The sequence below is a fragment of the Phyllostomus hastatus genome, unplaced genomic scaffold (genome assembly GCF_019186645.2).
Source record: "Phyllostomus hastatus isolate PE091 unplaced genomic scaffold, TTU_PhHast_1.1 phas_contig_86, whole genome shotgun sequence".
Lineage (NCBI taxonomy): Eukaryota > Metazoa > Chordata > Mammalia > Chiroptera > Phyllostomidae > Phyllostomus > Phyllostomus hastatus.
In genome coordinates this window covers 7,163,310-7,291,377 of record NW_025333977.1, presented here as the reverse complement: position 1 = coordinate 7,291,377, position 128,068 = coordinate 7,163,310, and the positions used below count along the sequence as shown (strand labels likewise).

The window sequence follows — 128,068 nt, the reverse complement described above, 5'->3', positions numbered from 1 at the left end:
CAACCCAGGCATGCACCCCCACGGGGAATCGAAGGGGTGACCTTCCATTCACAGGCCAGCACTCAGTCCACTGAGTCACACCAGCCAGGGCCTAAATGTTTTTTAAATAAATTCATACTAAATATGTTTAAATGTTCTTTCCTCAGGTTTCTTACATTGCTACAAAGGTCAACTGCCACCCCCACCCCCACTCAGCCTCTCTTGCCAAACTGAAGTTCGTTCGGCTCACTGACAGAACAGAAATTAATGTCCCGTAAGTGACACTCACTATGTTCTTACTTGCTTAGCTATATCAGATCCAAGGAAGTGGAAAATAAAAAAGCAACACAAAGAGTCACCAAATCAGTCACCACATATTTTTATATGCAAAAAGGTTTACAAAAGTGAAAGTATAATGCTCAGTAGTGACAAGAATGCTTTTTAATAAAGAGAAAGTTCTTACATCTTCCAAATGCTTTTGAATCAAGAATGCTTAACCGACTTTTAAACTCTAAAAGCAGCAATAGGTAGGATCACCTTAACAGCATGCCTTATCTACACAATAGGAAGTTTCTCCCCTACCAGAGATTTACAAGTTTCCTAGTTCTTCAGAGCTTGAATTGGGAATTGGGATAGTATGTTCTCACTATCAGCAATCTGAAATTATCTCCATGATTGGCTGTCCTAGCCAAGGAGTCACCTGGTGGTCCAAAGAACAGCCTTTCCGTGCCCACTCCCATTGCCCCTGGGCATCCGCCCCTCCCCAACATCCTCACACACACACACTTTACCTTCCTTCTCTTCTTCACTGCTGATGAGCAGAACACATGGCTGACAAATTTCTGTTCCTCAATTCCAATGTGTGTGCTGTGTGGGCGGGGGTGCTTTTTCACAGCACCAAGCAATTCTCAGATGCCAGCGTGGTGTCCTATAAGTCAACTAAATTCTGACACTATCTACCCAGGGAATCTACCTCAGATTCCACAGGTTAAGAGCTCAGTCCTACAAGATGCCCTTACCATCACCGCAAACCACTTTCAGAGGCCAGTTGCAAGACCAGGTTATCTGACAAACTGGCTGTAGATTGGAGGCTCCAACAACCCACTTCTTGGGTTTGTTTAATTTGTGAGAGCAGACTCCAGAGGCCAGCTGCAAGTCTGGCTGTCACCTCATTAGCATAAGCCCAGTGGCGATGAGAAGAAGTCTGCTGTGAAAACTAAGATGCCCATTGCACATTTATGGCTCCAAAACTTTTCAGAGACTTAGGCCAAGAGATCAAATATTATAACAAAAGATGTTCCCATTGTTCTTATAACTCAGAAAATTCAAAGAGTTTTGGGAGCTGTGGGTCAGGAACCATGGATGGAGACCAAATATATGCACAAAGAAATAAATTTTGATCATCTGAATAACCAAATGCGTGTGTGTGTGTACACATTCATACACACATATACCTATACCTATATCTATATCTATATCTATATCTATATCATCTATCTGTCTTTTAAATCCCAGTATCACAGCTGATATCTTCCCAAACCCATTAATAAAACCACCAAAGCTTCCTGGGATCTGTGGTCTCAGGCTTTTCATTCTTGCTGACTCACCACTCCTGCTACTCCCTCTTTCAACTCTAACCAGGGTCCTTTGCCACACAGAACTTTCCCCACCAGCATCTGTCCGTGCTGGATCCCTTTTCCCTGCCTGAAAGATCTGCCAACTCGCCCTCTCGCTTCTTTAAAAGCCAACCTAGTCCCACCTCCCTAAAGCTACAAACAACACTGCTTCCTCGTCTTAATATATGCAGCTTGCCCTTAAACGTTCTAGGCTCCATTGTTCCTGGGAAGAGGATAAGGTTTGGCAAAGAAACCCGGGCTCCCAGCTCCACATCTGAGAGAGAAAGGTAGCTTTCGGAGTGCTGAGTTGGCCTGCTGAATGCAAGTCTGCAAAGAGGGATTTTCATGAACAACATTTCATCTGCTCTGTCTGCAGCATTGTAGTCTAGATGGGTGTTTATGGGTTTCCTCGGAAAATTAACCATATTTGCAGCATGGCTGCAATAAGATTTACAACCAATATAAAAAGCAAACTAATTCCTCAAAGGAGCGTAATCTAGGTTCCAAAATCTGGGTCTCCAGCCAGGTCGTCTCTCTTTCTGGCATCTCCACTTGGATGTCCCTCAGGTGCCAAAAACCTAACATTTACACTCCAGGAAACCTGCTTGTCCTCTATTCCTACTTAGTTAATAGCACCCTTATGCACTGGTTGCCCAAACCTAGAAAACTAAGGCGGCTTTGATTGTCTCCTGTTCCTCACAGTCTACATCCAGCAGAGCTCAAATCCTGCTGGTTCTTCCTCCAAAGTATCTCCCAAACCCTCTCACTGCCACAGCTTGTGTTCCGGCCCCTTCAGCTTTTACTATAACTATTTCAATAATTTTTTCAATGATCTTTCTTTTGTTCCTTCCTTCTCCAGATCTATCCTTGATACTGCCTCCACAAGGTTTTGTTCTGTTCCCTCCCCCCAAAAAAACACAGATAGGATTATGACAGGTCCTGTTTAAAATGAAAAACAAGACAACAACACAACCACAACAACACACACACACACACCCCAACCTTGGTTGTTTCTTCTGCTAAATCGAACAGCTTGACTTCTGAGAGGAGGGGTTCTTGCCCAGTGTGCGTTATACTTGAACCGCCACTCGGTACATGCAAGGCTTTGGCTGGCAGTCATTCTCCAGGAGCCACTCCATAAGGCGGGAAATGGACAAGTCAAATGCATCCGCCTTCTCTCAGTCTTCCTTTGATGCCGCAGAAGAATCTATGGTGAGCTCTTCCTGACCATTCGAGTTAACATGTGAAGGTGACAAGAAGCCAAAGAGCCAAAGGGATATATATAAAGAGAGAAGTCCATTTCTTGGGTTCAAGTGAGTATTCCTGCTATCAAAATAATCCGCTGGCTTCCCTGTCTAACCTCACATTTCCAAAGAACAGAAATAAATTTGGTATTGAATTGCAGTAGCTCCCCTGAATTACTGTTTTTATTGAGCTCTCCTCCTTCCACTATTTTCCTAATTTGTCTCTTTTCCTCTTACTAGAGTTTTAAGGGTTTTAATTAAGTTATTAAGGTATTCTGTACATCTTCTTATTCAAATATATTACAATAATAATTTTTAATGATGATCATTTTCTTCCTGATTATAACTCCAAATTGAAGCTCAGGATTTGGGTTCAAATTCTAAAAGAACACTCTTTCTAAAATCTGAATTACCTCCACAACAAATATGCTTTGAGCCCATACTTAACATCAAGCGCTACATTAGATGCTGGGGTTGTAGTAGTAGAGAAAACAGCCATGTTCCCTGCCTCGGGCAGCCTACAGTTGGGCGAGTGGAATAGGCATTAGTCATACAGTCAAATAACACCTTCAAGTATAAAACTGCAGCGGTGGCAAGTACTTTGGGAAGGAGAGTCACCTGGTACTTTGAGAGGCTGTAATGCTAGAATTTGATTTAATCAGGCTTCTCTCAGGGACACTTGATCTGAAATGGGAAGGATGGCTAGGAGATATCCACTGGGGAAGGTCAAGTATTCCAGGCAGAGGGGACAGCATCTGCACAGTGGCCGTAGCTACAGGGGGGGCAGGGAGTATGAGATGAGCTTGGACAAGTGTGTAACAGCCAAACTCTTCTTACTATCTTTACCATAAACACGACCTGAAGTCCCTGAAGAGCACATCTTCACTGGGAGGGAATATACGCTACTGATGACAGTCTAATCCAGAGAAAGGGAGACTCATTCTGAATTCCATCTCTGACTTTTAAAATGCCTTGTTAACACCTTAACACCACCATGGATGTAGTGTCTGTACCGATCACCAGTTTTATAGAAACATTTTAAGGAACAATGAGTCACAATTGCTTAGTTCTTTGAACTCCTTGGGTGAAAGATAGTATATGGCCTATAAATGTAAAGCATTGTTATTATGTATCAGACAGAAAGCTGTCTCCAGCCAAAAAGAAACCAGCAAGATATAAAGTATATGGAGGCTTCATCCACTTCTGTAACATTTAAATTTGTAATCTGGGTATAAATTAAATGGGCTTAATGCTGGGGTAAGCACAGCATCTGCAATCTAAAAAGCCCAGAGCACTATGCAAACATTGTCATTTGAAACATCCTGTTGTTACATCATCAACACCAGTCATTATAATTCCTTCTTCCTGAGGATTATGATATTCACAGAGTTTAATTTTCTTTCTAAAGGTCACCACCCAAGTTAGTGTAAAAATCCCAGAAAGAGGATAAGCTCTCTGGGCTTCTACCAGTCCTATGTCTTTTCATCCAAACAAGCCAACAAAACACCTCAGAGCCAAAATATAAACTATGGAACTGTGGAGATGAAGGAAGAGCTTAAATAAAACAAGCGACATACTTTTATTCCGAGGTAAACATCTATCTCTGTTTTATCTTTAGTACAGGGAAAATTTAGTACTTTGTAATAGATTGATTTGGCCTAAGAAGAAAAGTAGAGAAAAGAGACTAGGGGTGAAGACACCCTCAGAATAAGGAATTGGACAAAAGAGGTGAAATAGAGACAGAGAAGGGTGGGAAATGTATAAGTTCACTTTTCCCTTCTTTTTCAAAGAAAACCGCTCATATCATCGGCATCATTGGAACAACATATCCCAGGGGTGGAGAGAGGGAGGGAGACAAGCAACGCCCAGAGCCAGCTTATTCAGAGCCTGTAAAATCATTTTCAATTCTTTTAAAATCAAAATAAATAATATGATCTGGTGTGGAGTCAATTTGCCTTTACACCAACATAACCATAACAGACAATTTTAAATATTTTTTGAGATGAGAGAGATCCACAAAGGCAAGAGCACCTCTGGCCTCTGAAAGTCAGAACATGGCTCTGGAAATGCCCTAATTTAGGCATTTGAGGAATTTGCATTATTAAGAATCTCAGGCCTGGCTGGCATAGCTCAGTGGATTGAGCATGGGCTGCGAACCAAAGTGTCGCAGGTTCGATTCCCAGTCAGGGCAGATGCCTGGGTTGCAGGCCACAGCCCCCAGCAACCGCACATTGATGTTTCTCTCTGTCTCTCTTTCTCCCTCCCTTCCCTCTCTAAAAATAAATAAATAAAATCTTAAAAAAAAAAAGAAATCCTCATTTTTTAAAAAAAAAGAATCTCAGAAACATTCTGGGTCACTGGCTAAGGGCTGATTTATCAATATTACATACCTGCCATCACACTAAAAAGGTATGTATTTACAAGTTCATTTGCTTAGAGGTAAAAAAGGACTTGGGTGGTACTAATCCATGAAACCAATGTTCTTGGTAATATATGTAGAACACCTTGTGAGAAACCTTCATTTCTTGTGAAGAACAGCATTATCGTTTTCTAGAAAACATGAAAATCATCAGTGTGAATTTGCGAAACCAGAAAAGTCAGAGTCGTGCTGCCTGTCACTACCAGAACCAGCAAGTAGAGACAAGGACTGGGTCTTTGTGGGAGCTTAATCCTTTTAACACCTCTTTTCACACTGACCTTTTTATCAGGCCAAGGAAAGGTAGGTAAGGGAATGGGGGAAAAGGCTAATTGAAAAGGAATGGGAGGGGGGGTGGCGATTTTCCCTGTACTTCTTTATCTGTTGATCAACAACTCAGATAACATCTGGATTGCTTACAGGCTTACAGACCCTCGGGGCACAAAGGCTGAATTGCTTGTTGTTGCTTTCCAGTTCCTGAAATAATATCTTTCCACCTGCATTAATCACTGAAGACTATTAACTAAGGCTAAAATCTTTAACTCTTGAGTTCCCCTAAAACAGAAAATTTCTTAGAAAAAAAAGTTTCTTGCTTCATATGCCTTCATATTCCAGGCAGAGAAGAGGTGAAAAATCCTTAAATTCTTAAATATAAGTCAAAATTTGATGTGTGGGTGTGTTAAAAAAATCCATTACTGCTGAGACATCTTTGGGAGGACAGACGCTATGTAGCCCTCAGAGTTGTTTATGTCTTTTTAAGTATTACCTTCATAATGGGCCAGGAATCACCTTTCTGTTGGTTTGGAGGCTACAGAATGAGGAGTGCGTGGTGCTTTACTAAGACCGGCCATTCATTCAGTGACTGCACTGTTTGTCAGCTTGATTGGAGGATACCAAACGATCGATAACATATGTTCCAGAATTAAAGAAAGTTTTCCATTACAGCTTCCAAGAGATATAATTTCTCTTCTTTTGTTCTTATTTTGAGGGTATGTTTATTAAGAAGCTGGGTAGTGTGAAATAAGGAAAGACCTAGGATAGAAGAAGCAATAGGAGTCAACTTTGGCAGGGCTGCTTTGGCTCTCTAGAAACATTATAGGAAAGAAGTGAGCCAAGGTAGGGCGGCTGCTGGCTCACTGGGGAGTCAGATAAAAGGGACCTTGGGGACAGGTCCTGGGACAGCTGTTGCTGCCCATTGCTCCCCTGGTTGCAAGTCTCTTAGAGTCCCTTAGAGTGTAGGAGATGTATGCCTGTCGGGGAAGGGAAGGATGCAGGCATGCTCCCCGGAGGGAAAGTGATGAAACATACTTTCTAAACTGAAAATAGCTACAAAAGCTTATTAAAGTGTCAGAAGTTTCAGACAACTGCATAATTTTAGCTACTATTTATACAAAGTAGTCACAAACCAAAATCTAAAGATGACTTTATGAGATTAATTTGTGTTCAGTAATATGAAGTACAAAACATTAATGTTGTAAAATTTACATTTTAAAAGTACATTCTAAAATGATACATTAAGCTGTGACAGAGCAGTTAAATTGGTTGGCGCATCATCCCCATGTGCCAAGGTTATGGGTTCAATTCCAGGGCAGGGCACATAAAAGAAAGAATCAACCAATGAATGCATAAATAAGTGGTACAACAAATCAATGTTTCTCTTTCTCTCTCCCCATTCCTCTCCCCCTAAAATCAAAAAATAAAAAATAATTAAAATATAAGTTAAGATATAATAATTTGTGAGTTATTGCATGAATATTTAAATGCTTTTTATAACAAGGCAATGTGTTAATATGGGGGTTGGTAAAAGTAGGTTTACAGTTTTGAGTTTGTGAAACAGTTTATTCTTGTACTATTATTTTATTTCATTAATTATTGTATTTTCCATAGGAACAACTATAAACCTACTTTTGACCATCCCATATATGAACTGAATATATGCAATTCAACAAATACTAGAGAACCTGCTATGATGGGCTGTGCTTCCAAGACTGACAAAGATACATAATGTGCCTTTTTGGCCTTCTAGACATACTCAGAGTAACAGAAGTGATGGAGAGCTATGAAAATGTTTACCACAAAAGGAGGCAAAGGGTAAGATTGTTTTATTTCTAAAGTACCAGAGGGAAAGAGATTAAGGCAAAAATCCCTTTCAGTAATTTCTAAAGATTTCCTCTAGTAAGTGGTTGAGATGATCCCAAAGTTTGGGTTTAATTTCTCCCCAGCGGAGGAGACACTCCCGGTGGCAGCAGCTTTACAACAAACGTGTGGTGCTTTGAAGTGATTAATACCAGAAAAGTTTTCATAAAGCAGTCTGAAATAGATAGGAACAACTTTAATGCTTCAGTAGAGAACTCCATAAAATATAATATGGTAAGTAAAAATTCAAGTCCCAAATATGTTATACCGCCAGTCATATCCAGTAGAATGAATACCTGTTTCCTCAACCAATAGGAAGTCCCTAGCGGTTACTGTCCCCTTTTCCTTAGATCAGCTGAGATTCCACTGGAGAGACGTTAAATCAGGGTTTGTGGAGTGGGACTCAGGTATTGGTATTTCATAAAAGTTCTCCAAGTAATTTCAATATGCAGCGGGGTTTGCAAACGACCAGGCTAAATTGCAGTTGGGCAATATTGGTCTTCCTGATAGTTCAGGAAGCTTCCACTTTACTAATCACTCACTACTGTAGCAGGCACACGGTGGGTGCCCAGCATTCTTTTCTGCATCATTTCATCTAATTTTCATAACTACCTCTGAGGTAGGTGTTGGTTCTAAGTAACTTACCCAGTTACTGCCCCATGTCGGAGCCCAGGAAAATACCCACCACACAGCGCTGCTTCTCTCCTGTAGTTTGTTCCCGACACGGACCTGTCGGGAACACCAGTGTCTCCGCAGTTAGAAATAAACGTTACCTGAAAGACATATGGCGGCCACCAAGGGGCAAAAGGGGCCTGGCTGGGCTGACCCGGCGACTCAAGATCTCTTATTCCCCAGTCCAAAAAACCCCGGCCCCCAAAACTTGAACCATCTTTGGCCAATTTCAGGGCTAGAATAACCATTAAATACACGGCGAGGAAAGCCAGTCCGGGTTATTTCCCCCAAATCCCTAGCTGACGTTTAGAGGTTCAGTCATCACTGGAGATGGGGAAAAGCCTTTTGGAGCCTTCTCTATCAGCCCACCCGGCTCAAAGAGCTGGAAGCAAAAGCCCGGGCTGCCCATTCACTTCCCCAGGGTCTTGGGCTGGAGCTCTGGTCCCTGCGGCAAACCGCCGGAGACAGGGCGCGTTTCCCGAGGCGCTCACCCTGCTCCCAAGGGAGGATGAGTGCAGGCGGGGCCGAACGCACCATCAGCTCAGCAGATCCCCGGCAGGCCGGCGAGCCCAGTCCGGTGTCGCCCCCTGAAGCAAGGGCTCACTGTAGTTTTCCGGGGAGAGGGGCTGGCCGGTCCCGGGCACGGGTCCCCGTTTATCCGAATGTATGGAGGCGGGCATCGCAGCTCAGGCTGGCACCACCGGCTGCCCGCGCTCCTTTACGCGCAGCGCGGCGCACCCGGGAGTTCCCGAAGGGGAGGGCCCGGCTCAGCCCGCGCACGGAGCCCGGAGCCCGGTTGCCATGTCAACCCCACGCGCCCGGCGGAGCCTGGCGGTGCGCGCGGGACTCCGCCACTGCCGGAAGTGACGATTTCACCTGCGAGAGGGGCGGGGTGAGGCTGCGGTGCAGAGGTGCGGCAGCTGGCAGCCAGTCGGGAGCGCGCCGGGCGCCGGGAGACTCGGACTCCGGGCGAGAGCCCCCCACCTGCAGTCGCCGCCCACCGCCGGGCCGCCACCATGGCGCTTCTGCTGCGCTTGCTGCTCCTGTGCGGAGCCGCCGGTGAGTGGAGGCGATGCGGTCCCTAGTGTCCCCACTGCCCGGCCACCCCCGGGGCGCTGGCTGCCTGCAGCTAGCCGGGAACAATGCGGCGTGGGGGAGGGGGCGGGCGCGATTTGGGGTCGCTGCGGCAGTGGTGGCCGGGCGGACGGATTTGCAGGGGTGATTTTGCTCGGCTGGGTGCGAGAGCCGAGTAGGTGGAGGCGCTCGGAAGGTGGAGGGAGCCGTGCAGGGCGTGCGGTGTCTCGGGTGGGGAACGCCGGCAGAGCGGGGGGCTGAGCCCCGGGATAAGGGGCGCAGTGGAGGGGCTCCCGGGGTGCGGGTGGGTGGGTGGGCGCGGCGTGCTGGGTTTGCGCCTGCGGCTGGTCCTGCTCCATTCTTCGCCGCCAGTTCGGGCTTTGCTTTATTTGCTCTTGCCCTGCCCCTGTTAGCCGCCGAGTCGAGTCTGTCCAGGGTTACCCGATTTCAGAAGCCTTGAGCGGCGAGTTTTCAGGTGTCGAGCAGTGCAAGCGGGGAGACTGAATTACAAACGCCATGATTAAATGCACACTAAGCCCGAGATCGTCCAAGCTACCTCTAGGAAAGAGGCGCTGTGTGAACGGTACCTGAAGGTTCTCGGTCTGGTCGGAGAGGCGAGCCTCTAACTAGGCGGTAACTCAGAGAAGTAGACGCTGGGCAATCAAAAGCAGGTTCCTGCAAAACTGCGGTATTGATTTGCGCAGTCCCGGTGCAAAGTGCAAGGGGGAACTCGGTAACCTCGATGAGGTCATTCATTTTGGAGATAAGACGGGATGACTAGTATAGGGTAATTTCTAAAGGAAGAGCCAAGTAGTACGTTTTTCAGCCGTGCCTTTATCAGGAGCGAAAAGGAGGCATTTAAAAAAAATCTGTGGAACATTAGGAAACATAATCATTTTGTATTTTAAAAAATCTGATCCATTTCCTTGTCAGTTTTTTAAGCAACTGATGTTGTCAAAATAAACATTTGTCTCATTTTATAACCAAATGATCCATTTAAAAAAAAATCCGTAAATGGGACCCTAGGAGGCACACTGTAGCCTCTGGAAGGATAATTTTTTTTCTTTTAAGTGCTCTAAAGCAGGGCCAGGCGGCCCTTTCTGTGGGGGATGGCCCTCTACTTCCTGTTGAAATGGTAATGTCATTGTTGGGTGCCACAGCTGTGAGCCTCACTCTTGGGACCCACAGTCGATTACCAAGTCTAATCATCAGTCTGCGTCTACAGCACCACCCTCACCTTTTTGATACACGTCATGTAGACTTGGCTGAAATTTCCAAATCAGTCTTCTGGAGAAGATGAAGAAGGGTCAGCAACCAGTTTACATGGTACATTCCCATTTCTGTTTTGTCAAGGACTAAACCGAAGTTCGCACGGAGAACACGAGTTCGTGTCCTCTGTGGAAAGAAGTGTTTCAGGCTGCATCTAAACTGCAGAAGTGGAAGAACATAAGCCACGAAGAGGAATTTTTTTTTAGGAATATGGGGATAATGGTCTGTTTTTTTTTCTGGATGCCTCGCTTTGGCAGGCACAGTCTCAACCAAGAGTATCTTGATACTTACCGAGTTATGCTGCTCATAATGTGTACAGCAGGGTGCAGAGAACATCTCATTACAGGTCTATTGTCTTTAGCTGAACAAGACGACTATTTTTAATTTTCCAGCTTAGTAGACGACTCAAAACCTATGTGACTGACGTATGGTTTTGACTATTTTTTCCTGCCACTCCTTGCCCCTTTAGAAATCTATTGCTGTGAACTCAAGTGGAGTGGTGGCATGACCCTACAATTGGCAAAACAAGGTGGGGGCTTACACAGTTTAAAAGTCGCAGTGCTATCAGTGGTAGAGCTTCCTCTAGAGCTGCCTCTATATGGGCTGTAAAGAGTTTTTGGTATACTGTTGTTGCTGGTAGAACCCCTTTTGATGCATTTTAATTGCCAACCTAGTAGCAAGTCATACTACAGTGGCAGTAATGGTAGTGGCAGCAGTAGTAGAGCATCAGCAATGGTAGTAAAAATAAAGCCTTGACCGAGCAGTTATTAAATACCAGGCATTGTTCTAGGGGGTTTTACATATACTCAATCTACCTAGCAACCCTAGAGGGCATGTATTATGATGATCCCTGTTGTACAAGAAGGGAAACTGAGGCACAGGGTGGTTCTATAACTTGCCAAGATCACACATGTCCTCCTTAATCCTTGTTCTCATAACTATGCTCGTCTGCCCCTAAAGCAGCTATTGTCTTTACTCTTTGATTACCTCTAACTCACATCCTAAGTTTCTGTTACTGGTTATGAGTCATTTATTGGCTTGGCTGTGTGCCACGTACAAAAGTTTTTATTATTAGCTTTTAAATCCTTTATCTTTGTTGAAACCACGAGGATCCAGGGCTTAGACTGGTGTTGTAGACTACTGTGGCTCATGTACTGGCGGCAGTGGCAGCAGCTGGGATCTTGTTAAAGTTTGGGGTGTTGCTATTTTTTCACACTGTCCACATGAGTGGAACTAAAAATGTACTGGCCACTTGTTAAGCCATTTGATGGCAGCTGGGCCTCTGCCTTCTCCGTGTGCCTCAGTCGTGTTATGTGTCAAGAATGAGGGTCCTGCTTTCTCAGACTTGTTGAGGACCAAAGTGAGATGTTTATCTTTCTGCTTTCGCGGAGTCTTTTCATTTGAGTATGTATATTGAAGATTATTAGATGTGGACTTTATCCTTCCATATACCTCTCTCTTAATATTCACATTCCTGCCATTATACCAACCACCAGAGCAAAAGTTGCCTCTCCTCCAAGGCGAGCCACCCTCTATTGGCTCCTTAACCTACCTGTTGTGGGGTTTCCATCAATTACTCCGTCTATCTCATTGCACTAGGTCAGAGGGCAGGGGTCTGGCCTGTGTTGTTTATTGTTATAGTCCCAGTCAGTGTTAGCTTGTAGTGTGTGGCGATGGCTAAGTGTTCAGCAAATGTTGCTGACTGAAAGTTTTCAGCCACTTTGCCACTAGGCCCATGTGTGTGATGTACCTCTTGTCAGTTCCGTTGCTCTCTCGGTCCTCGTAGGGATCATTTCACTAGACTTGCCTCATCCAGTTGGTAGTCTGAAGATGTTAAGCACCTGCTTTATCTCCAGCCTCATTGCTCTGTTCCACACCCTCCCCACCTCTGCTTCGGTTGCCACAGGTAATGATAACATGTCCCAGATCCATCTGTGTTTTTTTTGGAGCTCCTTGGCACCTGTTGTGGTCCTTTCCCACCCTGTTAGCCTGTTACACAACCTTCTACATTAGGACCCTTCAGTGTCGGCCTTCCCCATGATATGGCTTACAGTCCTCTTCTCAGTCTCTGTCTTAAAGCTGGGTGAGCTTACCTGTCCATTATTCTACCCTCCAAATCGTTGCTAGTGACTTAAAAAGATTGCAGCTCAGCCCATCTTTCCTTTGACTCATGGACCTTTATTTCTAACTGCTTAACACTCACCTTCTAGCTGAGTGAGCCTGAGTACCCCTCAGGCTCATCAGTTAATTAATATATTAAATGATCCAACCCTTCACATATTTATGGCCTCCTATTTACTGTGCTTGCGCTCGGGGCTCTTACATTAGTATAGGACTGCTAGGTGCAGGTTTGATTGGACATTCCCAGCAGAAGATGCAGCTCTTGAAAGTCACAGAGACCTGAACGGGTGTGATGTGCCTTGGGAGTGGAGAAATTCAGTGCATACAAGTAGAAAGCATCTAGCCAGCACTTCTCAAACATTTGATGTGAACTGTGTCATTCCTAAAAGAAAATGTGGGGTGGGGCATGAGATTTGACATTTTTTAACAAGTTCCTTATATATCACTGCTGAGCACACTTTGGGTGGGCAGAGATCCAGAGGCTGTTTCGAGAGCTTATAAGGGGAGGAGAAATGGTAAACATCTGTCAAGTTCAAGTGCCTCTCCCACCTCCCCCGCAGTGGCACCAAGAAGTGAGGTTACACCCTGATACCATTGTCTTGAATGATGCAAAACTCCAGAGCAGTTCTGGAGGCAGACAGAGCTGATGGATCTAATGCACGTCTCCATCTGGGACGACCTGGACATGGACAGTTTCTGTTGAAACACAGCAGCGTGGTGTTGGGCTTCCTCTTTGATCTGGAAAGTTGTTCTGAGGGAGATGCAGTAGAACCTGATAGCTGACTGGTTGAAGGAGTGGCAAGAAAAACTTGGAGAAAAGCCGTAGGATTTTTGGCTTGAGTGAATGGTGATGTCACTAACCTGCAGGGGATAAAGCAAAGAGGAACAAGTTTTAGAGAGGTGACAATGAGCTTAAGTTTAAGCAGGTTCTATTTGAGGTGCCTGAGGGGAATGAAAGCGGAAATATCCGGTAAAGGAGATTTAAACAAAGGACCTCATCCAGGAGAAAGGCCAGGATCTGTGATAGAGAATTGAGAGCCACTGGTGATAGGTAGGTAGCATCTGTGTAAGGTTGACCAGGACAGGCCAGAAGGACTGGAAGAGAAGAGGAAATGTGATGCTGGGGAACAGCCACCTCTAGCAAGTGCACAGAAGGTGAACGACGGGAGAACTGGAGGGTGAGGGGATCTCAGACAGCCGACTCGGAAGTGAGGCCAGTGGGTCTTCCCGTTAGGAGATTGTTGAGAAAAACAGGACATTCATTACTTCCAAGGGGGGACAGTTTGGGTGGCAGTGAGAGTGAAGCTGGGTTGTAATAGATTGAGGAGGGGGCATCGGGTAAGTGGAGAGTGAGAAATGCACTGTATGTGCACTTGCACTTGTCTTGACAATGATGCTTTGCACATATGGCCATAACTCCAGGGGACAGAAGCAGACCCGGGGGAGAATGTAGAAGCCAGCAGGTAGGGACTCATTTAACTTCCAGCCACCCAGGCCTAGAACCTTGCCCTCATTTCCCTCCATGCGCCCAGTTTCCTCCTTTTACCCAAATGTTGGTGTTTCTCACTTTATGATTTCAGCTGCCACTTGAGTCCTTACAGCCTCCAGTCTGTTTCTAGACTGCTCCCCAAGCTTTGCCCATAGTTTCCAACCACCCACTCTGGACACCTCTGTTTAGACTTCAGACAGGCACCTCTCGTTAAACCTGTCTACAGGTTTACACACCACTGTTGCCTCTCACATGAATGGCATTTCATCCACCAAAATGCCCGGGCAGAGATCCAGGCATCTTCCTTGTCTCTTCCTCTCCTTCCACCTGTTTACAGTCAGTCAGTTTTGAAGTCATTTATATCCCTGCAGCCACTATTCCAGGTTATACCAGCATCTCTTCGGATGGTTGAAGTAGCTTCACCGTCAGCATCCTACTGCAAGAGCACTTCCCGACACTGGAGCGTGTTGTAACACATCTCGAGTAGGCCTTTACTGAGATTGTTTTCCTTCGCCAGGCTGTACATTTTGTGAGGTCAGGGGTTGTCTGTTTATTCTTCACTGCATTCCCAGTATATGGCACAGTGCATGTTAATGAGTAAAGAAGGAAAGGTGAACTAGGCAGTTTGTGTCTGTGGGCTTGAGAAAAAGACCTAGGGGGGAAAGAGCGTTTGAAGATCAAGAACAGGTGCATCGTGGAAGAGGTGAGCAGGGCTGGCCTCCGTGCCCTGCACAGTCAGCTCTGTCACGTGCCATGCGTTCACTGATGGAGAGAATTTGTACCACTCCAGTTTCATTTTAATCTCTGTTTGCAGCCCATAGTCCCCGCCCTTGTTTTCACCTTTCCTCTAGCACGCACAGATCATTATTGGGTGTAATTAAATAAAGGCAAGAATTGAAACTGAATTTTTTATTTGGTTCCTTTGGTGGCCAGCAAGTAATGGATGTGAACTTTAGAATAGTTATTAAAGTAACCCAGAAAGTAAATAAAATTTATCCAACTTAAATGAGCTTATAGCTCTATTTTACTGACTTTCGCCTATCTTGTATTGTTTAAGAAAACAAATCTAATATTCTGGAATAATTGTTGGATTGGTATTGGAATGAGGTTTGGTTTCTGTCAATGAGTGTGGTGCTAAGTGGAGGTGAAAAGCAGTACACTTTTTTGAGCTCCGGTTCCCTGCCTTATTTTCTACTTGGTTTCTTCAGCGAGGCTGAAAGCACAAATGGCGGAGCATGGGGAGGTGTTGGGGCAGGTAGGGGATGGAGGTGCGGCCTGCCGCCTTGCCACGGTGAAGTGGTCCTTTCAGGAAGCCAATGCAGAATTCCTGCTTCACTTTTTTCTCCTGGGGCTCAGTGGGTGGTATTTCTTTGTAATTGGTACAATTTGTTGAATCCACTCCTATCTCCCTGTAAAATAAATCGGGAAGTTGAAAATATCTCTACGTTCAGTGGCAAATTGTGACTTAAAGAGATACTTTCTCTCTTTTGTGGTCTCCTACTGGCCTTCTCTGAGGCCTTTCTTCCCTCACCTCATTGACTCACCCATTCTGGTTTCTAACAGCTAGCTACCGTATTTTCAGACTCTAAGACGCACTTGCCTTCCTCCCCCCCCCCCACCCCCTGCCAAACTTGGGAGAAATAATGGTTATTGATGCTACCGTTCAGGTTTGTTTACATTTATATTGGTGAAATATTATGTTATTTATGTTATTAAATACTTTACCACATATTTTGCTTTAAAAATTTTTTGCCTATTTCCCTTCTCTAAACCCTAGGTGCGTCTTACAGTCCGAAAAATATGGTAGTTAGAGTTTAAGCCTTAAAGGCCTTAACTTGACTCAGCAGTATTTGCAGTGTATTTCAATGGTTAGGGTGCTCTTGGGAGAAAAGACTACTGCAACCTGTTGACAAATGGAAGGAGATAGTAAGTCTATTTTTAGGGTGAGTGTGAGAGCAGTGGCATGGTTTAGTTTGTCCTTTGATAGCTGCTGAGAAAAAGGATTAACAGTCAAACCTGTGTTTGTACATACTGAGACAATGCAACTTGCTTTGGAAACTGTTAAATTACTTTCATTCTTTTGAAGATACTGTATCAGTTGGAATGGGAATAACTATTTACATTTACTTCCAACAGCTAAAAGTGGGTATAGATTTTGTGAAGAAACAATATAACTAATTGTTACTTTTTCACCTTCCCATAAGGTAGATCAAAGATTTTCAACTGTGTGCTACAAGAATTTTTTAAAGATTTTATTTATTTATTTTTAGAGAGGGAAGTGAGGGAGACAGAGAGAGAGAGAGAGAAACATCAATGTGCGGTTGCTGGGGGTTATGGCCTGCAACCCAGGCATGTACCCTGGCTGGGAATCGAACCTGTGAGACTTTGGTTCGAAGCCCGCGCTCAATCCACTGAGCTACACCAGCCAGGGCTGAGAATTTTTAAAACATGCGATACCTGTTTATTTAGTCAGGGCCACTGACCTCTTTAATTTAGATTTTCAAATTAAAAAAAAAAAAGACAATGGCCAACACAACAGTAGCCATCTGGTGTAAATGAATTATACCTTTTTTTTTAGTCACATTAACAAAGAATATATTTTTTTGATGTGCTGCAGAATTTTAGTAATTAGTTTATGTGTGCCATGAGATGAAAAAGGTTGAAAATCACGGGTAGATGTATGTTCTTTGTGAGTTTTGCAGGTTTGTCCAAAGGAAGGATGAAGTGCTCTCAAGGAATCTCAAGGAACATGCAGATACAGTGAACCAAATGTGTTTAGCCACGTCTTTGTTAAATCATTAGTGACTCTACCTGACCCTACTTAGTCTCTCTGATTCCCCAGTGAAGAGTGCTTTGAATTCTGGAATGCCAGACAGTTCCCCTGGGTGTTTTCTCTAATAGACCAGACAAAAACTTTCGAGTGTTTTGTTTTGGGTAGTTCTACAGCAAGAATTGAGAAGACTTGTTAACCTACTTGGTAGTACAGTGTGAAATCGGATACTTCTGGAACGAACTGGTAACTCTGGGCTAGAAAAGTGATCTCACCTTATTTTTTTAAAAGACAATTTCACACGCATCTCATTTGAATCCACTCTCCTGACAACATTGGGGTAGGAGTAACACTTCATATTAATCTTTTTTATTAAATTTTTTTTCTGTCCTGCTTGAAGCGGATCTGCAGATGTCATGTGAGTGGTGGGGTTCAGATGGAGTTGGAGTTCTCAGGCTCCTCCGCACCCCCAACAGGTGTACCTGGTAGGAATATTGAGGCCAGAGTTGGGAGACATTCTAGATTTTCAAGAAATTTGTGTAACCCAAAATAAACAAAGTATTTGCATATGTGATCAAAGTAAACATTAATGAGGTTAATTTTTACACTAAGTCGTAGAGTTCTGGTCGATATTTGACCTGCAGCACATCTCGGTTTGCACCAGCCACATTTCAAGTGCCCAGTAGCCAGATGTGGCTCGCACCTGCTCTATTGGTCGGCGTGGGTCTAGAACTTGGAGTGTTAGTTCCAGTTACCTTCCAGCATCACTAGTATCAGAACATCCAACTAGCTAAAAAAAAAGCATGGGCGTGATGTACTCTCAGAATAGCTTTGTCAAATGGGACATGCCTTTGGAAATGTTCTGCTGAGATTCTTTAAAAGATTTTATTTATTTATTTTTTAGAGAGAGAAAGAGAGAGAGAAACATCAATGTGCAGTTGCTGGAGGTCATGGCCTGCAACCCAGGCATGTGCCCTGGCTGGGAATTGAACCTGCGTCACTTTGGTTTGCAGCCCGCACTCAATCCAGTGAGCTACGCCAGCCAGGGCTCTCTGCTGAGATTTTAACTCAAAAGCGATTATTTGTATTACATGTGGTTCCTGTTGGCAACGAGCTAAATAAAGTCTCTGGTTTCTTACTTAGTTTCTTGTAATTATCAGAGCATTTGTAACTTATACACAAAATTATATCAGCTGTCCTTATTCATTAGTCATATGCATTTCCATTTTAGGTATAAAGCAGAAAAAAATAAATGCACAGAAATCACATTTTTAACTTGCCTTTGGGTGGATAAATTAATTTATTGAAAGAATAGGGATGGAGTGGCAATAAGGATGTGGTGATGGTTGCTTGAGAAATTTAAATTTACTTTGGGATATTAGAAACAAATTAATGCCCCCCCAAAAAAGGAATTAATGCCAAGATTGAGACAATCAAGTTTAGACATGCTTATAAGAAGGATGATTTTCTTATTGTAATTGCCCTTTCTTTATTAACTTTGGGATTTTCCATAAAGAGATAACAGTATTTACTTGTTTTGCTGTTATGTCTATTTTCTGTGATCTCATTTCACCTAAGTTTTTTTTTCTTTTTTTTGCACCAAGTACTCAGTCGCTCACTGTTCCTGTTTCATGCTAATTAAAGAAAGAGAGCCTGAGCTTTTCATGAGCAAGGAAGAAAAGGCAGATTTCTTAAAATGGAACGATATGGGTTATTCTTTGAAGGTGGTGGAAATATTCCCCATGGCAACAGATCCATTTTACCCACAATGCATAGTACCCTATTTGCATTTGTTTTGCCAGAGAAATTTGAAACTAGCAGCATCTGTGTATTAGAGAACATGAAGAAGGTTATATACTACACGGATTGAAGAAAAGCCAAGACTTAATTTTGATGAGAATTGAAATTGTAATGCTTTCCGGAGATGAGTGAGGGGAGTGAGAAAGGGGTGGACCCCAACCCAATACTACAAATACTTAAAATCTCTCCGCATGTTCACATTCTTAACTCCTCTTGTCTGGCTTTCAATTATAACTTATATTTTCCCTGGCCCTGATTTGCAAATCATATATTAAATATTTCTTACAGAGTACCTCAATCTCTGTGGATGAAGTTTGCAGGTAAAGGCATAATGTGTACATGTGGACGAGGTGTTGAAATAAGTGCTTTGGGAGGTCTGAGGCAGACATCACTGCAATCCAGTCAGCAAGCATCAGTCTGGAGGGGGGAGTCAGCAGAGCAGGGAGGGGGGCAGATTGTTGCCTGTGAAAATGGGTTCTTGTGGTGTCACGAGAAATCATTTCAAAGGGCACATGCAGAGGGGCAGTTTAAGCATAGTGGCGAGGTTTATTGGAATGAAGGGAAATGATACACCCTCAGGGATGTGGAGGGTGTGCAGGCTCTAGCAGCAACTGCCCTGAGATTCCTGATCATCCTCAATGTATTCTCTTGTTTTCCAGAACTAGTGTAGTGAGCTCTCTTTCAAAGTACCCAATCCTCTTCCTGGCTCCCCCCCCCCCCCGGGGCTTGTGTTGGGCCCTCCCCTCAACCAGTCCCTTTCCTAGACCTCCTGGGCTTCAGGTCCTCATCCAGTTGGATCCTTTCCCTAGACCAGGCCCTGCCCCTTTATGTCACCATTTTGGCTCCTACTGCCCTGCCTCAAGGTAGGAGGACCTCCCCCTCCCCTCTGGATTTCTACCGTGCTTGTGCCCAGCTTAGAAATTCCACCCCCACCCCCCACACCCGTAACCCCAGGACTGGCCAGCAGTTCTGGGGAGATTTTACCTGTCTGCTTTGGGGATCAAGTCCTGAGGGTGGAGAATGTGGCGGCCTCCTGGGGAGCCTGTGAATGCTTCAACTTCCCAGCAAAGTAGGTTTAATGTCCAGTTCAGCTTTCTAGTAGATTAGGCTTAATCTCTGATTCAGCTCCCTAGTTTATGAAGCTTAAAAAGCGTCTGATTCCCTTTGCTTTCTTCCTTTGTTACTAACTAGCTAACTACCAACACTAGCCAGATCAGATGTGCTATGCAGTGCAAAAGCACGGTTTTCAGATTGCTCTCTTGGGGCCCCACAGGCTTCTGCTGACCATTTCCCCCTCTGCCCTGTATACCGGCCCTTCTGCCCTCGAGTCTCCTGCTTATACCAGAATCCTGGTTTCTTCGCCTTGCCACCGTGGGGGAGGAGGACACTTTCTTCTGTCCTCAAGGCTCTTTAGGCTGGTCTCACAGTTATATCCACCTGAGACAGATTAACAAGACAAAACCCAATTTAATACATATGTATGCACGGAAGCCCCACATGTAAGAGGGGCAGAAACCCCGTGTACATGAGAGTCTCAGGGACAGAGAGTTAAAATGATGTGTAGATGGCACTGAAGTGACGTAAGGATGACATAAGGTGCCTCGTGGCTTCAGACATGCTCTACACTCTTATTTTAGAAAAAACTTCTTTTCCTTGACCACACGTCACAGTTCACTAATCTTCTCCTGTCCTTGACAGCCTCAAAAGTTCCTCAAAAACAGCAATTAGTCACTTCTGTCTTTACTTATAAACGTCACCTCTGTAGTCAGATATGTCCCGTTGCCCCGTCCCACAAAGCCTTCACTAAGTCGGGTTAGGCCTAGGGGACCGATGATGTTCTGATTGCCAGACCTAGTAGGTGCATTTCAGTGTCATTTATTTACATAGCGGATTTTGAGTTCTTCCTATGTGGGATAAGTGTGAGAGAAAAGCTTAAAAGATACCTTCGCAATACTATAGGAGTTTATCCTAGTAGGAGTGACAGGCTTATAAAATGACAGTGAGTTGTCACACTAAACACTGTTTATTGAAAGGATCACACCAGGTTAGGCTGGAACTATTCTAATGCTTTACATGCAGTTTTTAATGTAATCCCTACAAGGAAGGAGGCATTATTACTATTAATTCCCACTGTAAAGAAAACCTTAATACTTAAAAAGGCTAGAAATTTGCCGGTGGCCAAGCATTTAGCTCAGTTTGAATTTGAACCCAGATCTGACTGTAGAGCCCACACTGTTCGTGGGCAGAAGGGCATCCACCATGCAGTGTGCCGCTGCTTCAGAGGTGTCTGCCCTTGTGAGGTGAGGTCACTCAGGGAACCGCTGCCGCTGCCTTTGAGGTGTGGGCAGAGGGGGTGTCAAAGGAAGGCTTCTTGTCGGTTGATTTATTAACGGTCTGACTTTAGGACCTATTTAGATGTGCAATAGGTAATTCAACTCCACATCCTTAATTTATGTTTGAGCCCTAGAGAAGCAGCGTGTCCAAAATGATCAAGCCTTGCTTGTGAAAACCTTGACAATGGATTCCCAGTCTGGTATTTATTTCTGTATTACAAAAATGTTCACCCAAACCCCTGAACCATGTGCTACCTAAAATGTCTCCTTAGACATTTAGTAAAGGAGATTAGTATACATTCCAAACCCACATTCACCATGGTGATTGGAATGGGATCGAATAACATACTGTGTTTAATAGTGATTTTTTAAAAAAGATTATACTTACTTATTTTTAAAGAGAGGGAAATGCAGGGGAAAGGAGAAGAAGAGAAACATCGATGTGAAAGAGAACCATCTATGTGGTTTCCTCTTGGATGCACCTGACTCCTAACTGAACCCGCAACCTGGCCATGTGCCCTGACTGGGAATCAAACCAGTGACCTTTTGCTTTGTGGGATGATGCCCAACCAACCCACATCAGTCAGGACTATAGTGATTTTTAAAATGCAGCCTCCATGCCCCTGGGTGTTTACCGCCAGACTCCTACTTACAGGATGATTGTGGCACGGGAGCCTGGCCGCCTACATTTCTATCTTGCTCTGCTTAGTTGCTTGAATACCTTTCAGTGTCTCTGTTCCTTCATTTTACAATAGGGATAATACTAGTACCTCCCTCAGAGTTGTTATGAGAATTGAAAGAATCGATGTGTTTGAAGGATCTTGAAAACTGCCTGGCACATAATAAGTACTCAGTTACTACTAGTTACTGCTGATTGTTAAGGTGATGGTTTCCAGCTCAGTTTATTTCCTGGGTGCGTGCTTTTTTATTTCTTTTTGTAGGTAGAGAGCTGAGAATTTATATATATATATTTTTTAAAGATTTTATTTATTTATTTTTAGAGAAGGAAGGGAGGGAGATAGAGAGAGAGAGGGAAACATCAATGTGTGGTTGCTGGGGGTCATGGCCTGCAACCCAGGCATGTACCCTGACTGGGAATCGAACCTGAGACACTTTGGTTCGCAGCCCAAGCTCAATCCACTGAGCTACACCAGCCAGGGCTGGAATTTATATTTTTAAAAAAATTCATAGAAAAATCAAGTAAGTATATGAATGTAATTTCTCATTGTTATTAATTTATTTCTATGTACATATTAATGTACTATACTGAGGAACACACAATGAAGCTAACTCCTAGACAGCAAAGAGCCTACCACATTTTGCTGTGTATAATGTGCACTTTTTGCCCAAATTTTTGAGGGAAAAATAAGGATGTGCATTATACATGGGTATAATGATTTCATGCAATGGGTGCATTAATGGGTATAACCATCCCATGCACAATGTGTGCAAAAACGTGGGTGTGCATTATACACAGCCAAAAATGGTCATTAATACTTTCCTTAAGTGTTTTCTTTAATACCCCAAGAATATTAAAGCCTGTTTGAAGTAGTTAACTAGTATTAACGTATTTAAAGTGTCTTACTTTTTGCTTTCTAGAGACATTCACTACGTAGGTAGGTGACTTTTAAATATTGCTAATCTCAAGAGTACTTCCTGGTGAGAATGAAGTTAGTAGATGTTGGAGTTAAGATCTGGTGAGGAGAGAAAGGAAATGATCCCACCAACATGGTGGTTGCATTTTTGAACAGGGTTAGAAATATCGCAGTGATTTGCTTGCTAACACTGACTTCTTCAGATAAATTCCCAGAAGCGGAATTGCTGCATTATAAGGCAGTGCCATTTTTAGTTTTTTGAGGTAACTCCATACTGCTTTCCACAGTGGCTGCACCAGCCTGCATCCCCATCAGCAGTACATGAATTTTCCACCTCTTCACATCCTCACCAGCACTTGTTTGTTGATTTATTGATGATGGCCATTTGCAGGTGTGAGATCATATCTCATTGTGTTTTTAATTTGCATTGATCTGATTAGTGACGTGCACATCTTTTCATATGTCTATTGGTCATCTGTATGTCCTCTTTAGAGAAGTGTCTATTCAGGCTCTTTGTCCAATTTTTAGTTCAATTGTTTGTTTTTCTGGTGTTGAATTTTATAATTTCCTTATAAATTTTGGATATTAATCCCTTATCAGATGTATCAGCAAATATTTTCTTCTATCCAGTGGGTTGTCTTTTCATTCTGTTGATGGCCTCTGCTGTGCAAACACTCTTTAGTTTGATGTAGTCCCATTTGTTTGTTTTCTTATTTGTTTGCTTGTTTTCCCTATCCAAGGAGATATATCAGAAAAAAAAATATTGTTATAAGAAATGTATGAGATTTTACTACTTATGTTTTCTTCTAGGGTTTTTACGGTTTCAAGTTTTACTTTTAAGTCTTTAATGCATTTTTAGTTTATTTTTTTAAAGATTTCATTTATTGTTTAGAGAGAGGGGAAGGAAGGGAGAAAGAAAGGGAACCATTAATGTGTGGTTGTCTCTTGCACGCCCCCTACTGGGGGCCTGGCCTGCAACCCAGGTATGTGCCCTGACTGGGCATCAAACTGGCAACCCTTTGGTTTACAGGCTGGCACTCAATCCACTGAGCCACACCAGTGAGGGCTTGAGTTTATTCTTGTGTATGGTGTGAAAAGATGGTCTAGTTTCTCTCTCTTTCTCTCTCTCTACCCCCCGCCCCTCTTTTACACATATCTGTCCAATTTTCCCAACGCCATTTATTTAAACAGACTATCTTTACCCCATGGTATGGTTTTGCCTCCTTTGTCACATGTTGACTATAAAAGCATGAGGTTATTTCTGGAATCTTTATTCTGTTCCATTGATCTATATGTCTGTTTTTATGCCAGTACCTTTACTGTTGTGTTTATATGTAAGTTCCCTATACTCTGTGATCTGAACGCAACAATCCAAATGAATATGTCCTATTTAAAACAATAAATCCTTATGACATTCTTTGACATTTCTCAAAATTCTCAATATCAAATCAGTTTTTTATCACAACTGACATTAAGGTCATAATATACAACTTTCCAAGAAACCAAAGATATATACAGAACTTTAGGTCTTAAATTGTTATTTTTATTTCTAATTTTTCTTGTCTTTGAGTTAATATCTTTGGAATGACTCCAGATATCTTGACAGCCCACACTTCAGTTCATAGTAGTTTTCTGCTTCACGTTGCTCTAGAGGTAGCCGAAAGACAGGCAACTTTTCTTCACCCACAGTTTGTGAGCTCGGAATATTCACACGTGAACGTTTTTCTTGATGTCATATTTCTCTCCCGTCAGCACAATCGTATAGAAAATGGCAATCATGTCAGTTACCAGATTCACTAACATTTCCTGTAATACGGACATTAGAATAATAAGGAATCCTCTGTTCTCATTAGCACATGACAGGCTTGCTCACCTCCCTCTGAGCCATATCTCCTGTCTGGGCTTCATTGTTCCACCTCTGTGCTTCCCTGGACACAGGGTCTTGCCCTGGCGCCCCTCTCTGTGCTGCCCCCACGAGGCCTGTGGTCTTTCCTCGCCCATCACTACTCCTCTTTCAAGAGCTCCTTCACCTTCCCTCTGCTCCTCGTGCCCGCCCTCCCTCCACTTGCAGTTTTAGCGGTTAACCACCGGTCAGAAGGGCTTATTAAACAAGGCTTAGGAACCTCCCCTCCGGAGATAGTGTCCTGAAAATCTGTTGAGTGATCTTCTGTGCTTCAGGGCAGGGGCATGTAAACAGGTATCTACAAAGGAGCGTTGTGTAATGGGGGGAGCAGTTACCACTGACTGCCTGCGGGGACTAGGGAAACCCTTGCAGAGGAGGTGATTGGTAGGAGTCAGTACATCATGGCTGGAGGTGATCTGCGGGGTGGGAGGAAGAGGACATTTCAGACCCGGAAAGCTTGCACAAGCACAAGTGCTCCACAAACAGGGACTTCGCCTCTTTCCCCTGAGTGCTTCCTCTGATTGCTTTGATTTCCTTGTGTGATTGGCCCCAGGCCCCCAGAACACTTTCACCAATACAGTTCCACCTCTAAGAGGTAGCAGTCTTCCTTTATTTTCACCTGCTTTTAGCCGCATTACAACTTAATTTTTCTCTGCTGTTTTCAAGTGGATCCTCTTTCATGTCTGGTAGACTCTCTTTGCCTTCTTTGATATGAAGGTACTTGTGCCTGTAAATATATATATATATATTTATATATATAAATAAAAATATATATTTTTTAATCTATTAGCTGAGTTGCTGAAATCTTGGTTTGCTAAAGGAAACCGATGGCAATCAGGAACCATGGTCTTTGGCTTCCAAATCAAATGTGAAATACTCACTGTGGGCACAGGGTAGGAAAGACCTCACCTGTCGCCACTTGCATCCTACTTTTAAAATCCCTGTGCCCATGCCATCGCTGGTCAGACTTCACGTTTTTCTGTCTTGCTGGTGTAGGTAAACATATTTCAGAGCATTCCGTTTGTTTGTTTCCTCAGCGATAGAATAACAGAAAGCCTTCCTTCATTCAGCAGGTGTGTACTGAATGCAAGCTGGTTGTTCTTCCAACCTAAAATATTTAGTATAGTTAAGTCTCTTTTTCCCATCATAGCTTCTGTGATTCTCCTCTATTTTTCTTGAAGGCTTTCCTCACTCAAAACATTATTAAGAGTTCTCACATGTTTATTTCTCCCCTTTTTTTGGACCAGTCGCAGTTTCATGAGCACTTTCTATGATTGTTAAGATTGCCATAAGGGGGGAAAAAAGCTGAGACCATCTCAGCTAACATGTAGCTTAGACTTGAAAATAGTATTGAAGAAATCAAGGCAAGTGATATGTTTCAAGCATTGCCTTCTTTCTCCAGCTGTAGTTAGTGCTTCCCGTGACCTCCAGTTCTCCATTCTCAGGGTAGAAACATAGCTAAGGCCTTAGTAGTAGATGCTCGACATACAGGACTAAAACACTGCATCGATGAACTCGTCATTTTGATGCTAAGATAAAAGTCAGACTGGGCGGAAAAGAAACTTGACAGATCCAAATGATCTGGAGTTGGGAGATGTTATTATAATCCAGCACTGAGTACTTAAGTGCACCCTGCAAGTACTCATTGATAATGTGCTACATACTTTGTCATACTCTGAATATAAGTTTGAATAAAGTTATAAAGAGATTTGCCATTTGATTAATTTTCAGAGTCTGATTCTGCAATTTAAATTACCATGTAGTTTGCTTCATAAATAGATTAGGAAAGAATTCTCAGGGAGTCTTCAAGGAGACCAACTGTTTGCCTTTTGAGTACAGTCAGTAATACTGTAATAACTGTGTGTGGTGCGAGGTGGGTACTTGAAATATCGGGGCAATCACTGTAAAGTATGGGATTGTCTAACCACTATGCTGTACTCCTGAAACTGATACAAAATAACATGTGATTCATGTTCTCTTCCATGTGAGTCATTCACTTGGTGGCAGGGGTTTGAGAGGGCCAGAGTGGGAGCAGCAAGGCCTCGGGAGGCCTAGCCTCAGAGTGGCAGCACTCATGCTATACTCTATTGGTCGACAGGCCAGCCTTTGATTTAAGGGAGCAGAAAGCCTGTGTCCAGTTTTAATCTGCTGTTTAAGGAATGCTCTTAAATGTGATTAAAAGCTTAAGATGGTGCTTGAATGTAAATGGTCTTGACAGTAACTTGGCTTCGCTTTCATTTTCAATCTTTTGGCTTCAACTTTATTAACTTTTTTTAAAAAATCTTCACCCAAGGATATGCTTATTGCTTTTAGAGAAAGGAAGAGAAACATCGATGTGAGAGAGAACATTGATCAGTTGCCTCCCACACATAGGCTGACCAAGGATTGAACCCACAGCCTTTGGGAGTATGGGACGATACTTCAACCAACTGAGCCACCCGGCCAGGGCTATTAACATTTTATTACAAGTGATAGTCAGTGTGCTAACAGAAAGGACCATAGGGCAGCTAGCAACTTAATTCTTCATTTTTGGTTTATTCTGCCAGCAGTTTTTTATGGAGAATTAGGATTTGGATTTACTTGCTCTAAATTTTTCTCTACTGCTTTTATTTTTATGGTGGGAGCAGAGGAGGAGAAGGGAGAGAGCCAGAATCTGCATCCCATCATCTTAGTCCTTCCAGCCCCTTCCTGTTCGTTGTCCAGCCCTGGAAGTTAGTGTTGCTGAAATCGGCTGTTTAGTTGAAACCTTAGTTCTGCATACATTAGATATTTGAATTAGACACCAGAAAATGTCATATAAAAGTGCTATGCAAACTTATAGGGTGTAAATAGTAAAAAAAAGTTAAGTTTTGTGTGATAGTTCATTTATAGACTAAATCTTCATTTTATACCAAGTTAGCTTGTTGAAACTTCAGTCTTCTCATAGGACATAAGTTGTGAACAGACCTATGTTTATGTGTAAAGCGATAAGAACAAAATTGCTTTTTTTTAAAAACAAGATGTGAATTGATTAAACTTGGTATTTTTACTCTTATATAAATCAAGAAATGGGGCCATTTTGCTCACAAGTTATTTTTACCTTTTAGGCATATAAAAGATAATAGTTTTGTTGTAAACCCTTAGCAGCCAGGAGACTTACTATTTTAAATTTTTCCTTTTTAATTAAATGTATTAGGGTGACATTGGTTAATACAATTACATAGGTTTCAGGGGTACAATTTTGTAGTACGTCATCTGTATATTGTATTGTGTGTTCACCATCCCAAGTCAAGAAGAAGGAGACTTGTTTTTGTTCTTATAATGTTTCAGTGGGACTAAGCCATCTCTTTCTTGACAAACTCAATCAGAACAGTCTCTTGGAATTTTTGTTTGGGGCTCAGGACATCTTATTTTGCCTTTTACATGTTTTTCAAGTATTGCTATTTAACATTAATTTTCTTAAGTGTGATCTAAATGGAAGTGTTATACAAATTTCAGAATGTTGGAATTTTAAGATGTATTTTTAAAAATATATAATAAGTATGACTGACTTTTTCAAAAGGATAATAGAAAGGAATGAAGGGAATATATTAAAGATAATTTTTTTAAGATTTTATTTATTTATTATTTATTTTTAGAGAGGGAAAGGAGGGAGAAAAAGAGAGAGAGAGAGAGAGTGAAACATCAATGTGCAGTTGCTGGGGGCCGTGGCCTGCAACCCAGGCATGTGCCGTAACTGGGAATCGAACCTGCGATACTTTGGTTTGCAGCCCGCGCTCAATCCACTGAGCTATGCCAGCCAGGGCTAAAGATAATATTGATATCCACTATTTGGTACATTTAAACTATATAAATTGACAGTTCACTCTTTTTTGAATTGTCATCAAAATTTATTGCTTAGAACTATACAACAACTTTTTCTCAGTTCTATTGAGATGTAATTGACATACAGCATTGGATAAGCTGAAGATGGTCAGCATGATTTGACTTGTGCGTATTGTGAAATAATCACCACAGTAAGTTTGGTTAACATCCATCAGCTCATATAGACACACACACACACACACACACACACAGAAAAGAAAAGAAAAAAAGGTTTTATTTTTTTGTGATGAGAACTCTTTGGATCTATTCTCTTAGCTTAGACATATTTTAAAGCATTTAATACAAGTTACAGAATCAAATTTAATAAAAATTTAGAATTAAAGAAGTCTTGGCAACAAAATGTGTGAAAATTCATCGGCATGCGTCCCAGCAGTGGGGGATTCCCAGTGTGTGGGTGGCACCCAGGCAAGCGTGAACATGTGGCCTTGACTTAGTATGACACAACTGGCCTTTCAGAGACTGTAGCTTAATTCCGTTTTAAACAACTGCTTGGATATAAAGCACCCTCTACGCATAGAAACGTATATTCCTATAAAGTGGGCAAGGTCACAGTGCTCCGCAAGGAAATTTTATTGGATAACGTAGATATTGTCACTCTAATCTTATAAAGGCACAAGCTAAAAACCAGGCACCATTGAGTTTGAACTCTTTTACTCCGGTCCCAAGTCACCTCTTCTTTCTACCACATCCCCAGTTCCTTCTGAACAGGCTGGTGTGCTGAGCGTGCGGACGTTTAGTCCATGTGCATATTTTTTCCCCAGATGTGACCAGCAGTTTGAGTATCACCAGTCCTGAACACATGATTGAAAAGGCCAAAGGGGAAACCGCCTATTTGCCATGCAAATTCACCGAGAGTCCAGAAGACCAGGGTCCACTGGACATTGAGTGGCTGCTATCACCAGCTGATAATCAGAAGGTGGATCAAGTGGTAAGTTTGCTCAGTGCTCACTCACTCAGCAGATGTTTCTGGAACTTGTCTTCAGTGCCCATCACTGTGCTGACCACAGAGGTGTGTGGGGCGTGACTTGTGGACCTTCTGCAGATCTGGATTGTAAAGTGTAGGTGAGTCAGAAGGCCGTGGAGCAAACATGATAGCACGGCAGAAATATGCATGTGTTAGGGACAGTGAGTAAGCTAGACTTCTGAAAAGTTGATAGAATGGAATTTTTAACTTTAACACAAGGATTCTGATGCCAGTAAAAGGGTCATCAGGTATAACAGTGCACAGCACAGTTACATACTGTTGTAAAGTCTGGTCTCTGTATTATTTCAGGTAAACATCCTGTGTACTGAATTTCTTTAAAAGCAAAGCAAAGTGTTCCTAGCAAAACAACTATTTGTAAAATATTTAGTACTAATTTAAAAAATTAAATGTCAAAATATTGTTACAGAAAATTTTGAAATCACAAAGTAATAAGAGCCAATGTAGAAAACTTGGAAAGGCAAAAGCAGCACAAAGGAGGAAAATTGCCTCCCTTTAATTGTACCAGAATATTTTACTTAATTTAGAATGTTGCATATTTGCTCCATCTGACACATTTAATTAAAAATGAACTCAATGTTAGTCAATTATATTAGATCAGGGAGAGAACAAATAACTCTATATATTAGAGGAATATGGTAATTCAGTTGGATCTTGGACAGCCCAGGTTTGAACTGTGCAGGCCCACTTATATGTGGATTTTTTTCAGTAAATGCGCTAAATGCATTTTCTCTTCTTTATGATTTTCTTAATAACATTTTCTTTTCTCTAACTTACTTATTGTAAGAATTTAGTATATAATACATGTACCATACAACATATGTGCGAATTGACTGTTTCGGTTATAGGTAAGGCTTCCCAGTCAGCAGTAGGCTATTAGCAGTTAAGTTTTGGAGCAGTCAAAAGTTATGTGGAGGTTTTCAACTGGAGGGTGGGTGTTGGTACCCCTAACACCCCTGTTGTTTGAAAATCAACTGTGTGTACATGTATATCAATGTGTTTATGTACACATATTTGTGTATATGTGTATATATGTATGTGTTTGTGTATACATATATATATTTAGAGGAGAAGTTTTATTTTTACTTATGGTCCATATAAAAGAAGGGGTTATTCAGCCATTCAGGAGCTGAACAGTGCAGTTAAATAATTACTGTTATTGGCATGTTTTCAGGCAGTTTGCCCATGATGTAATTGTAAGGGAAATAAATACGGTGCTTTCCCAAGTTCAGAGTAACTAGGGCCACACCCTCCAATGGCATACCTTTGCCCTGATTCTGCTCCTGGAAATTCCTTCCGTCCCCTAAACAAAATGAATGGAAATTGACTCATTGAGTCTGCTCAGCCCAGACACCCTGTTCCCTCCTTCCTTGCTCTTCCCACCCCCACCCCTGCCACGGCAGGGCCAGCACCCAGACCACAGGCTTCTATCCGAGGTCCTGCGCACCCTCCTGCCCTTGGCAGTGCAGGGTCCATCTCCCTTTCAAGTCCTGGACTCCACTCATGGTCTAGAGGAATGAATAGAGAGGGCAGGCATTAAATGCCTCTGGCTTAAGAATTATGAGTGAAGCCATAACCAGGTGCTTCTAGAGACCACGAAGCCCAGTGTGTTTCTGTAGTCTTGGAGGGGGACCTGAAGTCTTCTGTTGAGTGGGAGACATGGCCTTGCTTCCCTCAGGACTTACTGGTTAAAAAACTGGCCTCATAGTAAAAAACACGGTAAGTTTAGGTCAGAAGAAAGCTAGCAGGTTTAGGGAGGGACTGGCACAGGAGAGAATGCTTTCATAGACTTCAGGTACATTATGTGTTACCTGAGCCCTTATTTTAATATATTTACACTAGCAGGCAGTGTAGTGGGGGACTGGGCTGGAGCAATTTCCATCCTTCCTCCCTGTGTGATCTCTTTAGTCAGCAGACAGTTACCATGTACTGTGTCCTTACTGTGTGCTCTGTGGTGTTTCATGTACTCAAATTATATATATTTAAGCCTTAAAGCAGTACCCTAAAATGAGTATTGTTGTTTTATGCATCAAGAGGAGAAAGCAGAGGTCCAGAGATTTGAAGGAACCCGCCCAGAGTCACACAGCGGGCAGCGGGCAACGTCACAGCTGTTGTTTGAACCCAGGTTTCTCTGACCCTCCCCACCCCCCATCCTGCACCTTGTTATCCTTGGCACCATCCTGTGCTGCCTCCCATGTTGTTTCAGAGTCGTTTTGTTTCCTCAGATGGGAACAAAGACACCTACCTCTTAAGACTGTAATGAGAATTCACTGAAATGCTGTATGCTTAAGTAACTTGTAAGCCTACACGTCATGTAGAAATGTTAATAAAGCCAGTATACTGTGCCAGCTCAAAGGGATGTGGTTTGCATCTTGGCTGTGTGACTCTGCACTAGCTGATGTGTGAGAGCCACTGCTTTCCTCGAGCTAAAGGAAAAAACTGTGGACAGGACCACCCCCCTGCAGGGTTGTGAAGAGGAATCAAATGCCTGTTAAACAGTAGTTCCACATTTCTTAACTTCCACTCACAACATTGCTTTTGTGGGAAAATACCAAGATAGTTTACAAAATGAACTTAACAGTGGGGACACATCTCTTATTTGTCAGGCCCTCTTCCAAAGACTACGAAAGTGTGTGTGTGTGTAAGCAAAGTGAGGGATTGAAAGTACAACAGATCGGACTTCCTGGGGAGCCCACAGTTAAATACCAAGGGAGACAGGGCAACCTCCGTTGAGTTCTCAGTGTTGGTGTTGACACGGGTGTGGGTGTGGCGAGAAATGCAGCGAATGCAGTCCCGGCTGTTTCCAGAGTTTCTCAGCTGTGGACCCTTCAACTGTTTACTTAGCAAACTGTGACTGAGTGCTCCCTAGAAGCAGACACTTGGTGTTTGTGTGAATAAAAGATCTTTAGCAAATTAAGAATGGGAGTCAGCATGGTAGGGAGGTGACAGTACAGAAGAGAACCCAAGTCCCTGCCCTTAAGAAATTCCTACAGAGGACGTTTATTCTGACTGTCCTGTTGTTCATAATTAACATTTGGGATAAAAAAAATTATTTTCAGAGTACAGACTGTAGTCTGTTTTCTGATTATCATTTGACTAGCACCACTGGTCTGTGGCCCTTGGGTCACAGATGACCAGAATGAAAGATTTTGTTAGCAAATGTGGAAAAATTATCCGGTGTGTTGAATTAATTTTAGCTATAGTTAGAGGTGACTCTTATACCAATAGCTCTCTTCCAAGTCAGGTTTAACACAGAACTGATTTTCCCACTAGATTCAACCTTTAGTATTTCCATGAAAGCCCGTACGTAACTGGCTCCAGGAAGCTCAGGGGAATTGCGAAAGGGCCTTTGCTGTCACTCACAGGGGTTCACTGAGAGGCCCTGCTAACCTGGGCACACTTCTTAAGAGGCTTATTGTAGGATTCTTATCTGTTAGGGTCTAGAACCCTCAAGTATTAACTAACTCCCGACTTAGTATTCAGACAAAAAATGTCTTTTTTGGGTTTTGTTACATTTCACAGGTAAATTATCATAAGCCCTTTTTTTGGGAGTGGTGGGTGGCGTGCACTTAATTTTATCCACTTGATCGGCATACTGCACACTGCAGGATGGTGCAGCCGTTCACAAGCCTGCGTTCTTGTCCAGTCTCACTGACTCGACTCCAGTTCAGGGCTGTGTTGCTTAATCACGTTGGGTCTTGGTTTCAGTGAAATGGGAGCGCAACCGTACTCAGAAATCACACTGATGTCTTAACATTTCCTTAATCTTGCTTTGAATAATTGTAGGTTTCCTCATGATACGTGTTCTCATTCTTTTTGGGGGGGGATCCCATAGTAGCATAGTGTATCTAGAGTGCCTTTAATGAGACAGGTTCTGCTTTGTTGTTACTTTCCTGTCATATTGTGGTTTTCTTTTAGATTATCATATATTCTGGTGACAAAATTTATGACGACTACTATCAAGATCTAAAAGGACGAGTGCATTTTACAAGCAGCGATGTCAAATCTGGTGATGCATCAATAAATGTAACGAATTTACAGTTGTCGGATATCGGCACATACCAGTGCAAAGTGAAAAAAGCCCCTGGGGTTGGAAATAAGAAGATTCAGCTGGCAGTTCTTGGTAAGTTATTTTCATTAATGTTACTTATTAACAGGGTGAGTGGTCACAGTAGGATAGCAGCAGCATCCTACTGTGAGACAAAGCTTCTTTTTTTAGAGTAATAATTTTAAACATTTGAAGTAATTCTGTATTTTAAATAACATTTAAAACATAAAGCTAGCAGACTTTTGGGGGGTAGACAACATAAGTGAACAGCTTATTTGCGAAGTGGATAAAAGAGTTTGAAAGTAAATGAGGAGGTTCTGTGATACGGGAGAAGAGCCCCAAGCCAGGAGTTAGGGGATCCAGGTTTTGTTTCTCTTTTTGTTTTTTGTGTTGTCCTGAGATTTGTCCTGAGAATTCAAGAGCATCTTCATCTCCTGGGCTTCAGCCTGCCTTTGTGAAACACTGCAAGATGTAATTATCATTAAATCTATACTTGATCTCATTCAGTTCAAAATTGTTATGTGTACCAAAAACTTCTTCAAACTGCATTACCCAAAGAACAGGTGAGGTTTCTGTGATGACTACTTGGAGTACTATAATGGGGAGGTGGAGTGTGGGAGAAGGAGTGTTGAATGGGGTAAGACCCCTGCACCTCGGAGTCATTTCTCCTCCATGAGCATCACAGTCTTTCGTCCTGAAAGTAAGGGGATTTGCCACATGGTCACTGGATGGATATCCTGTGGCCCTCTCTGGGAGATAAGTGTAAAGATTCTGTAAACTCTCAAAAACTGGAAAGTTTATTACCCCTCTCTGAGTTCAAGACAGGTGTCCCCCATACCAACTTCTCCCTCGTTCCTTCTGTTTTAGAGAACTAATTAGGGGGGTTCAGCATATTGGGCTCCAGACTCATCTGGAACATCACTGTCTTCTAAAGAATGACTGTCAGCGCAGGAACAAGAGTACCCATTTCTGTGCGCTCCGGCGGCAACTGGATTGTCAGGGGTTGTCTTGGTTAGAAAGGTGGTCTTCCGCTGGCAGCATCCTTAGTGAGCACACGAGGGGGTCCTGGTAAAGGTACTTCATTCTAAATGGCACCCATCCAAAATACGTCCTGTGGTGTGAAAGCAAGTGGACCTGAACAAGAAACCAGGAAAAGGAATATTGTAATATTGAAGATTCTAGCTTTCTGTGTCTACACTCAGTAAGCATGGAGTTACCTTTCTTCTTTATAAATGTGAAGGCAGCTACAAGTTTAATAAGTTGTCTGAACTCATGTCTCAGACCCAGGCAAACCTGGGATTATAACCCTGAGTATATATCTTCTTTTAACACTGGTCTCCAGAAAGCACTGAGTTAAGATATGGTATTTTAACTGGTTCATGATGTACCAAAGTATACCAGTTTAATCAGAATATCAGAATTTTTTATTGTGAAATCCCCTTTTGATGGGGCAGGGATACTGCAAGGGATATGATTGGCACATATTCCCAGAAGGGGTATAAACAAGCTGATTGTGTGTGTGTGTGTGTGTGTGTGTGTGTGTGTGAGAGAGAGAGAGAGAGAGAGAGAGAGAGAGAGAGAGAGAGAGAATGAGAGAGAGAAAGAGTGATTGGTTCTGTAAGACCAGGTTCTGGATTGAATTCACAGGTTTCCACTGAAGGGATCATTATAGCACGAGGCTGCACATGACCCAGAAGGAACCAGGTTGGACAATGGTGTGGCCAAGCACACTGGTGGCAGCAGCCGTGACTGCTGGGCAGGAAGAATGGGTCTTTCACATGAAACGTCGCAACCCCAACATTTAATTCCTCAGAATGGATCAGTGGGAAGCACTGACTCAGTGACATCTTTTGTTAACTCTGTGGGGAGTCACCATGGCCAGGTAAACCCTGGTTTCAAACCAGACGGGGGACAGAGAAGGTTAAATGAGGGCAAGAAGAGAAAGCAGGAAGTTCCTGCTAAGAGCAGTGGAGATGACTAATACTCAAGAGTTAGAACAAACTTCTTGTAGCACTCTCTTCCCTGTTTTCACATGAGTCACACTATTGGAGAAACTACTGGAAGTTTCTCTTGAAAGTCACACTTGGACGGAAGCTTGTCTCAGCTTTTCCTGAAAATTCTGCTTAGGCAATCTGTGTGTGGGGGCGGGGAGGGGGCGCAAAATGAAGTCCCTCCAGTGGAGCTCTTGCTCGGTTCCCTGTTAGAGGCTCTGCATGAACTTCGGTGTGTTTGTGGGAAATCTGGAGGAGATGCCTCCACGCTGTTTGCAGAGTAATGAGTCATGGAGCCCCGTGCGCTGTTGTGGCCGTGAACCGAGGGTGACCTTGAGCTGCCTGGGAGTGAGGTGTGACCTGTTGCCACAGCATGCTCCACTCCCAGAGCCATCCCTGCTCTGTCAGGTGCCCCAGACATGCATGTGGATGCAGCTCAATAGAGAAGCTGAATGGGGGTGATGGTAACAAAGAGAGTTAACAGAGAACCCGCAGTAGTAGCCAGTACTGTGACCACACCAGAGTCTTTCGCCACAGCTCTGAAAGGGCCTATTCCTGACACCCTTTGGTATAAACAGGCTGGGTTGTTCAAAGAGTAGGGCATTCCTAGCAAATGGTTTCTGGGATGTGGACGGTGCTCTCAGACGGTACCCACACCACAGGACACGGGGTGCTGGCACGTGTGGGCGCTCAGTCAGCCCTGGCCCTCGGAAGCCAGTAGTATAGGGCGGGGCTTTTTATTCTGAAACAGTTTGAGTTATACAGGAAGTCCCAAAACTGGAGAGTTCCTGAGAGTGTACCCATCATCTGATTTCTCCTAATAGTAACATTTTACAGAAGTATAGTAAAGTGATCAAAACCAAGGAATTAATTTTGGGACAATACTATTAACTACAGTATAGATCTAGTTTGAGTTTCACAGTTTTCCACTCACGTCCTTTTGTGCTAGGGTCAAGTCTAGTATCCACATTGCATTTACGTCTCCTTAGTCTCCTCCACTCATGTCAAGGGACACGTGATGTCGCATCTCCTTGTTAATCATGATCGCTTGGTTTGTGTTTTATCTGATGGGTTAGTCCACTGCCAGCTTACAATTTTCCCTTCTGTAATTAAGAAAACTATTGTGGGGAACCACTTTGAGAACATACAGATATCTTGTTTCTCCTCAAACTTTGCCCATTGATTTTTAGCATCCATGCATGGAGTTTGCCTGGAGTCAGGGTGTTTTGAACCAAGCAAAGTTAGCACTCTTAGACAAGTGACACAATGATAAAAGTGCACAGGGTGGAGTGAAAGTAGGTTTACCGTTCACATGGAAAATAATACAATAAATAATGCAAGAATGAACTCTGTGTTTTGTGTACTCACAACTGTACACCTGCTTTGCCCCACCCTGTATATCCTGTTCCATACAGGGACTGAGGGTGTGTTTTCTGTAGGCTGAGGCAGGCCACCAACATGGAGGGGTAATGATGCAATATATATATCACAGCATTACTACATTGGTGGGCCGTTGGCCAGGTACAAGTTGATGGTCAGATACCCTTCCCTGAGAAGAACTATTATCTAAGCTAGTGATCATGGAGAAAGATGTTCTGTGGACAATGACCAGGTATCCTGGAACACCAAATGAAAGAAACATTAGGGGATAAAACTTTATTACATTCCTTTGTGGTTTTATTTCTTTCATTCCAGCCAAATGCTGTGGATGAAGAGTGGATCTTTCTTGTAGCATTATGGTTGGGGTTGGAAAGCAGGGGGGCTACCCCCAGGCAACACTCAGAAACCATTGTTGGTAAAGTCTTGTTCTATTTGTGGATGGAGTAGGTTGCAGTTTCAGACTCAGTGGGGCCTTGCGTTTCCCAAGCAGTCAGTTCAGGTAACTGCTCACTGTTGGATGTGTTTGGTGTATGGGAAAGGGTACCTTTAATAGGAGAGGTGAGGGTTAGGGTTAATACGCTGTATCACCAGTAGATACTTGATGTACAAAGCAATGCTTTCATGTCTCACTGCTAGTTTACATAATAAAGGATTTATTGGTAGTTTTTAGAAATGAAGTACAAAGTTCATTTTGTTGAAGATTCACAGGATGAAATAATTCACAAAACCAATTTAAATGTCCAATTCATGTAGTCTCCAGGGTAACCGATCAATCTAAAAAAGAGACAGATTTGCTTAGGAAATCAACAATGCAATTAAATGCATTTGTTGATCCTTAGGAAAAAGTGCAAGTAGTAACAGATGAAGGGGAGAAACACCATCAGATTGAAGAATTATCAAGAAGTGGGAGAAGAGATGAGATCATGACTCACACCCATGGTTAAAGACGCCCCACTGGATATGATAGCCTCTGTTGGCCAGATTTGGAAAACAGTTTCTTTTAGAGCTAAACATACACATACCATAAATGACTCAGCAATTACTGCGAAAAGGAAGACATTCCAGGATTCACATGAGTGTTCAAGCAGTGTTGTTCATAATTATGTAAAACTGCAAAACCCATTCACATTTTTTCCTAGTAGTGAAAGAAAGAGTAAAAGCCCATCCAGGACTGAAAAGAATGAAAAGAAGTTCAGACTAAAAAAGAAAAAAAAACAGTCCTGCCATTTATTAGGCTGTGAGGACAGATAGATACAGATACAGATACAGATAGATACAGATACAGCCAGCGTTGGAGTGTAGAGGGGACATGGTTTCTGCCAAGGTCGTGGAGCTGTGGTAAACCACAGCTGCAGGCAGATTACTGCTGTCTCCCCAGACCACCTTGCACTGCCCATCCCACACTGAGGAGGGTACGCAGTTGCTCAGTGTGGCCTTCGTCACCAGTTCTCCTAATCCAGCCTCAGAAATAGCATCGGATTCAGAACCAATCTCTGCTTCTTTTAGAGTCTCCTAGAATCCTTCAGAACCCCTCCTCTCTCGCTCCAGTGACACCCCACAGCTCCCAATAGTGCCTTCCTCACTGGTTAGTGAGTCTGGTTTGACAGACTACACACCTGCTCCTGGTCAGCTCAGTGAATCAGGCCCAAAGGTTGGAATCAGTGTTCACCGACAGATGAATAGATAGCTCAATTTACGTTGCAGTCCATGGAATACAACTCAGCAGTGAAAAAGAATGGACTTTTGAAAGAGACCACATGAATTTCTAAAGCCTTACAATGAATAAAGGAAGCAAGACAAAAGCAGTACTGTATTACTCCACTTCCACGACTCTAGAAGCAGCAGAACTAATCTGTGATGCTGAAAATCCCATGGGTGGCTCCTGGGGCCAGGGTTGTGGCTGAGGTAACTGCACCCAGCACGAGGGTGGCTTACGGGAGGATTGGGGTGGTGCTTAACGGGGCAGGGAGTGGGGTGTACGTGCATGCACACACACATTTGTCAAACACGATCAACTTACACTATTAAAATGTGTTAATTTTATTGTGTGTATATTATGCTTTAATCAAGTTCAGTAAGAGTACGAAATGCCAAGGTGTTAATCCAGTGTTGGGGTGAATTTCAGGCAATGGGGTTAACAGCTTCTCTAAACAGTGACCCAGAGAGACCTGGAATACAGCCTCAGATTTACGCTTTTGTAACACTGCTCTCTGGATGGTTTGGGGTTAATGTAATTGTGGAACATTAATTGGTCCTTAATTTCACCAAGTGAATTGTCCCTGTTAGCAGCATTATTCATTATGAATCCCCTGATGGGCACGGTAATGGCACCAGAGGGACGTGACGTGGCACATACTCCCATGTCAGGCACGGAGCACAGGGACCGGTTAGGAATGGAGGGGAAGAGGCTTGCTTGCTTTCCAGCGTGCCCATGGAATCAAGGGGCACAGAGACGCACCTGAGACCCTGCCGTTCCTCCCCGTGCCGTGGCTGCTCGCCTGAGCCCAGTCTTGCCTGTTTTGTGTTGGACAAAGCTGAGAAACTGTTGTTGACACCCTGCTGTAGTCTTTCGGTCTTCCCGGCTCTGAGCCTGGAACACGTGGTGACGAGTCAGGGGTCGGGCAGCATGCTCCGTGTTTAAGTAATCCTTGTAAACATGAAGTCCATTCTTTTGTGTAAAGTTATCATTTCTTTTCTCAGTTAAGCCTTCGGGTACAAGATGTTACGTTGATGGATCAGAAGAAATTGGAAATGACTTTAAACTGAAATGTGAACCCAAGGAAGGCTCACTTCCGTTACTGTATGAATGGCAAAAATTGTCCAACTCACAGAAACTGCCCCCAGCATTGATAACAGGTACCTCTGATGAGACAGTTCATACAATGTGCTGTTGATTTGAACTTAAACCTAATTGCTGGGGGGAGGGTGAATATATATATATATATATATATATTCCCCAAATATATATATATATATATATATATTCCCCAAATATATATATATATATATATATATATATATATATATATATATATATATATTTAATCCCCAAATACTTTCCCCTTTCTGTACAGAGCAATCAGGATTCTGTGGAAATTATTCAGTGTTTTATAATGACAATTTACTCTCATGTAGTATAAATAGATATATTTTTATAACAGTTTCACCGTTTTGGATATTATAATTGGTTCCTTTGGAATACATATATTTAATTGATGGCAATACTGACAGAAAATGTTCATGATTATTACTTAATGACTAAATTGTAGCAAGTGTTTCATGAGCCTAGATTCATGTTGAAGGTACTATAATTTACCCATGGTGTGTTTGTTAAAACAAAACAAAAACATCTCAAAAACACCTCTGTGACATTAACTAGAAAGTTACAAATTGGTTAAATCTGATTGCTCACTGTTATAACTGACCTGTTATGCAAACTGATCTACACTCTCCCCACCCTGGCTAGGTAGGATTTCTCTCAGCCTGTTTCTTTTTTTAAATTAGGAGACAAACCATATGACCCCTTCTGACTTTTTTCATGTATTTCTTTCCTCTTGGGGGTGGATGAGATGGCTTTTGCAAATCTTCCCACTGCACCAAAGAGCCTTTGTGGCACGGGATATTTTTTGTAATCAATATGGCTCTGCTTCAGCTGCGACTCTATGCGTGGAGAGGGAGGGCGTGTTTATTTTTGCCTTGATGCGAATGAACTGGAGGCACAGTCGCTTGCATTCTGGAGACACGCGTGCGTCTGCCTGGCAGCTTGTTCTGCACCCGGCTTCAGCCACTGTCCCTTTTGCTGGATTGTCAGATTTCATGGGGTTTGCCTTTACTGAGAACTCAGCTATCCTGTAAAAACGGGTTTTGCTGTGCCCCACCTTTCTTTTCACAGAAATGACGTCACCGGTCATATCGGTCAAAAACGCCACTACCGAGTACTCCGGGGTGTACAGTTGTACGGTCCGCAACAGAGTGGGCTCTGATCAGTGCGAGCTGCGCCTGGACGTTGTGCCTCGTAAGTACCTTCTTACTGTTCGTTGTGATAATGTTCGTTTCCCTTCTCTTTATATAGCGCCCTTTGATTCAGTCAGCAAGGCTATATAATGAGGACAAGTGGGTGCAGATTGTGAGCAAAGCACTTTATGGTTTGGTTATTAGCTTTCCTAAGTCACAGAAGGAAAAATTACATTTTATGAATGAAACCTCCATTATTGTAGCGCCATTAAGAAGATGAGTTGTCAAATCAACTCTTATACTGTGTTTTGCCATTATATTAATAAGTACAAACTATTTAGAACATTCTTATATGCCAACTCAGACAGCTGAGAATAGTAAAGTCTTTTAATCTGGTTTGATCGCATTTATGCTTGAAATGGATTCTACAGTTCAAAAGAAAGTTCTTTAGTGGATTTTTCCCCTTGGACCAAAATCTAATTAATTTGTCCTTAAAGTTAATATGTGGAATGAAATCGGTCTATCAATGTGTATCCTTACCTTCAATATGACTAAATATGTTTTCTTACCATTATTTCCTTATGAACATATTATTCTAGCCTCAAATAAAGCTGGGACAATTGCAGGAGCTATTATAGGAACTTTGCTTGCGCTAGCGATCATCGGTCTGATCGTCTTTTGCTGTCGTAAAAAGCACAGAGAAAAAAAATATGAAAAGGAAGTTCATCATGATATCAGGTAATTAAGTGACACAAGAGTTGACTGATGTATGCTAAGTTCATTATATCTGAAGGAATTAGTTCTCTTAACCATCCCAAGCGTGCACTCCTGTGAGAATTGGATAAAAGCTATAGCTCTTCCCCTCAACACATTTGAGAACTTTTACTTCCAATTTCAAGTATGTAGATCCAGCCAACCTCCACTGTGCCCTTGCCAAGCCCCTTTCCAATTCTGGACCCTATTTTAATAACTACTGCAAAATGGTTTATCTCACAACTATCTTCCCCAAATACAGTGCAGATATGAAGTTTTCAAAAATAAAAAAATGAACAAGATGTTGACATTTTTAAAAAAGACCTGATTGTGCCCTGGCTGGTGTGGCTCTGTTAGTTGGAGCATCAGCCTATAAAGCAGAAGGTCATTGATTCAGTTCCGGTCAGAAAACATGCTGGGTTTCGGGTTTGGTCCCTGGTCCCTGGTCGGGGCACATACTAGAGGCAGCTGATTGATGTTTCTCTCCCACACTGATGTTTGTCTTCCTTTTTTCCTTCCTTCCCTTATCACTAAAATCAATAATATGCCCTCTGGTGAGGATTTAAAAAAAAAAAAAAAAAAGACCTGATTGTATCAAGTGACATAAGTAGTATTTTTTTTAACATTCTAAACCAGTAGATCTTAACCACAAGTGGATGTTGGATTATAGAACTTCAAAAAATAACAACATATGACTTAAGTAACACCCAGGAATTGACATTTGGTAGATATGGGGTGCGGTCTGGGCTTTTGTATTTTTAAATGGCACCAGAGGTAACTCAGGTGTATATTCTTTGTCAGTCCATGGTGTAAAAATTCTTATGCCTGAATTCCCATTTACTACAGACTTGAATCTTCTGGGTATCAGCTAAGGTCTTAGATAATTAACTTGCATAACAGGGATTTTTTTTCTTTTTTTGGTAGAAATATGTCTAGGTATTAGTGCTTTATCAACTATAAAATGTTATATGACTCTAATTATATTACTTTGAGTAGTTGTACTGGAATATGAAAATATTTGAGGTTTGTTCCTTGCAAGACAACATAATGGAATCATAAATATTGTAAAAACCACCTTTTAATACTCATGAAGACAGGTACTCTGCAAATGATAACTTTGGGAGCGATACACAGTCGGTGACATTGTGTTTTGTCGCTCTTGCCTTTTTGTGTACCACACACACTTTTATATCCTTAACACTTAAATAGCCTCCACCCATGAGTCATGAGTTACTAAATTCTAGGTTCCTAGAAACCTATTCCTGGAGCTTTCATTGGGATCTTTGCTTTCTAGGGAAGACGTGCCTCCTCCCAAGAGCCGGACGTCCACTGCCAGAAGCTACATGGGCAGCAACCACTCATCCCTGGGGTCCATGTCTCCTTCCAACATGGAAGGCTATTCCAAGACTCAGTATAACCAAGTACCAAGCGAAGATTTTGACCGCGCTCCTCAGAGCCCGACTCTCCCACCTGCTAAGGTAGCTGCCCCTAATCTCAGTAGGATGGGAGCGGTGCCTGTGATGATTCCAGCACAGAGCAAGGACGGGTCGATAGTATAGCACCTCTGTGCCTTCCGTCTCTGTGCTCCATGCCGCTCTTCTCCTTTCAACATAGGAAAACCTGTTCTGTTCCAAATGTCGCTACCAGCCTCAGTAGATCAAAAAGTGAACCAGAAACTGCAGGAAATACCTTTCAAAAAGTTTTGTGTGGTTATATCAAAATAGTAAAGGCATGAAAGCTACTAAAGACAAATTTGCCATCTGAAAAAGATTTCCTTTAAGAGATTGACTTTGTAGGTTTCTAAATATCAATGGTTAGTAAGATGTAGCACTTTGGATATGAAATCATAGAGGAAGAAATTGGTGAACTTTCGTGCACACCAAGTTGATACTTGAATCATCTGAAAGTAGTGCTTTATTATTTCTACCATTATTTTTAGGATCCCTTTCTCAATTTATGACTGAAAATTGGTAAAGATAGTTCATGACAAAAACTCTTATATACCTTTATGTTTGTTCTTGTTTTTATAGCTTCTTGGAAAACTCTAAAGATGTTTGAAATAGCTCTAATAACATAAAAAAACACTACAGTGTTCTAGAAATGACTAGTTTACTTTTCAAGTCATTCATCGCCCTTGTTTATGAAATGACTTGTTAAGTATTTGATTGATAGACTGCTTCAGGCAACAGAGATGTAGTGAGCTCTTTTATATGCTAAAACAAAGGAGTGTCTTCGAATTTATTTAGAAAATTTGCTGTCAGCTACACAGAGCAGTGACACTAGGAGTTCAATAGCAAGGATGGATTTCGGGGATGAGTGATCAATACCTGAAGGTTTGTGGTCAGAATGGTGACCAGCCAGATCAAGGACGGAGTATTTTGCAGCTCCCAAATTAAGTGCTGGTTCTCTGCTTTAGGTCATATTTTTCTAATAAGAAAAAATTATAACTCATTTATTGTTTGACAGGTAACAGGTTGAAATTCCCTAATTATTGGTTCCAAATTTTAAAAGGTTTTTACTGGTTCGGCATTTTGTTGCTGTTTTTGGATGGTGTTGCATGTTATATGTTCTAGAAAAATGTAATTCCAAATTTGCCTTCCTGAATGCAGTTCCTGGAGGATGTTTTCTTCATAGACTTAGGACGACGAAAGACTTTTAGGCTAGTGTCCTCTGTCAGTTCTGTATTCCAGACGTGGAGGGTGTGCAGTTGCTATTGTGTGGCCAACATGTCTTTCTGTGGTTGCAGAAAATCAAGTTGAGCTTTGAAAAGTTTGAGTCTTAGTTTTGTGCAAGTGATTTATTCTTTAAGAAAAAAAAAGAAGGAAACGAAAGGAAAAGGAGTAAAAAGAATACTCCTAACTGCCAAATGTGTTAAATACTGTTTTAGTAGAAGAAAGTGAATTTATTGTATTTCCCTTAAGATTGTGAGGGAGTGTGGATATAGTAGCATGAGCCAACAATTTCTTTGTAGTAAATGAGGTCTGCAATAAATTATTTCACTAGCTCTAAAAGCCTTTCCCTAGATTTTTTAGGGATTTGGTTTCTGTTCATCTTTTTGGGTGCTGTGGTGGCTCATGCTGTATTATAAATTAATGTTGGCATGAATTTATGGCTAGGAAGAGTATTATGTACATTTTTAATGGTAAATTTAAGCTGAATGCCTGTGTAATGGATTAGTGTATAGTTTTACATATACGGAAGCATTTTTTTAAATAGATTTTAGCCTTACGTAATATTGGTTTTCTACTTGGTGTTAACGTTTTCATTTGTGCCTTTTGGGTAATTTAATTTTTATTATGAATTTCTGGTGCCTATGAGCTAGCTATCACCTAAGAGGTGCTTAGAGGTGAAGGTACTGTTCCTAAAAGCGCATCACTGTGACACCTTTCTGTCCTCACACTTTGTTTGCCTCCCCGTTTCCGTTCTTCCTGGATGCAAGTTAACAGATCGTGTTATTTACAAGGATTTTAAAATTTCAACCCCCCCAACACTCTTTTACTGTGTTTCTGATTTTATAACAGTAACTATTTTTGCACTCCAGATGACTGGTCTGTTTTGTACAAATAAATTTATATAATAGTGTAAGAAATAACAGCACAAACTTTCATAAACAACTTTTGGCCTTTTCTATTAGTTTTCATGTAATGAAGATTGTGCTATCAATGTAAGTAGAAATTACTACAAAAAAAAATGGACATATGTACGGCTTCCCTGGCCTTAGATTTCATAGTTGGTCTAGGATTTAGCTATAAGTATGTCAGATTCTCTTCCAGAAGCGCTTTTAGTTCAGGTCCATACTGGCTATACCCTGAGAAATATGCTTGTAAAAACCAGTTATGGAACCTGAAGAGACCTACTGGGCATGATGAAGTTTAAAGGACAGAATTAAGTTTTAAACTATGTCTTCAGCTACTCTCATTGTAAATTTCAGTTAATCCAAAAGTCAGAGAGTTCTGATTGACTTCTTAAGTAATTCTCACTGATATTTTCAGTTGAACCGGAGATCAAATATTTGTTCTAGAATTGTGACCAGTAATCAAGTGACTCAACAAAAATTGTTATTCAAGCATTTCCGTTAGAGTTTAACATCATCAGTCAAGGGTGACACTGCATCGTTGAGGCAGCCTAAGAGATTCGACAGCATCTTGTTGAGTCACACAAGATAACTTGAAGTGATACCATAAAAGATGTAGTTCTGTGCTTTGAATGTATAGTTTGCAGGTATTCATTTTCTTATTGGCAACTTTACCTAATATTCTCATTAGAAGGAAAACTCAAAACAAAACAAAACCCTTCCATGGAGTTGTTACAATGAAAACACAGCCAAAGTGTGTCTTAGGGGGAGGTTAATGAAACACAATTAGATTATTGGTATGAATTAATGTCTGATTTTTATTAAAATGATCATTTTCAAGATTGAGTATTGTAAATTAGGAGTAAGTGAAGGGGCAAGTCAACATCTTGATTAAATATAAAAAGAACTCATTGCATGAAGTTGGATATCAAATTCTATAACGTATGGCTTTTTAAAATAACCATTCTCTGTCTCTTTCTGTGAGTGCAGCATGTAAATTTGAAGTTATATAAAAGTGTAAAGTTTTTCCTGATTTCTTTTCATCTCCACAGTGTTTAGGGCCTTCAGATGCCTTATTCCAGTGTGAACAGAAAAAGTCCATATCATGTGGTTAATGCTTTGATGTGTCTGTTATGTGAGGAGTAGTTTGCAGAAAATGTTGGCACCATTTTTACTCTTAGTGACTTGTGATGTTATATTATTATATATATATATATGTACATAAATCTTTGTAATATTCTGTGGTTAGTATAAATGTTCTGGGCAAGTTTTAATATTTCAAATGCCTTTCAAATGCCTTTGGATATTCTTGCAATAAAGGCAACATGTTCTGCAGTTGGATTTTTTGTTGTTTGCCTGTTCTGGCACTAAAATATGGTCCATAACTGAACACAAGTTCTACTGATTAATGTTATAGAAGCAGGGAAGAATAACAAATTTGTGAATTGCAGTTCTGTGTACCTTATGGATAGTAACACCAGCAAGTATTTGATCTTATGGATAGTAACACCAGCAAATATTTGCTGCCTCTGGCTTCTCACTGTGAATTAAAATCAAGTTTTACAAAATAGCCTGTTCTGTAATTTAAGAGTGTGGAGAATATCTCTTGGGTTTGCTTTGTTCAAGAACACTAAAATCTCCAATCAAGGAAGACTTGGTGTTTTCTACTTTGAATAACACAAGCATTAAGAGAACCACAATTCACTGATGCACTTATTCTCATCCCTAACTGTGAATTTTTGTAATAAATACACTTGTACTACTGAGAAAAATATTTTGACACTTCATATATGCAAGTAGAGAATTGATAGTGTCAGTATCAAAAATGCTTTTTGTATTTAAAGTTTCTGGCTTAAATATCCAATGGTGCAGCAGATTTTGAAATTTGTAAGAACAAAATTTGGTTAAAAAAGCAAGAACTTGCTCTAGTTTTGTGACCTTGTGTACTTTTAAAATAAAATCAAGAAAGTAGTTCTCTGCCTCATGGTGTGGCTTCATTGTGCCTTTAAGAAGATGTCTACTTTATCAAGCTTCAGTTTCACCTTCCTCCCTGTTTCCTGAGCCCAGGTTTTCTCCCCCCGCCACCCCCTGAATCCTTTATTAAACAGAATGAAGGTCAGAACAATCACACATCAATGGAAACATGTGAAACATACATATATGTTTCCCCACTCTGCAGGTACATGACCATACATGACATAATATTTGGGGTTGAAACTCCAAAGTTTGGTGATCATTTCACAGTGTTTTACAGTGCAAAGTCAAAGCAGTATTCAGCTGCATTTGAAAATGTTCATGCATATATGTACTAAACATATCTGGTTCTGGTTTAAAGCTACTTTCATTGACTTTAAACATCGATTTCAGAAAAAAACAGGATGGATAGTAATGAGTGTGAGAAGACGTTGTTAGGAATATTTTGTTTGTACAATACTATAGTTTCTCAATATTTTGGGCTGAATAGTTCTTTGTTGTAGGGGACTGTCCTGTGCATTATAGGTTGTTTAGTACCATTCCTGGTCTCTACCTACTAGGGACCAGCGGCCTTGTCCCCCCCCAACCCCCACAGATATGACAACCAAAAGTGTCTCCAGATGTTTCCTAACGTCCACTGGGGTAGAGGGCAAAATCCCCTCACCCCCCAGGTTTAGAACAACTGGTTTGTACTAACCTTAGATACTCTACTCAGAGATTAAAATGAGAAGAGCATAGGCCTTGGAGTCAGACGTGTTTGAACACCATTCTTTGCTAGACACTTTACTTAGCTTTGATTTCCTAGTTCTTAAAATAGGGATAAAAATACCTACATCATGGGATGTTGGAAGATTTTAAAGAAATAAAATTGATATAATGAAAAGTCTTTGCATTTGTTCCTGGTAGACAGGATGCTGAAAATAATACACAGATTTTCAAGGAACCAAGATTACAATAAAATATACTAAGTTAAGCTACTGAGTATAATTTATTGCCTTTAAATTTAGACCATATTTTAATCTTGCAGTTCTAAAAGCCAGATCATATTTCTGGTTAATTAAATACCAAGTAGCAAAACCAATGTAATTGAAACAAAACCGTATGTAAAGTAATTTGTTATTAAATAAGTGGTTTAGTTTTAAGGCTTCAGGCATAATCAAGTATAATTTCTAAATGTAATAAGGGCAACAGAGAAAGATTCAGAAAGCAGTCCTAAGAACTCAGCTCAGTTTTCCTTGCTGGTATTTCTGAAGTATAAATCAAATGATTTGTTAAATGATTTTCTTCTATGTTTGATAACTATAGGAGAAAAAAGTCATCCTAGGGTAACTACAGAAAAAAAAAGAATTTCATGAGTTAATGAAGAACTGAGAAATTTCAGTCTAGTTAATCAAGGACTAGCTCTTTGATCAGTGTGCTTCTCATTTCACTGCTGAGCTGTAAAAATTCTGACTCTAATGAAGAATGAGGGAGGTGGTAGAAGATCCAGGAAATACTCAAGTAAAAGCCTAATGCCGGTCTCCAACAGGATCCTAAAAGCCATCATGTTCTTTTCTTGCCCTGAGTCATTGTCCCCAGTCCTAGTGGACTGGTTGTCTTAAAATGTAAATAAAAACATGTTAAAATCCAGATCATCCTAATCTGACACAAAAGGTATCTCATGGTCCATTCCATTTCTCTCCAGTTTGTTTTCCCCACACCTCCAGGTGCAGCTCTACGCTCTGGGGCTTCATGGGTTGTGCACTTGCAACTTCCTCAACCAGACAGCAGCCCCTCCGTGTTTACCTTCCCAGGGCATGTTTGCCCTACAAGTTCAGACAATTCCAAATCCACTCTCCTTTAAGTCATTGTTTCTGATTCGTACCCATGCCCTCCATTCACATGCCAATTTAGGGGTGTGTCTGAGCCCTTAACATTGCTAGTACAGGTCTCTTATGTATTTATTCTAATTACTTAACACATTTAATCTATCTCCTTTATGAGTTTGAACCGAGTTTATTCACTTTTATCTCTAGTTCCTAACTCTGATATATTATAGCTCAGAAAATACTGAATGGATTTTTAGAAAAGAAATGGCATTAGGGGGCAAGAATGCATTCAATAAGTTCACATCATATGGTCCGTAAGACACCTGGTCTGGTTTCCCCCCCGAAGGCAGTATCGAGAGAGAGAAAGTGAGGGTGAGTACACGTGGTGACCAAGTCTGCCCGTGGCTTGAAAAGTGAACTTGCACAAATACAGAATGGGGTGAGCTGACTCAACAGGAGCCAACTTAAAAACAGGAAAAAAAACGAATGATGAAAACTTGAGAAAGTGGAAGAACATTTTAGAAAGAAGTTTCTAAAACCCTTCCTAGATTCTGAGGAGGTCTGGAGTGAAGCCAGTGGCCGTTTCTCTCCCAGCCTTTCACAGCCGGCCCTTCACTGCCATGCTTCGGCGTGCACCTCCAGTTTTTTCCTTTGAAAAAATAAGGTTTTAGACACTTGTTTTTTAATTGAACATATCCTCTGAGATTGTTCTACATCTGTGTTATCTATTTTCTGTTATCTGTACATCTATCTACCTATCTTACTTGTTTTTAAAACTGTAATGTTTACATCAGAGAGATGACATTGTAACTCATTTAACCAGCCTCCAATTGATGGCCATTTAAATTGATCCCATCTTTTTGATGCAGTGAATAAAATTTTACAAGCAGTATGTTTGTCCAATGTATACATCATTATGTATGTGTGTAAATATATCTTTAAGGTAAATTTCTAGGAGGGGTGTTGAGTACAGAGTAGTTTGGTAACTATTATTAAAGTAGCTTTGTCAGTGTTGTAGCAGCTGATGCTAGCAATGGATGAGAGCGCTGGTCTCTCCCCAGTCCTCACCAATACTCTTACCCAACGTTTTGATCTTGCCCGATCTCCAAGAAGAAAATTATCTTATGGTTTAAAATACTGTTACTTGTTTAGTTGAGCATCTAATGTTTAAAAACCATTTGAGAACTATGTTCCTATGATTCGCCCATTTTTCTTTTATATACTGTTAAATTGGAGCTCTTAAATATATTAAAAGTAGCCCTGTGTGATATGAAAACTTTTTTTGCTAGGTTATCCTTTTCCTTTGACTTTGCTTTTGGTCTTATCCTTCTGACCATGAAATCCTAATTCTTCCTAAACTGTCATATTGGTTCAACCCGACTTCTCCCTCCTTGAAATTATACCCTCAAAGAGAGATGAGGATCGCCTACCTATCTTTTCATGTATCTGTTTCCTTTCTCTAAGCAGATGTGTTTCCTCAAAGGTGGAGGGAGCGTGTTCACACTTAAATCTTCCAGTCATGCCCTGGCCAGTGTGGCTCAGTTAGATGGAGTGTCGTCCCATAAACTGAAAGTTTGCAGGTTTGATTCCCAGAGCACATACCCAGGTTGTGGGTTATTACCCCAGCTGGGGCGCTTGTGAGAGGCAACCAATCAATCTCTCTCTCCCCCTCCCTCCCCCCTCCCTCCCTCCTTTCTCTGAAAACAATGAAAAGAAGTGTCCTCAGGTAAGGCATGAATGCATGAATGAATGAATGAATGAATGAATAAGTAAATAAATAAAGTTCGGCATGTAATAGATTCTCAGTAGTCTTTCCTGATGATTTGCAGCAGTTCTGGCTACGCTCCTGTCAAGCCATCGCCACGTGTATTCCCGTCACTGTGTGTTCCTTAATTTATCTTTTGTTTCTTCAAGTTCCTGGAGTTTTTGCCTAAAGCAGTTTTATGAAATCAGCACAAACTGAACTAATGAAGAAAATTAGATATCTTGCACTTGAAAAGATGTGTCTAGGTCATGGGTTAGGCCAGCTGTCACACTCCGTTTCAAGTTGAATGTTGGCTACCAGCAGTGTGCTCTTTTGATGTTGCTAAGTAGGACGTTTTCTTCTCACGTACCACAGAACTGTCAACAATGAGAACATTTCTAGGGGAACAGTAGAACGACCTGGCAGTGCTGAGAGGAGACAGTAGGATAGATAGAAAAAGAAGACTTGCAACCAGTCAGAAAATCATAGTCCTCCAGCATCAGCCTCCACCAGTCGTTCCATCTGGTGACAAGGAAGGGGCATTTTCCTTGTTCACAGAAATAACAAAACACAAAGTAAAATAATCCTGTGAAAAGAAACATGATCTCTGCCCAACCAACTAACAGATACTGTCTGCTGTGTCCAGGGCAAAGTAAAGACGCAGCCCTAACAGGGCTTTATGAACATGTTTATGTGCCTTCAGTTTAAACTTTTCGTAGTAAGAGCAAAATATTTGTGATGTAGTTAAGAATATTGATATAGTTCAAATTTTGTAAAAACATCCTCCCCCAAAAAACATCCATAGGCTATAGTATCTAGTTCAATATCACTGTATGAAAAAAATCAAGGTTCATAAAGGTTTTGCTTTTTCAAGGCCATAGTTAGGAACAAAATCCAAGTCTCCTGATTCCTGGTCCATTGTTTTTTCTAGGGGTCTTGAGTCCTTGGCAGTCCCAGCCCTGAGAGAACTATATGAAAGGAAAGAAGAGAAGAGTTAGAGTGTATGGCTCTCTCTGACTGCTCACTCCAACACTCCCTCCCTGCAACACTAGCCTGGGAAAAGGCCAGGGAAAGCAGAGCCGACTCTGGCCTAACCAGTGCCCTCTGCCCCCCGTGCAGAACTGGCTCACCCCTGCCGAATGCGCACGTAAGCATCCACAGCTGCACTCTTCTCGATGCTGTGGTGTCCCCAGCGGGTATATGATTGACAAGAGTCTGCTTTGTTTGGTACCAAGCCTGTTTATGCTTGTTGTGTTGCTGATTGCATAATTTGAGTAAATTGTACATAATTTGGGCAAAAGTAGTAGATATGGTGAAGATAACATATCTGAGGAAATGACTCTGCTGGCAATTGCTTTAAAAATATGTTGTTTTCACTCACTTCAAAGAAACCAAACTTTACATTAAGACTGATATAATATGGATGAAGTTTTATAAAGAAAGCAGGCACTCCTAGCACCAGGCCCATACTCTAAGAAAAATTATTTACATCAAAAATTTGGTGACTGAAAGTATACTGATAAATTTTAAACATTTTAAAATGTTTAAGGGATGTATAGTTTTTAATGGTTTTTCACTTAAACTTTTTTGATTGGCACTACTGTGTCAGGGAAGAGGGATTTTACTGTAAATCTGCATGTGAAATCCCTATCAAAGATCTGTATTTTAACTTTTTTTGTGTATTCCTTTCCAGATTTCACAGTATCAAGTATCACAACTAGTATTCAAAGTTATTTACCAAAAGATCTTAACTATCAATATCAGATTTTTAAGTATTGTCTTTTATCATTGGGGAACAGTAGAAAACATGAAACAGTGAGGTTTTACTTAGTAAATACTCAGATGACAAAAGTGAATTTTACATTTTTCATGTTCCAGTCCCTTTAGACAAAATTCAAACATTTTAAATATACTTTCAAGTTTAATCAGTAAATTTTGTTTCCTTAGAAGAAACATTTAATGGATGATCTATAAGATATGAAAACAATTGTTTTTTCCATTGAATTAAGTAAAACAAATAGCCAACTAATCACACTGGCTGTTTTCTGTTGAGTTTTACAGCTTTACTTATCAATTTGACTCTAAAAAATTTGTCGTCTATAATTTTCTATGTGTGATTTCAAAAAGTTGGCAGCTTTGTTATAAGATCAGTTTGCCTGTTTCTGAACTTGAATAATCCCTTCCCCCCACTCCATTCTCAACAAAGGTGGTATGGTATATATTTAGATATATGATTGAAAAGACATTTCCAAAACTGATCTGTAGCTTAATATCTAATGATAAAGATGGGTTAAATCAATTAAGGCACATATATATGAATACCATGAAACTATTAAAAATTGTGTCTAAAGAATCAGTGTCATAATTCAGTGTTTCACATTTTCAAATCATGTGACAGTAAAATGAATGTATTTCATCATGACAAAACAGTATGGGAGAATGTAAATTAAAAACTCCCTCTTTGAACATTCCCCGTCCACTAAAATATTAACAGTGGTTATCTTTGCTAAATGGACTATAGGTGATATGAAAGATCTTTCTCTGCTTTTAACTGTTTTTCCTTAAATTAACATTACTTGTATTAACAGAAAAATAATTCTAATAAATAATTTTTGTGTATAATTATGGCATAGTTAATTAAAATTCTTAATTACCGGTGACAATTTCTATGTGTAGATCCACAGGAAAAGCAGTGATTTAAACTAACCACTAATGCTTATCATGGAGAAGGGAGAAAAGGGAGATTAATATTTGTGAACACAACTTTTAGCTTGGGAGTTGGAAAGGAATATCTGATGCCCTCTTGTGGCGGATAATTTTTCAAAGGTGATTTGTTTCTTTTCATTGAAATCCTGTTTAAACCAAGAAAATACCAAAATATCTATTTTATTGCTTTCCAAATGACATAAAAAGAAAACAGAAAAACACTATCATTACCAATTTAAGGGGGACCATCATTCCCCTTGTTAATGACAGAGAACTGGAACCATCACTCCAGTCCTCCGTCTAGCTGCTAAAAGCAGGCGCCCTGGAGTCACACTGCTTGGGTTTGAAGTTCCTGTCACTTGGAGCAACTTGCAGGAATACTCCAAGACTCAGTTTCAATGATAAACCTGCTAAATTCTATTATTATCCTCATTTTTTTGCATCTATTTTCACCTGTCATACAACATGGTGGGCAATTTTGCACAGCAGTAGTCACAGATTATTCTTGTATTGGCCATGTGCTCTTACATAGTATGAGTTATAATCTTTTATTATGGCAAATAGTGCTGAATCAACCGTACATTGATATTTATACAACTGCAAAAGTATTTTCATAGGTTATCTTCTGGATGTATAGAATTTGAATTACTGGGCAAGAGAATATACACATTAAAAATTTTTTGACATTGTCAATTGCCTTCCCCAAAGAATGCAAACCACAGTCTTTTGAATGGTTCAGTTTGTTAGGTGAAAAATGGTACTTCATGGTTTCAGCTTTTATTTCCCTTGTCATTAGTGTGCCATTAGCACGTCTTCTGTTTTTAGCCATTTGTATTTCTTTATATTTGGTTCTGCTAAATAAGTATGTGTAGAAGGTTTTTGTATATTAAGAATGTTAATTAACTTTTAAACATTTTTTGGAAATTTTCTCCCTTTGGAAATTTGTTTTTTAACTTAAGTTATGATGTCTTTTGATATGCAGTTCAAATTTTTTTTTAATTCCAAATCAGCAATCTTTCTATCATCACAGGGAATATTTTCCTAAGCTAAAGCTTGTAAATATCTCATGTATTTCCTCTGTACTTTTATAGTTTAATAATTTATATTTTATCTTTAATCTATCTGGAACTTTCATGGTTTGAAGTAGGAATTTAAGTCTTAAAAATTCATAGCCAAATATTTAGTTTACTACTAATTTTTTATTAGTGAATATTTTTAACTGGTAAATACATTCACATAAACTTCTTTATATAGTTATGAATTGCCTAATGTTTCTGTCAATGACATACCACATATATATACAATAGTGACATAACATACAGACTAAGTTTAGTAGGCTGTATTATCTAGGTTTGTGTAAGCATACTCTATAATATTCGCAGGACAAAATCACCTACTGATACATTTTTCAGAATGTATCTTCCTTGTTATGGGGCACATGGCACCTGATTGTATCAATATTTCTGGTTCTGTACTAGTAATTCTATAAGTAGTATATTAGTTCACTCCTGGGTTATACTTTAGAGTCTATAAATTAGAAGGAAAGACAGTCCCTGTCCATTGTTCTTTTTTAAAAAATTCTTGGTTATTCTTGAAAATTATTCTTCCATGTAAACTTAAGTCAAGTTTTTGAGTTCCATTAAAATTCCCTGAGATCTTGATTTATGTTGACTTTACATATGAATTTGGAAAATAATGTTTTTATAGTATTGAGTCAATTTAGAAATGTGGTACATTCTTTGTCAGTTTTTTTTTCTTTTGGCAAATTTTTATAAATATTTCTCTATCAGACTCACACCTTTCTATTTGTTTTTAAATACTCAGTACTCTTTCTTAATGATAGGAATTTATCTCCCACAAAGTACTATTTACATTTTTTATCACGAAATCATGTAATACATAATTGGGAACACTACCACTCTATTATAAGCATTTATTATTTTGAAATATTTTCTTCTAGACACTGTATGATCAACAATAAAACGTAACCACATTGCAACCATTTAATTCAGAACTGTAACAGATTGCCCTCAAAACGTACATGCAATTTGGTTATCAATGTATAGTATTAAAAAATAAATCCACCAAACATGTCAAGTGCTTTTAAAAATGTTTCTTTACCCTTCCAGTTATAATTTTCAGTATAAAAATAATAATGCTTAGCATAAAAATCTAGACTGAAGTGCACAATGTAGAAAAATAGTTTTCTGTATCTGCCCATCTTCCCCTGCCTCTGAGAACACTAGTTTTAACAATTGGGAATTTATTTTTCCAATGTTGGTACCATCCTAGACACAATATTTTTATTTCTCTACTTGCAATATTTCCCCACCTTGCAACATTCTATTCCATGTTATTACCAATTAATCGTTTGTGACTGTATTTTCCAGTGTGTTTTTGAATAGACATTTGTATTTTAACTGTTCACCTATTGGTGGCTACTCGAGTTTTTGTTATTTTTGCCATTATCTAGGTAAAAGTGCAATGAACACTTTTATTTAGACAATGGCCTCCTTGTTTGAGTGATTCTGTAGGTGAATTTCTAGAAGTACAGCTGGTTGGTCAAAGGACATATGCATTTACATTTTAACTGCGCTTCAGAAAAGTTATACTCCTTTAAACCTGTACTAACACTGTATTATGTTTCATCACACACTTTCATCAACACTGGGCATTTCTGATCTTATGATTGCCAAAATAAATCTGCTTTAATTACTAGTGAAGTTCATACCGTTTATCAGTCATGACACTAAATTGTATACTTAAGTTAACCACTAAACTTCTAGCCTGGTTAGAAATGCTTGCCACCTATATTCCCTATAGGTTTACCATATATTGTATACACATTAATATATGCAATATTTTAAAACATCCATAAGCCAAGCTGTGGATGTCTGTCATAATACTTAGTATTTTCCCGTCCTGTGAAATTACAGCAAGGCTCCCAAGGCTTCCATACTTACAAAGGTCATTTCTGCAGTTTTTCCTTTTTTGAGGGTAGAAATAAAATTCAGTATTTTTGTGTTGATCATGTGCTTTAAGGAATAAATAAGCCACCCTAAGCAGTGGTGTATCTACTGCAAGTCCTAATAGTGAATTAGCTTTTTTTTTAAGGATTATATTTATTTATTTTTAGAGAGGGGAAAGGAGGGAGAAAGAGAGTGAGAAAAAATATGTGGTTGACTCTCACACACAGCCCCACTGGGAACCTGGCCTGCAACCCAGGCATGTGACCTGACTGGGAATTGAACCAGCAACCCTTTGGTTCTCAGGCTGGCACTCAATCCACTGAGCCACACCAGTCAGGGTGTGATTCTGTTTTAAGGGTCAGATGTACTCCCTTTTAAATTATACGAAAGAGCACAGGAATCTGGAAGGTGCCTAATGCTATTAAATTGGGAGGTAGGAGATGCTTTCTGCAGTGAATAAAGTGTGCACATTTTGAACAGATATGTAGAGCCTCTTCAACTAGTGCTTGTGTGAGTTTTCCAGTATGAATTGATACCATAAAGCTCCATCTGTAATCCAGGGATGTTTTCCGTGGCGCCCCAGTGTTACTTCCTCACAACTGGAATACATACTCTGGAAAATACCTGAAAACATTGTACACTATGTTAAATCACAGATAACTAAGAAAAAAGGAATTGAAGCTTGTGATACACTTGGGCCTTACTAATAGCACGAATTCTCTGTGTTCTTTCCCCTTGACCAGTCAATGGTACAGCTTTGCCATCTCAATTGGGCTGCAATTTCTCTCACAATTTGATTTAGTTCAAGCAAATAAAATGACTGTCAAGTTATTAGTCAATGCCTTTCCAGAAATATCTGAATAGTGTGTGAAAAAGGAATTTTGTCAAGACTATTAGATATTAATCAAGATATTTTCTTTTTTCTCACTTAATAAAATCTTTGTTTCTTCCCTTTTTATTCAAATCTGGCTTGATGTTAAACATTCTCACAAGTTTTAAGAGGTGATAGATTTTCTAAGTAATGAAATGAATAAAGGCATCAAGAGCATGGGCTTCACAAAGTACAGCTTGGTTAGGGCTTTCTTACTTAGCTTTCTGTGATTCTAGGTGTTTTTAACTTCTCTGAAAGTCCTTAAGTTAACTGAAATAATACTGATATCTACCCTCATGGGATTATTATGTGGAATAAACAAGTTACTGGCACATAGTAATAAAATATTTAATTTTAATTTTTTTAATTTTATTTTAATGTAATAAAATATTAAATAGTTTTACCTGTACAATGGCTATCCTGACAAGATAAATGCACATCATATGTGTTTGTAAGTATTTTTCCCTCTTCCCAATCACTAAGAAATTATTTTAACAGGGATAGCGGAGTAGAAAGTCAACATGAATGCTTTATCAGCTTAAAATCATAGAAGTTTGCTAAAAAGTTAAATACTTTGAAACAAATATTATACACTAAAAAGCCAGAAGTATTGTACTTATTGGTGTAATAAAATTTACCAAGAGTTTTTAAAAATTTCTATGTCCAAGTTTAACCTCTAAATTTAGAACTTTACAATTGTATCTACAAATGCAAAATAAAAGAATTAAGGCAATTATCATTCACTCACAAACCACTCCTGTTAAAACCTGCCTGATAAGGCTTTCAAGCTATTATGCAGCCACACTTTATCTTCATTAGAACAATCCTAGTCATATAAGAGAGACTTCAGACATCTTACAACTTAGTGCTATTTACCACTGAAAGTTAGAAACTTTTGTATCCCATGCTTACTAGACTGACTTGAAGACCCAGGAGAAAGATGCTGAGAAAGATGATCTTCATTAGAAATGGATTGGAGCCCTAGCTGGCATAGCTCAGTGGATTGAGCGCAGGCTGCGAACCAAAGTGTCGCAGGTTCAATTCCCAGTCAGGGCACATGCCTGGGTTGCAGGCCATGACCCCCAGCAACCGCACATTGATGTTTCTCTCTCTCTCTCCCGCCCTTCCCTCTCTAAAAATAAGTAAAATCTTAAAAAAAAAAAAGAAAAGAAATGGATTGGAAAAACTATATTGATAACAGCTTTCTTTTGCTTTAAATTAATTTTAGGACAAAGTGTGGGGGGGTGAACTGAAATAAAAGCTGGAAATCTCTACAGGTAGTTCATCTAATATACAAGTTCAAAATCAGCATTTTCTCCTACACACCCTGCCATTTAGTCATCAAAACAAATAAGAGATTTAGATTTTACAGTATCTTATATGGAAAGGTCTGGATACTAGAGGTGTACCCAAAATACTTCCTTTTATGACAGTATGGTAGTATACTTCTGATTTTCCCAACAAGCTTCTAATTACATGAGCAAACTTAAATGCTAACTCCATGACAAAAATACTTGAAACCTGTCACCTTTACAACTGACCACAAAGCTGCCATTACCACATAAAACTCTCTCAAGTTTTAAAAACTAAAACTTAAATACAACTAATCTGCCTGGTGATGCTAATTACCCCTAGAAAAGTAAACTGAAGTCTGAACAGGCATCCACTATATACAGGGGTAGACAAAAGTAGGTTTACAGTTTGCTGTATGGTACATACAATGATAATAAATTTTCATATACTCACAACTAAAAACTTACTTTTGCCAACCTCCTGTATTTCTGGAAGAAAAGTAGATATGGTTTGGAAATATGTTAATAGCTGTGTATGTCTTTATCAAAGAGTACAATAACATTAAAACAAGAAAAGTATCTAAGGTTTAAAATTAAGCATTACATTGATTTTGCAAACTTCATTTTCATACTTTAAAATCTTTTTGAGCTACATATCCTTATGATTTGTGTACTTCTCTGGTATCCTATACCTCAATAGAACTTATCAGAAAAAATGACAACAGGAATACTTAAAATGGCCAGGCCATCTAATGACTAGCAAATAATGATTTCTCTAAGTTAAATAATTTAGATGTTAGAGATGGAAAAAATTATTGATCTTAGTGTTTTAAAATTTACTTTGGGAACCAAATTCTTATACCTCCTTTTCTCTTTTTGTAGTCCGAGTACACTTACAAGACTGATGGAATTACAGTGGTATAAATAAGAAGGACCACTGAAGAATCCTAAGTACTGTTCTATTTTGCTTTATTTTGGACCTCTACTAAAGACTTCAACATGTTGGGCAAAAGCACATGGCACAGAAATTAGAGTGGCTGAAAGGACATTTCTGCTTTATGCAACAGCATTATGCACATAAGTCAAATGCCATACCAAATTAGTATAGGGCAAATTCTTGGTTAGGAAAATTCTATGTACAGTGACTTTAATATTTTGAAAGATGTTTTATGTTTATATTTTCAACAAGCTACTAACAAATTTTAGACTTTTTATATACTTATTTTGATATTGTAGCCTTTGGGGAAAGTATGGTTTTTTTATAAAGTTGATTTTTTTAAAGGAAATGTTTACCTTTTTTCTTTGCTAAATGTTTAATTAAACAATGAAGTGAAACATCCCCTTTGCTCTCCCTTTTTTGTGCACAGAACAGAAGCACACATTGTCATGCCTCAAACTACTTTTTATTTGCAACTACATGATTTCACACAATTCTTCTAAACAGTAACATAAAATATATTTCCTTGTGTATAAATAACTTACATACTCTCCACAAAGTAAATGCTCCAAGGTGCTAGAACAGATCGTCCACTCCTACAGTGTTCTTGTATGCAACAGAGTTGATGCACAACATATAAATACTCAAGTCCAATATTAAAAACTCAGGCACTTGACTAACTTTAATAAAGTTTCTCAAACTATATCAATATATCTAAAGTGCATATATTTTTAAGAAAGATTATTCTCAATAACTTCTCTATAAAAATAAGTTTGATGGTTTAACCCATCTAACTTTACTACTATGAGTATGAACTTTTAACTTTTAATATGTAGTCAGGCTTATTCTACCTTCTCTCAACACCAATAGAATCAAAAGCAGCTAATGAGGTGCTAACATGTGCGGATTAATCCAGTGATTTCGGTCACAGTGCATTCCAGGAGGAGGCACCCATGTTACTGGAATTGGACGATAAGGTTTATTATTCTTCCTTCCCTGATTCGGATAACCAAATGGAACAGGAGGAGGGTAGTGACTCTGATGACCATTCCCTCGGTACATTCCTGGCTTTCTTCTGGGCAAAGGGTGCCATATAGGAAGAGGTGGGAATATAAGTTCTGAAATCTGTAAGAAAGAGAAAACAGCAAGTCAATTCAAAGAAAAAAAAATTAGTCATGTGTTATGTAAAAACCAGGTGAATTTTCAGATTCCTTATTAAAGAAAAACAAAACCACTCACCCAAAGAGCGACATTCCTAAGGTTAAGTCTAAATATAGGGTGGGGCAAAAACAGGTTCATAATTTTGAGTACATAATACACAGTTTATTCTTCTATTATTTATAAATGATTGTATTATTTTCCATATAAACAACTCTAAACCTTTTGCCCCATCCTGTATGTTAAAAACAGGTGATCAATCAGTGTTTTCTAAGTTAAGTGAAAATGAATAAACTCAAATATAGCCCTCTGAAGCAACCAGAAATCTCCCTATATTTTCTTCCAAAAACATCAAGAGATTTAGCTTATATTTTTAGGTCTGTGATCCATCCCAAATTAAAATTTTTCTGTGTATGGTGTCAGATACCCACTAGGTGGTTCTTCTTCTCTTAAAAAAAAAAAAAAAATTAAAATTGGCCACTTGCACCAGCTTTCTACACAATGGCATATACCAGGCTTTTCTGTCATGAAATTTTTTTTGTTAGTAGATATAATGTGAAAAAAGTAATGTTTTATTTAAAAAGCACAACAGACTTTCATTTCCTATTATAATTTTATCCTAACAGTCTTTCAATGTGGGTGGAAAATAAATATAATTTAATTTTAAAGTAAAATCTAAATATTAAAGGGCAATTTAATTATAAAATATTAGCAGCAATCAGTTCAATTTGGATTTTATATTCTTGCTTTGTTAAATAACTAACAAAATTCTGAGGTAAAATTGGACATATCTGAATGACTTCCAGGCAATTTAACAATGGTAATTTGCAATATATAACAAATTATGCAAAGAGGGGGAAAACACACCATATTTAAGGCAAAGGTCCTAAAAATGTTACTATATACAAAATCTCTCAGAAAGAATACAAAAATAAGGGAATCACTATAAGGGCATAGGACTAGTAGTGGTTGGCGGTAGAGGAAAGGCTTGTCACTGTTACACTTTTATCCTGTTTGGTGTTGTTTTTAAAAGCAGGTGCAGGTGTTGTATCCTATAATACACATATATACATATACAATATAGTAAGTAATCTTTAGAACTAATCTTCCTTTAAAACTTAGGAAGGATAATGCAACTAAAAAATAAAAGGAGAAATAAAAAATGAAGTAACATTGAGAGAATGCTCACTATATAAATGTATGTTAAATTTAAAGGTTTCATTGTTCATATTCAAAACTGGTAACTCTTATTTCTTACTTATGAAGGTCTAAATTCTCATTTCAGCACAAACCCAACTCTGCTGTAAACTTGGTATGTTTCATTAAGTCTAAGGCCAAAATAGTAAAAACAAGTATATTTAAAAGTATAGAGTTGACCCATGAACAATATGGGAGTTGGATATACCGCCCTCTCCTGTAAATATTGATGTATTAACTTTTGACTCCCCTAAAAGCTTAACTAGTTGTCTCTTGATACCAGCAGGAGATTGATTCCAGGATCCCAGAGATATCAAAATCTGCAAATACTCAAGTCCTCTATATAAAATGGCATAGATTAATGCATATGGTCGGTCCTCCACATCCTCAAACTCCCAATCTCGGACTAAAAACAATACAGGTATTTATTGAAAAAATCCACATTAAGTGGACTCATGTAGTTATACCCATATCATTCAAGGCTCAGCTGTGCTTAAAATTAGAAAAGTGTTCAAGCACAGAATAAGGCTCAACTCAAAGATTTCTTTAAATATTTTTTACTCTAAAATATCTTTTCGGTTGAGAATTACTGTTGTTAAGAATTTTTATAAATATATTAAATGTTCTTTGGCATGTGGGGTATAAATTGTAAATAACTGAACATATCCTGTAAGTGCCTGTATGGTAACTACATTAACTCTTCAACTGTTAAAGTAAAGGAGGTACTATATTTTGGCTTGAGTGAAAATTAACTAAAATATAATTTAGTGAGATTTCTCTTAGAACACGGAAAAGTAAAGAACAAGAAAGTTAAACCCAAAGGTATGAACTAGAAGTGTTAGAGACTACAAAAAATGAGTGGCTATTTTTGAATACAGTAAGGACTTTAAAAATACCAGGAACACTTTATTACACTTATTTTTCTCTTTCCACACACTCTTTGAAACACGTTTATCCTACTTATTGGGTAGTAAAGCTGACCTCTGATAAAGTGACTCAGGATGCCTAGTTACATCTCAGAGAACAACTTCACGTGGAAAGACAACTGTAATCTGGAATCTCAAATCAGAGAAACCTTGAACAACATGAAATGACTTGGCAAGCCCTCCTCATGGACTTTCAATATAAAGCTGTTTCATGGTTACCTGGTACATGGGACCTGGGGTTGCAGTCACTGAACTGGATTTCACTTCCATTTCTTTACTTGTCGTTTCTTCATCTGAAGAAGAGGATCCTGAATGATAATCAGAGGTAACCTTATCAAGGGCCCTGGTAACTTTCTTAGAGATCTCATCCTTGTTCTCATCCTCATTTTCAAAGCTGGCAACAATGAAAGCATTGTTTTTTTCTCCATACCTAAGAATTAAAAAAAAAAATCTTACAAACCTTGAAGTCACATCAACATGGTCATAGAAACAATTAAACTGGTCTGGACATGTCACTGTTCCAGAGCAAAGAAGGGACCCTCCTAGAACTTGATCTTACATATATAATATCCTAACCTAGCTTCATGCCAGCAGGCAGGCCACAGTTTTTTACTTCTGATCCACTGAACTTCAGATAAAAGTGACTCTATTCTTTTTCAATTTTCTTTTCTACTGTCACCTAAACACTTATTTCAAACATCAAAGAGAAATTCATTGTTTTGATTACATTTTTATGTACCATTAAAGTAAACTCTAATATATTTTAAAGTGATCCCTATACTACAGATCCTAGTAATTCAAGTCACAAATCAACTAGATATTTCTTATGACATTTACTTTTATCATGACTAAACACAAAGGGGCCTGTTTCTTATATTCAGACAAAAATAAGAATTGAGGCAACTGCTGAGGTTAAAGAAAAAACGGTGGTTGAGGAAATAAAGGGGTTTTGCTTGAACTATACTGTATACCTCATAGTGATTCCTAGCATAACTATTCACCTCTCATTTTAATTTTTTAAAGAGTCAAATAAGCCTTTTTCTACTTCCAAAATGTTTTTAAAGACTTGATCTAAGAAAAATAGTTGTCAAAATGTGTAACTTTGGCTGTTGGTTATTTCAAAAAAGGAAAACCATTTCTGCAATAAGGGTATAATACAGCACAGCAAACAGTAAAAGTAGTCATTTTCATTCAGAGGCCAAAGGAAAAATCCACAAATTTATTTAAATAGATTGTACAACATAAAAATGGTGAAACAATTTCTAGTAAATATTAGGACAAAGGATATTAACTGTTAGGCAATTCTTACACAATATGTAATTAAAGTTAGAAAAAGTGATTCTAAGCTTAAAAAACAAATACAACTTCAATAAAAATAAAGTTAACTATAATTGACATCAATTAACTTCATTCCAAATAACCTGTCTCAACTTACTTCTAAATCAAGATATTTACAATAAACAGCCTAACTGCAATAAAGCCTTTGAAAGTTTATATAGAAATCAAGTAGTCTCGTAGGTGAGTTCTGTGTATTCATATAGCTGTGCTATCTTCCATTTGCACAGGCTGAATTGGGCTATAAATGCTACCTGAATATGGAGCATAACTCTTCTTTTTCAGTTTACCTCATAAAAGGAGTTGCTACAGGATGGCAGAAAGAGCACTGGACAAGTTTCTGGTTCTGGCTGGGCCATTAACTAGTTCTGTGACTAGAGGCAGGTAATTTAGTCTCTCCAGGCCTCAGTTTCCTATTTGCAGTGTGAGGAAACTGGAGCTGGTTAGATACTGGCTGGTCTTCTGCTGGTGATTCTTCTTAGTATCAGATGCCTGAACGGTTGGGCAAGTTCCTCACAATACAGAATTCATGTATTATTATTTCAAGTTTACTTAGCATAGGGTTTTTAGCGATGGAAATTTACCCTTCTGTCCTCTCCAGCATTTAAAGGCTAGGCAAATCATGATACTATCAAAGGTTAATTCATATGTTAATGTCATTATAAACAATGGACTTAGGCCTACCTTCAATTTTGTCCATTAATGGAGTCAAAATTCAAGCAAAACAGAAAGGCAGGAAATTTGAGAAAAATCCCTGCCTTTATAGGAACAGAAACCTAAATCAGGGGCAGACAGCTAATGATTGTAGGATCAGCTGTATTAACTCAGATTTCTTTGACATGCAAGTTCAATTAAGTTCTACATCTTTCCTTTTGTAGTCTTTTGGTATGAGTGCTCTCTTCACGGTAAGTAAAGTTGCTTTACTGTATTACAGTAACGTTAGAATGTATAGTTAATTCCTTAGAATTAGTAATGAACAACTTTTAAACTTTCCATTTTTTAATGATACACTACTAAAACATTAAGGTCAATTTAGTTAATTTGAAGCAATCAATAGTATCTAAGGCTCTTTATCAGGAAAAGAAAGGATCACAGAAAAAAAAATTCTCTTTGGCTTAAACAACAGAAATTTATTTTCTCACAGCTCTGGAGGCTGGAAATCCAAGATCAAGGTGCCAGTAGGGTTGGTTTCCTCTGAGGCCTCTTTCCTTGGCCTGCAGATGGTTGCCCTGTTATTGACACTTCCACATGGTTTTTCCTCTAGACACGTGCGTCCCTGGTGTCTCTTTCTGTATCAGAGTTTCCTCTTTTTTTAAAAATATATTTTGATTATGCTACCGCAGTTGTCCCATTTCCCCCCTTCATTCCCCTTCACCCTGCACACCCTCTCCCACCCACATCCCCCCCTTTAGTTCATGTCCACGTGTCGTAAGTTCTTTAGCTTCTACATTTCCCATACTATTCTTGCCCTCCCCATCTATTTTCTATCTACCATCTATACTACTTATTCTCCGTACCTTCCCCCCCCCCCACTCTCCTGTCGCTAACCCTCCATGTGATCTCCATTTCTGTGGTTCTGTTCCTGTTCTAGCTGTTTGCTTAGTTTATGTTTTTGTTTTACGTGTTTAATAACGGTGAGTTTGCTGTCATTTTACTATACATGTTTTTGATCTTCTTTTTCTTAAACAAGTCCCTTTAACATTTCATAAAATAAGTGCTTGGTGATGATGTACTCCTTTAACTTGACCTTATCTGAGAAGTATTTTATCTGCCCTTCCATTCTAAATGAAAGCTTTGCTGGATAGAGTAATCTGGGATATAGGTCCTTGTCTTTCATGACTTGGAATACTTCTTTCCAGCCCCTTCTTGCCTGTAAGGTCTCTTTTGAGAAATCAGCTGACAGTCTGATGGGAACTCCTTTGTAGGTTACTGTCCCTTTATCTCTTGCTGCTTCTAGGATTCTCTCCTTCATTTTTACCTTGGCTAATGTAATTATGATGTGCCTTGGTGTATTCCTTCTTGGGTCCAACTTCTTTGGGACTCTGAGCTTCCTGGACTTCCTGGAAGTCTATTTCCTTTGCCAGACTGGGGAAGTTCTTTATTATTTGTTCAAATAAGTTTTCCACTTGTTGCTCTTCCTCTTCTGGTACCCCTATAATTCGGATGTTGGATCATTTCAAGATGTCCTGGAGGTTCCTAAGCCTCTCCTCATTTTTTTGAATTCTTCTTTCTTTATTCTTTTCTGATTGTATGTTTTTTTCTTCCTTCTGGTCCACTCCACTGATGAGACCCAGGTCTCATTCCATCATTATTGGTTCCCTGTGCATTTTTCTTCATTTCACTTATTGTAGCCTTCATTTTTTTTCATCTAATTTGAGACCAAAATCAATGAATTCTGTGAGCATCATCACCAGTGCTTTGAACTGTGCATCTCGTAGGTTGGCTATCTCTCGGTCACTTAAAAGTACAGGTTCTGGGGCTTTCACTTCTATTTGAGCCCCCCCGCTTTGGTCTGGTAGTGCCTGTTATGTATAAGGGGTGGAGCCTCAGGTGTTTACCAGGGTGGGGCACCCCAGTCACTGGGTTGTGATGTGTGTGGGGGCAGGGTCCCAGAGGGAACAACGGCACTTGCTCTGCTCTCCATCTGACCTCAGTCCCTTCCGCCGCTTCCTCCGAGCAAACTGGGCCCCTCTGGTGCCAATTCTCGTGTGGGTGGCTTGTGCACCCCATGGGACTTTCCAACAACCTCTCCTGTGAGGCTGGGAGTCTCTCCCTGCACCTCAGCCCCCACAGGTGTTTTCAATCAGTACCCCAAGGCTCTATTTCCCAGCGCTGTGATCCTGAGTTGCATGTAGTGCCTTGCTTCACAATCCCCGCCTTGCTGGGTCTGCCAGTTGCCACCCCTCAGCTGGGGTTTGCCAGCTGCCGCTTGCGCACTCAGGGTCCACCTGCTGCGGTCTTGCACGCCCCAGATGCCTTATGCGCCTGGTCCCAATGCTCCCTGCTCTCCGCACCTCGACCCACGCCTGGATACCTGATTCCACCACTCCTACCGGTCTGGATGAACGTGTCTATTTTAACTTCTTGGTGTCCGACTTCCATTCAGATCAATTTTCTGTCAGTTCTGGTTGTTATTGTTTCTAAATTGCTGCTGTCCCTATCTTGGTTGTGCGAGGAGGCACAGTGTGTCTACCTATGCCTCCATCTTGGCCTGAAGTCCCAGAAAATTAAAAAAAAAAAAAAAAAAGTTATAGAACTATGTTGAGTAGGTAGTAAAACTGCCAAATTCTCTTTATTGGAAAGATGTGTTATCCATTCTGTATCTTTTCAAATATTTCACTAACTGTTTAAGTTCCCAACACTATGCACCCTTCCAATTTTCTATCCTGATGTAAACTCAGACTATGAAGAATGTTATCTTTGAGTGCATTTCAATTTTCTTCACAACCTTCAGTTAGTCTCTAGTCATTGTTAGTTATTATTCAGATATGTATTGTTATATAATATAACTAACTGCTAGATGAGGTTTGTTTTAATTTTCAGTTCTTTCTTTCTAGTTTGGTCCAAAAGCACTAATCACTACTTCAATCTCCTCTACTAGCTTATGGTATCATCTCTACTGAATTGCTAACCATCTTTCTTTTGGGGGTTATCACTGACGGAGACCTCCACATTCTTAAGGTGCTTTCTATTAACCATGTAAAAATATTTCACATCTCAGCCATTATTTGGCAAAATTTTAATCATGTATAAATTAGAAAGCTACTGAATACAAAAATTTTCTTATATTAACCAGATAGATGAAAACACAATAACTTTTCATTATCTGGCATCATAATAATGTACCCACTTAGGTACAATGTCCATATAACTAAAGCTTTTATCTTTAATTCAGGTGCCATGGTTTAAACATTTCAAATAAATTTGTCCAAAGTGCTCATATAATTACCCAACTTTCTTAAACATTCTTGGACATAGAAACTTTTTCCTAATGATTTAAAGTCATTGTATTAAATATTCATTATTTGACTGTGTAATAACACATTTGTACCAACTCTTCAGCTTCTTCACACCCACCTCTATGTCAGACCATGACTGGGGTTTTTTTGTAGCCTGACTACTGTGAGCAACCCCCTTTCATATGCTGCTTACAATCTTGTATTAGTTGAAAAACTACACAACTACTTAAAGAACTGTGTTTAATAAGGAAGGGTCCATCAGCATCTAAGTGCAGTCCTAATAAAAATGCAAGCAATTTAATACAATAGCTTTGTGATAGCTATATTTCTCATATACTGAGGTCTTTCTGCCAGTGTTTCAGTGGTCAGTCTCCAGTCTCACCCTGGCCTCAGTTGAGTCCTTATTTAGTCCAGGACAGGCCAGGAAATTCAGTGAAAGAACCACCACGCATTTTTGACATGTCTTCACCTCCACTTTCATTGTTGAAGATCAAGTCAAAGGCTATTATTAATATGAACATTTGGAATGTATTAGGGTTACATCATAAAGCATCTCTACTACAGTCAACAGGTGAATTGTTCCTCAAAATTAAAGAGAAATAATCCTAAAGAAAGAGCTCTAGTAAATTACTCACTGGGGTTTCCAAGCATCTGCTCATGCTGTTCCTCCTGCCTGGAAAGGTCCTTCCTACCTCGTTACCTAGTCAAGTGCAACTCATCCTTCCCCAATTGACTCAAGTATCAAATCACCTACTCAAATAGTCTTTTTTGACTCAGCAGAGCACTAATTTTTCCATTGCGCCATCAACCACCGCATTTTATACATTTTCCTATTATAGCACAAATCATTCCATTATAATCTGCTTATTCTTTCTTCTAATTTATTACATTTTGAACTACCTGAAGGACTTATGACACTTTCATTTTCAGAAATGCCGCAGCTAAGAAGCCTGGCCCACAACTGAATATTTCTAGAATGAATGGAGTACAATTAGATTTCAGACCTACCACTCACCTTTTACAATTCTGTTCATTAGGAGACAAAAAGTAATTTCCATTATGAAAACCATAAAAATATCAACCAGTCACTTAAAAATCAAAAAGGGAGGCCAAGAACAGAAACAAACAGAAACAGAGACCAACTAAAATTTATTATCCAGTATTATTTAAGATTAGCTTATTTCCTAATTTGAAAACAGGAAAGACAAGTGTACCACCAATGAAAGAAGAACTGACCTACAGGAGTCTAGGTCAATTTTATTTCTTGATCTACAATAAACTTCTTTACAAAGTTACAGAAAAACCCTGTCCAATCAAGATTTTTAGTTTCTTTATCTGTAAAATAGAAATGTAACCAGTTACTTCCTATCACCTCATAAAAAGTACTTTACAAAATCCACATCTCAGGAAGCCAAGCAACCAACTTCTGGCTATAAAGATACACAGGCAGGCACTACCTAGAAGAATTTAATGAAGTCAATTCCAGAATGGTAATCAGTTCAGCCACCAAATTAAAAAACTCACCGACAGCACACCTCACATGGGTCCACCCACAAAGTGAGTTCCTTTGGCAAGCCCAGGTCACTGTACAAGATGCAGCTGTTCTCACAGGCTTTCAAGACGTCAGGATCGACTCTCTGAAACTTATTAACACGAATGCATCTACAATAAAGTAGAGTCATGTTAACAGCTTTAACTGAATCATGGTCATAAGCCTCACTACATCTTTTAGTATTTGCCAATATGAATGAAAAAAAATATCCCTGCAGAGAACTTAAAAGTGTTCCTAGATAATAAATGGGAACTAAAGGCAGAGGCGGCATCAATAAGACTACCCAGGCTGATAAAAAGAAATGGGCATCTGTGTGAGCCCAGGGAAATCATTAAAACTGATTCTACTTCATTTTACCTAGAAACTACTCAACATGTACATTATATGAGCAAGAAGTATGAAAGCTGTATGAAATTAGAGCTCTTAAGGCAAATGTTTTCATAGGCCAAGTTCGTAAATAAGAAAACCTCCAACAAGACCTCCACCAGTGTTTCAAATAGTATTTGGAAATTCTCATGACAAATTTTGATCTGTGATTGCCTTGCTTATATATCCCAGATAATAAAATAAGTGTTAAGAAGAATGTCCTCTGTCTTACCTGTAACTGTTGTATAAAACTAGAATTAGTCAAGGACACAGAACCATACGTAAGATTAAAATATAATCCAAAGTGTTATTGGCTTATTTCATTTAAATTCTGTTATGCAAGGGTTTTATTTTTAATAGTTGTCAAAATAAGTGAGAATGTTCAAAGATGCCTCCCAATACAAATGCAAAATACATGTTAAAATGAGCATTCTACTTATATAGAGAAATAGTATTTACAATGAAAGTATTTATTGCCAACAACTAAGAAATCAAGAGAACCCAAGTTTTGGTACTAGCCCTAGAACTAGTACTGGGTGAATTTAGATTAAGCCATTTCACCAGCCCTTTCTTCACGACCAATTTGCACACTCCCAGTTTCGAATGTTTCTCTTCTGTTCTTTCTCCCTCTGTTCCCCTCTATCTAAAAATACATTTTTTTTTAAAAAAAAAGGCCCATGTAGCCCTGGCCAGGTAGCTTAGTTGGTTGGAGTGTCATCTATACATCAGAATAGGTTACAGGTTCAATTCCCAGTCTGGACGTGTATGAGGGAACTAATTGATGTTTCTCTCTCTCCCCCCGTCCCTTCCTTCTCTCTAAAAATCAATAAACACATTCTCAGATGAGAATTTAAAAAAAAAAAAAAGTTCCACATATCCTAGAATCAAAAGGAGTTAAGGGTAATCTTAATATGTGTTTTTCCTATGTACTGATATAGGCTCTATGCTTAAAAATATGTATCTGCTCCCCAGCTGGTATAGCTCAGTAGATTGAGTGAAGGCCTGCAAACCAAAGAGTCGCCAGTTTGATTCCCAGCCAGGACAAATGCCTGGGTTGCAGACCAGGTTCCCAGTAGGGGGGCGCACAAGAGGCAACCACACACTGATGTTTCTCTTCCTCTTTCTCCTTCCCCCTCTCTCTAAAAATAAATAAAATCTTTAAAAAATGTATGTATCTGCTTTAACAAAATTTACATACCTTATATATTTTATGCTGTTTTTCACTCTATATACTATGACTACTTATCCATTAACCACTCTTTAAAACAGGATTTTAAACAATGCGTAAAAATAGTCTATCAATTAATGTTACCAGTATAGTTCTTCCCAAATTTTTTGCAATTATAAAGTGTAAGAAACATCCATATTTATACATATTTGTCTACATTTCTAATTAAGTTCCTAGAATAGATTTTTAGGAGACTTAACTGTTCAAGAGTATGGATATTTTTTATAGATCTTAATAATGCCAAATTGCCCTCCAAAACCATCTATTTGTACATATTGCAGAGAAACAATTTTAATTTATAAACACTTTAGAAGAAAAAGAACACTTCTACCCTACTCTATGCATTGAAGAGTATACTAACTCTGGTTAATCCTATCATTGATTCATTTTTATAATGGTTAACGACCTAGCATTAAGTCTGTTTTCTACTTCAAAGACAACTTCTAAATGACTTAATAATGATACTTCTGATCACATGCCAATTTAATCCTTTTTGGCTAACATTTTTTGCCTCAAGTTTTTAGAAGTAATGGAAATGAAATTATACACTGTGTGACCTTTAAGCATTTACTTGACAGTGCCTCCTTTTCTCAGGAATAGTACAGTGGCTCAGCACTTCCATGCACCTTCAACCAATGTCAATTACATATGTGTAAAAGCCTCAACAGCTCTAACTCACAAAAGCTGTTCACTCTATCAGTAATGAAGATGTGCAGAAAAAATTAAGAGAATTGAGGGACAAGATAAAAAATAACTTGAGATTGTTTTATTTAGAACATCCACATTTCTGCTTTAACTCACCATATTTCCAATTTACCAAGAAAGCTCTTGGGTAAAAACAAAGGGGAAAAATAACATTGCTTTGATTCTTTTTTCAATAGAACACACACTCACCTAACTTTTAGCAAATGAGAAACAAATTGTATCTTCACCTACTGTGTACATTCTTTGAATAGTCTTGCACTTGCAAGAGCTCAATGACTAAAAGGAGGTCCTTTTTACATCACAGCACGTAAGTGCTGCTTTGTGGAGAAAACTTTCAGGATAACAATACCCATAAATACAAGAATTTCTGTACTCATGATAGCCACAACTGTTCCACTTTAATTTTTTTTGTGGCCACATCCACAAATTGGGTGAGGTTTAACCAATGAGTTTAGCAGAATATTCTCAACCTAAGTTCCTGAGCGGTCAACATCAATAGCAGGGAGTAAGCATGCCAGGACATGTTCCACAGGAGTCTGTTCTTCTTTACTTCAAGCTGTAAATGTAACTTATAAACCAGAGTACAAAACAGCTACAAGTGAGAATTACCTTCCCTCTCAGAGTGGGGTATACAGAAAGACCACAAGAATTTAGGGTCAGTTATATCTGAGTTCAAATCTCAAAGCTACTAATTTACCAGTTGTGAATCATAGGTAAGTTGCCTTCACCTATAAAACAGTTGTACTGGCTTCTACAATAAAGAATTATGCATAGTATAAAGTTAATTCTATGTAAAGAATGTATTAGGTATCTAATCATCTTGATTCCCATTTGTATAAAATTTTTATTTTTTTGTAAAACATGTAACATTTAATTTACTTTTAGATTCAAGGAGACCCATTTCCCTCAACTCCTACCATGCCCATTTATGGATGATAGGTTTAGTGTACCCCTAGAATTGTGAAAAACCCCAAGTACCTGTGATAACAGAGAGGAATGTACTCAAGTAGGAGCCAAACTATAACCACAAGAAGACTAACTCCTATGAGTCTAAAGTATCACCCCCCCCCAAGTCCAGGCAGGGGGGCTCCAACAAATACATGTATTTTAAAATAAGTAAGGAAAAAAATACCAAGATACCCCAGAGTTCTGCTTTTGCAAATAAACTATAAAAGGCATGGACTGGACTCCTTTAGCCCTTTGGCCTTGCATGCATGTTAGAAACCGATCAGCCTCTTCACTTAGTCCAATCCAATTGTCCAATCTAATCCTTTACCTGTAGGCCTGTCCTTTTGAAGGTTTTTCAGGATACCAGTGATTTTTGTATTTTTCTTGAAGTATCAGAGTCAACTTCTCAGCAAATCTCTCAACTGCCTCTTTCTTCAACTTATCATGTTTTCGAACTAGCCTTGTGAAAAAGAAGACAACAGCAGCAATTTCGTTCTTCATTTTCCCTGCAAAGATAAAGTAGTTTTTCTCAAAACAAAATATAAAAAGTGGAAGATAAAGCTCTGCAAAATATCCCTCCTTGATCTCGCCTTCCTTCCAATTTTATCTTGTTTCATTGGCTCATATCTGGAGTGGAGAACAATCGCTATTTATGCCACAAAGACTTTATAAAATACTATTTAAGAATTCTACCACTTAGCTCTGTGAAAAAATTCAGTAAAGAGAGCACAACAAATTGCTGCTACTGGTTAAAATAAAATCAGAGATATCACTCAGAAAGTACTGTAATACCATTACAGTATACAGTTTTTATTAAATGCGTCAATATTTAGCTGTAATATCTTAAGTTTAAAATTCTGTGAAATAATTTGAATTTTAAAACAAAAAAGTTCATTTAAAATTAAGTACGGTAGAGGCACAATAGAAAACAATTTGGCATTCCTAAAAAGGTTAAAGGGTTACCATATGTACCAGCAGTTCTGCTCCTAGCTATGTAATCAAGAGAAATGAAAACATATGCTTACAACAAATTGTACACAAATGTTCATAGCAGCATTATTCATAATAGCTATAAAGTAGAAACAACCCAAATGTTCATCTACTGATGAGTGGACATATAAAGTGTGGTGTATACATGCACAGCGGAATATTATCGGGCAACAAAAAGGATGAAATAATGACATACGCTACAACACTGGGAGAGTCTTGAATACATTACATTAGAGGAGCAAGTCAAAAAGAACAAAGTTGCATAATTCCATTTATATTAAATGTCTGGAACAGGTAAATCTATATAGATACAAAGTAGACTAGTGGTTTAGCGGGGCACTAGGGACAGAGAGGAAAGAGGAGTGATGTCAATTAGTACAGGATTTCTTTTTGAGGTTGTAAGAATATCCCAAAATTGACTGTGATAATGGCTATTCAACTTTATGAATATATTAAAACCAACAAACTGTACATTTTAAACCTAAGAATTATATGCCACATGAATTATATTTCCACAAAGCTGCTATAATCCAGTATAGCATTCTTTCTGGTAAGCATTCTTTCAGGAACAGGTATGACAAAAAAGAGTACCTCTGTGAGAACACATTTAAGAGAATTAAAACTTAGGGTCATCTATAGAAAATCAAACTAAAAGAAATAATCAGAGATTTAGCTGCATTTTGGAAGTGCCTCAAGGAGAATTTTTTAAATGGCATATCTTATTTATCATTGATTAATCCATAAAGGCAGAAACAACCATGTCCTGGGATTGTTTCAATGTATATTCTGTCTTTATACGATGAGCTCATTCATTTGGCTGAAGTAACTTGGAGTTATTCAGATGATGCATTTACTAAGCAACATCACCTTTTTTGAAGCCAGTTATTAAAGACTTACAGCCTCTGCTATGTCTAGAATAAAACCCAACTAACCCAATAGTTTGTGTTCTCACACATTCAAAAAATAAAGGTGATTGTTAGCTTCCTTTTTCTTTTCTCAAACCTGCTCTTAAAAGTCTCTCTTCATAAGATGATTCCTTTACTCCTTGTGCAAATTCAAACAAGGGATCTCACTGTGAAATAAATTCTATATAGTTATCTGAGAGGTGTGCTGGCAGCCATAGCCACCCTGATCCTGGATGGGAAGACACCCAAACCTTCCTCCTGGAATCCTAGAATGCCAAATCCACTTTCTATGGCCAGCTACCAGGCACCAGGCACTAGGCTGCACACAACAGGGTGCAGGCACACACAACCCCAGTCCTCCCACAAATGCTGTGTAGCCTTTTTCCTCCTGAAAAAATGTGAGCCATCCCCATTTTACAAAGCCACATATACAACCACCTTAGGATGGAAATGAAAACCCCACTGCGATTTAACATATGGTTTGGGATAAAAGTTGGTGATGGAACTACATTAGCCTCCACACCACCAAGTAAAACAAGGAACCACACTCAAGAAAAGTACTGAATCTGTAACTGGATCCTTCTCCTCATTCAGTAAGTTTGCCAACCGTGCTCTACATATTTGAGTTTGGGGTTTTGCTTTCCCTTTTATTTTTGCTCCGTTTCGTATCGAAAAGAAAAGGAAGGAAATAACCACTCAGTGGTTGCTGTTGGTTGTAACACAAGATGAGTCATATGGAATTACTTTTTTTCAGTTTGAAGGGATGATGCCTGGAACAGCTGAAAAAGGAACCCCGCCCCCCAGCCAGGGATCTCGAGGAGCACCCGAAGGTACAGCGAGGCAGAGTCACCAAGTCAGGGAGAGAGAAACCAGAAGCAAACAGGGACCGGAAGAGCTTAGGCGCCCTGAGTTAAGTGGCCGCGATTCCTCCACCCACCCCGAGAGCGAAAAGCTCCCATTTTAAACATCGCACAGTGACGTCACCCCGGGACGTCGTCACCGCGGAGGCTGCTCCTCAAGTTGTACTTTGTTCCGGAGGCTCCTCGGCTCACCCGGGCGTGCACGGAGCCCAGGAGGAAACCCAGCCCCGTCTTCCAGGAGTTTCAAACTTTCTCCTTTTCCCTTCCGTGTAACGAAAAGCTCATCGCGACCGTTTCTAGAAACAGTGTCTCCCCTGCTAGACGTTCCCAAGGTTGAGGACGCGGGCGCCCGGCGGCGGGGGTGCGGCGCCCAGCACCGGCCTCGGCGGCGGGGCGAGGCGGGCTCCGGACGCCGGGGGCGCCGAGGTCCCCGAGGTCCCCGCGGGGCCCGGAGACGGGCTCTCCGGGCCGCGAAACCTGCCACTAAGCCCTCACGCTCGGCTCTCTGAGTGCGAGGTGAGTAGGCACCCGATACCTCCACCCGCTCCTCAAAGAACGACCTGGATGCGCGTCCAACTCGTGCAATCGGGGCTTCCCCGAGGTCAGGGGGAAGGGCCCCGGGTCCCATCCCCCGCCCGCGGCCCGGCGGGGGGCGCCCCCTCCCCAGTCTGCCCGCGGGCGCGCTGCCCCCGTGCCCGGGCCGGTCTCCGAGGGGCCCGGTTCGAGGACCCCGCTCCCCTCCGGCGCGACCCTCGGACAGCCGGGGTCTCCGGTCCCAGGCACCGCGCGGACGCAGAAGGGGGCGGCGGGGGGTGGGAAGGCGCGGGGCAGCCGCCCACCGGCAGGGGAAAGGAAGGAAACGTGGCAGCTGCCTCAAGGCGGCGTCTCCTCCGTCCCGATCCCGCCGAGGGTCCCGCGGAAACCCCGCCGGCCGCCCCCGCGGTCCCCAGCGCTCTCTTCGCGCCCAGCCGGAGCCGATGCAACTCGGTTCGATCTCTCGCTCCTCCCGGTTCTCCGGCGCGCGCCTCCCTCGGCGAGCCTTCGACGTGGCCGCAGGGGCGGCCGGACCACCCCCCCCCCCATGCCCTCAGTCCCACCGTGCCCGCCTCCCCCGGCCCGGCCTCCTCACCGCCGCCGCCGCCGCTCTGGAGCCGTAGATAAGGCGAACCCGACCGTCTTCGGGCGGAGAACCAAGGGCCCCGCCTCAGGGGGCCGCCGCTCGGCGGCCGGGAGCAAGGCGAGCTTGGTCCGGCTCGCGCGGCTCCCGCGTCGTCGGGCTAGCGAGCGCGAGCGAGCAGGCGAGCGCAACCCTGAGGCAGTGCGCTGGGGGCTCGCGGGCCGGAAGAGGGGAGGGGCGATGACCCGGGAAAGGGTTGGCGCCGCGCGGGACGGGCTCGCGCGCCTCGGGGGCGGGCCCTGGGGGCGGGGCTTTCCTGAGAGCCCGCCCCCGGAGCCCGGGCCACCACTATCCCGCGCGGACCTTCCAGTCCCACGTCGAGGGTAGCACCGAGGTGTAGTGTAGTCGCGTTCTGTGGACCGAGCGGAGCCCTGCCGCCCGCCTACTTGCGGCAGAGCCTTTGAGGTTACGCGGGCCACGTCCCTGGACTGTCTGGACTTCGGCTTCCCTGCTTTGGTCTCTCCTTGCCCCTCTGTGCCCTGACATCCTGTATGTTGGGAGTGCGAGCTCTAAATCCAGCTCTGTAGACCTCCATTTCTCTAGTACCAGGGTGTGAAGGAAAGGGGGTGGCAGGGGCGACGTGGACCCTATGGAAGGGAAGCTGCGTTTATGGGCTGATCCTTGACCTCGCGGTAGTAACTGAAGACATGTCAACTGCGCAGCTGCCATGTTAATTTTAGGTTATTTAGAGCGCCTAGATGGGCTTGGGCAGATGGCTCCTTCAGAGCAGGGACTACCTGTTGTGCGACCCCCGCCCCCACGTGGCACTGAGCAGTGTCTTGCAGAAAGGAGGGGCTCCAGGGTGTTGGCTGAATGAATGAAACCTTGAGAGTCTGGGCTTTCTGCTTTTGCGGTCCTTTTATTCAAGCATTTCCCAGACACAGCTTCATCTTTGAGCAAATACAAATATGGAAAAGGTACATTAACTTTCTGAAGAAAACGAGGAACATCTTTTCAACCTATTATATTGAGTTGGGACCATGGTATTCGTTTTGTGAAAGAACTTGAATACACCAAACAGGCCCCCAAAATACAAAGATATTTCTACTTTTAAAAAATTACTATTGAAAGAGTGAGTTTTCACTCTTTCCTGATAAAACATGTAAATCACTCAAGAGCTGATTGGTCAACATATAGATTGACCAGATTTCTCACAGTCCAGTAGGCCTCAGAGCATGTGTTCAGCCCAGCTTCGTGAATACTTTAAATTTTTATTACTGATGTTAGTAGTTATAGCTTATTAGCAATCCAAAACAATACTTTTTTTAGCAAAAATAGATATGTAATCCCAAGACCAGTACAAAAAATTGTATATTTTTTACAATTATTTTGTAAAAAATTATACTCTTCTACCTAGGGCTACTGGACTGGTCAATTTAAAGAGAGTACTGATATTCATACCCTGAAATATTCTAGGAGATATGAGCATGTTTCCATTCTAAACTCATAACAATCTGATTGAGGTTATTTACCAACAAAGGTTTTTATCTCTGCAATTTCATAAAGTAGCTAGGAAGCCACAAACATTACTCAAAATTTGTTCTAAAATTCCTATAGCTCAAGATTGCTATATTGTGTAATGTTTAGAAATCTGTGGCCCACGTGGACCAGACTTAGAGCAATACCATTTCCAAAAAACACAGGCATGTATCTGAAATATGATTTCAAAATAAATTTTTAAGGTTCTCATAGCCTGAACACTGAAGCATATAAGTAACAAACACATCTTAAACACTTCTCTTTTTTTCTCCTCCACTGTTCTCACACAAGATAGCTGCTTGTGTGGTTTCAAAATGTGGCCAGTTCTTCAGATCTTTTCCCCCAGTTCCTTTTTTACCTTAGCTGGAATCACAAAAGCCCCAAGGAATTGGTCTATCAAGGCCGGACCCTTCTCTTTAGGAGGCTGAAGAAGAGCCAAGCTGAAACAATTACGCAATAAAATGTAATTTTCCTTTCACGGCTGATTCATTTTCACAGTGAAATCTAAATGTTCACTAAGATTGTTTGTTAATAGGTCTAGTTTGCTTTTAGCACAAGTGGTTTCTTTTGAAAATGAGCCACCTTAATAGCACAGGGGCTTTAAAGTCACACACATCGTGTGGTTGTATCCCAAAGTCATAGTAAACAACTCATACGCAATCCCAAAGCTATGAATAGCTTTCAAAATCAGGGCTTCTTTCCCACAAAATAACTGTGTAACTCTTTAAAAATCTATTCTTCCATTGAGTTTAGAGGAGTTAAATTTTAAAAACAGAATAATTTCAGGTACCATCTTAATCTACTTGTCAGGTTGGAATCTGAATACAAAGCTGTTACTTTTATAGTGGAGAGAGAGAGTCCTGTTATACAACATCAAGGAAAAGTGTGCAGCCTTTGGGGATCATTGGACGTCTATCAAGTGGCATTAAAACTTTTTAATTCTAAAAATACTTCAGCTCTGCTGGTGCGGCTCAGTGGATTGAGTGCCAGCCCGTGAACCAAAAGGCCATTGGTTCGATTCCCTGTGCCTGGGTTGCAGCTCAGGTCCCCAGTTGTGGGTACATGGGAGGCAACCAATTGATGTTTCTCTAGCACATTGCTGTTTCTCTTCCTCTTTTTCTCCCTCCCTCCCTTCTCCTCGCTCTAAAAGTAAATAAATAAAACCTTAAAAAAACAACACTTCAATATATTTCTTCACAGTTTTCCAATATTTAACTAGTTAGCTAAATTAAATTAACTCTATTTTCTTTGCTTCGATTTCTTAAATCTCAATAAACTGGTGGTGTTTATAAAAACAAGCATAAAGAAGATTTATAATCTTCATTATTTTCTCCATTACATCATGCAATGAAACTGACTTCCAAAACTCACACACAAATTCTCTTGATGAATGAGGCAATGGAAACTGGACACACCAACTTTGTATTTCCTGCCCCAACCACTCTCCAAACACCAAACATGTCCTATCTTTTTCAGAAAATATGTTGATCCAACTTCTCATATTCTTTGTTAGCAATTGGTTAGGATTTGTCGATTCGTGTGAATGAGGTTTGTTACCAGGTAAAATGGGATTCGACCATCTGGCACTGTAGACAAGCATAATGCAATAATTTGTGGGGAAGGAAAAAGGTTTTTGTTAACAGGGTGCTCAGTTTGGGGGAAAGGAGGCTACCCTGCTCCAAGCCATTCTCTTCTGCAAAACACAGAAATTCCCTTGTTCCCGAAAAAGACAAATCGAAAGCCATGCCCAGAGACCCCCCACCCTTCATTCTTATGTGCCTTTTTGGAGTCTAAGGCTGCTACATGAAGGGGTCTCTATCTCTCCAGCTCTAGGCGTTCTCTTTCCCTGGAGTGCACACTTGTGAAGCCAGTGTCTCTGTTGCCCTACCATAGCTTCCTCCCTCTCCCAGGGCCCAGATGTACTGCCAGATCATTGAAGCAGGTCGTTTGAGGGGCTCCGTCCACTGGGCCCCCGCATCCAACGCTGCTCGCACCCCTGAGACCAGAGAGCTTCCCTGGGAGCAGTCTGGGAACCGTTTTGCACAGCACAGCATCTCTCAGGCCTGCTGCTGGTGGAGCATGAGCTTGCTCCACACTGTGCCAGCAGGGCAATGCAAGAGCCACCAGCGGGATGCAGTATCTGTTACCCCACTCTGGGAGCACAGCCTCTCATGTCGGCTTGGGGTTCCTCACTCTCTAGCAATCTGCTCAGAGCCCCCACCCCATTACAGATTAAGAAAATGTATAGGTGGGCTGCACACTGTGGGCTCAAGTAGAGCTTCCTATTAAAAACTCCTGATTAAAATTCCCCTGCTTGTTAGGAGAGGTATCATTGCTCTTGAGTTCCTTTGACAATACTCTTGTTCTCCATACCAGCAGAGAAACTGAATTCTATTAACAAGTAGTATACAAATCCTTTCTCTTATTCCATGTAACAAATTAAGAATATAATTACATACAATTAGCAAAAGGTTCAGAATATTGTAAAAGAAAGAGTTGCTTTGAAATATAACTGCTAGGGTTCTCAGAGAAATGGATCCAACAGTATGCATATATGGAGAAGGAGATTTCTTTTAAGGGATTGGCTCATGCAATTATGGGAATTGGCAAGTCCAAAATCTGTAGGGCAGGCTGGCAGCCTGAAAACCCAAGCAAGAGTTGAGAGAGTTGAAGGTGCAGTCTTGAGTCCAAAATCCATGGGCAGGATTCCCCTTACTGTCTTAAAGAAGTAATATTCATTCTACTACAAAAAAAAACACAAACGAACTTTTTTTTCATTGATTTTGGAGAGAGAGAGAAGAACAGAGAAGGGAAGGGAGAGAGAGAGGGAAACATTGATTTGTTGTTCTACTTATTGATGCATTCATTAGTTTTTTCTTATATGTGCCCTGACCAGAGAGATCGAATCTGCAACCTTAGCATATCAGGCCATCACTATAACGAACTGAACTACGTGACCAGGGCTGGAAAACCTCAGTTTTTACTATTAAAGCCTTCAACTTATTGAGGCCCACCCACATTATTGAGGGTAATCTCCTTTATGTAAAATTCATTGGTTATAAATGTTAATCACATCTACAAAATACCCATCACAGCAATATCTAGTCTTAGTGTTTGACCAAACAACTGGGTGCCATGGTGTAGCCCAAGCTGACACATAAAATTAACCATCACAACAACCTTCATTCAATAGTATTTCCTCAGAGCCACAAGATAAGTAGGCTTAAATATATAAATCTCTTAGTGAATGACATAAAGCATGCCTTCATTAAGAAAACAAGTCCTCACGTTTTTACTTTTCTTGGCTCTTTTTAGACAGTTGCGTGGTGGTGGGAAGTATGGGCATGGGGAGGTAGGACTGTACGCCATTTCTCAAAAGCCCTCTTCTGCATAACCATGTCAAATGTTTGTGCTAGAGCATTGGGAATAGTGTGCCTGTTAGGATAAAAAAATGAACAAATAAATTGCTCACAACCTATGGAAGGTAGACATGTGGACAATCTACATATTACAAGTTGTGTTATAAATTAAGTGCCATACAAAAATATAAAGTCAGTAGTGTTGTAGGTATATAAAAGGGTTTAGGTTTGATTGTGCTCTCAGCTGAAAGGAAGATTCCCAGACTGGTGGAACTGCATTGCAAACATTCCTTACTGTTTTTTTTTCAATCCAAGCAGGTAAACGGGGAGAGACCATAAACATAAGGAAATTGTTTCCAAGGCAGAGTCACTCTTTTTATGTGGGCCATGTCAGTGGCACCACAGAGATGGTTAAAATTGAATTCACACAGCAAGTCCTGACATTTCATGTCCTAATTAGGGTGATTATGGGTAAGATTGAAAAATCTGCTTTGTCAGCAGATGATCCAATGAAGTGTTACCATAAAGAGCCTGTAACCGCCCCACACCTGGTCCAGGAGAAGCTCAAAACATGGAGCTAAAGTTACCACATTAATAATTATTTGTGACATGGTTGGCAAAAATAGTTTGTAATTGTGCTTGTAAGAGTACTTTAGGCAGTTGATTGCAGCAGGTCACTTTTTCTCTACCTCGTAAGAAGGTTTCAACAACTCGTACTTTTTTGTGTGATACAAAAAGCATATGTACAGAGAAATTTGTGACAGAGAGGGTTGTTTTTTTTAACGAGCCTAAAGCACTCACAGTACTTCTTTCTTTTCAGAAGAAAAGTTGGTGAGAATAATAAACTAGCTATGAGCCATTTCATTAGCAACAACTGAAAACACAATGCAGACAGTATGTGTGGAAGGAAACAGAGAGTGGAACAAAGTTGTTGTGTTCATATTTTTTCTGTTTTGTTTTGCCTTTGTTTTCAATTGCTGACATTTAAATATGGAACTTTTATAGTGTTGAGGAACCAAAATGAATTGGAAGGATAATACTTCTCACCAGATTTTCAGCATGAATGTTATATAAAAATATATAAAATCCTAGGACATTCAAATGTCTCAGAGCAACAGCTATAAGAGGACTATAATTCATTATTCTTTGGATATGGGTATGTAGTTTATGTAAGTTTCAATGGACTTTTACAACTATATGATCTGTGTTTAATTTGGAAGACCTTAAACTGGTGATAACTATTTGGGATTTTCAATGATAGTATGGATTCCATTCCGTTTTATTACTTATAAGTCAGGTAACTCATTAAATACATAACCAAATATTTTTTTAAATATTTGGTTTTGAGATCATTCATGTATTTGTGTTTACAAATCAGAAAAAAAAATACAATCTAGGAGAGACTTTCAAAAAGGGATAAACCACAGAGCACTGCTCTTCTGTCCTTACAGACATTCCCTCAGCATTTGAACTTACCATCTCTGGGCTTTGAACACTTGATGTGGAAGGACTTCCTAATTAACAGTTCCAGCTCCAGACAATTCTCTGAACTTCAGACTTGTGCTTCTAACAGCTTAATGATTATCTCCACTTCGATGTCTGATAGGCATTTCATTCATAACATGTCCCAAGGTGAACACTTGTTTGCCTCTCAGCCCCCACTAAATCTGTCCCTCCTGAATTGTTTGTTATTCATCTCACTATATAATTCTTCCACCCTTGGCTAAGGTAAATGATTTTGGAGTAAACAACTCTCTTTGCTCAACACCTAATAGGCCATCGATGAGCAAATCTTCTTGACTCATCCTTTGATTTTCAACTGTTTCTGCCCCACTCAATTGGCCTTACAATGCTCTACAAGGCCACACAGTGGTTGCCATCTCATTCACCTTCTTCCAGTCCATCCTCTTCACTTATGTGGTCTCCCCTCATTTCAATCCAGTGTCATGATCTGCATTAGTTTTCTATTGTTAGCATAACAAATGAGCACAAATTGCCACAAACCGAGCAGCTTAAAACAATACAAACTTATTATCTCACAGTCCTGTTGATCAGAAGTTGGGTTGGCTTGGCTGTTTTTTCTGACTGTTGGCAGAATCCTTCACCTTATATTTGTAGGAACGAGTTCCCTGTTTCCTTGTTGGCAGTGAACTAGGGGCTGCTCTTTGCTCCCAGAGCCTTCTCCCTGGTCTTTGCTCATGGGACCCTACATCATAGAGTCAGCAACAGTGAATGGTATTCTTCTCATACTTCTAATCGCTCTGACTTTCCCTTCTATGGAATCTACAGTGAGCTGAATTTTAGAAAACAGAGACATCGTGTGCAGACATTAAGATAGTTGTAGAAACAAATAATATATTAAGAGGATAATGGAAATCTAAAGGGTAAAATGTATTAAGCCACTAAACTGATTATTACATTGGCATTGTAGGTTCTTTGGCTGAAATATAGAACAGACAATTGCTTCTTAAGGAAAGGATAGATTATGACACTTACTGTAGAATCATGTAGAATTTAGTGGTAAATGGTTTAGTATAGTTTTACAGTTTGTTGCTTTTATAGTCTTAGAGGATAAAACAGTTGAACTGAAAATGTGCTCTTACCCATTTTCATTGCCCCACTGCTTTCCACGCTTTTTTGCTTTTTAGTTGGCTAGCACACTACTTTATTTTAAGCCAAGTATTTGAAAGTGTCAAATGAAAGTACTGCTGCAGGCAAGTGGCAGCTGACTTTGTTTTTACTTAAGTGTGAGGTAGCACTCACAGATGTCAACCTGTATTCTTTTTTAATCACATATTGTTTTATGAGTTCTAAATACGCTAAAACATTTCCAGAATTACCTTTGAAAACTTATTGTACAGTAATAAATGTAGGCTCCAGCAACACCTCAAATATATCAAATATCCATGTTCACAGAGATCAGGGGGGATCAACATGACAGCATTAATAATTTTAACTTAAAAAATTCACTTTTGGTATTGTTTTAATTTTATACATTTCTCTACAGATTGTCTCTTTATATATTTCTCCACGTGACTGCCATCTATGACAGGCTATAGACTAAAGACATTTGTTTGTGCTCCCTAACCACCCCAAGTGCGATAGACTAGACACCACTTGATTACGATGATAATCAAGGAAGGTGAAATTTATTCTCTGCCACTTAAAAAATGTCCGGATTTGGGTAAAAATAACTAATTTATTTCCAGTTTGAGTAGCACAGAGTAAAAAATTCAGAGTAGACCATTTGAGGTGGACAAAATTTACATGTCATTCCAAGAGTAAAGGATCTGAGTTAATCTATGAAATACAAAGCTTAAGGGTTCACAGGGAAACAAGAGAATACAATGTGAGTTAACAGCCTTAGGAAAGACCAAGAATAGGAAGTGATAGGGGACTCAAGACTTGGAAAATTTTAGCTTAAGGTAAATAGCCATAAACCTAGCAGGTAATGTGTATGTTAAGCTTTCGTTTCAGAAACTACAGATAAGGCCCATCCTGGCGCCTGGGAAAAGCAGTCGACCTCCTGGGGCATTGGCTAGAGATTACCACCTGGAGACATCCATATCAGGAAGAAGCAGGCCACTACCCCTTACCCTTTGAGACAGCTACCTGCCCAGGACAGGAATGTTGCAGCTGCTGAATCTCAAAGCCCTCACCCGCACATTGTTTGTCCTTCCCCACCCCCCTTATAAAAAGATATGGCCAAGAAAGAAAGGGGAAGATGGTTTGTTAGGGTATGAACCCGCCATCTTCTCGGATCCCCGGCCATCTGAATAAAGTGCCCATAAAAGATTCAATCGCTGTCATTGCTTATTGGATTTGGTAGTGACAGGCAGCCTGAACTCCGGTGTCTTTTCCAGTTACAGAAGTACCAGGAAAAGAACTATAAACAAAGAACAGATAAGGAAAGCATGCAGAATAACAAGGTTGCATACTGGTTTTGGAATTTCAGCTAAAAAGGGATTAGGACAAATTGGTCAACGTTTCCCAAAAGTGTCATTTGGGAGACAAAAGCCAAGTTGACAATTCATGTGGTCATTAGTGGTGTAACTTCTACTGAAAACTGAAGAAACAGACTTGGGTCAAAGCCTGTGTTGATAGGTGTGAAAGTTTAAAGGAGGGAACTCAGGTTCTGGCTTGAGCAATGATCAAGATGACCTCAAGTTTTAAATCTAATTTTTTAATCATGTGCTAAGGTAATTGTATAACATGAGACCACGCCTGGAATTTTCTTTAAGTCTCTGAAGTTTATATCTCAAAATGGCCTCACACACACTAGTAAAGTTTAGCAGATCTTTTGGAGTGATGGTGTGTTCTGCAGTAAGTGAACAGAAGAGGAAGAAAAGTTCAAAAGGTCATGAACCGAAGAGTATGATCTTTCAAGGAGAGATTTCATCTCTCTTAAACTTTATGTAACAGTAGACCCCTATAAGGAACATCTGCCATTTAAGATCTGCCAGGGGTAGAATAAGGTAGGGGTACCTCATTCTATCATAGCTAAATGTAAGACAAAGTACTTTTCAACACTTTATAAAATTTTGTTCATGTTGCATATCTTTTGAATTCTGGCTTTATACACTAAAAAAAGACAAGCTAAACAGGGCTCTTTTGGGACTCAGATTCTTATATGCATATAGCTCTCACTGTAAAGAAGGAATCAGAGTATAAAAATAATGGAGGGAGGTTTTGAGACACAGCTAGAGAGAGGTCAGTTAGTGACCTTAAACTAGTTATTTCCACTTAGAATGCTGTGCCCATTTTAGTTTACTTATGTATTTTCTTAAACTGTGCTTGCTCTGGGAATCAGGAGGGAAGAATACTGGTTGTGTTTTACTCATGCAATGTGTCAAAGACTACATTTTGGAGGACTGCAGGAAGAAGAGATAATAAAAGTATCTGTAATCAGTAGTGGAGACATGCTAAATGCCTTCATTACTGGTCCTGGATGGTGAAAGGGAAAACTGTTTTTATAGCCCTTGATTTCTTGAACACAACCACAATAATCTGGTAGCAATATTCTCTAATAAAGCTATGTAAATTACAAAAACTTGGGTTCTATAGAGAAGAAATAAATAGACAATATCTCAAAATGTCATAATGCTGGGGAAAAAAAAAACCCTACAGAAAGACCTAAAGAGAATTTTTAAAATAGAACTGGAAGGGATCCTTAGAAATTATTTCCTTCAATAACCTTTTGAAGATGTCAAGGCTAAGACCTAGAGAAGTAAAGTTACCTACCCAAAGGCTGGTTAGTAGCAGACCCCATGCTAAAGTTTTAGGTCACCAGATTTTTAGTTCAGTGTATTTTCTGGAACTTCTAAAAATTGATATTATTAATCTTTGCTCTATTAAAGCATAATTAGAAGCATCAACTATTTGTAAAATATCTTCCATTCAATAAGATATTTTTCTTTTTATTTATTAGTAAATTTACCCCTATATTAATTTCTTTAGTAAATAGGATTTTTTCTCTCTGCCATGTTATACTTCACTAGCAGGTAATCTTATGCCACACCCTCACCCCATCCCATTTCATTCTCACCTGGTGTTTGAAGGGTGGAGTCACTCAGGCATTCCCAAAGCTTGTGACAACTACTAATTTGCTTTTTAAATATTTCAAACCTAAAAGTTTTTTGAGCTGCAAAATTTACTTTAGTAACACTGGTTTTTCTTAGAGATATTTCTCATCTTTTATCCAGTAATTATACTCCTAGAAATGACTTTCTAAAAAAATTCTTAAAAAAAAAAAAAACAAATATCCTCCAACTTTGTTCTTTTTTTCCAAGTTGTTTTGGCTATTCAGGATCCTTTGCATTTTCATATAAATTTTAAAATTACCTTGCAACTTTCATAAAGTAGTATGCTGGAATTTTGACTTGGGTGCCTTGAATCTATAGATCACTTTGAAGAGAACTGATATCTTAAAAATACTGAGTCTATGAACATGGTCTATCTGTCTATTTAGGTATTTAATTTTTCTCAGCGGTGTTTAGTTGGATGAATCATAAACATCTTTTGTCAAATGTATTCTTTTTTAAAACTTTACTTATACATTTTTAGTGTGAGGGGAAGGGAGGGAGAGAAACATCAATGTGAGACAAAAACATCAATGGGTTGTTTCTTGCACTCACCAACCAGGAACTGAACCTGTGACCCCTGTCCTACCGGTTGATGTCCAACCAACAGAGCCACACTGGCCAGGGCTCAAATTTATTCTTAAGTATTTTAATTTTTGATGCCATTATAAATGTAAATTTTAACTGCTGATATTTATTGCTAATATATAGAAATACAATTTCTTTTTGTAAATTGACTTTGAACCTTACCGTTTTACTAATAGCTTATTTGCAGATTCTTCAGGATTTTTTCTTCTTTTTTTTAAGATTTTATTTATTTTTATTTTTAGAGGGAAGGGAGGGAGAAAGAGAGAGGGAGAGAAACATCAATGTGCGGTTGCTGGGGGTCATGGCCTGCAACCCAGGCATGTACCCTGACTGGGAATGGAAACTGCGACACTTTGGTTCACAGCCCGCGTTCAATCCACTGAGCTTTGCCAGCCAGGGCAGGATTTTTTCATGTATGATCACATCATTTGTGAATAAACAGAGATCTGTGTCTTTACAATCTGTTTTCTTTTGTTTCTTTCTCTCACCTTATTATGCTACCAGAATCTTCAGTACAGTGTTGAATAGAAATTGAAGGAGTGGACATTCCTGCCTTGTTTCCCATTTTAAGGATGTGTTCAGTCTTTCACCATTTAATGTGATACTAGCTATAGAATTTTATCTTTAATAATTTGTATTTTTCAATTACAGTTGATGTACAATATTATACTATTTTCAGGTGCACAACTCAGTGATTACTCATATAAAGAACTTATGAAGTTATTACCCTGGTAAATCTGGTACTCATCTGACACCATACATAGTTATTATTATAACATTATTGACTATATTCCTTATACTGCACTTTACATGTACATGACTATTTTGTAGTTACCAATTTGTACTTCTTAATATCTTCACCTTTTTCACCCATTCCCCCAGCACCCCTTCCATCTGGCAACCATCAGAATGTTCTCTGAGTCTGTTTATGGTCTGCTGGTTTTATAAGTTTGTTTTTTAGATTCCATATATCAGTGAAATGATATGGTATTTATCTTTCTATGCACCACTTCTTCTTTATCCATTCCTCTCTTGATGGACACTTAGATTGCTTCCATATCTAGGTTATTGTAAATAATGCTGCAATGAATATATGGATGTATATGTCTTTTTGATTTAGTGTTTTAGCCAGAAGTGGAATTGCTGGCTCCTTTGTCTTCTCTTGCTATAGCCTTTGTTTTAATGTCTATTTTCTCTGGTATAAGTATTGCTATCCCAGCACTTTTTTTCATATCCATTTTTATGCAATATCTTTTCCCATCCCTTTACTTTCAGTCTGTGCATGTTTTTGGATCTGAAGTGAGTCTCTTGTAGAGAGCATATGTAAAGGTCTTATTTTGTGATCCATTCAACCACCCTGTGTCTTTTGATTGGAACATTTAATCCATTTGCACTTAAAGTAACTGTTGTGGTGATTACTGGGGGGGGTGGTTGTGTGTGTGTGCGTGCTCACGTGTATGTGTGTATGCGCATGTGTGTGTGCGTGTGTGTAAGGGGGCTAAATGGTAATGGGGAAAAAAGCAATAAAGATTTTGAAAAAAGTAACTGTTGATAGATATGTATTTATTGTCATTTTACTATTCATATTTTTTAAATCGTTTTTAGTTCTTCAAGAAGACCTTTTAACATTTCTTGTAATATTGGTTTGCTGATGATGAACGTCTTTAGATTTTTCTTGTCTGGGAAACTGTCTTTCAATTCTTGTTTTTCAACATTGATTTTAGAGAGAGGGAGAGAGAAGAGGAAAGAGAGAGAGAGAGAGATTGTTTTGTTATTCTAATTATTTACTCATTTGTTGATTGTTTCTTGCATGCACCCTGACTGGGGATTGAACCCCATAACTGTGGCATATCCACATGACGCTCTAACTAATTGAGCTAACCGGTGAGCGCTGTTCTTTAATTCAAAATGAAAGCTCTGCTGGATCACTTTGAATATTTTGTGCCAGCCCCTTCTGACCTGCAAAGATTCTGTTTCCTATCTTCATTTTTCTGTATCCTATTTCTTTGTGGAAGTTCTCACTGATTTCATCTACTCTTCTGTGGTGGATTCCGGCCAGCAGTATCCATCTTGGCTATAGATGCTCATCGAAACATGCTACAAACATGCACAGAGACAACCAGGTACTGCGGGGGAACAGGAACAGAAGGGCCACTATTCACGTGGGGAGCGCCTTGGCCACCCCCTCTCCTGGAGGGTGCCGCTTGGCCGCCCTCTCTCTGGTGGGGAGAGCGCCTTGTTCCCCCTCTGGAGAGGCTTTTTATTGGTTTAGTCTGAATAAGAATTCAGGTAAAAGCTCACTACTCATTGCTAGGAAGTAAGGGTCAAACAATAGATAACAAGGAAGTCTGAGGGCCCATTTTGAGTCAGGGTCAAAGAGCTGTAAAACTTTGAGGAACAAACTTACTTCTTCCTTGGACCCTTATCATTCAACTGAGAGCATTCTAGACAAAACAGGTTTCACAGGATTTTACATATTCTTTCTTAGGCCTGATCGCCCGGGGAATCTGCCCTTTTCAGCACGGAGCTGCACCACCCTGTCATTGTTTCAGGCTTAGGTGGAGCAAGGGAACTAAGGCAACCAAGAGATAAGGAGATTTTCTCCCAGACATTGAGGACTCAGACTATGTCAAAGCCGAGGGGCGAGTGTCCATCACCCCCTTTTGCTGTAGCCCCCAAAGTCCTTTCTTGGGGGCCTCCCACGGGATCGTGCCTGTCTTAGGCCTTTCACCCCCTGGGGAATCTTACCCGTCTTTGGTAACCGACCAAGCTTTGGGGTTCAGTTATGAATGAAGCAGCAGAAGCAGTAAAGATTTTGAAGAAGCAGTGCTCCTGCCAGGGAGATAAGCTTTTGTCTCCTTGCTGGCTTATGGTCCAAGGCCACTCCCTCAGCCTTAGCCTTGGTGGGGGTTACAGCTTCTGATACCAGGCAGAGCGATCCCCAACACTCTTCCTCTAAGTTATTGAACATCCTTATAACCAGTGTTTTGAACTCTGCATCTGGTAGATTGTTTGTCTCCATTTTATTAAGTTATTTTTCTGGAATTTTGTTCTACCCTTTCATTTGGGCCATGTCTCTTTGTCTCCTTCTTTTGGCAGGGCCCCTGTGTTTGTTTCTATGTGTTAGGTAGAGCTGCAACATCTCAAAGTCTTGGTAGAGTGGCCATATGTAGTAGGTGTCCTGAAGGGCCCAGTGGCACAGCCTTCCAGGTCACTCAAGCTGGGCCCTCCGTGTCCACCCCCTGTGTGGGCTCTGTGCACCCTCCTGTTGTAGTGGAGCCTTAATTGCTGTTGGCAAATCAATGGGAGGGATTTACCCCCAAGGCCCATGGGCTGTGGAGAGGACTGGCTGAGACAACAGTGGAGTAGCTGCTGTGCAGGGGCCACCTCCATGGAGCAGGACTTACTTCAGCGAGGCTCAGAAGCCAGCTAAGTCCTCCCTTTGGCTGTGGTGCTTTGGTGTGGTCTGAAGCCGACCTCAGGGCCTCCAGGGAGCTGGCCAGTATCAGCCACCTGCATGAACTACAAAGCAATCTGCAGATAGTTTCTACTTGTACTGGCCTTGGAGGTATTTCTGAGAAGCCAGGCTTGGAACTGACGCCAGGTAGTTCAGGGCCTGAGGCCATTTAGCGAGAGGTATGAGCACACTGAGACCAGAGTAGACACTGCTTGTTTGGGGTTTGTCAACCTTTGGAAAATTTTAAGAAAGTCTTAACCCTGAGGCAAGACAGGTCATTTGCTTTGAAAAGTCACAGGAAATGGCTCAGGTGGGCTGAAAGTTGGGAGGGGCAGGGTGGCTCAGGGAATCACCAGGGTGGGGCAAACTGTGTTAGCCAGGTTGATGGAGACTCATATATGGCACCCACCTGCTGGTTCCATTGGGGCAGGAGGGAGGTCTCAGCAAAAACAATGGCCTTTGCCAGCACTTCTACCTGGGAGACAGTTGCTCTCTTAACTCCCACCCCAAAGCCGGACAATTCAGCTTCTGCCCATGTGTCCCTGGCATCTCTCTAGCGACTGCCCAGTGCTATAGCTCAGAGCCAGTGAGTCCGAGCAAGTCTGTACACGGGCTCTTTAAGAGGAATGTTATTTGTGGCATCAGTTAGTTCTTAGAAGTGAGATTGCTGGATCAAAGTTATTTACTTTCTTAAAGTTGTAATAGACATTGATGACATTGCTCTCCGTAGGCTGTGTGCTGATTTACACTCATCAGCAAGGTTTTAGTCAGTTTCCAATTATTCTTGATTATACAATATTTAATTCTTCTTCTCACCTTTGCCAATTTGATCACTGAAGAAAATATTTCATTGAATTTTTAATTTGTGACTTTCCTACTTTAAGTGAGGATGCATACCTTTTCAAATGTTTAACACTGTATTTCCATTTCTGTGAATTGTTAGCTACCTCCTTTGCCTACTATGATACTGATTTATGATAAGAAAAAAATATATACAGGATCTGGCACAAATAATGCCCCTTTTTTATTACAAAATCTTTTATTACAAAATCATAAGCATGTAATTCTATAACATAACAATATCACAGTCAAGCACACCATATGACGTCTTTGGTGAAATGTTCAAATTAAAATGATAAATTATTGCATCCATATTATTACCCTACAAACCACACTCAAGAAGGCATTACTTCTGCTGGATCCTGTATTTTGGTCTTGGTTCTGTTTTTGGCACAGAGTTTCTGAGACCCTTGGAATTTCTTAAGGGGTGAAAGCAATATAAGTGGTTTCTGTTATGTCAATAAGGTGACTTTGGCACTTAAGGTTGAGAGCTGATTGCCAGGAGAACCAATTATGTGATTAGAGCAATGGGACTTTCAGTCCCACCCCTTCCTGACCTCCAGAGAGGGAAGAGAAAAAGGGTTGGAGGTTGAATCAGTCATCAATTACTAATGACTTAAGCAATCTTGCCTATGGGAACCTCCATTAAAAATCCAAAAGGAGAAGGTTTGGAGAGTTTCTGGATTGGTGAGTGGTGCTGGACCCTAAACTTCACAAGGACAGAAACAGCTCCTTTGTTTAGGGACCTTGCCCCACGTACCTTTTCATCTGGCTGTTAATTGTATCCTTTAATATCCTTCATAATAAACCTATAATCTAGTGAGTAAACATGTTTCCCAGGTTCTGGGAGCTGCTTTAGCAAGTTCATTGAACCCAAGGAGGAGGTTGTGGGAACCTCTGATTTATAGCTTCTCTGTCAGAAGCACAAGTAACAGCTGAACTTGTGATTGACATCAGAAGTGGAGGGCAGTCTTGTGGGACTGAGCCTTTAACCTACGGAATCTGATGCTCTCTCTGGGTAGATAATGTCAGAATTGAGCTGAAGTGTAGAACACATAGCAGGTATCAGAGAATTGCTTGGTGGTGTGGGTGAAACCTGCCACATGTTAGAGTTCAGTGCAGAACCCTTATCTATTTTCCTATTTTATTGCAGTCTTTTATATAATAAAGAAAATAGATCTCTACTGACATATGAGCTGCAATATATATTTTTTCCTAGTTTGCTGAATTGCTACTTCGTTGTGGTGTTTCTCATGTAGAATAATTTTATTTGCATTGTAGTTTACCAATCTTTCCATTTTGCTATTTATGTTTTATATTATACCTATACGTTCCCTATTGTAAAATAATTTTTAAAATTTCTATTCTCCATGGTGACTATAGTTAATAATACAGTACTGTGTTGCATAGTTGAAAGTTGCTAAGAGAGTAGATGTAAAAAGGTCTCATCACAAGAAAAAAAATTTGTAACTATGTGATGGACATTAACTGGACTTAGTGTGATGATCACTTTGCAATATATGTAAACACTGAATCGTTATATTGTATACCTGAAATTGGTGTAATACTATATGTCAATTATATCTCAACTTAAAAAATAGGAATTCACATTAGTTTTAATAGAAAAGAAACATTTAAAATATATTCCATTTTTGTAAAACTTGATTAGGAGCTTCTCAAAATTTCACTTAATGTGAGATTTGTCAGTAAATGCCAACTAAAAAATGCCCCTTTGTTCCTTCTAGTACTTTAATTTTTGTGCGTTTATTTATATACATAAGTCTTTGATCCACCTAGAACCCTAGTCTTTCTAACTTCTTCCGCTTTGGGGGAATCACTGCAATGTTAAAGGCCTTCTCAACCTACCCACCACCATCTTTGTTCTCCTTTGCTCAGAAACCTTCTCCTTTCCCGCCCCTCCCCAGCATGCCTCAGAGCTTCCCATCACCTGCGAGATCCTTCTTCTCTTCCAAAAACTTAAAACTCTCAGATTCCACTTCCTCATCACAATCTCTTATCCTTCCAGGTCTTTAGCTCTCTTAATTTGAGTGCAGATTTATAATAGCTTTGTCAACATTTTAGACCCTTAACATTTCTCTTTTTTTTATATTGTCTGTCCCTCCTGGTAGGACCACATAATGATTTTCCTCAGCCTTAAACACTTTTCAGTGGCCTCTTGTTCAATTAAAAAAAAAAGTTCTATTTTACAGTTGCACTTATAAAAAGGTAAATATAATATATTCAACATTTTCTTTGGCCTTAAAGTTTATTTTTCTTCTGTTTCTGAAAGAAAGTGAAACATTTTTGTGGGCCCTGAGCTCTGTGCCTTCAGCACCATTCAGCCCCTCTCCTAGGCACCAGTTAACTGCTTTAACCACCTCCTTGACACCATTCTCTGCTCTTTGGGCCCCTGTTTCTCTGTATTTGTACTGCCACACCTCAAACCTATATTCATCTTTGGAGCGCTCATTTTAGAGAGAAATCATGAAGGGGATTGGTGCCATCACAATGGGTCTGTGACATGAAATGGACTCTTAACACTGCTGAACTGTTTTTCTACATGTTTCTGACCAATTATCTCTTTCATTCCTATTCCAAATCACTTGGCATTTTACTCGCCTAAGAGAAAATAAAGCATGAACTCTTAACTCCCCATTCTTCTGTACTCAATTAACTTTGGCTGAATAGCAAAACATTCCGAGATTCAGTGCTTTAAAACAAAATTTTTTTTTTCTTAAGATTTTGTGGGTTGACAGGCACAGGTGGGAAGTTCTCATTTTGGGTCTGTCACGCAATTTTAGCTTAACCCACAGTCAGTTTGACCTACAGACAATTGAAGATTTGCCTGAGCTGGATACCCAAGACGTCACTCCCACATGGCTGGCAACCGATGGTAGTTACAAGCTGGGAGGTGGTGTGGGACTCCATTGGCTGTTCATACATGGTGGCTGGGTCTGAAAGGGAAAGGCCCAGGAGCAAGCATTCCAAATCTAGGTCATAAGCATGGAAGTCCCAGCGTGGAAGTCAGTTCTGCATTCTGTCGTTCAAGGAAATCACTAAGAACCACCGAATTCATGGGTAGGAGGAAGAATCCATCTTTTGATGGAGGAGTGGTACAGTTACATTACTGAAGAGCGTACGGATGGAAAATGCAACCTGCCATATGTTAACACAAAACTGGTTGCTTCTATACCCTTTTTCACTTTCTTCATCTCCATCTCCAAGGAAATGGTATCTATCTGTTCATAGCTGATCTTTTAATATAGTGGCTATCTTGTGCTTAGCCTTGCCCACCTCTTCAGAGAACTTATTTTATGAAGTATCTCTCCTCTTGTGTGTTCAGTCTTTTTCCTCTACTGGTTATTTTCTTATGATTATCCTCAAGTCTCTCCCTTAAAAATAAAAATTTATTTTTGTCTCATATTCAACTCTAAATAATTGCCTTATATTTCTCTATATACAAACACAATTTTTGAAAATTGGGTCTATCACTGATCTTGTCATTTCTGACTTCCCGTTCACTGCTCAATCTATTGCATACTGGATAGGGATGGCTATCCCTAACACCATAGTGAAACTATTCTTGTGGTTGTTGAGACTTCATGATTCTCTAATCCAACAGGCACTTTAAAATCTTTAACTTTTAGTAATATTTAAAGATGTTGGTTACTACATTGGTCTTGAGATGATGCATGGCCTTTTATTCCTCTTCAGATTGTCTATATGACTTCTTGGCTCTTTATAGATAGTGAAGGCTTAGAGAATGAAAGGAAAGAATGGGATAGTATGTCAGTTTCCTATGGCTCTGTGATTCCACACACTTGGTGGTTTAAAACAAGAAGAACTTATTCTCTCTCAGCTTTGAAGGCCAGAAGTCCAAAATCAGTACCACTGGACTGATATTAAGGTATCACAAAGTTCTAAAGGAAAATAAGTTTCTTTTCTCTTCCAGTTTCTGCTACTGGCATTCCTTGGCTTGTGATGACTCCAGTCTTCAAGGCCAGCCTCTTTAAGTCTCCTCGTTCATCTTCACATTGCCTTTTTCTTTGTGGTTGAGTCAAATCTTCCCCTGCCTCTTTCACATAAGGACATGTGTGGCAGCATTTAAGGCTCGCACAAATAATCCAGGACAATTTCCTCATCTCAAGATCCTTAATTTAATCACATCAAATTCTTTTCCAAATAAGATAACATTTACAGGTTCCAAGGACTAGGGTATGGTGTATTTTGGGGTCCCATTTCCTAGTTTATCAGATGAAGAAGAAAAACCTAGTAATTCAAAACCTTATGGAATGTTCTGGATAACTGGCTGAGATAGGCCTAGCTAATATAAGCAAATACCATGAATTTCAAAAGAGGAATGGAAATTATTGAGGGTAGTGTTTGCTTGCTTTTCTTTTAAAGGATGGAGACTGAAGGCTGGAAGAGTATAAATGGCAACTCTTGAAGATTTAGGACTAGTAGAAGGGAGAGGCTCTCATGGAATGGGCTAGAAGGGAAGGAATCAGGAGAAAGCTAAATTTCAGGTAAGATAAAAAAGTTGAAGTAGCTTTTGATGAGTACCTACCTTGACATAGCAGTTATAGTGAAGCCTTGTTAGTAAGGAGAGAGAACACTATCAATCCATCTGAAACATAACTTGTTCAGACTAATAGTATAAATCATTTGTCATGGTTTTCAACTTATTATCCTTGAATACATACTGTATAACTAATGCATAATTAATTAATTAATTAAAAGACTACTAAAATTCCAGACAATAGTACTTGACTATGCCCTTTCTTCAGGAACTTTAATTAAATGGAATCACTTGAATTAATGATCTAATGAGCATAATGATCTTAAGAAAGATTTGCAGTCTGATTTCTCCTAACTGGAGAAAAATGTCCCAGGAGACTCATGTGAGCTCTGACCTATGAAGACAAGCACACTTGGTTGTGTAACTAAGGTAGTCATTCAGATATACAGCTCCTTATTTCTAATTTATATGCTTTTTTCTTCTCTATTTCTCATCTAAAATGATAAAAGTTTAAAAAGCAATTAATTGTTAATAAGAGTAAAATCGCATTTCAAATTACATGACACAAATTTGCTTTGAAATGTGGGGAAAAGATTTTTAGTGTTGGCCATGATAGACTGAAATTCAAAAAGAAGAAAGGCAAAAATGCACCATAAGTGCTCCTGAAGCAGAGGCTGTTATTGATTTCTTCCCCATCATCTCGTCAAACAGAAAGTGAAGGGAGAAAAATACAAGTTCAGAGGAACCAGCTACTCAGGTATCGGGCAGAAGCTTCACGTGAAAATTTCTGCCTCGTTAAAAACATTTAAAGGAAGCAGCTTGTTCTCATGTCGGAATCATTATTTTCCCAGTCTGAGTTCATCCTCTGGAGTTTCCACCTCCTCAGAAGAGCACATTCTGTGCAATTTCTAAGAAGTGCTTCTTTAATGGGAGGGATTTATGTTAAGTTGGTTGAGGAGAGGTAGACAATTGTGGAGCCTTTTTAATGGACTACCAAAGACTGTCGAGTAATTAAGTAGATTTCTTTTCCCTTAGACTGTTCCATGGTTTTAAAAACACTGCACTGAGCATGTAAAATCAATTTCCATTACTGGCCTTGACCTTTGCAGTTTTATAAACATGTTTCTTCCCTGGGTTTGGAATGTGGCTCAAAGGCAATAATAGAAAACTGGAGGATGAGACAGGTCATCGTAATAAGTTACTGCTTTTATAGTAAAAGTCTTCTTTTCATACAGGCATTCATTCAACTGCTTATGTTATAAATATAATTATATAAATACCTGCTTCTTTATACTACATATGTATATGTGTATTTCTATTAATTGCAGGATTTTTAATTTTTATTGCTCTACATTTTTTTAAAAGAAAATTGCACTTGGTTTTCACTGCTCAAGCTATTTTTCCCATTCCCATTCCAAGAAGTAGCCAAGCCATTGTGTTTCTTTGCCCCAGGGACTTTGGGATGCTGAAAGGAAAGCAGATATTGCCAGAGGACAGCTTCATTCCTTTGTGTTGGTTTTGGTTCTGGAACACTAGACCCATTGTGGGGATTATGCCACATCACCCAGAGTGGAAGAGAAGAAAGATGAGGGCTTTTGAGGGGGTGGAAATAAAACTGGCCCCAAGCAAGCAATTCCTTGAGTGGAGCAGGAGGCAGGGGATTTGGGTGGTTTCCAAAGAAGGAGACTCAGGGCCTGCATGCTGCCTTCCAGTTGGGTAGGTGGCGACTGGATTAGGATGTTAAGGAGGAAGGACTCTAGGAGCCAAGGTCTCAGGAATTGAGATGATAGAGACCCTTGTTCAAGCTTATCCACGAGCACAACTGAGCAAAGCAGTGGGCACCAGTGGAGACCACAAGCCTTCCCTTCAATGTTTCAGAATGCAGAAGACATCCCCAAACCCCCAACCTTTAAATCACCGGGAAATGGGAGTGGAGGAGAGCAGTCCAGAAATGACCAAAATGGAATTTCCTGCCAGGCAATTTCTGCTCTAAGAGCTCATTTTGATATAAACAAAATAAAAAATGTGGTATTTCTTACACCCAGAGTTATTGTGAAATTTTCATTCTTGATTTTTTAGTTTCAGTCGTTATCTATTAGTATTAATATATCCCATTTTAGAAGATGAATTTTCTTTAGTTCCCTACATCCCACCCAATCACATACAGTCCTTTTTGCTCATCTTCCTAGTATAGTTTAGTTATTTTATAATTAGATTAGAGAAAAATTATTGTGTTACTATGATGATGTACATGCTATTCATAGCTATGCCCTGCAGAATACAATCATTTATACAAGTAAGATTATTTCTCCCATTGACAACTGTGTTTTCTCTGGATTAAATAATTGTCTTAAACATTTTTTATTAGTTTTCTACCTCTTCTACCTAATTGAAACTTTCTTCCATTTGCTAAAATCTCTTCTTGCTGTGTTCAGACACAAGTTATTCTGGCATTTCTTGAAGCACACTAACCTGCCCTAATGCAGAAAGGCTATCCCTCAGGGCCTCCCCACGGCCATGACCATGGAATTACCCTTGACCAGGGTCCTGTGATTCTCTCCACTTGGTCTCTCCTGCGGGGTTCCCGTCTCCAGGGGCTCACCTTCTTTCTTCTTTGTTTCCCCACTGTGAATTCAGCACAACCTCAAAGTGGCTATCTGAGAGAGGCTACAGGTGATGCCCAGAATGTGTGAAAATGTCTTAATTCTTCCTTCATACTTAGTTGATAGTTTGGCTGAATGCAGACATCTATGTTGAAAAATACTTTCTTCACAATTGTTAAGGTATTGCTTTTATAGTCCCAGTTTAATGTTGAAAAATTCAAAGCTATTTGCATTATTGACTTTTTTAGATGACTGCCTCCCTCTCACACCCTGACCCTCAAGCTTGCCTTTGTCCTGGTGCTTTAAGATTTCACAATGACATGACTTTGGTGTGGTTCATTCTCAGCTGCTACCTGGATATTCTGGACTCACTTTCACACTGAATATTAGGTCATTTTGTTCTGGAAAGTTACTTACAATGTTTCTGAAATAATTTGCTCCCCTCATTTTTTGTGTCATAGTTCTTGAGGATTCCTTTTACTTGAATGTTGAATTTGTGAACTTGTCCTCTAATTTTCTGATTTTTTTCTCCTCTTTTCCATTTTTTGACTCATTGTTTGCTGCTTTCTGAGAGATTCCTTCAGTTTTAACTTTTAACAATTTATTGACTTTTCATTTATGCCGTTGTATTTTTAAAATTTCTAATATGTTATATATTTACTTATGATTTTTTACAATATAAGCTATACTTGTTTCATAGACACAATATCTTCTCTTTCCTTCATAAAGATATGAATGATAATATGTTTTCTTCTCCCTGTATTGTCTCTGGTTCTTCCAGTTTGCTTAAACTGTAACAGTTCTCAATTTTTTTGTATTAAAAGATGTCCAAGATACTTGGTGATCCATTGTGTTGACACGCATCTAAGAGTGTGACATGCTTAGAGTGTGAGAGTGGATACTGTTGACTTTGCTGTAGGGAGACCTGTCTGGGTCGTTGTTGTTAAAACTCTATGTGATGATGGGTGTTATATATTGGCACTGTCCAATACCATAACCACTAATATATCTGACTTAATAATTTCAAACATGGCTAGGGCTACTGAGGAACTGATGCTTTAATTATACTTAATTTAATTAATCTAAATTTTAATGTAAATCACTACAAGTGGCTAGTGAGTACTGTATTAACAATGCAGGTCCAGGCTTTCTCTTTGAATATATTTTGGTGTGTGTGTGAATTGGGTTGATTCATTGGAGAAAGAGCGTTGAGCTGCTTTCCAGCCCAATTGCTAGCATTCTGAGAGCCAGGTAGACGAAGAGGCGGAGGGGCAGGGATGAGCTTTGTTTTCCCTACACCAGCATGCACCTAATCTTAATTCTCTATCTTGTATTGCACCCCAACTCCCAGATCTCCTAGAGCCCCGTGTTTTAGCGTTTCCAAAAAATAAACTTCGAGGATTTTGCTAGGGGTGGAGAGGAGATTTGAGGCTCTAACTACCTCTTGTTTTCTGCTCCACTTTCAACCCACTTCCTGAGCTGCCCCGGTGTCTCCAGTTCTCAAGACTTGTGTGTGATCAAATGCTTCTCAGCTTTCCTCCCCTCTTGGGACCCAGCACTCTTGAACCTGGCACATCAGTTACCTTCACAACTATCAAATGTTGAAGCTGTCTTGTTTTTACTCATTCTTTCTCCTTACGATTTGAAGTCCTGGAAAAAACATTCTTTACCACGTTTTCTTGGAATTTCAGAAAAGTATAAAAAACAAACAAGTATTCTTCAGTCACTCGGCCCCCTTTACTTCACAGTTAGTTTATTTCATGGGTGTGTTTTTTTAGTTTGTTCAGGCTGCTATATAATAAAAATATCATAGACTAAATAGCTTAACAACCAACATTTATTTCTCACATTTCTGCAGGCCAGGAAGTTCAATGACAAGGCACTGGTGTTTGGTGAGGACACTAATTCCATTCCTGAGGGCTCCACCCTCATGACCTACTCACATTTCAAAGGCCACACCTCCTAATGCCATCACATTTGGGTTAGAATTTTAATTCAGGGCTCAGCACAAATAACACCCCTTTTTATTGCAGAATCTTTTATTACAAAATCATAAGTATGTAATCCTGTAACATAACAACATGACACTCAAACACACTGTATGACATTTTAGGTGAAATGTTCAAATTAAAACTATAAATTACTGCACCTATATTATTACACTGCCAACCACACTCAAGCAGGCCTTATTTCTGCCAGACCCTGATATGAATTTTGGGGAGATCGAAACATCCAATCCATCCCACAGGCTTATATTTATAATCTTTCCAATCTGATTGCTTAGTATGCTGCTTTTTAAGTTGATCTTTAAAAGAATTATTTACAATGTCACCCAATTGTTATAAGTGGAACTCATGCCTCTATGAATTATTTCAAATCTATATAAAATACTTTTGTCTCTTTTCTTTAGTTGACTTCTAGAAACATTTGCACTTGCACTTATTGGGACTAAATTGGGATAACTGAATAGACCTCCCATAACAGGAAAGACTTTGTACAGGTTCACATACAAGGTGAGCTTCTTATTTTATTTTTTTATTTTAATTTTTTATTTTATTTTAATTGTTGTTGAAATACAATTTTCTACCTTTTACTCCCATCCCAGCCCACCCACCCAGCCCTCCCCTCCTCCCTCACATTTCCACCCGCCCCTAGTTTTTATCCATGTGTCCTTTATACTTGTTCCTGTAAACCCTTCCCCTTTCTCCCTGAAACTCCCCTGAAATTCCCTCCCCTCTCCCCTCTGAACACTGTCAGCCTGTTCTCCATTTCAGTGTCTTTGGTTATATTTTGCTTGTTTCTTTGTTTTGTTGTTTAGGTTCCTGTTAAAGGTGAGATCATGTGGTATTTGTCTTTCACTGCCTGGTTTATTTCACTTAGCATAATGGTTTCCAGTTGCATCCATGCTGTTGCAAAAGGTAGGAGCTCCTTCTTTCTTTCTGCTGCATAGAATTCCATCGTGTAAATGTACCATAGTTTTTTGATCCATTCATTTACTTATGGACACCTAGGTTGCTTCTAGCACTTGGCTATTGTAAATTGTGCTGCTATGAACATTGGGGTGCATAGGTTATTTTGGATTGGTGTTTCAGGGTTCTTAGGATATAAACCTAGCAGTAGAATTGCTGAGTCAAAAGGCAATTCCACCTTTAGTTTTCTGAGAAAATTCCATACTGTTTTCCATAGTGGTTGTACCAGTCTGCAGTCCCACCAGCAGTGCACTAGGGCCCCTTTTTCTCCACAACCTCTCCAACATTTGTTGTTTGTTGCTTTGTTTATGATGTATGATGGCCATTCTGACTGGTGTGAAGTGGTATCTCATTGTCGTTTTAATTTGCATCTCTCTTAAGGTGAGCTTCTTTATCTCTAAGAAAAAAAGGAGAAAAATAATACCTTTTATTCACATATATGCAATTAGGTTTTCAAGATAGTTAAATAGACCTCCTATAACACATGAAACTTTGTAAAGACTCAAATATAGGGCAATTCCTTTTATTTCCATGGCATAATTTTTGGAAAAATATTACTTATATTCAAATTCCAATGGTATTTAAACAAATCTGTACAAAATATAAAGCATGGTCTTCCTCGCACTAAGAAAAAGGGCAATAATTGTGAGGGGTGCATTTTCCTGTGGATGCATATTGAAATTATTCTAAGTTACACAAGATGAGGTGCTATTTATTGTTCATCCATGTTTATGGAATTGGGCATAAGCCCAATATATATTTAAAGGGATCTATGACAAGAGAGATCAACAAAATCATGGATAGAGTAAGCAATTTACTTTACAAAGTGATACATTTTAAACTTGTATTGCAGTTTGGGCTTTTTATGGAACTGGATATTTTATTTCCCTAACTGAAAGCTGACTTTCCTCGCAAAATAAAGATGGCCGCTCTGCTCCTACCCACCACCGGTGAGTCTGGGCAGGGTCTACATGTGGAGCTTCCAAAGGGCCCCAGTCTTCTTTGAAGATGTGACCTTGCAAAATAAGCAACCAGTGCTGGCTGATTTTCCTAGCATGTCCTTTGGGTGCAAAAATGAATCTCTTCTCAATGGATCGGTCTTCTCTTTTTGTTAAATCAACAGTTTGGCTTCTGTGTACATCTTAGCAGTTGGCAAATCCTGTTTGTGTCTGTTTTTCTGTTCAAGTTCTGGGTGAAGTTTTTGTTCACCACATTGTCCTTCCTTTTCCCTGAACTCCTACCATGCCTCGAATCTGCTCCACATGATTTAGAATCCAATTCTATAGTGTTTTGTTGCGGCTTGCTTCACACAGCTCCTAATCCCCCTCCCCCTCCCCACCCTCCCCATCTAACTGAACTGTGGTGGTTCAGAAGACAAAGTCATGTGTGGTGTGTCTTCGTAACCTGCACAGTGGCACTCAGCTTAGACTTTCTCATTGAGAGAGAACTGGGACGTGTGCTACCATTTATCTTGCATATCCTCTGTTCCAAGTGCCATGTAGACACTTTCCATATTACTTCTCATCCTTATATAGATGCTGCAAAAGGACTGATATTTTTACCTCATTTCTCAGTTGAATCTGACACTCAGAGAAGACAATTAACTTACATATAGCTCTTAAGTATCAGTCAGGATTTGAACCCAGGCTGAACCTGGGATTTGAACCCATGTTCTTTCTGTTATCACAATCCACTCTCCTCATTCTCAGAGCTCACAGTCCAACTAAGCATACTTGAGCAGCATTACTTAGTTCTCATCTAGATTTGTAATTTGGACTACTAACCCAGATGGAATTCAAATCCTATCCTGCTGACTTCCAGTGTGAGCTCTGCTGCTTTGTTAATTAGATGGCCAACTTTCTGAGGAAAAGTACTTGCCTTTTTAGGGCCATTGGAGTCTGGTGATGCTGCAAAGTGTCAAGATATCATCGATGAACAGCCTGCTTCTGAAACCCAGTATTTCCCCTGAGTCTAACAATGGCTGGGCTGTTGTAGTAACGTAGGGCCTGTAACTTGTCCCTTCCTTTTCTTCTCTGCATTTCATCACTCCTACATTTTTAAAACACCATTTCATCTATGATATAATAATGGGCAAGCACTCTGAGTTTTGAAGGGACAAGTGAGTGCCAGGAATGTGTTGTTTGCCTTGGAAATATATAAATTCCTGGGTTTAGAGATTTCAGTGACTTTCTGAGAGAGAGAGCCGCTGCTCTTCTTAAGAAGGGCCACCAATGGGAGTGATTTCTGGTGATGCAATGCTGATATTTTAGTCCCATCCTGGAGCAGGGAAGAGGGGGGTTTCTCTGGAGCCAGATGAACTCATAATTAGTTCTCACCCAGGCTGCTTAAGCAATTATGGTGAAACCAAATCACATTACTTTTTTCTCCTGCTCTTGATAAAAGCCTCAGTCCTGCTCCTTCAGCTCCATAGGGCACTTGGCTGGTCATTATTTCTAATACCACAGATGCTGTGCTTCGCTTTTGTTTCCAGGCTCCAACTGTCACTGTGTAAAATAAGAAGTGTGGGGAGAACAACGTACACCTCTCGGTCTCACTACTTCAGAGGCACCTAGCAACCCTGTCTCCAGGCAGCCTGCACGCATCTCCCTGGTAGTTTATTGCCCACTCACAGCAGAGGCGGTGTGCTCTCTGTAAATAGCCTGCATTTTTGCCGGAGCCAGCTTGGCGGTGGGGTGGTGGTGTCATTTGGTGTCCTCAGGGACGTTTGCTTCTTGTTCTGGGAAGACTAGGGCAAAGCAATGACTATTTCCCCAACGCTGTTTGTGGAATCAGAAATTAGGTTAAGCAGTTCCGTACTTGGGGTTGCGTAGTCTGAAATCAAAAGCAATGGTTTTCAACCTTTGTGTTTTTTTTCCCCCAGTCTTTGTCACATTTCTGACAGAACCTTCCAGAATGTTCATGACATTCTTTCCTAAAGGATGTTTCCCAGGTATATCTATGTGATGAGCAAACTTCCTGGCTATTTTGTCCATCCACCAACCTACCCAACAATGCCATGCACATCCACCATCCCCACAGTTCTCATCATATCCACTCTCTGCCTCCAACACATCAGTTGGGCTGAAGCTCTGCACTGGCTTATCCACCAGCCGCTTGGACACTTCACTTTAGGCTCACGACGGACCACCGGGCATTAAATATGGATGTTGAGACTTGTTTGCTTTCTGTACATCAGGGATTCTTTAAACATTCTTTGTTACTTGACAACTTGTATCTGATCTGAATTTTAACTCTCCCCAGAGTAAAAGCCTTAGAGAATGGAAGTCACATCTCTTCTGGAGGGAAACCAAGCTTTCCCTGTGATGACTGATCCAAAAATGGAAGGACTCAGGCTCCTAGGTATATATATATAAAGCTTTAGTTGAGAAACTGTGAATGCTGCTAGGTAGAGAGGTAATCCCAAGATACCAGGAAGGGAATAAGTTTTAACCTCCAAGAGTCATTCTCTCATTCATTCACCAAACAACTATTGAATTCCCCATGAAAAACCTTATTGACAAGCTCATAGTCTGGGGATATTTTAGTAAGAGCAACAATGAAGAACAGTGTTGGGTTTGTTGTAATTCAAATACTTACAAAGTGCTTTGAGAGCTCAGATGGGGATGGGTTCCCTAGGGAGATGGGAAGGGGTAATGAGTGATACTAATATTATTTAATTTTTAATAAAAGTTATAATTAACAACTAAATCACAACAGTCCTGAAAATCTAGCACTTTGCTGTCATGAACTGGTGTGAACTGGGTGTAGCACATCATGAGATAAAGGTGAAGTTATAAAGTATAGCTATGTCTTGTGGCCATGCTAAGGAATTTGGACTCTCTCCAAGAGGCGGGATAATTTGAAATATTACCTAGTGGTTTTGTTTCTCTTGTTTTATGTATTTTTTTTATCTTCTACCACCAAAGAGGGTGCTTAACTTATGCTTTTCCTTGTCTCAGATACTTTTGCTTTGCTGGCTAGAAACCAAGTATTTTTAAAGATCTAGGCTTGGCATAGGACCACCTGGATGCAGTCAAGGTGAAGATCAAAGGTGAGCCTTGTAACTAAGACCTGAGAGCTCATTCTTGAATAATCTATATGAGATTTCTACGCATTTCAGAGGATCTTTTGTGGAAGGAAGGAGCCTAATAATAAGACTGAAATTGAGTTTCTCATTGACTAAATAGAAGAGGGCTTATTATCTTTTAACTATTTTAGAGAAGTTAAGAGAAGTGATGTCTCTTTAATTCTAGTGTTACAGAATAAAACTGATACCCGCTACAGTTGTGGGTGATATACATTTTAAACCAGAAATATAACCTGATTGTATCTAAATTTTGGAAGGATAACTATCACACAAGTGGAGAAGGAATTGGAAGGGGGAGACCTAATTGAAAGATGAGACCAGTTAGGTCTGATCATCTGCCATAATAAGGAGAGCAACTAGGGTAGTCTCTGGGAATAAAGAGGAGAGGACAGGTTTCACAATATTTCACAGGCTAAATCACAAAGGGTGTGAATACAAGTTTGAGGATATAATATGAGTTGTCATGAAAAAATTCAATAAAGATTAAATAAAAATAAAAGTAAGAAAGTAGGGATTTCATAATAATATTTATCAATAGGGTTGTTGTGAAGATGAAGAAATAATACACAGTACATTTAATGTGACCTTCTCATAATAAATTCTCCACAAATGTAACAATAAAAATAAATAAATAAAATAAAATATGAGGTACTGTGGCTTAGAGGCATGTGCAACCAACCCCATGCTTATGTTGGTTACTTGCCAGGCACAGTGCCTCGTACTTAGCAGGTACTTCATAAATACACGTTGAATGAATGAAAGAGGGAATAAATTGGTATAAGACCCATACGCAAGCAAATATGCATGTTTTCACTACATTAAAAATGAGCCTTGTCAATAGAATGGCAAGAAAAGCACACATTGGAAGACAATCTTTGCAAAAGGTATATCTGGTAAAGGACTCTTATCCAAAATATACTCTTAAAACTCAACAATAATAAAACAAACATCCTGACTGAAAAAAAATGGCAAAAGACCTAAAAGACACCTCACCAAAGAAGATACACAAATAGTGAATAAACATAGGAAAAGATGCTCTACTTTATAGGTTATTAGGGAAATGTAAATTTAAATGTGAAGGAGATACCACTGCACACCTATGAGAATGGCCAAAATCCATAAGCCTGACAACAACAAATGCTGGCAAGGATGTGAAGCAAGAGGAACTCTCATTCATTACCAGTCAGAATGCAAAATGGTACAGACACTTTGGAAGACAGTTTAGCAGTCTCATATAACACTAAACATAATCTCACTGTATCATCTAGCAATCATATTCTTTAGTATTACCCAAAGGAGTTGAAAACATGTCCACACAAAGACCTGTGCATAAATGTTTGTAGCATAATTGCTAAAATTTGGAAGCAACCAAGATGTCCTTAAGCAGGTAAAAGGATAAACAAGCTGTGGTTCATCCAGACAACAGAATATTTTTCTGCATTAAAATAAAATGAGGTATCAGGCCATAAAAAATATGGAGGAACCTTAATGCATACTTCTAATGAAAAAAAAAAGCCAGTCTGAGTAGGCTAAACACTCACTGTATGATTATAACTACATGACATTATGGGAAAGGGAAGACCATGGAAGACAATACAATTAGTGGTTGCTGAGGCTGGGGTGATGGGGGAGGCCATCCCCTACCACAATTCATGTGTTGAAGGATAAATAGGCGAAACACAGAAGAGTTTTAGATCATCAAAACTATTCTGTTGTGACTGTAGTGTTAGATATGTGTCACTATACATTCATCAAAACCAATAGACCATATACACCAAGACTGAGCCCTAATGTAACTGTGTACTTTGGATGATAAATATATGTCAGTGTAGGCTCACCAATTGCAGCAAATGCACCCTTCTGGTGGGGGTTGTTGATAGTGGGAGAGGTTATGTGTATACGTGAAGACAGATGGTCATGGGAAACCTCAGTACCTTCCACTCAATTTTGCTATGAACCTAAAACTGGTCTAAAAAATAAAGTATATTTAAAAGGAAAAAAAGGAGTCTGGAAGCTATCATGAGGATTTATGACTCAGTGCCTGAGTGGTGGCTATGGAAACCAGAGCATTTCTGTACTGCCTGAATATGGTGTTCTAATCAGTAGACTGCGTTTGCACGAAGATCAATGAACCTGTTAATAAAGACAAATACTAGTGTGGCAGGGGGAAATTCAGGTACACAAGATTATTGTGAGGTACGTGTGAAAGACAGAGGGTGAGAATTTGAACCAACTTAACCCAGTTTACTATTCCATGAGTGTCGGATCATTTTGGACTTCATCAGAACTCCCCAACCCTTAGAGGGGGGTGTCAGCTCTGTGTTTCCAACCTGCCACCTCTCTACTAGGCAGTTGTAGCAAAAAACACATTTCAGACCCTAATATTCTAAGCAAAAAAAAATATTCACTAGCAAGCAAGCACAAAACAATCACACTGCCTGTGTATACTTGGAATATTTCCAGTCTCAACGCTTGACATAATGACCAGCACTTTCATGAAAGGTTCCCCCCAAGATGAAGACATGTGTTCTGATAGAAGGAGGGTCAAGCCCTTTAGTTCGATCAGATGACAGGGTTGCCCACTGATGGGAGAGGCATAGGGCCTTACCAGCTGTCCCCCTGGGATGAATTACTGGCCTGGAAGATGATAAATAATCAAACTCCTGGTGTTGATTTTGACAAGAATACTTTTGAATGCCACCTGGCCATGTCTTAGGGTGTTAACTCTATTAGGCCACTTCATGTGTTTATTAATTCCTAGGGATTCAATTAGAGTTAAATTGTTCACACAAGAGTTCCCAGTGTTTACATGCTGGGATATTGTAAAACATTAGGACGATAAAACCGAAACAATCATCAAGAAAAGGATTTTAAGAAAGCTCCAATATCAGGGTGAAACTGTACTTCTGCTTTGTGTTGTACTAGTGACAATTGTACATGTTTCCAGTTATTGTGCTGGAGAGAGTCAGCATATATGGGGCTTTATAACATTTAAACAAAAACAGTCTTTAAAGTGTCATGGCTTCTTTCTGTGATTCTCCATGAATAAAAGGTTTTCCATTAACAAAACCTTGATGTGAGGCTTCATTTGATGGATTTATTTTTTTCTAACGAGAAGAGCCATGAGTACTATGGATGAGCAGAAAAATATCCCCGAGACAGGTTGTCATAGAAACTGTGCCAGGAGAGCAGCTACACAGGATGGAATGTACCTTCCGAAGCTGAGAGAAGGAAGTGATCTCGAAGCTACTCTTTTCATCAGTTCTGGGGAGCAAAGCTTCCATGAATCTCCTCATGGAAATTTTTGTCAGGGACAGCCAGGGTAGATGGGATACCAGGAGGCTTTGAGGCTGGTGATGCACACCTGCCAGGACTTTTTTGAGGAGATTAAAATATATAAAATATATAAAACACCTACTATATACACATTTCCTGAAAAATATTAATAATAACAATAATCTTTATGATCTCATGCCGTCCTCACTAGAACCCTCTAAGGAAGATAGTCATTATTCAGATTTTCCAGATGAGAAAATAAGGTGCAGAGAGATTGAATTGTTCAAGGTCACGTGGTAAGTGGCAGAGCTGGGACTCAAACACAAGGATCTGTGACTCTAGGGCCCTTGTCCTTAACTTCTTGGCTGGACTGAATGAGCAGGCAATCAATAGCTGGTAATAATTATGAAAGTGATTCTTTGGTGGTGAAATAGTAGTAGGAGTTTCAATTGTCATGCAAGACATACAACAACTGTCATAACATTTGTTGATTTTGTTTTTTCCTGAAGTTTATTTTTCTTAAACCAGACAGAGGTGTCATCCTACAAGGCAACAACCAACTACTTTGTTTCATTCTCCCTTCCTGACTCCCCAGGGCAGAGCTCCAGGTTGCCCCAACCAACCAGTGTCCTCCTGCAGAGCTCTAAGGAAACTAGGAATCTCTCCTCCCTGCACCCTCCTCCCCCCACCCCCATTTCCTGAAGGAGAAGCTCATGGCTGGAGTTTCCTTGCCATACCTTCCCTGAAGTTTCAAGGTCTTGTGGGCTGAATTGTGTCCTCCCCCTCCAATTTATATGTTAAAGTCTGTTAAAGAGAATAGTATTCATTACACTTATTGAAGGACATTGAGGCAGACTTTATTCAGGGGGATGATCACAATAGGTATAGGGGCCACTACAATGGGGTTTTGTAGTAGGGGAGAGAGATTGCCTGAACTCCAAATACAAGGAAAAATGGGAATGTGTAGCCAAAAAGTAGGGTGGGGAGGGGTGTTGTGGATAGAAAGTTACTAAAAGGAAACATCATGGGTAAGGGAGGGTTCTGCCTAAACGGACCTAACAGGATTTCTGCTAAAGGCAGGCCAGGTTGAACATTTCACCTGGGTGATGATGGGTGATTCTCATTAAATGGACTTAATGAGATTCTTGCCATAAATGAATTCTACAAAGAAGCACATGAAAGCCCAACCAAGGTCAGGCCTAGTCAAAAAGCGAACTCAGAAGAGCCTGACCAAAACTTGGTCAAGGAGAGCTCTTTGTCAAATCCTAACCCCCCCAGGGCTTAATAATGTGGCTGTGTTGGAGAGAGGGCCCCTGAAGAGGAGACTGAGGTAAAATGAGGTCATATGGATGGACTCTGATTCAATACGATGGGTGTTCTCCCTTATCAGAAAGGAGCTGAAGACACAGAGGGGCGACCACGTGAAGACACCTGAGGAAGGCAGCCATCTCAAGCAAAGGAGGGAGGCCTTTAGAAGACGATGCCAGCCCTGACAACACCTTCATCTTAAACTTCTAGACTCGAGAATTAAGAGGAAATAAATCCCTGTTGTTCTAGCCATCTAGTCCGTGGCACTTTGTTATGGCAGCTCTAGCAAACAGATATACCCTACAGTGGCCCGAGCAGCAAAGTTTATTCAAATCCATGTCACCATTTCCTTCTGGCCTCTCCCCCCTTGACATTCTGTGGCCGTGACTGTCTCAGTGTGGTTAACAGCAGTGCACAATGTGAACACACTGTGTAAAATGGCACATGTCCACCTTGGAAATGGCTCTAGGGAGGCTGTGTCCAGGAAAATTAATCAAAGTACATGCTTTCCTTTTGTTCTTGTGCCTGCCTCCCACTCGTCCAGGCTTTCCCAGGGACTAGGGCCTTCCTCGGGGCTAACACAACACTTAGTTTATATCTAGATGCTGCACTGCCATTAATTTTTTATGTGTCTGTTTACCACTCCTGCCCCACCCCTAGTTAATCTCTGGCTACTGAGATTATGCCCATGAATTATTCATTCTGTATTCCCAGCACCCTGGTTCAAAGAAGGCACTAATTCATGTGTGGACTTCTTGAATGGGTGTATATTTTAAAAATCTTTTCTTCTTTCTTTACCTCCGACAAGGGGGGTTTTGCAACACGGACTTAAGTGAAAGAAATCTTAAGTACATTGAACTTAGTGCTATGAGCAATGGTTAATGTTATAAGGGAAAGGGTTTATTTTTATTTTAAATGCTCCAATCAGAAGACTCTGAAATGCCTAGGCCCCTTCTTAGAAGCGAGAATGTAAGTATAACAGAATTTGAGTTGTCGAGGAGAAATGGTCATCATGAACTTTCAAGGAATCTTACTGCCTTCTCCGCTCCCAGGATGGAGTCAGCACCCCAGGGAGAGAACTGGGCATCGTTGGGGGAAGGGGGAGAGAGAGGAGCCTGCAGAGAAGAGGGATTCTCAGGCTCTCACTCAAGGCAGACTTTGTAAGGAGTGTCAGACAACTCATCAGAAAATGAATATTCACCCCTGACACTCTCTGGACTCCTTGTGGGTCTGGACTAGTTACTGGAAGAATTGTTTCTTTTTAGTAACGAACTGTACCTCATTCTCCTCGGACTTTTGGGCAGAGGAGAGGGGGAGATATATCTCGATCATCACGAACTGTATCCAGCTGCTCGTGCTGGCCCAAGGAAACACTGCGCCACTCATTCGCTCCTCAGTCCAGACAATGGGAGGTGCCTGATCTAGCATGGGTTCTGGTTGGAAGCAAAAGACAGTCTTGCAGAATACAGCCTTTCACCCCGCTGTTCCAGAGACACAATCTAAGGAAGGCCAATGTCTGCTGAAAGTTTTAGTAAAAAGCTGGGTCATGAGCTTAACGGTCATCCGTTATTTTTAGACAACAATAGCTGATGGGCAAAGCAGGACGAGTAACGAACAACACACGCTTTTGCGCTACTTGGAACGCAGTCCGCCTTCGGGAGTTGACTGTGGGTGAGACCGTCGCCAGCACCCCGCAGATCTGTGCCGGGAGCACCAAAGCAACAGAGTCAATCATTTGTGAAGAAGCAGAACGGTCTTTTATTAGACTTCGAATAATATTAAAAAATGAGCACAAGTGAAGGTCAAACCTATCCTCCAGGTTCTTAATTATAATTCAGAGAGCCAGGAGGGAAAAGAAAATGGAGAAAAAGCAAAAAATAAGAAAGGCTGTCTGGAGTTGAGGGAACACTAAACAGAGACAGAAGATATTTCTGTCTTTGATGTCAAACACAGGCATGGTAACTTTTTTTTTCCTAAAGGCATTTAATTTTGTGGGATTGAATTCCTCTTTCTGATGCCTAGGAAAATCAACTGTTTGATCTCCTCTGGGTAGTTTGAAGGCTGTTTGTTTGTGGGTTGGGAAGTTAATGCCACAAAAAGCACTAAAATCCTACAACATGCCAACTTCGAATGATTCACAGCAGTCACAATGCAGGTCAGATGCTGCATATTTGGTGTTAAAAAAATAAAATAGTTACTTAAAAGTGTGTATCTAGAAAACACAAGACATCTGTACTATTTATCATCCGGTGAAAGCTAAATAGCATTGGGGACATGATTATTTTAAGTTATAGTCTGAAGAAACAAAAACAATTATTTCTTAATACCAGATTTTTTTTCTGCTAATTGAAATGGTTTTGAAAATTGGCACAAAGGAGTGAAAAGGGCCTTTTATGTGATTTATAAGGAAGATCTGTTGAAGAAAATTAGCTCCTACAGGAATAGGGTTGATAATGTGACATATACTCACTTTGATCTAAATTTAACATCTTCCCACATTTTCAATGTTCCAGTGCCCTTCTAGTTACTATAGTGATCATCCCTGGCAAATCAACATTTAATTCTTAGGTAACAGAGTACAATCATGGATTCCAGGGTGGGCGTAGGTAAAAATTCTATTTATTAAATATTATCTGCTTGAAAAGCACTCCCCCAGCATATTTTAGGATTGCTACATCTAATGAGGAGATTGAAATGCCTCCAAATACAAATTATAGAAGAAGAATCAATAAGCATGTTTAGGCCCTAATTCTGAGTGTAAGAACTTGGACGTGATGTCATAGCCTTGCTGGGGAAACAAAAAATGAGGGTTCTAAAATAAGTCTTTTTCCGCTGGGTCTGACCTAGAAAGTCACTCTTGATGTTTGATGAAGCTATGGACAAATACGCCCTCAATAGTTGGAGCATCTGTTCTGTCCTGTGTTGTATCATAGTCAATGTTTATTCTTCTTCTAAAATGGACAAATCCATGATGTGGGAGTTTTTTCTCATGGGAGCAACTTGCATTAGAAACTTTCAGATAAATGCAGAAGACTCACCCAACCGTTGAAAGAACAAACAATACTTCATTATATTACTTTTCATACTTAAAAAATATATATATTTTCTGGAGCCCTATCTCAGCTCTCCAGTAAAAACGGTGTCCAAAGATTCATACCCGAGTACCTCGGAGATACTGTTATTTACATTTCTAGGTATTGGCCCTATAGTGTAATCTTCTTGTGTTCAAGACAGCCATGAGTCCACTGAAATGCTGGGCTGTGAAGCAAGAACCCACACTTTTAAACCCTGCTTTTCCATCGCTACACAATAAGCAAAAGCAGACACAAACAAACAAAACAATGTAATGAAACAGACCAAAAATACACCAGAAAAGTGGGGAGTGACAAAAGGAGAGGGGGAATACTAAGAAATTATAGTGTTGGAGCATGTTGAGAAACCTAAAGTTCATAGTGAACTCTTCCTAAGTGACCAGCCCTCATGACAGCTACATTAAGGTTGTCATTATTGATCTCTCCATTCTGCAGATGAGGAATTAAGGCTGATAGCGTTAAAGTAACTTGCACAGGGGGTCCCAGTGAAGCTAGTAAGTGGTGGGTCTTGTATATATTTAAAAACAACAACAAAAACAACAGAAAGTCCAAGCAGTCAAAAAGATATATAATGGGTAACTGGTCTCACAAGTGCCAAAATACAATCTAGGGGACCCATGGGGGTTGCACTATGGTCTAATCCAATGTGTTAACAAAGTCAAGTGGCCAGAACAGGTACCCAGAGCACCCCTTGAAAGGAGACAACCAGCAATAAGAAAATAGATTTGACTTTCATAAAGCTTTTTTGTCCCATGTAGGAGGATTTTTATATGCCCTTCAATAAAAATATTTACACTTATCTATATATCTACATCCACAAATTGGAAAGCAGAGTAGGTGGAAGTTTTGATAACACCTGACATGTGAGAATATGGTAATGTTAGACTTTGTGTTTTTTCCATTTACAAAGTAGCCCCATGAACCAGAGATGGATGACAGATTTATTACTGCTCCTGGCAACTCAGACTGGGTGTCAGACAGTCATATTTCATTATGGTCCAGGGCAATTTTAGCAGTTCATCCTGCAAGTCCCAGCATATATTATTGATTATTTTTCCATATGAATCAATCACAGATGAAATGGAAGATAGAGTGGCCTCTTGTAAAATGAGTTGCATAAAATTTAATGGTCTTACCAAACTTCTAAATATAGTAGAAAAGAACAGTAACTGCAGTGTGCCGCAAGAGGGCACACTGGTACCTTTAAATATCGACTCTGCCAGGGAAGAGAGCACAGTTTAAGACAGGACGGGGATTTCAGCTACAAGCCAGTTGCTTTTCTGCAATCACTAAATATCAAATCCAGAGGACTTATTTTTAGTAGCTTTTGCAGGATTTGAAAAGAGTTAATACGCTTTTTATTTTAGGCACATTGCTTTTTATATTCATAGAAAGATTTTTTTTGCTAAAAATTTATTTTCCAGGGCTAATATTCTATTAGATATTAGATATATTGTTATCAGCAATATGGAAAGTTAAAAATTGGTGAAATCAGCATTTGCGTTAGCAGCTGGGAAAAGATTCAGTGGAGGGAATTATGGCAAATTAACAGAGATTCAAATAATCTCTGTACTCCATCCCTCACACATGTAATGAGGTAATTCATTTTAAATATATTAAAGAATGGCTTTTTGGGGGCAAGACTGTATCATTTTTACATAGCCTCTTTCATAACCAGTGAAATCTGAACATGGGATTGAAAAAAGAATATATGTGTTGTACCCTAAAGAATATATGTTGTACCCAGGTTGAAAATAAAGAGAAATAGCTAAATGACAAAATCCTTACAGCATATGTGGTTGGGGTTGATACTTCTAAGATTAGAGGAAAAATTGTAAATAATTTCACTGGAAATGTTCCTTTAGTCCAGGGATTGGCAGACTTTTTCTGTAAAGGGACAGGCAGAAACTGCTTCTGGCTTTGCAGGCCATATGGTCTGTCTCTCGTTCTGGCCACTCAGTTTTGCTGCTGTAGCGTGAAAGCAGCCACAGGCAAGCAAATGAATGGACCCCATTGTGTTCCAATAAAATGTTATTTACAAAAATTGATGTCAGGCTAGGTTTGGCGCCCCCACTGTAGTTGGCTGAAGCCTGCTTCAGCCTAGCTGTGGACCCTTTCATGGCAAAGGGGTAAGTGAGGAGGAGAAATAAACTTTGGAGACCTGGACATAGGGGCACACAAAGAGCCTCTAACTGGAAAGCATAGGACATAACAAGCTTTGTCTCAGGTCCCAAGAGATGCTCGACACTGGCTTTAGAGAGGAGCCAAGAGAAAAACTGTCTTAGAAAAACATGTATTTTATTTTAGAAAACTCATGGAAACAGATGCATAGCCCACATCTAAAATAAATAAAGCCCAGAGGGTGCAGTAAATCAAAGATATCTAAAGAGATGGGACATTTGCCCTGAGTATCCATAGCCCTGGCCTTCTTAAACACCAAGAAATAAGAAAAATTTTGATCCCTGAAGGAAACTGTACAGTTCTGCAACAAAACAGTTGTGGGTGACAGGTTAGCCCCCAGGATGGACTCTAATTTTCTGAACATAAAGAAGCACCCCATCTCGAGTCCCAGCTTAAGGCACACTGAAATTTTAAATATTTGGAAAATACATTTTACTGTTCATAGAAAGATCAGATCCATTCCCTAAGAGTGATAGAGGCATTATACTTTGATCTGCAAGAAAAGCATGTTGATTTCCATGAAATCAGTTAATTAATTGCTGGGGAAAAAGTCTTGGAGGAGTATATACTATGGTGGTTTCCAAGTCCTGCTGCAGAAAATTACCAAGGAGATTAAAAAACACCACCATTTCCCAGGTTTCTTCTCAGATCTGTTGGGTTAGATTTTCTGTTAGATTTTGACAACACTGCCCAGTGGATGTCGGCAGTGACTGGGTGACAGCATCACTCCAGGGACTGCCGTTTGGGAACCAGGGGGACAAAGGACAAACCCGGCACTTGAAGTTTGGACATGCTGGGTTCAAATTCAAGCTCTGCCTTACATAAGTCATTTGTTCTTCAGCTAGTGATGTAACATTTCCAAGCTTCAGCAACAGGAACTGTTACATGGAGCCTATGCTCACTTTGACGGACAGACTCAGCATCTGATGTGGCTCTGTCAGACTTGAAGTATAAATGCGTTTGGCTCTGTGAAAAAAATGATTAAAGAAGACAATTTAGGTGCTATGGTCAAATTTGTTTGTTTGTTTGTTTGTTTGTTTGTTTGTTTGTTTTTATCACCAGGTGGATTTTTAACAGTTTAAAAACTAGAGGGCTATAATAGAAGACTAATCCTACAGAATGAAGGTCAGAAACACTGGCCAAGGCACATTTGTCTTCATAACCCAACACGTAATTGGACTGCTCTCCTATATTTCAACTGAATCTGTTTTTGGGCCTCCCTTTGACAATCAGAGTGTCTCTCTTGTGTCTTCCAGAGGTCTATCTGTGAGATAAATCACAGTATTATAATTTTCCCATGGCTATCAAGAAAGTAAAGCAATTTTATAGATTACTACATTGTCAAGATTCTGCACATCTGATTGATGCATCAGACGTAATCACTGAACATTTTCAGTATAAAAAAAAGGAAAATAGAAACACATACCAAAGTTAATGGGTATAAACAGCCAACAGAACTGAACTACAGAATGCAGTGGCATTACAGAGCTGACCGTACAAAGGAAATTAAAGGTCTGTTTTGGGATGGTAGTTTTCTTGCTAAAGAAACATGAAAATTATTACCATTGAAAGTGCAGGTAATAAAGCTCTGAGCTTGGCCTTGTATTTCCACAGTCTCTAAGGGGAAGAAAGGCTGCCTAAGAACAGGATGCTAGTTGAGGGATTGTGTCGAATGAAGAAAATGAATGGATGGTCGGTCACAAAATTTTCCTCAAACATCAGCAGGCAGCAGCCCTATATGCCTGCCATCATGGTGGCCACTGTCTCTGTGCCCTCCTCATCCACTTCCACAAAAGACTTGTGGACAATTTTTGATATAAACAGATCTCTGGTTCCAGACATGCCAGACAGATCAGCCTTGCTATTAAAGAGATCCTCTACACCCAAGCGGGCTAGGTGTGAGCCAAACTTATTTAATACTTAATGAAGTAGATAAGCTCCTCTCAGAGAACTGCAAAATAGGGTGGAAGTCAGGAAGCTTTTAAGAGACGAACAGAAAATATCTGATTGGCTGGGGCCACCTAGTCAACTTAGCTTGAGGGGCAACAGCCCCGAGTTGGCTTAGTGTTTGAGGGTCTGTTGACAGGATATCCTGCGTTCCTGGTCTAGAGGAACATTTAAAGGACATGAAATGATCTAAGTTTCGGTTTGCTGACATGCACTTTGGGCGAGATCAGCTCCACGTGGGGCCTAGAAAGTTATTCTCAACAGCTCTTTTCATCCTCTCTCCCCTTTCTTCGTGAGGACAATGTAGCTGGATTTGCTCCACTCACCAGTGCACAGAATTTCACTCAAAGTGAGAACATTCTAAAGAAGAAGATCTGTAAGTTCAGAGAAGCAGAGAACGCTCCGGAGAAGCATTTCTTCTCAAACTTGCTGAGAACTCTGGGTTCAGGTCATGTCATCTCTACTCTTGGACGCCAGCGGGGGAGAAACGACAGAAGGGCGATGTCAAGGCTTCAGATGTCCCGTCATGTTCTAGTCTGTGCTGACATTCTTTGAGACTTGGCTTAAGGCAATTTCAAACTCTCCCTGGGTAACTTGGCTTTCTCTTCCAAATTCCTGATGAAGGTGAGCTTTGTTCTGACATGCAGGTGTAGGAGGCTGTTGCTTTTCTGGGAGAAGTTCAGGTGGCAGTAAAATGGGCCTCACCAGCTGCTCCTTTATTTATTTATTTTTCTCTTTTCCCAGGTTTATCTGAACAAAGAAGAACATCACTTTCTTTGAATCTGCAGTGTGGAAAATCACAAGCCAAAAAAAAAAAAGTAAAGTAAAAAAAGAAAATTACAAGGCAACCTACCAATTGTTACTTGGCAGAAGACAGGGTACCAAGAAGGGCTGGCAACTCCTCTCCCCTGGCCAGGAATGTTCTTCTTCCTTGTAAGCAATTATTCATTGGCTCTTTGGGAAGAGGGGTTGTTCCTTCTCCCTGAACATACAAGGCTGAAACAAACTTATCAACGAGGGAAATAATTCCACAGTGCATGTTTTTAAAGCTCTCTCCACAGTAAGGAAGTATTTGTGGAACAGAAGTGGAGTTTGGCAATCATTTCGTTATTTTGTTGAAAGAAGAAAGCCAGGAAGAAGAAAATTCCAGCAAAAGGAAGGGTTGCTATAATTCACAAGTCCATGATGGTTTCTTCAGTGGCTGTGGCTGGCAAGTCAGGAAGGCAAATCTGCATTTCGGGAGACTGTAGATTCTGCGTTTGAGTCAAGTTTCTTTGCGAGTAAACCTGGGGTTTTTGTTGTATTCTAATTTAGAGTTGGGTATGAGCCAAATTAGGAATGAAGAATCCTATGTCAGCAGGTTTATTGCTTAATTTCACTATTAGTTCTACTTATCAACTTTAAGCAGAACAAAGGAGGCAGCTGTGATATTTCAAGGAATCGAGATAGGGTAATCGGACAGCATTTGAATATTAGAGTGTTGTTGAGGATGCTGTAAATTGAAAGACACCTCTCTAAGTTTCAAAACTAAATCTAAAGTTTAACTTGTTCCCTTAAATTTATGAACAGCTCACAGAATCTCTGGAAAAATAAACATTTCAAAAACAAAACAGGGCAGCATTATTTTTACCAAAAAAAAAATCTTCAAGCCAAATACTATAGCAGCGCATGTTTGCTCTGTTCACCTGAGTGTCTGTGCTGCCGGAGTGAGCACCACATTCATTCAAGTCAATCAGAAGTGAAATTGTTAAGTAAAGCTAAAATACTCCTGTGGGGGGGGAAATGAGTAGCCTGCTATTTATTTTTTATTTTCAGGTTAGCAGCCTTAAGTGCAGAAAGAGTCTCATCGCTAAGGTCAAATATGAATGCTTTTTATTTTTCTAAAAATAACATTTTGAGGAATTACTTTGAAGTCCAGATAACAGCATTACTTTTGGTGGTTGAAAATGATCATTTTGTACATTTCCAGTAACTTTCGATATCTGTGGTGGAGAAAATTGGTTCAAGCCAGGAGATAGGCTTTCAACGCTGTTACTCACAGTGCTTGGTACAAATGGGCTGTGACACACTGTGGCATCATTTAGTAGTGGTGCTTCCTTATGCAATGAAAACTCTGAAGATTTAAAAATAGGTAGGAAGGGATACAGGAGCAAAGTGCTAATCCAGCTGAAATACCACTTTATAAAGCTAGAACCCTTGGCATCGTCTTTGGTTTTGTTCTCTCCATCTCTAATCTGTGACCAACTTTTTCAGTCCCCACCTGTCTATTTTTTTCTGTCACTGTTTGCACAATTCTTCACTGTCTCTCCCTCGAACTACTGCAACAGCCTTCTAAAGTTTTCCTGCATTTCCCCCTAATTTTTGGAATTCATCCTTTTGGAATTCATCCTTTTGGAACATAAACCAGATTATGTCATCCTCCCGCTGAAAAACTCTGGTTGCCACAACTTTGATGATTCTGGTGAGGACCAGTGTCTCTGGGGTTCTCTTTGCTTTGAAGTAAGACTTTCATAACAGTGAGGATCTGGCCCTACAGAGAAGGGAGTTGCAGGATTGGACAGGTTATAGCATGGAATCCACCAGAAGCCGCACGTCAGTGGGGAAACTGGATTGCTGATGAGGACACTGAGACAGATGTCCAGCTGCATGCACTGGACACAGGGGGAGAGTGGGAGAAATGTAGAGGTCCCATGGACATTAAGTGCCCAAGCACACGGGACAATGGATAATAACAGCAGGAAGAGCCCAGAGCCCACTCTCCATCGGGTGTGGGGTAACCAAGCTATTTCCCATCCTGTTTGGAAACTCTCTGAGGTTGAGTAGACCAGTTTTAGACCTCGGTGGCACCAGCGGAGCAACACTAAGAAGGGCCTTCTCTAACTGTCTCGCTTCCCAACCTGAGCTCATCATCCGAACTTCTCAGGAATGTTCCAGGGATCCATTACAAAGGGTGTGACCAGGTCTGACCCCCGGAAATGTGCATTTTAAACAAGTTTTCCAGGTAATTTTCTGTACCTGGTTCAGCACAGTTGTGGGGAACCAGTGTATTAGAGGGGGGAACTCTCTATTCTTCACCATGACTTTGAAGGCTGGCAACAACCAAGCTCCCTTCTGCAGTCATTCACTTTGCTGTTTGTTCTCCCTTTCCTCGTTCCTTTTTAATACGATCATATAATTGTTATTCTTCATTTTGTTAATACGGTGAATCACCTTGATACAGTCGCATATGTTGAACCATCCTTGTGCCCTGGAATGAACCCTGCTTGATTGTAATGTATTATCATTTAAATGGATTGTTGTACTTGATTTGCTAGCATTTTTTTGTTTTATTTTTTTATGTTTCAGTTACAGTTGACTTTCAATATTATTTTGTATGGGTTTCAGGTAGACAGCATAGTGGTTAGATAATCATATACTTTACATAGTGATCCCCTTGATATTTCCTGTACCCACCTGGCACCGTACACAGTTATTACAGTATTATTGACTACATTCCTTATGCTCTACTTACACCCCGTGACTATTTTGTAACTGCCAATTTGTACTTCTTAATTTTCTTCCCTCGTTCTTGATGACTCCACTCACTTCTGTACATCTGCTCATAGCTATCCGTCCCCTTCTCCTTCAGCTGAAGTATCATGTAGTTACATCAAGATCCAACTGATCTGTTGTGGTTTTCCCTGATATTACCAGTAGCATGAATTGCTTCTTTTATGCTTGCAAAGAACTTTGTTCATCCATGGGTATTTATCATTTAAGTTATAGTTACAAGGACAAGAATCTCTGAATCACAAACCAGGACACATGATTCAGCAATCAGAATCATCTGGAATAATCTAAGATCTTTGTCATAGTTACAGTTGCTGGTGTTTCTTCTCAGACAAAAATATGAGTTCTTGTAGACCAGAAATAGTGCTGAAGTCACCAGAGTAACCCAAATAATCCTTAATATAATACATAGGAGGTGCCTAATAAATGTTTTTTGTTTTTATTTTATTTTATTTTAATCACTGTTCAAGTACATTTTTCTGTCCTTTACTCCCATTCCAGCCCACCCACCCACAACTCCCCACCTCCCTCCTTAATAAATGTTGAGTCATGGAGTATTTATGTGGACATGTCACTACCTTTGTGATGGCCAAGGCATTTTTAATACCACTCAGGAACTAGGAGCTCTAGACTCTTCTTAAAAGGTGAATGAAGAGAGTTTTTTGTCTTTTTCTCTTTCTTTCCATATTTCAAAGAAGACCGAGCATAAAGCATACTAAGACATCAGCAATTTGGGGCCAGAAACGTCACCTGCCAGAAGGCAGGAAGGGGACTGGTGTTGGCCACATAAGAATATATATATATGATTCCAGCTCTCATAAAATTTACAATCTGGTAGAGGAGATAGGCCAAAATAAGAAACACATATAATATTTCCAAAATAAGTGCTTTTCCTAGGAAAGGAGTCAGACAGTACAGAAATGTGCAAATTGGATGACTCAAGTAGTGCCATGAAGCAAATAAAAGCAATGATGTGCCCAAGAGGGTCTGCTTGCTGAGGCGGGTGGGGCAAGATTAGGGCTTTCAGAAATGGCTCTTGTGTTGGGAAGTAGATATAAGGAAGGTGCCAGGCGGACCTAGAGCTGGCAGAAAAGCTTTCCAAGAAGAGGAGATTTCTGGTGGCACAACCTGGAGTTATGAATGAGCTTGAGTGTTTGAGAAACAGAAAGAGACATGGTGTGGCCAGAGTCCAGTGACAGAGTGGCCAAGTGACTTAGCTCATTGAGTGGCCGCTGCAGAGGGAGAAGCCTTTGTGTGAAAGGTGACAACTTACTTTAGACGTGCTGAATCTGAGGATCCCACAGAGCATCCAAGTGGAAAAGCTGAGTAAGAAGTGGAATATACGCGTCTAAAGCTTTGAGAGAAGTGTCTCAGTCAGAGGTGTAGAAACTTGTCACCGTCATGTAGGTGGCTGTTAAAATCCCAAGAGTGGCTGAGATTACGCAGAGAATGTGCTGCAAGAGTGGGCTGCGAATGGGCCCCTAGGAACAAGAATATTTTCAGAGTGGGTAGAGGTAGCATAAGCAAAAGAAACGAGGAAAGATGCCCAGGAATTTTTTTTTACAATAAAGGCAAATATGTTCATTAGATTATGGAGGCAAATTGAGGCAGAATGTGAATACTATTTGAGAAAGTTGGCAGAGAATGGAAGGAGGCAAATTACAGGGGTAGTAGAATATGTTTGAGGATGGGAAGAAAAGGATAGAAAAGAGAGATCGAATATTTAAGAGAAAACAAAAAGGCGGGAGGGTGAGATGAGAACTTGGAAGAAAGAATGAGGAGGTTTGGACGAGTTACCTTTAGATAGAAAGGACTCCTCAATCTCTTAGCATGAAATGAGGAAGTAAAACTGTGGATGTTCACACGTTTGCATGCAAGGTGATTCGATTTCAAACTGAGGGGCTTTATGGGGGATCGTCCCAATTGTCTTATTTAATCTGATTAGATAGTAAGAAGCTGTTAGTCCAAGAGCTCTGTGTGTGTGTGTGTATCTTTTAAAAGTGTTTTAATTTTTTTATTGAGGTGAAATTTCACGTAACATAAAATTAACTATTTTAAAGTGAACAATTCAGTGGCGTTTAGTACATTCATAACATTGTGCATCTACCACCTGTGTCTAGTTCTGAAATATTTTCATCACCCAAAAGGAAACTCCATATCCACCAGGCAGCTGTGCTCCATTCTCCCCTTCCCCCCATCTTCTAGCAAACAGTAATCTGCTTTTGGTCTCTGTGGATTAACCTATTATGGGTTTTTCCTACAAGTAGAATCGCATAATATGTGACCTTTAAGATCTGGCTTCTTTTACGTAATATAGTGGTTTCAGGATCCATGTAGGTTGCTGTATGTTTCAGTACTCCATTCCTATTTATGGTAAATAGGATTCCCTCATACATATATGCCATGATTTGTTTATCCATTCATCTTTGGTTGGACGTTTGGGTTGTCTCCCATTTTTAAAAATTGCGGTAAACACAAAAAATTTACCATTGCTAACCTAAAAACTAAAGGGCCTTTCAAAGTGAAAAGCAGCACACCTTTATTGAGATCAGTAAGAATAGTTATTTGGGAAGTGTTGATTCAGAGGGAAGCCCAAATAATGTGTGATTAGGAAACAAAGGGCATTTACGAGACGGAGGAGAATTATATCAACAGAAGGAAAGCATTTCTGTTGGTGCAGATGATAAGCAATGACTTTAGTACTCAGTCCAGCAGTCCTCAGTCAGTGGTCATCATTACTGCCTTGCTGCTATCTTCGCAAACAGTTTCTTGGGACACAATGTTGCCCTAGCCCCAGTCCAAATATTGCTTTGCCCTGTTTTAACTTTCCAAAGATTTTGAGATGTAAGTCCTGCAAAGCAGTTTCTCTTGCATGGCAGCTTCAATTCTGTTTTAAAGGGGTTCTGTCTGTGTTATCGTTTACACTGTTTTAGCCATTTTTAAGGGTGTAATACTGTTAGCTACAGGCACATTGTTGTACAACAGGTCTCTATAGCTTTTTCATCTTGTAAAATTGAAACTCCACCCACTGAGCAACTGCTCAGGCCCTCCCCCCAGTGACCACATTCAGTTTTCTGTTGCCTTGAGTTTGACTACTTTAGGTATCTCATGTAAGTCGAATCATGCAATGTTTGTCTTTTTGTGACTGGCTTATTTCACTTAGCAGAATGTCCTCAGGTTCACCATTATTGCCGTGTATAGCAGGATTTCCTTCTTTTTCTAAGGCTGAGTAATGGTCATTTATAGATATGATATATATATGTATGTATCACCAGATACATATATATCTGATATATATCAATAAGAATATTGACATTTCATCTAATATCTAGTTAAGGACTTTCACAAAAACACAATTATGAGTTCTTTGTACTGTCACAGAATCACTACTACCAATTACCATTGGAGAGCAGAATTAACAGCTCCCTCTTGCTCTATGGAGTAATTTTCGACATTGTGACATCAAGATGTCGTGAGAGGGATGAAATTTACCTGTCATGATGGCTTGGAAGCTAAAGGGTAAAGGTTACTGTACCCTCAATAAATAAATCAGTTTTTCTAAAAAGAATATTGACATATCAATAATATTGACACTTCTATCAATAAAAATATGACATTTTCTTTACCCACATATTCATCAGGGGACTTTTAGGTTGTCTCCACCTCTCGGCTGTTGTGAATACTGCTGCAGTGAACAGGGAGTATCAGGAAAACAACCACAAATGAGGAGAGTCAGGCAGAAACCCACAGCTGGATCAAAAGATTTGCTAGGAAAACACACGATTCCAGGCCTGAGACTCCAGAAGAGTCTCAGCTAGTGGGCGGCTGCGGGTGGAGGACAGCTCCCCTTGCTTGCTCAGCAGGCCCTGTGCAAGGAGATTGAGTTAATCCTGAGACCTCGGAAGGGAGTCTGTGACTAAAGAACCTCCTTTCCCTGACTGTGGAGTAGGGTCAGGCAAGATCTGGCCCTGGGAGATGATCATCAGAGGCTTCACTGCAAGGGGCAGGAGATGCAGGGGCCGGGGCAGCCAGCTAGGGGTCCAGCATGAGCCCTCAAACCTCATCGTTTTCCTCTCCAGTCACTTTACTGCCTTCTACCTCCCCCCTCCCCTTTCCTCTTCTCTTTTTTCCACCCTCACTCCTGCCCTACTCTCTCTGTCTTCTTCAGTGGGAATTGTTTCATTTTGTTCTTGATGGACACTATGCATAGGAAATAGGTGGGGAGTAGCTAACTCTATTTGTCTTTGCTACACTGTTGTTTATCTTTGTACTTTCAGTTCCCCACTGGTTTGCACCCCTTGTGCCCTGCAGATGGAGTGTGCTGAGGAGCTGCAACCTTGTGGTTTTCAAAGGCAGCACTACTGCTTCTCCTTAAGGAACCTGTGGTCACTTCATCTTCTCCCAAGAAAAGGCCTAGATTATCTAGAAGGTTGGAACCCAGGCTCTCACCACCTGCTGAGCAAGTGTGAGCCTGCTCGAGGTTCTCCCTCCCCTCCCCCTCTCACTCCAGAGCTAAAGAGGCAAGACAACCCACTGCACAGCCCCAGGCACATATGAAGAGGGCAGGAAGGAAGGTAGAAACTCAGCCCAATCGCTGGGGCTGGCTTCCAACTCCTAAAATTTACACCACTCCCTTAATTGTCCTGTTGACACTGAACACTTCTTATCAGAGTAGAGATCAAAGTCTTCAATTATTTACTCCTCCTCTGTCCACTCCGATCCACCTGAAGGTCTTGCTTTAGTGAGCTCGCGTGAGCTAGCTCATGGCTGACGGGTTCGGTGGTAATGACTCATGACTAGCATGGCTCCAGCCAACTACTAGGGGTAGGGAGCCTAGCTTCACCCTCCCCAGCCAGGGAAAGAAGACAGCAGGAGCACTACTGGTGCTGTGCGTTAGCCAAGTGAGCTACAGTTGCTTCCTAGGTATTAATTAATATCAGTCTGTTCCCCAATCAACAGGCCACTTGGGCAGTGACATGTAAATTGAGCATTTATTCATGCTTGTACACTTTCCTTTATTTTTGTTTTTGTTGTTAAATTTCTCTATTGGAAATATCCACCTGCCTTTGCTTTGACCACAGGAAGGGGGGAAACAAAGTTTCAGTTTATGCCTAGACCTGCAGAGAGGATCCACGTAGCACAGACGTGTGGTTAAGTTTAGCGGCAGTAAGAAGAGCCCGGGAGAGAAGTAAGAATTCCAAAGGAGAGGTCTGGCCAGAGACCTCCCTGACCTCCTAGAGTTGTTTACAGCACAAGCCCATTTCTGTGTATTGCTTAGAGAATTTTTGTTTGATTTGGTTTGGAGTTGTAGAAATATTTACTTCTGATTATACAACAGGTGGGTAGGGGTAGAACCAGAGGGGGAGGCGAGGGCTGTCTTTGATTTGGCCATCAAGTCTCTTATGTTCTAGGAATTCCAAGGGGGAGCTCTGGACAAAGTTTCACACAGTGATCACTGATCAGGTGTAGCTGCATGAGGGGAGTTTGGCAGCATCAGGAGGACGAACTTGGAACGCTTAGCACCACCCATGCATCACATCCGTGAAGATAGGTTTCCAAGTCCCGGACAACTGAACTGGATGTGAACTCTGGAAGCACAAGTCCTCTGAAACTGTCCGCGTGTGAAACGTCTGTGTTGTTCCTTGTCTTCTAGCGGCTCACATTCATTCATCCTCCTGCAAAAGGCCAAATATTCTTCAGGACCAGCCTAGGATAATGCCTCTTGGCCAGCTCTGGAGGAGGAGTGGGCTGCCTATCACACACAAAAGTCCAGAGAAACTCAGACGGGAGGAACAAGGAGATCTTCATTCCCAAGCAGTTCGAGTTCCTACTCTTCTCTGGACCCAAGGCCCAGTTATACTGGGGGCCGTGCTGGATATATAACAGCACTGACGATAAGCCTGTTGTAACCATTTGATCTCTGAGACCTGGGAAGCAGGCTGGCCCATGATGAATGAGGATGACCTTTAGAGTCTTACAGGGAATTAAAAATGATGTCTCCATCCCAGGAAAGGCTCAGAAAGGTTATCTCCCAGCACTTCTTAAAAAGTGATCACTGAGCTGGAGAAAATCTCCACGAGACTTTTGGACAGCTACCGTACTGCCCCACGGTAGTTAACAACACCCCAATCTCCAGCGTAAGGAAAGCATCCCTGTCCCTGAAAGCAGAAGTTGGAGCACTCCTGGAGAACAACTTTCTCAGTGTTTTGTGCCCTATCTTGTTTGGGTTTTTTTTTTTTTAGCATTTCTTTTTTATTTATATCTGTTTTTTTTTTTTTCCCAAACTCTAAGATTGCCAAATGGGTGGTTGGAACTGCATAAAATGTTTTTACCACAAAAGTGGATACCCGGATTTCCTAGGACACATGGTTAAGAGGGATATTATCAAAGATGTTTGTCTTAAGAGTAGCAGGTTCTGCCTAAGAGCCCTCATTAGGGTAATAGCTCAGTTTCAGATCTAACCTTTGAACCACATACTTTTTGTGTGTGTGTATCAGGAAGGCATTCTTGTGTTAGTTTCTTGAGGTCTGCTGTAACAAAATACCACAAACTGGGAGGCATAAGGCAACAGAAATTTATTCTCTTACAATCCTGGGGGCCAGAAGTCTCACATTCAGGTGTCAGCAGGGTTGGATCCTTCTGGAAGCTCTCAGGGAGAATCTGTT

General features: G+C 40.2%; 2 protein-coding genes across 5 annotated transcripts; one reads left to right on the top strand and one right to left on the bottom strand.

Moving 5' to 3' along the window:
• Positions 1 to 8,935: 8,935 nt before the first annotated feature.
• On the top strand, positions 8,936 to 59,613 carry CXADR (CXADR Ig-like cell adhesion molecule). 4 transcript variants are annotated; one of them, XR_006787232.1, is made up of 9 exons: positions 8,936 to 9,122; positions 29,043 to 29,209; positions 33,182 to 33,386; positions 39,383 to 39,538; positions 40,575 to 40,697; positions 41,236 to 41,374; positions 42,684 to 42,867; positions 51,421 to 51,636; positions 59,210 to 59,613. XR_006787232.1 is itself a non-coding variant. In XM_045852114.1 (8 exons), exons 1-8 carry the CDS (start codon positions 9,080 to 9,082, stop codon positions 59,249 to 59,251), a joined length of 1,059 nt encoding a protein of 352 aa, XP_045708070.1. In that variant the 5' UTR covers positions 8,936 to 9,079; the 3' UTR covers positions 59,252 to 59,613. The 4 variants fall into 4 exon arrangements, 3 of the variants coding, with proteins under 3 accessions (XP_045708070.1, XP_045708071.1, XP_045708069.1); XM_045852114.1 differs by lacking the exon at positions 51,421 to 51,636; XM_045852115.1 differs by lacking the exon at positions 59,210 to 59,613 and having other exon boundaries at positions 51,421 to 56,398.
• Positions 59,614 to 59,711: 98 nt separating this feature from the next.
• On the bottom strand, positions 59,712 to 76,726 carry BTG3 (BTG anti-proliferation factor 3). The gene is made up of 5 exons (XM_045852116.1): positions 76,523 to 76,726; positions 72,967 to 73,144; positions 69,364 to 69,501; positions 62,765 to 62,975; positions 59,712 to 60,389 (listed from the first exon to the last, which is right to left on the bottom strand). Exons 2-5 carry the CDS (start codon positions 73,137 to 73,139, stop codon positions 60,147 to 60,149), a joined length of 765 nt encoding a protein of 254 aa, XP_045708072.1. The 5' UTR covers positions 73,140 to 73,144; positions 76,523 to 76,726; the 3' UTR covers positions 59,712 to 60,146.
• Positions 76,727 to 128,068: the final 51,342 nt, after the last annotated feature.

Bases quoted from the DNA above. Each gene is read 5' to 3' on its own strand.
- CXADR (XM_045852113.1), top strand. From the start codon at position 9,080: ATGGCGCTTCTGCTGCGCTTGCTGCTCCTGTGCGGAGCCGCCG. The intron at 39,539-40,574 runs GTACCTCTGATG...TTCTTTTCACAG, and splicing joins GCCCCCAGCATTGATAACAG to AAATGACGTCACCGGTCATA. The intron at 40,698-41,235 runs GTAAGTACCTTC...ATATTATTCTAG, and splicing joins GCGCCTGGACGTTGTGCCTC to CCTCAAATAAAGCTGGGACA.
- BTG3 (XM_045852116.1), bottom strand. From the start codon at position 73,139: ATGAAGAACGAAATTGCTGCTGTTGTCTTCTTTTTCACAAGGCTAGTT. The intron at 69,502-72,966 runs GTAAAGGATTAG...ACTTTATTGTAG, and splicing joins TCAAAAGGACAGGCCTACAG to ATGCATTCGTGTTAATAAGT. The intron at 60,390-62,764 runs GTAACCATGAAA...TCTTTCTTACAG, and splicing joins CCCCAGGTCCCATGTACCAG to ATTTCAGAACTTATATTCCC.